The sequence below is a fragment of the Adiantum capillus-veneris genome, chromosome 20, assembly GCF_014529385.1.
Source record: "Adiantum capillus-veneris isolate H3 chromosome 20, ASM1452938v2, whole genome shotgun sequence".
NCBI classification, from domain to species: Eukaryota; Viridiplantae; Streptophyta; class Polypodiopsida; order Polypodiales; family Pteridaceae; genus Adiantum; species Adiantum capillus-veneris.
In genome coordinates, this window is record NC_140950.1 from 31,068,839 (window position 1) to 31,199,543 (window position 130,705).

At 43.3% G+C, this 130,705-nt stretch overlaps 1 protein-coding gene and 1 pseudogene across 6 annotated transcripts; one reads left to right on the forward strand and one right to left on the reverse strand.

Moving 5' to 3' along the window:
• Positions 1 to 14,427: 14,427 nt before the first annotated feature.
• Positions 14,428 to 94,586, reverse strand: LOC147432315 (Galactose oxidase/kelch repeat superfamily protein). 6 transcript variants are annotated; one of them, XM_086492278.1, is made up of 18 exons: positions 94,250 to 94,578; positions 85,356 to 85,508; positions 84,639 to 84,716; positions 84,457 to 84,552; positions 84,309 to 84,375; positions 84,169 to 84,230; positions 83,939 to 84,078; positions 83,723 to 83,849; positions 57,573 to 57,687; positions 56,679 to 56,767; positions 16,688 to 16,771; positions 16,454 to 16,591; positions 16,253 to 16,375; positions 15,936 to 15,989; positions 15,462 to 15,851; positions 15,303 to 15,362; positions 15,104 to 15,197; positions 14,428 to 14,966 (listed from the first exon to the last, which is right to left on the reverse strand). In XM_086492278.1, the coding sequence occupies exons 1-17, from the start codon at positions 94,268 to 94,270 to the stop codon at positions 15,135 to 15,137; spliced, it is 1,860 nt and encodes a 619-aa protein (XP_086348404.1). In that variant the 5' UTR covers positions 94,271 to 94,578; the 3' UTR covers positions 14,428 to 14,966; positions 15,104 to 15,134. The 6 variants fall into 6 exon arrangements, with proteins under 6 accessions (XP_086348404.1, XP_086348403.1, XP_086348406.1 ...); XM_086492277.1 differs by having other exon boundaries at positions 85,356 to 85,559; XM_086492280.1 differs by lacking the exon at positions 16,688 to 16,771 and having other exon boundaries at positions 85,356 to 85,559; positions 94,250 to 94,586.
• LOC147432316 (uncharacterized) lies at positions 70,203 to 71,260 on the forward strand (annotated as a pseudogene).
• Positions 94,587 to 130,705: the final 36,119 nt, after the last annotated feature.

Genomic DNA, 130,705 nt, shown 5'->3' on the forward strand with positions numbered 1-130,705 from the left:
AATTGTGCTAATGAGACTAAATTGAGAAGCGCCATTCGGTAAAAATTTGGTTGCATGCATATAAACAACTCAACTTGGTGAAAGAAGCCTCTAAACTTTGATCTTGTCCCATCATACTTTTCACGTGGATTGACTTTGGGCTCTCTCCTTTGTGGTGGTGGACTAGCTAAAACCACGAGTGGATTTTTGAATGCATTGGCTTCACGTAGTTCTTGCACTGGGTCTTGAAGCTCTTACACCACTTGAATTTTCAAGTGTGGTTGCTCTAGTTGCCCCATTGAACATCATGGGTGGATTTTGGCACATATTGGCTTTATGTAGTTCTTGGACTCAGTGTTGAAGGTCTTGCACCACTGAACTTGGAAAGTGTGGTTGCTCTATTTTGCATCATGCATGTAGCTCTTGAATTTTTTTGCTACAACTTTTGCAAGTTGGATACTACACCTTCCAATATAGACTCCATGACTCGATATTTCAAGAAGTAGAGTCTTACCAAATTATTGTGAGAAAACCTGGGCCTTGACTTTGTTCTCTCTCTCTCTCTCTCTCTCTCTCTCTCTCTCTCTCTCTCTCTCTCTCTCTCTCTCTCTCTCTCTCTCTCTCTCATCACACACACACACACACAAGTATGTATTTCTTTATATATTAGCTAACAACTATGTTCTAAATCACACCCTACGTTTTACTCACATATTACCTTGCTTTATATTAAAAACACCCCCATACTGCTTTCATTTTTTCTATAGACATCCACCTATGGTATAACTAAGGTTGATAACACCTGAACAACTATAGTGCCTATTTTTTGGGCTACACTTGAATAAAATCTACCGTGGGATGGTACCCCTAAGGAGGAATATTATTAGAACAAAAAACATGGGCAATAAATTTGGTAGCGTTTAACGAGGCTAGCCTCAAGCTCTACAGCTGTGCCACACACATTCTCTCTTCCTTGTCATGCTAATGGCACGTAGGTAACTCTGCTCTCCATAACCAAGCCTCATCAGAGGCGGCCCCTTTTGTTTCCCTAGTAGAAATGACACCTTGCATACTCAAAGCTTGAAATGATGGAGTATGCTGGTCGCTACATGCCATAATTACTCATGATCAACCTTCTTCTATTTAAAGAGGTGAGGGTGCATTCCGCCTCTCACTTAGCCTTGTGTGTGTTTGCTTCGTGTAAATTGAAAGAGAGGACTGTGTGTATCACTCTCTGTTGTGGTGTTATGGAGCTTGCAGCACAACCCACACAAGTTGGTTACTGACTATCGCTCTTGGTAATATGGTTATCTCTCCTTTGAAAGTGTAGGTCTAAGGTGATATAAGCACCTCTGCTTGTATACAGCTATGTACCATTTTTGGCTTGGCTTGGTAGGGCCCACTATGTGGGTGGCTAATTCAAACAGTGAATGGCATTAAAAGGTTGATTGGTAACACTTGGTATGGTTGATTATGTCTAATTTAACAAAAGTATTGGTGGATGCCTCTGGCCGTAAAAGGTGTTGAGATGATGGAGCAATTTGGTACGATGGTCTGACAATTTGGTAGGATTCAATACTCTTTGCGACTGAAATAATCTACCTATACTTGAGTAAGGTACTCTTCACACAGTTTGAACTCTGACAGTTTTATACATTGCCTTAGTACCGAGTATTTAGTAAGACCTCCTACACCACTAATGGTTTTTTTAATTTAAAATACAAACTCTATATCTAACAAATTACTACGTGATATAAAGGTTTGTGACCACTTGGGCAATAATGTATACACCGTAAAGCTTGCGTACTGTTTCATATAGCGCAAACCGCTGGAAGATATGCAAAAAATATTGGGTTGAAGTTTTGGACAAGGCTTTAATTAAGTGGCGTTTTTTTTTTTATAACTCCTGCACGTTTCTGACATTACAAGAGATGATACTGAGCTTGTGTCTTTTGAAAGAGATTGACACCTCAATCAAAAGGTTGTTACAATACCCTTAAAGAAATGATTGGTATGAGTTTTCGACATATTAAACATGAGAAAAATGATTCACGTTGGTCCAAGGGAACTTATATTTTTGAGGTAGATAAACATGGCTGAGCTGGATAGCTTTTCTGCCAACTAGATGTTTGGGTTGTTAACAGACATCTAAAAGATCTTTTTTACTTTAAAAGTATGTTATGCCTGTCAAATGTGGCAAAATTTGTTTACTTAGAATATATATATATATATATATTAAAGTTGGTAACCGCTTGGTTATAGATTTTTTTTTAAAGATCAACTAAAAAAATAGGAACCAAACTTTTTTTAAAAAGAAAAAACTTTCTTACAGACTAATCTGGAACAACCAGAATGTGACTTTGGACATTAGTTTTATGTTGGACATGGATAACAACTGATATAGTCCATTGATACCTGTTGGACACATCCAAGGCTAACATATGTGTTGTCTTGTTTGGATGGATGCAGGTGAGGAATCTATCTTTTCTTGGAATTTTTTTGTCTTAAAGAAAATTTTCTATCCATGATTTCACTTGCTCCTACTGCTTGGGAAGTACTTCTGATATATCAGTTTATACTGGAATGAGACTTCATTCTCATAAGCTTTGTACAAAGATAATTCTAAGACTGAGTTGTTTTTGTACTTATAATGGCCTTTTCTCTAAAGCAAGTTGTCTTTTGAATGTTAAAGTTCAATTATGTCTTATTATTTAAGTAAAAACAACTACACACACACACACACACACACCAATCTACATCCAACAAGTATGCCCTAGTGAGTTTTTCACAAGTTCTTGACCTTTCTCCTTAATCCTTCATGGTGAAGTCATTTTACTCCTCCTCTTCCTATCAATAGTCCCCTCATTTGGATCTTGTTACCAACCATTGAAGTCCTTGGATTTAAGTACTTCAACTAGCCTTTTGCAATAGTGTCTAAGACTTTTCATTTCCATTGCTTGAGATACAAGGATTGGGAAAGTATTGTAGCATTCTTGATATTATGTGTTAAAATTTCTCTTTTTAGAAGGTTGTTGAGGCAGGCCTTGATTGCCTCTTGTCCTTAGTGGTTACTAGATCTTTTAAAACTAGATGTGCATGATGATAGGCACTAAAGTGTGGGATAAATGCCAAAGCAAGGGATCATAGAACGTAAATAATGCTCAACATGTAAGTGACTAGATAGTTATTATTTAAGATACAATGTCTATGGTAGTGGTTGAGTGTATGTCTGTGTGTGTGTGTGTGTGTGTGTGTGTGTGTGTGTGTGTGTGTGTGTGTGTGTATATATATATATATATATATATATATATATATATATATATATATATATATATATATATATATTAAGTACAAAATTGACGTATCTTTGAAAAAATAAATGGACGCAAAATAAGACATTTAAGTTATAGTACATGATCCTTTGTCAAAAGTTTATTTGTTATGTGTTTTTACATATAAAATACTAAATTGGTGCATGCTTACAAATTTTAAGTTAGAGCTACAAGATACTCTACCAAAAAACTATGTTCTCAATGTAAAAAGAGTATCTTGACTCTACATCTAGTGTGGCAGGTTAGCTACCCTAAGGTAGCTTCCTAGTTAACTACAAGCATATATAAAAAAATCTCGTCTCATGCGAGTGCATTCTCCTTTTTGAAGAACTAGTAAACATGCATCTTACATTCATGTATTAGATCAAATCTAAGATTGAAAGAGTGTGGGAGACATGAGAAGAGATTTGTACAAGACTTGGCAAGGATGGAAAATTGCCTTATATTGATGGTGTTCTTTCTCTGCAGTATCACTGTCCTAGAAAATAATGTAAAACAAAAGAGGTTAGTGAGTAATTTTCAATATGTATTGGAACACACGCATTGAGTGTTAGTCAAATTTATATGAATTCTACATAAAAAGGTGCGTAAACATACCGCACACGTGGTCAGTAGACGAGGGGGGAGGTGGTACTATTCTCCCAAATTACTATACCTATGTAAAGACATGCCCTCTGTTTTGTTAGCATGAGGGATTTATAATTAGCTCTAGATGGTAATAACAAGACATAAAAGGGTCTTCTTAAGGTTTTGAAAAATAGTATGCCTACTTGAGATTGAAGCTGAAAGACTATGTTGGCTTCTTGATATCTTTCCAACACTTTCAACACAAATTTGATTCATTAATTCAAAGTAAACTCATAAAAATATTTGACTAAATAATCACAAGACACAAAGAGAATAACATGAACAAGAATCAAAACACAAGACATAATATTGGGTACCAACCATCCCTCTCAATCAATATGATTGAGTATTTGTCTTCCATATCTTTATTCATCTTATAGAACATGCATTACAATAAAAATATATGAAAGATAAGAGAGGATGCACTACGCAATCAAGAGAGTGTGCCATGATTAAGAGAGAATTAGCATAAAAGAGAGCAAAAGTGTATCTTTTGCAGCTTTGCTCTGATGGAGATTCTGATGGCTCCACTGAATTTGAAAGGGGATAAAAAACATGTCACTTGCTCAAAATGCTTTTGGCGCACTCGTCTTCCTCGTAAAGAGTTAAGAAGATGATTCCTGCTGAAGAACTGTGGTGCACGCAAAGACGCGATTTTGGGATTCTTTTCTCTCCACCCAAAATAGAAGTGGTTGCTTTTCACTTAAACTATAAGAATAGTAGATAAAAGAGAGTTTTTTACATTGCTTATTTTGAAAAAAAAAAGAATAAAACATAAGAAAATTTAATAAAATGTTTAAAAAAGTAGTAATAGTAAAAATAGTCCAGTGCGCTTCTTTTCAAGCTCTTCCAAGAAAAAATTCAATCTTTTGATCCATAGCAAGAGAGTCTTAGGTGGCTATAGTTGGTTTATTCAAGGAAAATAAAATTACAAAAATAAATAAATGTAAACCTAAAATATATATGCAAGAGTTAAATTGCAAGAACATAAGAAAATGAATAAGATGATATATGTGTCTGTTGTATGAGTCAAAAAAATCTCAAGAATACCTCCAGTGAATGTGCAAAGCCTTTGAACAATTCAAATGGTTAATACAAGTAGTTGAGAGAGAATCTTCTTTGTTTTCTTATGATTGTAGACATTTTGATTGATTTTAAGGCTAATTTTTAACACTTTGTAATTGTCTCTTGTTTTTTGTTATGATTGTAGGCACTTTGATTGAATAATCACAACACACAAAGAAAGAAACATGAACAAAACAACATATTGGGTACCCAACCATCCCCCTCAATCAATATGATTTAAGTATTGGCCTTCCACCTCTTTCTTCATCTCATAAAGCATGAAATTACAAATATATTTATTTATTTATATTTATATTTATATTTATTTATTTATGTGTGTATATATATATATATATACATATATATTTATTTATTTATTTATTTATTTATTTACATAAAAGAGAGAAAATTAGCATAAAAGAGGGAAAAAGTATATCTTCTACAACTTTGTTGTGATGGAGATTCTGATGGGTCCCTTGGCTTCAAAAGGGGGGTAAACCATTAAGTAACTACTTGGATGCTTTCAGAACACTGGTCTTCTTTGTGAAGAGTCAAGAAGATGATTCCTACTAAAAAAGTACAGTGTGCGCGAAGACATGATTTCAAGATTCTCTTTCTCTCTTCGTGTATGCACCCAAAATAGAAGTGGTTGCTTTTCAGTTATTATGGAACAATAAGTAATATCCAAAGTTTCTCACAGCTTTCAAGTCAATTATTGATGCATTTTACCAAAAACAACAAATTTAATAGTTCAATCCTATTCTAAGAAGGATATGGATTTTCTAACCACACAGAATCATTTTTCTTACAAAATTCAGTGGGTTGGGTTGGTGATCAAAATCTATGGTTGTTGAAACCCCACAATGTTTGTTGAAAACATAATATTCGGTATAAAAAATATCGCATTTTTGTCATTCTATTGATCAATCATCAATATTCTATGCACATTATTGCCACTAGGTATATGCTTCCTTGATACATTTTGCTAGTTTTTTCAACTTATAAGCCAACAAGACTCACAGTGTATCTCTTGGAATAATTCTAAAAATTTGCTCTATTAAGAGGACTTCAAACTGTCTCAGAATTGAAAAGTGTCCTCTTATCAATCCAGTTTTAGTGTTAGTAGCTAGGGTTGGGCTTCTATTGTTTGAAGCAATAATCTTTATTTTAAAAAAAACCTTACACGCATGTCGAATTGTGAAGGTCAATGGTGGTTGTTTTTTCATAACGCACAAATTTCTTATATTTCACGGCAAACTAGAAATAAACTAATCAAATGTGAAAGATTAATATAAGGCTCATAATAAAAGTTTTTTCTACAAGAACAAATTACCAAAAATTCTTCTAATCAGCTGAGGAGAAACTTTTGTTTCACTATTGAAACCCCCCATATGTCTTGCAAGAGTGAGTTATCATAGTCTAGTAAGTTGATAAACAGTTTATCAACCTTCAAAACGGAGACAATTTGGGAATGCATATCAGTAAGGTGGAACAAATCACTACAATACTCATTTTGTACAGTTTCTTCATATAATCCATGGTCGTCATTGTTGATAACACGCTCTAAAAAGATTACAAATGTGAGTGTCATGTAGGTTGCATGCCCTTTGCACCCAATCAAAGTCCTACTCTTATTCTTTGGCTCAAAGTTCAGTAGATCATGCACCCGTCATGCAATCAATGAGGTTCATGAGGTATGCCTTAAAAGATACCCTTTTTATGTTCAAACGGCTATAATGTTTAGCACAACCTAGCAAAATTTAGTGATGAAATCTCATTTTTTACTACAATTCCCAAGAACTATGATAACAATAAGCATTCAATCATGTAGAGTATAGACACCATGATGATAGCTCAAAGTGCAAAGATTGATTAGAAAACAACGTCTCAAATAGGCTTAATGATTTACAATCATTGGCCAGAGAGGTTGCGTCCTCTTGCTATTGGACCATGTCAGCATTTAACTTTTCAAGGTGGCTAGAGGGCTTTTCTATATGGTGCCACAAGTTTGGGCTTACCCTAACAATCGCCCCTTTAAGCCATACTTGGGGTTTTATAAAGTCTTTATGTGTTTTTGGATTCATGTCATGGCGTAATCCTAGGCTAACATGATTCATCTACCTGATTAATCATGGCAGTTCTCGCTGGATTTAACACATCACGGTTCACAATTGAATACATCGTGGTGATTCTTAGTGGATTCAGCGACATACTTCAATGCCTCATGATACATCATAGCCGTTCTCTACCGAATGCATCACTATGGTTCACAAGTGAGACTTAGTAGGTTCACTAGTAGTCCTAGGTAGTACAATTTTGTTCGTTCATTCATTCATTTTTGTGATAAGAGGTCATCATGTGTATCCTCTTCAAAAAAATTCTTCATCTTGTTGTTGTCGTCGTCTGTTTTTGTTGTCATCATCTCATGTTGAGTTTGTTGTTGGCGTCATTTTTCATGTTGTTTTCTTCATCTTCCTTTGCTTGATTTTCATTGGTGTCGTTGGTCCATTTTATTGAGAGTGAAATCCTCATGGAAAATGGTGCAAAGCACGCATACATTTTACTTTGTGTGCTTGTATGTGTGCTCATGTGAGTGGTCATGAAAAAGGTCCTACCTTGACATTGCAAGGCAATGTCTAACTCTCGTGTACATGTGTGCGAGGTGCCTTTGTGCACATGTAGTAGATACATTTTGGGGAATGGGCTCTTTGTAAAGAAAGAATTTTTCTTGATTGCTTAGTGAAGCAATTCTCCCTTGAGTGTTGAGAAGAGGAACCTGAACTTTATGACTTTTTAAATTTGAAGAAGAAGCTTGATAGTGCTCGGTGTGGAGGTAGCCCGTGTGAAAGGGGGCTAATGGCAAGAGGTTCTTAGGTCTCGTTGGAGGCAAATATTAGGGGAAATGCATGCCCCAAGGAAATAAAATTCTCAAAAAAAAGAAAAGTGAATTAATGTGAGAATGGATTTCGATAGATGTTAAACGCGCAGGCAACATGATGGGAAGTAAAGGAGGCACCTTTTGGGGCGATCGCTTTGCAATTCATGGGCATTTAATGTCTTGGACGGCTGGTAGGTGAGCAGTGAGCAACACGAGATGTGTGTGATGGGGTGCACGTACCGAGCAAGGAATGGTGGCATAACTAAGCAGGAAGTAATGATGTGGCTAGGCTTTTGCGAGGGCCATGGTGTCAAGCCTCGGGTGTAATTCCTAATGTCTGTAGCGCTAATGGGGCCAAGGTGAGATCAATCCATGAGCAAAGAAATAGTGGCGCCTAGTGCTAGCATAATTTGATGACGGAGGAAGCAGCACAGGTGGCTAAACAACGATATATAGCCGGTAAGATATTGGGTAGCGCATTGCAGTTTGGCAAGGCAAGGATGAATGCAAGTTGGGTAATGGTCATGCGAGGCTTAGTTATCAGTTATTTGAACAAATAACTAAGCCTCATTCTTGGTCACACACAAAAAGGAGCATTAAATGAGTTATTGTGCCTACCCTATGTAACTATGCCGATTTTGGCATAGTTGTGAAGTTCAAGGCATAGTTGGGAGGATGAATGAATAACTAAGACTCGCGTGACCATGCAAGAGCCTTAGTTATTCATAAAATGCTTTGTTTGGGCATAGTTGGCATAGTTATCAATAACTGATTACTAAGCCTTGCATGACCATGCTCTTGGTTGGGGATGCGACGATGACAAGCATTCGGCTAGTAACCTCAATAAATCTCACGAGTAGCATGATGTAGATTGATGGGGAGTCGGGACCTGATAGATGGGAGGTTAAGCAGCAACAAATATACAAAGGTAGTGTGGCACGCTACGGGCCTCTTGTTGAGTTACACAAGAGGGGCTTAGACAGGGGGTGTGAGCTGGATGCAGTTGGGATTGGACCAAGTTTGCAACAGAAGCCTCTAGAAAACCTTTTGAATAAAAGGGTACTTCACCAAAAAAAAAAACCTTCCAAGTGGTTCCCACCGCTAAGGTGCACACACAAATAATTGCGCTCTCTCGCTCTCTCTCTCTCTCTCTCTCTCTCTCTCTCTCTCTCACACACACACACACACACACACACACACACACACACACACACACACACCCTACCAATAGAAAAGCAATAAGGTAAGATTAATAAGCTCCAAAGATGAAGCAGCCCAAATAAGATGAAAACAAAGGGCTTTAGGTAGGCTCGATCAAACATCAAATGGTGTCCGATTTTCATGCTAAAAAGCTCTATGGAACGGCAGCAAGAAGCACTCCATGCACAAACAAATTGCACTAGCCAATGGTGGCTTGATTGAAAGTTATGAGGCAATTAATAAAGCAAAAATGAGCACAAAAACCTGAAAAATTAAGCGCACACATGCACACACAACATTATTAAGCCACCAATCAAAATGTCGCAAAATTAAGAAGGGTAGTGGCTCATTGGTATTGCCAAGAGCATGCCCAAACTTGGTTAGCAAACGATGGTGATTAGGATAAAGGGAGAAAATCATATATGATTAGGCCAATGGGAAAACCATAGGCTCTGATACCACTTGTTAAAATTAGGGAACGAAAGCGTGCTCTACCCTAAGCGTCATTAGTGAGCTAGGCTATGGTGGGTGAAAGCCTTAAGCTCACCATGATGCTAGGGTTAGGATTAGAGGAATGGAAATTAGGGTTAGAAGATAGCTTAGGGAAAAAGCATAAAGGTAGAGTATAGACACAATGATCATAGCTCAAAACAAAGATTGGTTAGAAAACAGAGTCTGAAATAGGCTTAGTGCTTTACAATCATTGGCTAGAGAGGTTCAATCCTCTTGCTATTGGACCATGTCAACATGTATCTTTCCTAGGTGGTTAGAGGGCTTTCCCATATGGTGCCACAAGTTTGGGCTTGCCATAACATCGGTGAACTGTTATACCTTTGCAATTGATCGTCTTTGACATATCCACTGTGAAGGAGATACTCCTAGGACAAGGAAACTTGTAAACTATAGGAAAAATTATAAAGAGAGGAATAAAAGAGTGTAAAAATACCTTCAAAAGAATGTCCATTGAGAGACATCGCTAGATACTACTTGATGATCCCTCATAAATTGTCACGTCCTCGTCCCGATGGAAAGAGAATGATTGAGAAAAAATATGGCTTCATGATGCTCTTGAGCATTCTGAGACAATCACATGAGAGGAATAGAAGTGAATTTCATGTGTTCAAAATAGTGAACATCATATAATTTGTATTATGCATAAAAAACCATGTTTGGTAGTCAAGGTGACATCCAAGCAATTTTTAAAAGTTGCATCGACAAAAACAAAGCCCATTTACAAGTGAGTGAGCTCCATCTTTCTTTACCCACCTCCCACTATTTATCTCACACCTCCAACCTCGCCAAGGAGCTAATGGAAGATGAGAACCTTGCAGTGCTCCTATCGTCCTGAGCGCGCAACCCCACCTTCAATCGAAAAAGATGAAACCCTCAAAATTTACCGCTTTTTAATGCAGATCTGAATTTCGCTAAACGAGATATGGGGATTTTACCTCTGATCTTCAAATATGAGTGTCTCAGAATGCTTGAGAGTATTGTGAACTCAAATTTTCTGTCAACCGTTGTCTTCTTTTTGAGATGAGGATTTGACTATTTTGAAGAGATTATCAAGCAGCTGAGGTGAAGTCACCTTTAAAAAATCACAAATAAGGGGTTTTACAAACATGTATTGGACACACGTGATATGGTAGTTTTACACCTAGTGAACCCCCCGAGCTTGCATAGAACATATGAAATGTCAATTTCATTTTGAAAAGTGTACAACTCATACCTTATCTTTATAAATTGAGGCCAAAATTTTGAAAATTTTACAAAAAGCCAAATTTTCAAATGAGCTATATATACAAAACATCATTTTGAAGGTGCCGCTTTTGTTGTGATCTCTCCACGGTTTCGCTTGCAATGTCGCCGTAAATCTACTCTCAAAACGCATGGAGAGCTCAAGAAATCCATAAGCGCATGAAGTCTGCAGTAAAGGGAAACATATAACTCCACCGTGTGAGTCCTTGAGGCCTTCAATGTCGAAGCTAAGATAAAGCTATGCATTTCTCTCTCTCCTCTCTTACTCAACTGGAATACACAATCTATCCTGAGAAAATAGCATGTGTGTTTCTTATTTTGGACATACCTGCAATCCAAACCGCCTAGCGGGTGTCGCTTTTATGAAGGATATGGAAAAAACGGTTGAAGGGTGCAATTTACCGATGTACGACATCCCCTTTATATGAAGGGAATGCCACAACACCCATTGTTGGGGCAACCCAAGTATAGGGTTTGAAAGTGCAAAAGACTCGGAAAAGAAAGTTCGTGATTTTGGGGGAGGGGGGAGAAATCGTGACATGTGCAAGCGATGGAGTGGCTGTTGCGTGAACAAGATTTGAGGAGGATTCAAAGGCTAGCTAAGAGTGTGACTTCACATAATTAGTCGCAGCTCTCAATTAAGTAGAGAGGGAGAGAGAGAGACAAAGGACTTAGCAGATTCTCCTCGGATATTAGAAAAATCTAGATCAAACCTTTAAAAACCCAGATTTGATAAAATCATGCTCTTTTGTAGAGTCCCAATTTTGCAACAAATATTAGCATTTCATGTCTACGGAAAACAATTTGTGCATATTGATCAATTTTAAGAAACCTAATTTGTTGGCTTTAAAAAGAAATGCTATTAATGAACAATTTCTTATTTTCTTTGAAGACAATCCTTTTTATGGACAAGCAGAAAAAGCTTCTCTCAGAAGGAAAAATATCTTGATTGGCTAGGAAAAAGATTTACTGTGAGAGCTACATGTAGCAACATCCAAAAACGTTGTCAAGCCATACCATCTTGCCATCTTTTCAAAAAAATCCCCCCTCTCTTTGGTCACACCCATATCTATTGAATGGTTGATGTATATACTAGGTATGTGTTGTGTAATTCAAATCTTGCCATGCACTTGATATCACCACCCCTTTTACACCAAGGAAGCAACCAACATTAGAAAAGCACCTCTCATGTTTCGAAACAATCCATGGTAAATGGGCAAGCAACCTTAATAATCTTTGATGAGTTTAAGTGCAAGATATGTTGCAATCTCACCTTATATGCATCCTTATCTCTACGACTCAATACTGTCAATCAAAGACCCTTCATTAATGCTATCGACAAAGTGAAGTTCCCAAGCACACCCGGCCTTGTGATTGGCACCACAAGTTAAATCTTCAACAATCTATTTTAAGGAATAAGTATATGTTTCAAAGGGTTTCTCAAATTTGTTGAGAGGGTGTTGGCATACGTATATTCTAACTCATCGTGCACGAGGCTACTTGCATAGTAAAATGGAATTAGAGACATTTGGGGTGCACCGTGCAAAATTTGCCTCATATTAGATAAAGGCATTGTCTCGTGACCTCTTGCCATGGATCTCCATAAAAGGAGTCCTTCCATTCTTGCTGCTCTTTGAGGTCATTACATATAATTGCCTAGTAGCCATCATTAGCAATGTGTTGTCTACCACTACGACATAGACTTTAAACCATGCTTCTATATCAAGTTGTAGTGGTTGGGAGCCATCATGCATATAAAGCTAATGCTCTATGATGACATTGTAAAGAGGGCTGTTTTTCATGCATAGTGACAACTCTTGCTTTTTTTTTTTTTTTTCTTCTCTTTTTTTTTTTTTTGGGGGGGGGGGGGGGGGGGGGGGGATGCGAGAATCAGCAAGTACAACACAAGACTAGAGGAGCAAAATAACAAAGCTTGAATTGATTTTTCCAACACAATTGTATAGATGTTTGGAAAAAGGGTATGAGAGCTTGTGAGGGTAATGAAGGTGGTTTAATTGGCATCTGCCACCACAGTAGTCTAATTGGAGGAGATTGAATGTCGCTGAAGCAACATAGTTGATATACATGTCACCAATACAATCAGCAAGTTAAGTCCATTTTGTTCAATGTCCCCGCACATCAATATAAAAAAGAATTGTAAAAAAGGCACTTCAACTCCAATGAGGTGGAGTCAGTGCATGGTAGTCCTTTTGATATAACCTCACTCTATCTCTGAGTAATGATGGCACGGATGTTAAATTTGGCAAGACACATGACGCATAAGTAATTCAAATGTGTTTAAATTAATGATGGAAATACTTAACTTAGATGACTCAAATAGTAGCATTTTACTTCACCTCCTGTTGAGCTCCCACTCTCCCTTCAACTCAAGCTCAAGCTTTCCCTATTTGCTTGCTCAAGGTCTTCATAGTATCCCGGGTACTTGACCATCCAATGAACCTTCCATATGCATGAGTAGGTGTGGCATGGTGCACACATTCGGTTGGAAATATGTATACAAAGAAAAATGATCTTGACGACATATGTGTGCGAGTGCAAGTGTTCAGTGTGCTTGTATTTAATAGTTGATCAATGAATGCAAAGTATATTCATTGACGATCCAGATTGTAGATTGAGAAGCAATATTGGGTCACAATATACGGCATCCAAATGCATTGTTAGCTAGGATTGTGTGCCGGCGCTTTTGCCCTCGAGTGCTAATGCCACATATTTCGTCTTTTCACAATGCTCAGATGGATTCCTACTGTACATTTACATCTCCTAAGGATGCAAGACTGATCATCATTTTTTCTGTTTTGTTTTGTTTTGTTTTAGGAGTCAAGTTGGGCACTCCCAGCGGTTCCCCTCATACACCAAAGAAGTACACAAGAAGAACGACTGAGACTGTGCACCCAAGCTCCTAGGGCAGACCTTTGGTCACTAGTTTCCTCTGGACTACGTGAGGCTTTGCTTCCCCAAGAGGACAGGATTATCTACACTCTTAGGGCAATGCCCTTGAGAGACCCATCTCGCTGACTAGTTATGGGCGTGACAAAGACCAAGTACCTCTGTTCAGAGGCCCAGGTACTACGGGACTTGCTTCGGTCTTCCTTTCGGAGTTTTCTCCTCCAGGTAACTTATCGCTCACCACGCTAAACTGCCCTTGTAACCCGACGCTTTTCCCCTAGGAAATGCCATACCCGCTTGGAAGGGCGTCGGCTCACAGGTGGCGCCCGCTGAGGTTGGTGGTGTCTCCCGTTGCACCTCCCAACCCCTTTTTGGTGAGGTTGAGCCCCCCGCTGGGGCAAGGCACTTGAGTTGCTCTTGTAGCTCATTTGGCTTCGCTTGGGGAGAATGACGTCATCTCCCTTGGGAGGGATCGTATTATAAAATCATCATTCTTCGACTATTTATCTGCACCAGTCAGCAAAATGCTTCTACATCAGCATGCACCATATTTGCAATGCTCAACCTCCACCCCTGCCTTGCCTCCAAAACTGCAGAATCAAGTGGAGCATATACCTTCAAAATTCCAACAGCAGAAGGCATGTGACCCATATGCCTTAATAAGTAACAATCTGGAACAGCAGATAACGCTCAATCATAAGAACCACATTGATGGTATAAGCATTGTGTATGTTGCCCTGATAGGGCCATAGACTTCAAAATGCTTAAAACACGTATACATTATATTGAAGATCATACTATACAGATCATGTCCCTTACAAATAGAAAAGGTATATCTGCCTAACAATACAAACTCAGCGAGGCAGGCAGCCGCTTCCAAATGCTCCACATTGTTGGGAATTTGAAACAATCTGGAATTGACACCAGCAATGCTAGATAGAAGTCATAAGTGAATTGTTAAAGGGAATCTCACAATGATCATTTGAGAGCGGTCACATCACTCGTTGACAAGGTGCTTCAGCGTTCCAGAACTAGCGCTCGCCTTCGCAGCTTGCAATCTTTTTAACGCATGAACAGCCACCAGATCAAATGAAAGCTGGAGTGCTCATTCGTGTAGAGGAACTACAAGACCCTTTGTAATATGTACAGAGTACAGATTCAGACTCTATGGTATAATGACACGTCAAATGTCACCTGCTAGTTGGTGGTGGCATGCATTAAATCTGTGCACAAGAAAGGACGATGTGAACCATTGGATTGCATCTAATCATCTTATCAGTAGGACCGCAAGGAAAACATGTGATATATAGTAAAGCAATGAACAAGCATCTATCTTAGTTTGCAACTCGCAATGCAATACCTCCAACAAGGTCAGAGATAGCTCTCTGTGGTTACGAGGGGTTCTCATTCGACTGCAGTGTTTGCACAGTTTGTTTTAATTCAAATAGCTCAACCTGAAAGTTATGCACACACAGACTTCAAACACACGGTATCTTTGACACACTTTCCATGACACTTATTCTGTGGTAAATTCTTCAACTCCAGTTAGAAGCATGCACCTGAAGTTGAAAAGCCCGAGATCGCTCGCTTGATAGAACTCCTCTGGTTGTTTGAAGTTCCTGTTTGAAAGGAAACAATAACAGAGCAAAAACTAGAACATTAAACACCTTCCACTTGAATATAGAGCACCACGCCAACATTGAGGCCGTCTGGTTTACCTTTTGTGTGTCCTCTAGGACTGCCTTCAGAAAAGTAAGATCGTGCTCTAGCCTCATATTCTCAGCATGAACAATATTGGTTAAGTTAATTGACTCCTCCTGAGCTAATTCAGCTGCAGCCAGCTTTTCTTTCAAGTCTTCGTTCTCCTTGAGAGAAATTGCCAGCCTCTTCTCTGCCTTTTGCCTACTCTTGATTACTGTCCCAAGGCTCCGTTCTGCATCCTCCCTGCTGGAGCCAGCAGATTTTACTTGCCCTTCAAGAACTGTAATTTTTCTAAGAGCTGCTGCAAGCTTCTTCTCATAGCTAGCCTTGACCTCTGTTACCGAAGAAAGCTTGCACTCAGATAAATCAGCTTGTCCACTGTCCATGCCAACATCTTCATTTGCGTTCTGTAATGCAGGTCATGCAAAGTCAATGCAATTTTCCGTCCTGCCTCTCTCGCACTAGATACCTATTTTAGTGCCCCAAACTACCTTTTCACAGACAAAATGCACAAGTGCTCCTGTGTCTCTTACCGTCTCAATCTCCTGCTCATGTCAAAAGAAATCAAACTGCCAAGATGAGTCACCAATGCATATGCATATACCAAGATGAACCCCAATGCCCGGGCGCCCAATAACTAGTGAGCACCTTAATCACATCTTCAATCATATAGGCTTCACTAATTGCAGCGACAAGTCCAGATTCACCAACGAAGGAAAGTGCAAGGTTATAGACTCATGGTAGTTGCCTAAACAGTCATAGAACCACCATTGCAGGTTATCTATATTAGTTTTTATGAGTAGTATACCCCCAATTGGCTGTTGCCAGTCGAGCTATTCCCAGCATGTCTGCTCTGATCCTTTGACGGGGAAGACCTATCTGCTTCTTGAAGCCTTTCATTCAATGCCATTGCACCTGGATCAATCAAGCTCTGAGCAGAAATAGGTTATACTGATTTATGCTTGTCATCTCAAACGACTTAAAGATACTTCTCACCACGATTACTTACAGGTACTTCTGCAGGTAATGAGGCTGTAACCCATGCCTGGTCAGCTCTCTTTGCTGTAATGGGAGGTTCTTTAACTGTGATCCTATCGGGGCTCTTTGTTTGTACAAGGTCTTGTGTTGCGATAAAAAGCACTTCTACCTGCAAGGTAAAATTAAAAAGGGACAGCAATCAACACATTATCAACCGGCAAAAACTGAGACTTTGCATCTTAATTATGTGGAGGTCTTGACAAACCTCACTAGCTATTCCTTGTCTCTTCCCACCAAAGACAACAAGAAAAGACCTTTCCTTTCTTTGGGCAAGGACCATAGAAAAACCCTGTAAAAGAATAAGACTTTGGTGTCTAGGAAGCATGATTCTTTATCAGACCTCTCAAGCTACCAATTCAAGCCTTTTCAGGCCCAGAAAAGAATATGAAATGAAATTACCATTAACGTCTTTGAAAGGCCAGAATGGCCTATGAGACTAGAAGTTACAAATATATGAGCCGTGCTACAATTGTCTGGAAAGAACATGATGAAAAAGGCTAACACGAGAGAGAGAGAGAGAGAGAGAGAGAGAGAGAGGAAATGAAATGATACATTAAACGTCTTCAAAAGGCCAAAATGACCTATGAGACCAAACTAATACAATCTTGGTGGATCTAATACAGTGTCTGGGTACAAAATAAAAATGAAGTAAAGTGAAAAACTAAAACCATCATCATCATCATTATCATCAATGCGCGAGGATGCCGGGTATCGGGTGCTGTCCAAGAAAGTTTTGCATCGGTCGCTGAAGAGCATTGTCAATGTCCGCCTCTATAAATAGTCGTATTGGACGTCTCCCATGAGAGAGAGAGAGAGAGAGAGGAAATGAAATGATACATTAAACGTCTTCAAAAGGCCAAAATGACCTATGAGACCAAACTAATACAATCTTGGTGGATCTCATACAGTGTCTGGGTACAAAATAAAAATGAAGTAAAGTGATAGTCATCATCATCATTATCATCAATGCGCGAGGATGCCGGGTATCGGGCACTGTCCGAGAAAGTTTTGCATCGGTCGCTGAAGAGCATTGTCAATGTCTACCTCTATACATAGTCGTATTGGACGTCTCCCATGTCGTGCTAGAATAGTCCTGATCCTCTGGTGGAGCCTCCGTCGATGTCGTGGTCGCCCTCGTAGACGTGGGCATCTAGCTCTCCCAAGCTCCATGGCTCTGTCAACAAATATACCTTTGGTATAGATGGGCTCTGAAGTCTGCTGTGAAGCTTGCTCATCTAACTACCGAATCCCTGCTCTAAAGAAGTCAGCGATCTCCCTCTGTGAATGTCTACCATTGCTTGATCTCCTCAAGAGACTCTCCCGCTGTCTACGCAACTCTAGCAAAAACAAACGGAGGCATCTCTGATCTTGATATCTCATGACTCTAGCCAACGGTTCAAAGCCCTCTCTGAATAGACAATAAAAGTGGCCTCATATCTCATAATATACCGGACAATGACAAATGTGACGTAACTCTGTCTCTGGCTCTATATGACACAACAAGTAAATCCTGGCCTCTGCTGGTACTCTGCTGAATCTACCAGTCTCAATCTCTAACTGATGCAATGATGTGCGCATTTGACCAATAGCACATCATATCCCATGGGAAAAATGAGTGTCCATATAGACCGATCTGATCACATATCCGTCCTCTGTTAGTTGGAGAAGATGCTCTCTATAGAAAGCCATCATCGTGCCCAAGTCCTGTGTCGGCCGTATCCATGTGCTCCTCGTATCTAGCTGAATCAAATCCTGACGTATGTCTAGTGGTCTCTATCCGTGTGAGAGATAGGGAAGGTGCATCCAGGGAGTATTGGAACAGAGGCAATCTATCCATGCTAAAGCCATGTGACTGAAACCATGATGTCAACTGCCCATACCAGCATGTTGTGTCCCCCTGTAGCGCTAGCTGTCGGGATGACTCAAGGGCTAGCCGAGCTTAACTGTCTCTGAGGAGGTCTCATAAACTGTGCATGAAGGGATACTGATCTAGTAAGTGCCTCGACCACGAGGAGGGGGGCAGCTAGCTCGGCTCAAATAATCTCATGTGGCACTGAGGCCTTAGCCCGAATTACCCAAGAGATCATAGAGACTAAAGGCCTCTCCATATATCTCCACCCATCAGTGCTACCAAATCTGCCATGATGGTCCACTGAGGGTCCCCAAATCTGAACTCCATAAAGCATAGCTGAAGCCACTAGAGTGTCAAAAAGGTAGAGCTTTGTTCGAGGTTTCTGAAACTGAACTTGCGAACACATCCTCTCCAATCCTCCCAAGGCTTCATAAACTCTCGTCAGTCTAGTCTCTGTTGCTCTCCTTGAAGACTACCCAAGATAGGTGAATGCATCTATATACTCCACCATCTCTTGGCCATATGTAAATGTGGGTGTTGACCTCCTGACCCACTGTGGTGTGGTGTTAAACACGCGAGGAAGTGTAGGGTGTGTACCTTGGAGAGGGGCGAGTGCCTGCAGAGAGATGGGCGCTAGCAGAACGAAGAGGGAGAGAGAGCAGTAGCGCTAGATGTTGGAAGGGGAAGAATTGAGTGAGTAAAATGACTCACCTTCCCTTTATTAAAAGTATAGGACCAATTTTAAAGTTAGTGGCCAAGTTCAATGTGAACCTGGCCAAAGGTTAATAACCTTTACACTATACACAAAAGGGGGCCATTTGGCCCTTTAAAGCATAAATGGCGCCTTTAAGCTACATGACTCCCACCATCTCTATGCATAGATGATGTTGTGCTTTGGATAAGCACTTAGTGTGAGCATCTGCTGGATTTTGTGATGTATGGACCTTAACCAATGTAATAAGGCCATCCTCAAGCACTTCTCGAATGAAGTGATGCCGCACATCAATATGCTTTGTGCGTGCATGAAACATGGCATTCTTTGCCAGACATATGGCACTCTGGCTATCACAACCAAGCATAGGTGCCTTGGCAGGCAAACCAAACTCACTGCATAGACGTGGCAACCAAATGGCTTCTTTGGAAGCCTCAATGGCTGAAATATATTCAGCCTCTATCGTAGACAATACAACAATCTTTTGCAATCTAGAACACCATGAAACAGCACCTCCAGCAAGAGTAAACACATAGCCACTTGTGGATTTCCGTGTGTCCACATCACCAACCATGTCAGAGTCACAAAATCTCTTCAACTCCAATGGTCCTTTACCATAGCAGAGGCATTTGTTTTTGGTCCCTTTCAAGTACCTCATAATGGACTTCACTGCATCCCAATGCAACCTGCCTGTATTAGCCATAAACCGGCTCATAACTCCCACCACATGGGCTATGTCAGGCCTAGTAGCAACCATAGCATACATAAGTGAACCACAAGCTGAAGCGTAAGGCACACTTTGCATGTCATTGGCTTCTTCCTTTGACTTGGGACAATCATCCTTGGAGATTTTGACATATGGCTGTAATGGCACACCACGAGGCTTTGCTTCGGCCATGTTAAATCTGTCCAGCACCTTTTCAATGTACTTTTCTTGCGGCAAATACAATAGGCGCTTGTGTCTTTGCCTTGTAACACGCACTCCAAGTATATGTTCAGCTGCCCCAAGGTCTTTCATTGAAAATGCAGATTTCAGCTGCCCTTTAAGAGCATCAACAGTGCTTCTTTTCTTTGCAGCTATCAACATATCATCCACGTAGAGCACAAGAATGATAGGGCTACCATCCTCATCACGTTTGGTATACAAACAATGGTCTGCATGGCTTCTTTTGTAACCATGTTTACGCATGAAGCGATCAAACTTCTTGTACCATTGTCTACATGATTGTTTCAGCCCATACAAGCTTCTATTGAGCATACATACCAAATGTTCCTTGCCAGGAATAACAAAACCCTCAGGTTGCTTCATGTAAAGCTCTTCTTCCACATCACCATGCAAGAAAGCGGTATGTACATCCATTTGGTCCATTTCCAAATCAAGAGCAGCCACTATGGAAAACAATATACGCAAAGTGGTCATCTTCACTACAGGAGAGAACGCTTCCTGAAAGTCTATGCCCTTGGTTTGAACATATCCCTTTGCAACTAGCCTTGCCTTATACTTGGGTTTTGCATCAATAGTCTTGACTTTATACACCCATTTGTTAGGAATAGCCTTCCTTCCTTTGGGCAATTCCACCAAATCCCAAGTATGATTAGCATGCAAAGCTTTAATCTCTTCCTGCATAGCAAGCTCCCACTTGTCGCTATGCTCACATGTCTTTGCCTCTTTATACGTAAGAGGCTCTCCCTCATCAGTCAACATACAGTAATGCAAAGAGGGATCATATCTGCTCACAGGCCGTCTTTGATGAGTAGACAGCCTCACCCAATGATCCACATTATCCGGCAATGGGTTTACATCAGGTGGCATGATAAAATCATCAACAATGGGCTATTGTACATCATTTTCAGCACCATTTTCAGCATAGTTTTGTGGCTGCAAATGCCCTTCAGGAGCCTCAATTTTCTGCCCAACATCATCTGGCTCAAACACCACTGGATCATCTACATTTTCAGCCATATGTGGTGCATCCTGAGGGTCAAGAATAGGCCTAACAGGTAGCTGGTCATGCTGAAATTTGACCCTTTTATGGTCATGCTTTGAGGCACAATTGTTTTGAAGCAGCCTTGCCTCATTAAAAACAACATCCCAGCTACGTATAACCCTTTTGAGCTGAGGTAACTAAATCCTATAACCCATTTCTCCTTCTTCACCATATCCCATGAAAAGGCCTTTAATGGACTTGGCATCTAGTTTACTCCTCAACTCAGGTCTAACATGCACAAAAGCCTCGCAACCAAAAATGCGTAAATGATCATATGAAGCAGGCTTGCCAGACCAAACCTCTTCAGGGATGTTACCTTTCAAAGACATGTGAGGGGATCGATTGCATATATGCACTGCAGTTTTCAAAGCTTCTCCCCAAAATCCATGAGAGAGATTAGTTGTGGACAGCATGCATCTCACCCTCTCACAAAGTGTCCTATTGAATCTTTCAGCCACACCATTAGAAGAGGGGTTGTATGGCACAGTAAGCTCCCTCTTAATGCCCAAATTTTCACAAAATTTGTTAAATTCAGCACTTGTGAACTTCCCCCCATTGTTCGTACGCAAGCATTTTAGTTTTCTACCTGTTTGGGTGGTCACAAATGCATGAAATTTCTTAAACGCAGAAAAGGCTTCATCCTTAGATTTAAGCAAATAAACCCAAATTTTCCTAGAATGATCATCAACAAAGGAGACAAAATAGCATGCACCTCCCATAGACTTAGTAGGCATGCTACATACATCAGAATGTACAAGATCAAGCACACAAGATTTACGAGAGACATCGAAGTAATAAGAACGCTTTACTTGCTTGCCATATTGAAATTCATTACAAAAGTCAAGCTTTGTGCCTTTAGCATCAAGCTTGTTCAAAGTACAAAGTTTAGAAAGGCCCTTTTGGCTCATATGGCCAAGCTTCTTGTGCCACAACTCCATGTGAGAGTTAATTTCAGCCAATGCAATAAATTTGCCCAACACGGCCTTTCCATGCATGCAGTGAAGTGTCGCTTTCTTTGTGCCCTTTACAATCAGCCTTGAGCCTTAAGTCATTTTCCATGATCCTCTCTCAAACAAGATGCTGTAACCATGCATATCCATCTGACCAACAGAAAGCATACTCTTCTTGATTCCCGCCACATATCTAACATCATGCAAGACAAACTCATTCGTGCCATCTATGGAGAGATGCACTATGCCAATACCCTCAATGAGACATGCATGATTGTTTCCAAGGTATACATGGCCATGCTTGCCTACATCAAAAGTAGAGAAACACTCCTTGATAGGAGTCACATGAAATGAAGCACCGGAATCAACAATCCAAGTCTGGGATAATACATCATTTACAATCAACAAAGCATCAATAAGATCAGTCTTGGTGATCTGCATGTCCTGTGAATGAACGTTAAGAGAGGTATCAAGGTCATAAGCATCATCATCTGACAAAGTGGCACACAAGATGTCCTCTACATCTGACAATTCCTCAATCACAATACTAGAAGCCACATTGGCCTTCTCTTTGTCCTTTGAGCTATCCTCTGCATCAGTCTTGACTTCCTTCTTCTCTTTCTTTTTGTCTCCGCCATTCTTTTTCCGTTCTAACTCGGCTTTATAGTACCTGCAGTCGGTTTCTTGTGACCTTTCCTGCCACACTGATAGCAAGTCACATCACCCTTGCCTTTGCTGGCATTTCCTCTTTCCTTACTCTTACTCTTACTCCTTTGTGCATAGGCATTCTTCTTATCTGTCCTGCCTCTAACCATGTTGGCAGAGCTGCCTCCCTCTCCACTTGCTTTCCTCCTGATTTCCTCATTCAAGATAGAACCCCTAACACCATCAAAGGTCAAATTGGGGGACTCTAGTTGCATGCCAACAAGTTTTCGCATCAAATGCACTTGGTTGACGGGCATTGTATTCTCATACATTCCCTTTAACTTCTCCCACACATCAAAAGCACTTGTGAGACCTTTCACATCAATGACTGTCTCATAGGTCATGGCCATTTTAATGTATGTAACAATCTTCCTGTTCAGGCTAACCCATGCTTCATCTGTCATATTCTATGGCTTTACCTGTTCAAGTGCCCCTTCACAATCCTTAAGAAATAGGATTCCCTGGATCCTGTCTTTCCAAAGGTCGAAACCTGTTCCATCGAACCTCCTCATCTCGAAGAGATTCTTCACATCCAAAGAAGATGAGGCCATAGTTGCACGAATAAGAGAGCTAATACGCTGAATTTTTGGACAGAATGCACAAAAACCGGAGTATAGCCTCACAGAGGTGTGCACTACAGCTCTAAATGGTCACAAGAGCAATTTGGGGCAAAATAGGTCGATTTAGGCACAAAAAACAATTTCTGAAATTTATGCCCAGGAAATTTCAGCGAGCAAATTTGAGCTCAAAAACAACAATTTTAGTTGCTTTTAGCCTCACAGAAAATACATAAGGCTTATGCACAGCCTTTAGTAGCATGTATGAGCGAAAGCCCCAATTTGTAGCATCAAATTGCACAAAATTGAGCCACAAATGGTCATACATAGCCCAACTTTGTCAAATGTGCCTAGATTGCATCAATTTGCACTTTCCCCAATGTAGTCGCATCATAAAAACATTTGCAAAAACCTACGTAAATCTGAAATTTGCTGAAAACACCTATTTTGGGACCTGTTTTTCGGCAATTTCAATGTTTTCGGGTAGCGGAGACCTAGCAAAGATGTTCCCACACCTTAATACATGATTTGCAAAACCTGTATTTTGTTGTCATAACCTGTAATTTGCTGATTCTGACCTAATTTCAGCATGTCTTAGTTCAATTTGGCTTGCCGGGAGCTCTCTAGTGTCCAGGGACGAGTCCTTTGGCGATGAAATTGCAAAATCTCGCGTAAAAGTTGACCTCCTTGGCTGAAAATAAGGAGGTTGAAAATCAACGTTTGCAGGTTTGGGAGCAAACCCTAATTGGGCTCTGATAGCAATTGATGAACGCAGAGCGGTGTGTGCAAGTGATAGAGCACGCGAGGAAGTGCAGGGTGTGTACCTTGGAGAGGGCGAGTGCCTGCAAAGAGATGGGAGCTAGCAGAACGAAGAGGGAGAGACAGCAGTTCATTTCATACAAGTACCGAATTAGCTAAAGGCTAATTCAAAACAGGTACAGGATGATTTAACAAGATTTCTTGCGAGAAATCTCCTGTAAATCAAAGGGCAAGTAGTCCTACTGATGCAAAAGATCAAAGGCTACGAATTGGTGCGATTGGCACGCAAAACAGAGCCCGAAAGAAGAAAATACAGCTTGCTGTATTTTTCTGCAATTTTAGGGTTTTGACCCTATTTAATGCCTTTTTGTCCCAAAAGCTTCGGGAAAGCTAAAGGACAGTAATACAAGTGATCTGGAGCATTTTAGGAGCTAAAAACAGAGAATTCAACGTGCTGAATTTCCAGGACAGGTTTGCAAAAGTGCTCTATTATGCGAGGATAATCACTTGGATATGTGGATTTTTGGTTGTGAAGGTTTCTACTACGATTATGCTGCCAAAATTGGGTCAAAAAGAGAATTCTCAGCCCAATAAAAGCGACAGCATAAGGATAGATCACAAGTTAATCTCCAAAGATCAAGATGAAGAGCAGAGAAAGATTGTTTTCGATGCTCAGTATGCAAATCAGTGATATTGCATAAAGGCTGAAATTGCCTGAGAGTTGGAAGATTCACAAGGCGTTTCATGTGAGTCTTCTCAGACCCTATGTGGGTGATGTGCCAGAAGATATGCCAGCTGAAGATCAACCGGAAGTCGAGGAACTTGACGAGATCTTGGTCCCAAAACAGATTTTGGCACATAAAGAAAGAAAAGAAAAGGCAAGGTTGCAAGGTGCTGTTTGGTAAAGTTAAAAAGCTATTCACCTCTGGATGTCAAGTGGATGGAAAAAAGTGAACTTGCAGAGTCACTAAAAGTATGGGAACTTAAAACCTTGGTTTGCAACCTACCTTGACCCCTTAAGATTTAGAGCTACATGGATTGTCAGTGTGACAATGGCTTCTGAAAGAAATGATGTACATGTTACTTACAGTGAGCTCAAATGAAGTGCATGTTACATGAATGTTAGAGCTGTACAGATTGTCAGTTTTGCAATTGCTCTTATGGAATGTCCAAAAGTTTGTTTAGTGCTATAGAAGTGAGTATTTCTTGTCAGTTTGTCAAGGGTACAGCAATTATTTCTATTGAAGAGTACATGTGTAACTGCATTCTTAAACTGTCGGTTTGGGTATGCTCAAAAGGTTACTGGATCCAACGTATACTAAAAGACAGTGGCAAAATATGACGCTTCCATTTTGTCATTGGAAAGTTATTGACTCAAAGCAATGGCAGAGTGTGACGCTTCCACTATGTCATCGGGACAGGGTTCACACGCAAGCAATACATGTGTCAACGAGGTGTTGATTGTGAGCATGTATGTGTCGTACATGTGTCGACACGGTGTCCGGGCACCCGAGTGCTGACTATAAGCATGTACGACATAGGTGCAAACAAGGACGTTTGAGATTTCAAGAGGGGGATATGTCACCAGCCAATGGCAATTCCATTTTCGTTTATTTTCTCTTTCTTTGGGGAATTTCGTTTGTTTTACCTTTTGGAAACACCCCTCTGGAAATCTAACTGCCCTGCATTGCATAGCCAGTGTGGAACTGTTCAGAGAGAGTCTAGGCCTGAGGGCTAAAGAGCCCTAAGGTTGGACAAGGACTATGGTTAGCCAAAGTGGGGTCATTGGCCAGCCAAAGCGGAATCCTTTGCTACATAGGCTACATTTCAGTTCTGGATGTGGCTGCAGTGTACAAAAAGGGTCAAATGACCGACCTAGAAGAATGTAATGGCCGAAACTCCTAAATTTTAGGGACTGCTATTTTTGGACGGCAAAATGTCTTCGCATCATTACGTGCAGTTTGACATGGGGATCATTTGGTTACTTTGTGGCCAAGTCAACAGAGGCTGCAGGTGAGATATTTTTAGACCCGAGGGTCTAAAGCGGGAAAATGCACAAATGAGTGACACTTGGCACTCTGAGGCCAGTTTACTACTTAAAGAGAAGGCAAAAACGTGATTTTCAGCTGTGAGCTCGTTTTTGAGTGCTGTCACAGGTGGGAGAGCTTCAATGGAGTGTTGGCTTACCCTCTATGTACAGTGAGGTGCAGGATGTCATGACCTGCACACCTCTCACTGCTCTCTCTCTCCCCTATTCTTTATGGTTATGCCCCTCTAGTGGGCTCATCAGATTGACCATGTACAGTTGTGTGGGTTCATGCGCGATTGCCGAGGCAAGAGCCTCTTGCACAGGCATTGGACTAGCTAGCGGCTAATCCCCCGCAGGTACATGTGATTCGGAGAGGTTTCACGTGCGAAATCTCGTCCGATTCAAAGGGCAAGTAGCCCTACAGGTGCGGGAGCTCGAGGACTTGCTACGGATGCGACCGGCACGCGAAACGGAGCCCGAAACAGTGAATTACAGCCTGCTGTGTATTTTTGCAGGTTTAGGGTTTTGGCCCTAAACGGACCCTAATACCCCCAGAAGGTTCGGGGACGCAAGGGGACCGTTGTACAGGTGATCTGGTGCATTTTCGGGGCAGAAAACAGAGAATTCAGCGTGCTGCAGATTCTCGCCAGGTTTTGCAAAGTGTCCGTATGCGTCGGGAAAGTCATCCAATGCGTGGGAATACTGACTGTGAAGGGTCCTAGTACAGTTATGCTGCCGAAATCAGGCCAGAACAGTTGAAATTCAGCCAAGATTGTGCGGGGCAGCTTGTAGGGAACCACAGCTTTTATTCCCTCTGTTAGAGAATAAAGAAATACCGAAAGGGACGCCTAATTTAGGGGCCAGTCTGGTGTCGGTCTTCGCATACAGATGCATTCTAGCATCTGTATCCCATTCCCCTCTCTTGTGTCATTATAGCACAGGTAGAATAGACAACTAATAATAGGTGAAAGCTAAATCAAGGTTTGAAGTAAAGTCTACCGTCCTTTTTGAAGTTAGCAGGGCGGTTACATGGTTCCCTCGACGGGATTAAATCACTTTTTCCTCAAAAAGTGAGCCTTGGTCAGTTTGGGTTAAAGACACACAGAGAGTTTGGGATGACCTTGAAAACACAGAGAGTTTGAAAGTAGATCAAGTGGATTTACAGGTGCGAAAGGCTACGAGAGTCTTTCTTTGGATACAGGTGAGAAAGGCTACGAGTCTTTCTTTGGATTTAAAGGTGAGAAAGGCTACGAGAGTCTTTCTTTGGATACAGGTGAGAAAGGCTACGAGTCTTTCTTTGGATACAGGATGGATGGCAACAAGGAAGAGGGTTCCTCTTCAGAGGATAGACAGCCTATTCCAACATCACATGAAATTGGCGATAGTTCAGGCCAAGCAGAGAAAGCTTTGCAGGTTGTTACTGTTGTGACCATGTTCAAGCAATTGATGGAGAATCCAAGATTTATGGAGTTCATACGATCTTCATCAATAGCACATCAAGTTCAAGGCAGTTTTGGCATGCCAGGAACAGTGTTTAGGGGTATGCAAGGCACGGTGCCCAACCCCATGTATGCAAACATTGGTTTGCACCCAGGATTTCAGGGCACACAAGGTCAGTTTGGGGTGTCACAAGGCAACTTGGGTATGGCTGGTTTTTCAATCCCATCGGTGAATATGACACCTGAACATCAACATGTTACTGGCAAGGGAGTACAGATGGCTCCCACAGGTGTACCCATTATGCAAACTATCTCTTTTGACAATTTGAAGTCAATGGATAAGCTAAAGCCATACAAATAAGATGATCAGTCAGTCCATTGACACATTCAATGGCTTTGATGAGAGGACAAAGGTTTTCTCTTTCCTCGAACAGTTTGACAAAGCATTTGTTGGAAGGAGCATTTAAAGTCAAGAAAGCTGCGACTTTTTTGAAAAAAAAAAAATGCAAGTCAGTGGTGGAATACACTGATGTTACAAGGCAAACTCCTTCCACTTGGAATGATTTCATACAAGTACCGAATTAGCTAAAGGCTAATTCAAAACAGGTACAGGATGATTTAACAAGATTTCTTGCGAGAAATCTCCTGTAAATCAAAGGGCAAGTAGTCCTACTGATGCAGAAGATCAAACGCTACGAATTGGTGCGATTGGCACGCAAAACAGATCCCGAAAGAAGAAAATACAGCTTGCTGTATTTTTCTACAGATTTAGGGTTTTGACCCTATTTGATGCCTTTTTGTCCCAAGAGCTTCGGGGAAGCTAAAGGACAGTAATACAAGTGATCTGGAGCATTTTAGGAGCTAAAAACAGAGAATTCAGCATGCTGAATTTCCGGGACAGGTTTGCAAAAGTGCTCTATTATGCGTGGATAATCACTTGGATATGTGGATTTTTGGTTGTGAAGGTTTCTACTACGATTATGCTGCCAAAATTGGGTCAAAAAGAGAATTCTCAACCCAATAAAAGTGACAGCATAAGGGTAGATCACAAGTTAATCTCCAAAGATCAAGATGAAGAACAGAGAAAGATTGTTTTCGATGCTCAGTATGCAAATCAGTGATATTGCATAAAGGCTGAAATTGTCTGAGAGTTGGAAGATTCACAAGGCGTTTCATGTGAGTCTTCTCAGACCCTATGTGGGTGATGTGCCAGAAGATATGCCAGCTGAAGATCAACCGGAAGTCGAGGAACTTGACGAGATCTTGGTCCCAAAACAGATTTTGGCACATAAAGAAAGAAAAGAAAAGGCAAGGTTGCAAGGTGCTGTTTGGTAAAGTTCAAAAGCTATTCACCTCTCGATGTCAAGTGGATGGAAAAAAGTGAACTTGCAGAGTCACTAAAAGTATGGGAACTTAAAACCTTGGTTTGCAACCTACCTTGACCCCTTAAGATTCAGAGCTACATGGATTGTCAGTGTGACAATGGCTTCTGAAAGAAATGATGTACATGTTACTTACAGTGAGCTCAAATGAAGTGCATGTTACATGAATGTTAGAGCTGTACAGATTGTCAGTTTGGCAATTGCTCTTATGGAATGTCCAAAAGTTTGTTTAGTGCTATAGAAGTGAGTATTTCTTGTCAGTTTGTCAAGGGTACAGCAATTATTTCTATTGAAGAGTACATGTGAAACTGCATTCTTAAACTGTCGGTTTGGGTATGCTCAAAAGGTTACTGGATCCAACGTATACTAAAAGATAGTGGCAAAATATAACGCTTCCATTTTGTCATTGGAAAGTTATGGACTCAAAGCAATGGCAGAGTGTGACGCTTCCACTATGTCATTGGGACAGGGTTCACACGCAGGCAATACATGTGTCAACGAGGTGTTGATTGTGAGCATGTATGTGTCGTACATGTGTCGACACGGTGTCCGGGCACCCGAGTGCTGACTGTAAGCATGTACGACATAGGTGCAAACGAGGACGTTTGAGATTTCAAGAGGGGGGTATGTCACCAGCCAGTGGCAATTCCATTTTCGTTTATTTTCTCTTTCTTTGGGGAATTTCGTTTGTTTTACCTTTTGGAAACACTCCTCTGGAAATCTAACTGCCCTGCATTGCATAGCCAGTGTGGAACTGTTCAGAGAGAGTCCAGGCCTAAGGGCTAAAGAGCACTAAGGTTGGACAAGGACTATGGTTAGCCAAAGTGGGGTCATTGGCCAGCCAAAGCGGAATCCTTTGCTACATAGGCTACATTTCAGTTCAAGATGTGGCTGCAGTGTACAAAGAGGGTCAAATGACCGACCTAGAAGAATGTAATGACAGAAACTCCTAAATTTTAGGGACTGCTATTTTTGGACGGCAAAATGTCTTCGCATTATTACGTGCAGTTTGACATGGGGATCATTTGGTTACTTTGTGGCCAAGTCAACAGAGGCTGCAGGTGAGATATTTTTAGACCCGAGGGTCTAAAGCGGGAAAATGCACAAATGAGTGACACTTGGCACTCTGAGGCCAGTTTACTACTTAAAGAGAAGGCAAAAACGTGATTTTCAGCTGTGAGCTCGTTTTTGAGTGTTGTCACAGGTGGGAGAGCTTCAATGGAGTGTTGGCTTACCCTCTATGTACAGTGAGGTGCAGGATGTCATGACCTGCACACCTCTCACTGCTCTCTCTCTCCCCTATTCTTTATGGTTATGCCCCTCTAGTGGGCTCATCAGATTGACCATGTACAGTTGTGTGGGTTCATGCGCGATTGCCGAGACAAGAGCCTCTTGCATAGGTACTGGATTAGCTAGCGGCTAATCCCCCGCAGGTACAGGTGATTCGGAGAGGTTTCACGTGCGAAATCTCGTCCGATTCAAAGGGCAAGTAGCCCTACAGGTGCGGGAGCTCGAGGACTTGCTACGGATGCGACCGGCACGCGAAACGGAGCCCGAAACAGTGAATTACAGCCTGCTGTGTATTTTTGCAGGTTTAGGGTTTTGGCCCTAAACGGACCCTAATACCCCCAGGAGGTTCGGGGACGCAAGGGGACCGTTGTACAGGTGATCTGGTGCATTTTCGGGGCAGAAAACAGAGAATTCAGCGTGCTGCAGATTCTCGCCAGGTTTTGCAAAGTGTCCGTATGCGTCGGGAAAGTCATCCAATGCGTGGGAATACTGACTGTGAAGGGTCCTAGTACAGTTATGCTGCCAAAATCAGGCCAGAGCAGTTGAAATTCAGCCAAGATTGTGCGGGGCAGCTTGCAGGGAACCACAGCTTTTATTCCCTCTGTTAGAGAATAAAGAAATACCGACAGGGGCGCCTAATTTAGGGGCCAGTCTGGTGTCGGTCTTCGCATACAGATGCATTCTAGCATCTGTATCCCATTCCCCTCTCTTGTGTCATTATAGCACAGGTAGAATAGACGACTAATAATGGGTGAAAGCTAAATCAAGGTTTGAAGTAAAGTCTACCGCCCTTTTTGAAGTTAACAGGCCGGTTACATAATGTGCCACCAAGAGTCTGATGTATCTCCGAGTAAAAAATAATGTTTGTTCCCTTGAAGCTATCCTCAAATGTGCCTACATCTAGCTTCATTGATCCATTACAATTCCATGCTGTCATTTAAAGGTTGGTCCCATAGGTCTTGCACCGTCATGCGGTGCATCTTCCCAAAACCACTACTCTCCCTCCCCTGTAGAAAGCAATTCTCCCTTTCTCCCTTGTTGACTTGATATTTGGCATCAGCTCTTGCATGTGTGCTAATTGTGTTAGAGTGAGGTCATCACCCAAAAATATCCCAGTTTGCTTGATTGTTGGTCTCTTCTTCAAGAATAGCGTAGGGAAACGTAGAATGAGTGTTCTTTCCTTGAAACTTCCTTTCTCATCACTTCCCTTCTTTCCCACTCTCCAAGCCCCTGTGTGTGTGGGTTCAGGAATGCCCATGCGCTTCAAGAGTTCTTTCAGTTCCTCTTCTACTTTCCAATGTCTTTGAAACCTGTAACACGCACATGAAGGGCTCTAGTCTTCCTCTTTTGCTCCTCCTCAATTGTCATATTGATGATAGTGGATGTCGGTGTGGCTTCATGCATCTTATCTTTTCCTTTCTTTGTGTTCTTGATCCACTTTTCACCTTTATCCACCTTCTCTTGTATTTTGAAGAGGTGGTTCGTGCCTTCTGCTCTTCCTCTTCACGTAGGGTTTTCACTTGCTCCTTAATGCTTTCGAGCTCCTTTATAACTGAGGGCTTATTTTCTCCCTCCTTTGCGGGGGTATTTAACAAGCTGCGAATTCTCCCTTAAATGCTTCGATCAATGCATCCTTTTCATTCATGCGTTCTACCATTTTTTATTTCCAGGACTCAAGAGCAACAAGTGCATCCTCTAATATTTTTTGCATCACGCATTCCATTACATTCACTTATGCCCTCACTATAGTCTGCATTTCGGCCTTCAATGATGTATACATCTCGTCATGCTTACTAAGCATCTCTTTGTCCAGCGCTTTCCTCATATTAGCATACATAGCTTTTTTGTAAGTCTCCGGGAGCTGAGCCTTTTGAGGGGTGACATCGAAAAAGAGATGTATGCAAATGCCCTTAATCATCACCTATACCTTCTCATACATTAAGTCATCTTTGACTCTAGACAGTTTCTTTGCTCTCACAGAACCTGGCGATAGTGCGCTCTCTCGAAACCTCCACCTAAATGTTGCTTTCGACTTAGGTGGGGTTTCATAAACATCGTCGTCCCTGAGGCCAGCTGATTGGTCCATCCTTTCAGTTGCACACTGTACTGGCTGAAAATGGATTGTACTCCTGGCTGGACAGCACACACACACACACACACACAGTGAAATGAAATGAAATGTTTATTAGCGTCTACAAAAGGCCTAAAAGACCTATGAGACCAATACATCACATCCTCATCAAGTGTGTCCAAGTGTCTAATACAAAAATAAAGTACTAAAGTAAAGGCTGAACATCTGGAAAGGAGGGGGGTGAGTGGCTGGCATAGGAGCAGCTTGCTGAGCTCCAAGCAGCTCGTGTAGGGGTGTCCTCTTGGGCCTGGTTCTTTCCTCTGTGTCATCCCATATGAACTCTCTCATGGGTCTCTAGAGCATGATACTCTGTGAAGAACCTCGTAGGAGTCGCTCTGTATCTCTCAATGATAGCCCGAATACACTGGTGGTATATGGAGCGGCAACGTGACCTGTGGAGAGGTCGTGGGCGTCGGGATCTGCTTATCTCTTTGGCTCTCTCAAGCAGAATCCCACGTGGTGTGGGTCGGGTTGTCGTGTAGTCTACTGCTTGGGGGCGGCCGCTCAAGTAGTCTGTAACTAGCCTCTGGATGGGCCCCCGCCTAGAACACCTCACCCTCTGTAATAGGTCCTCTCTGTGTCGTCGTAGTTCGAGCAAGAAGAGCCCGAGGCACCTCTGATGAGTGTAATCCATCACCCTAGACAAAGGCCCGAAGCCATTTCTGAAAAGACAATGGAAGCGTCCCCTGATCAATGCTCATCTAGCTGCTGAGTCCTTGCTCTAAAGAAGTCAATAATCTCCCTCTATGAATGTCTCCCATTGCCTGATCTCCTCAAGAGACTCTCCTTGCGTCTGCGCACCTCAAGCAAAAACAACCCAAGGCATCTTTGATCCTAAGGTCCAAAGCCCTCTCTGAACAGACAGTGAAAGCGGCCTCGAATCTTATAGTATACCGGACATTGACAAATGTGATGTAACTGTGTCTCTAGCTCTATATGACACAACTGGCATATCCTGGCCTCTGCTAGTATTCTCCTAAATCTGTCAGTCTCAATCTCTAACTGATGCGATAATGTGCGCATTTGTCCAATAGCACATTGTATCCCGCAGGATAAATGAGTGTCCATATAGCCCGGTCTAATCACATATCCGTCTTCTGTTAGTTGGAGAAGATGCTCTCTATGGAAAACCATTTTCGTGCCCAGCTCTTGTGTCGGTTGTATCCATGTGCTCCTGGTATCTAGCTGAATCAAATCCTGACGTATGAGTCTAGTGGTCTTTGTCTGTGTGAGAGATAGGGAGGGTGCATCCAAGGAGTACTAGAACGGAGGCAGTCTATCCATGCTGAAGCCATGTGACTGAAACCATGATGTCATCTGCCCATACCACCATTCTGTGTCCCCCTGTAGCGCTAGCTGTCGAGATGACTCAAGGGCTAGGAGAGCATATCTGTCTCTCGGAAGGTCCCATAAATTATGCATGAAGGATACTGATCGAGAGAGAGAGAGAGAGAGAGAGAGAGAGAGAGAGAGAGAGAGATTGAATTATCGTCCGCAGAGGTCAGATATGACCCATGGGACCGAAATCAAAACATTACAAAGGGGTTCTTTTTAACGAGAGGCAAAAAGAAAAGCTAAAATGAACAAAACTAAGAAGGGGAAGGTGAAGAGGGAGCCGGCTTGGGAGTTCGAAACTCCAGAATAATGGCTTTACCTCCTCAATAGACTGCCCATTTCCCTGTTGTGCGTGCTTCTCGCATCTTCTTGGGTTCTGCCTTCTTTTGTCTGAGTTGGGCGGGTGTGAGATCTTCTGCAAACCAAATTTTAGTATCCTTGAGAAGCCTTGATTGCTCAAGGAGTTTGATTCGATATGCCTTGGTCTTGAAAGTGAGGATTGCGTGATTGGTGCGATGCTCATGTGTAAGAGAGGTGATTGTTGCTGGATCCCACTGTACCAAGTGGGTTATTGCTTGGATATGGGAAAAACACTCGTGAAACTTGAGATCCCCCTGCCCTTTCACTTGGAAGCCCGCCGATATGGACATTGAGGGAGATGTCCTCTTGTCGTTGTCGTTCGCGTAGCGTGGATGCCACACGGTCTTCGACCTTGCGAAAGAATACCTCCTGCACTTGAGTTTTGACCTCCTTTGTGAGGATGGTCTCCACTTCCACCTTTGTTTTATTGAACTTGACTTCCATCTCTTCTTTCTTGCAGTTTTCCATTGCAGCAAGTCATGCCTCGATGGCAGCAAGTATTTGCTTCAGCTCATCGTTTTCCTTGCAAAGTTTTTCGACTTCATTTTGAAGGCCGACGACGTTGTCCTGTTTCGAAGGTGTTGCTACAACCCCTGCGAAGGTGAGCTTGCCACGGATGAAGCCTGGGTGACCATGGCTGCCGCTCAGAAGACCCACGGATGGGTTGTCAGTAGTCTCGGAGTGGGAAAGACCTCTTAATAGGTAATAATTTGATTGTGTGTGGGTAGGCTTGAAGATCAGGAAAATAAAACTCAAGATAGCCAGTGACGAGGACGAGCTCGGAAGGGAACTCGTGACGAGGGCAGCGAGGTATCCGAGGAGAGAGAGCAAGAAACTCAAGGTAGCCAGTGGCAAGGACAAGCTCGACATGGGAAGCCGTGCTACAGAGAAGCGGCAGTGTTCGTTGGCTGGCTGGGAGAGACAGCGCTAGCGCTTGCTGATGTAGGGCGGCGCTGGCTAGAGCTGGACCCCCCCGCAAAGCAGCCCCTCGCCTAGGGAGACGAAGAGGCTCTTGCCGCTAGGGTTTAGGAGGTCGACGAAGCAAACGAGTTAGAGAGAGAGAGAGAGAGAGAGAGAGAGAGAGAGAATGAAATGAAATGATATATTAACGTCTTCAAAAGGCCAAAATTACCTATGAGACCAAGCTGTTACAACATAGTGAATCTGATACCATGTCCGGAATAAAAAAGAACTGAAACAAAAAAAAATACAACTACAAACTAGGACTGTATGGATGTGCCAGCTAATACAAAATGTGCCCAATACAATGTGGGGAGGGGGGGAAGATATGGTAGAGATCCATCCTCATCTACACTCTGGACGTCGAGAGAGTATGGCTCGAACCCTCTGCTGTAGTCTCCATCGATTTTGTGTAGCTCCTCTCCTCAATCGCGGTCGTCTAGATCTCCCTAGCTCCAATGCTCGGTCTATGAGAATGCCAGTAATGGTAGTATGAGAGCGGGCAGAGCTCCGCAATGGTGGCTGCTCCTCTGGTTGCTCAAAGAGATCTCAAAGGTCTATCCGACAAGAGTTGACTCAAGACTTGTTATTCAAGAGGGAAATGGCATAACCAATCTACCACACTTGGGTGATAGAAAGGTTATACCATTTTCGTCTTCTTATTTAACACATCACACCCCCACACACACACCCGAGAGAGCGAGAGAGAAATAAAATGAAATGAGATGTTATATTAACGTCTTCAAAAGGCCAAAATGACCTATGAGACCAAACTGTTACAAAATTGTGAATTTGATACCATGTCTGGGTACAAAAAGACTAGAACAAAAATACTACTACTACTAGAATCCATCCTCATCTACACTCTGGATGTCAAGAGAGTATGGCTCGAATCCTCTGCTGTAGTCTCAGTCAATGTTGTGTAGCCCCTTTCCTCAATCGTGGCCGTCTGGATTTCCGCAGCTCCAATGCTCGGTCGATGAGAGTGCCGGTAGTGGTCGAATAAGTGTGGGCCGTGCTCCGCAGCGATGGCTGCTCCTCTAGCTGTTCCATATCTAGTGAAAAGAAATCTGTAATCCGTCTCTGGGATTGTCTCTCTCTAGCTCTCCGCAGTAAAGTGTCTCTATATCTGTGTAACTCAAGTAGATAGCCCAAGACATCTCTGATCCTCATAACTCATGACCCTAGGGAAAGCACCGAAACCCCCTCTAAATAAGCAGTGGAAACGGCCCCGAATCGCATAGTACATTGTGCAATGACATATGTAATGTAGCTATGTCTCTGGCTCTAGCTGGCATAAGCGGCATATCCTGTTGTATGCTGGTATCCCTCTGAATCTACCAGTCTCAATCTCCAACTGATGTGAGGATGTGCGTATCTGACCAATGGCACACCGCAAACCATGAGACATGTGTATCCATGTAGCTGAGTCGAATTACAAACCCATCTCCTGTGAGGTGGAGAAGATGCTCTCTATAGAAAGCCATCTTCATGCCCAACTCTTGTGGTTGCTCTATCCATGTCCTCCTGGTATCCAGCTGGATCAGGTCTTGACGAATGAGTCTAGTAATCTCCACCCGTGTAAGAGACATCGAGGGTGTCTGAAGAGAGTACTCGAAATGGGGCAGCCTGTCCATGGTGAAGCCATGCATCTGAAACCATGATGTCATCTGTGCATACCAGCATGAAGTGTCCCCTTGAAGAGCTAACTGTCTAGAAGACTCAAGGGCCAGTCTAGCATATCTGTCTCTGAAACCGGCCTGTTCAATCCAAAAAGGGCGGTAGACTTTACTTTAAACCTTGATTTAGCTTTCACCCATTATTAGTCGTCTATTTTACCTGTACTTTCAAGACACAACAAAGGGGAGAGGGATACAGGCTGCTAGATTGCACCTGTATGAGTAGACAGACACCAGATTGGCCCCTAACTTAGGCGCCCCTTTCGGTATTTCTTTATTGTTCAAAAGAGGGAATAAACGCTGTGGTTCCTACAAGCTGCCCCGCACAAACTCGGCTGAATTTCCACTGTTCCAGCCCGATTTCGGCAGCATAACTGTACTAGAACCCTTCACGGTCAGTATTCCCACGCATTGACCGACTTTCCCGACGCATACGGGCACTTTGCAAAACCTGGCGAGAATCTGCAGCACGCTGAATTCTCTGTTTTCAGCCCTGAAAATGCGCCAGATCACCTGTACAGCGGTCCCCTTGCGTCCCCGAACCTCCTGGGGGTATTAGGGTCCGTTTAGGGCCAAAACCCTAAACCTGCAAAAATACACAGCAGGCTGTAATTCACTGTTTCGGGCTCCGTTTCGCGTGCCGGTCGCATCCCTAGCAAGTCCTCGAGCTCCCGCACCTGTAGGGCTACTTGCCCTTTGAATCGGACGAGATTTCTGGCGTGAAACCTCTCCGAATTCACCTGTACCTGCGGGGGGATTAGCCGCTAGCTAATCCAGTACCTGTGCAAGAGGCTCTTGCCTCGGCAATCGCGCATGAACCCACACAACTGTACATTGGTCAAATGAAAAACCCACTAGAGGGGCATAACATACTGCCAAAGGGGAGAGAGAGGGCAGTGCGTAGCGTGCAGGGCATCACTCCTGGCACCGCACTGTGCATAAGAGGGAAAGCAAGCACTCCATAGCTCTTAACCTGTGACAGAGACTTGCAAAATGAGCCTCCCAGCTATAAATCACGTTTTTGCCTTCTCTATAAGTAGTAAACTGGCCTCAGAGTGCCAAGTGTCACTCATTTGTGCATTTTCCCGCTTTAGACCCTCGGGTCTAAAAATATCTCACCTGCAGCCTCTGTTGACTTGGCCACAGAGTAACAAAATGATCCCCATGTCAAACTGCACGTAATGACGCGAAGACATTTTCAGGTCCCAAAATAGCAGTTCCCTAAATTTTAGGAGATGCTGCCATTATATCTTTCTAGGTCATCCGACCCTCTTTGTACACTGTGGCCACATCCAAAACTGAAATGTAGCCTCTGTAGCAAAGGATTCCACTTTGGCTAGTCAATGACCCCACTTGGCTAACCATAGTCCTTGTCCAACCTTAGTGCTCTCTTGCCCTCAGGCCTGGACTCCCTCTGGACAGTTCCACACTAGCTATGCAATGCAGGGCAGTTAGATTTCCCGAGGGGTGTTTCCAAAAAGTGAAAGTAAATAGATAATAAGAAAGAAATCAACAAAAAGGATAGATAGTAGTCACACGCTGGTGACATACCCCCCTCTTGAAATCTCAAACGTCCTCGTTTGCATCTATGTCGTCCATGCTTACTGTCAACACTGATGTATTCAACACATGTCGACACATATACGACACATACATGCTCATTGTCAACCCTGGTGTATTCAACACCTCGTCGACTCATGTATTGCCTGCGTGTGAACCCTGTCCCAATGACATAGTGGTAGCTTCGCACTCTGCCATTGCTTTGAGTCACTAACTTTCCAATGACAAAATGGTAGCTGCACATTTTGCCACTGTCTTATAGTACACGTTGGATCCCGTAACACTTTCGAGCATACCCAAACCGACAGTTTAAGAATGCAGTTACACATGTACTCCTGAATAGAAGCAATCATTGTATCCTTGACAAACTGACAAGAAATACTCACTTCTATAGCACTAACCAAACTTTTGGACATTCCATAAGAGCAATTGCCAAACTGACAATCTGTACAGCTCTAACATTCATGTAACAGGTATTTCATTTGAGCTCACTTTAAATACCATGTACATGATTTGTTTCAGAAGCCATTGTCACACTGACAATCCATGTAGCTTTGAAACTCAAGGGGTCAAGGTAGGTTGCAAATCGAAGGCTTCCAGGTAAAGTGATAACACAGTTGGTGACTCTGCAAGTTCACCTTCTTCCATCCACTTAGCATCCATTGGTGGATAGTTTCTGAACTTTACCAAGTAACGCCTAGCAACCTTGCCTTTCACTTTCCTTTCTTTGTGTGCCAAAATCTGTTCAGGGACCAAGATCTCGTCAAGTTCCTCGACTTCCGGCTGATCTTCAGCTGGCATATCTTCTGGCACATCACCCACATAGGGTCTGAGAAGACTCACATGAAACGCATTGTGAATCTTCCAACTGTCAGGCAATTTCAGCCTATATGCAACATCACTGATTATGTCGCACACTTGAAAAGGCCCATAGTAACGCATGCTGAGCTTTGGAAACAGTCTTTCCTTGCCCTTCATCTTCTTTAACCTTGCCTTTTCAAACCGTAGAAGCACCCAATCACCAAGTGAATATACCACTTCACGACGGTGACGATCAGCTGCTTTCTTTTGCTTTGCCTGAGTCCTTTCTAAGGCCACTTTGACCTTCTTGTACATTTCATCCATGTCCTGAACATACTTATCTGCTTCAAATATCTTGTCCTTTGTATGCAGTATGGGAGGAACTTTCTTGCCACCTTCAACTATCTCAAAGGGTGCCTTGCCAGTTGATGAATGCACTGTATTATTGTATGCATACTCCACCAATGGCAAATACTGCTCCCACTTTCCTTTATGCTCTGACACATAGCACTTCAGCAGATCTAGGACAGTAGAATTTGCCTCTTCCGACTGCCCATCTGTTTGAGGATGAAATGACGAAGAGAATTTGAGCGTGGTGCCCATATTCTCAAACAAACCTCTCCAGAACAAACTTGTCATGCGTGGATCACGGTCGCTAACAATCGACTGTGGCATGCCATGATACTTGAAAATATTGCTCATAAACAAGCGTGCCATCTGATCTGGCTTTATCTTCTTCCTGACAGGAATAAAATGAGCCTGTTTGCTGAATCTGCAAATAATGGTCCAAATACCATCATTTCCTGTCTGCGTTCTTGGAAGATCAAAGATAAAATCCATAGCAATACTTTCCCATGGTTTATCTGGAATAGGTAGTGGTTGCAATAACCCTGGTGCCTTTTGCCTGTCAAACTTGACCTTTTGGCATATTAGGCATTCTCGCACAAAGGCATCCACATCCCTTCTCAATGTAGGCCAATAGAAGAATGTCTCAACCGCTTTCACTGTAGCATCGATACCACGATGCCCTGCATACGGTGGGACATGACTCTCTTCCATAACTTTGCGTCGCAATGGCTTTGTGACACACAATCTGCCATGCATCATCAGGAACCCGTCTTTAAGAAGATAGTGTTCATGACGTTGTCCATCCATTAGTTGCTCGAAGACCCTTGCAAAATCTTCATCATTTGCATACTGTTCTCTCATATCATCAAGTTCATGATGATAAGGAATCGACACAGCTGAAATTTGTGGCTTCCTTGACAAGGCATCAGCCACAACGTTCTTCTTGCCTTCCACATGCACAATCTGAAAATGGAACATGGACAAGATATTTGCCCATCGCATATGCTTCTCAGATAACTTTGTCTGTGTCAAGAAGTATCGCAAGGTCTGATGGTCCGTTTGGACAACAAAGTCTGCACCTAGCAGGTAGTGTTTCCAACTTAAGAGCGCATGAATCACAGCCAGTAACTCTTTCTCATAGACCTGCATGGTCATCTCTGGCCCTTGCAAAATTCTGCTCTCATAGGCTACTACCCTGCCATCTTGCATTAGCACAGCACCAATGCTACTACCGCAGGCGTCACACTGGACCACAAATGACTTCCTAAGATCTGGCAACACAATGACTGGATCCGAAGTCATCTTTTCCTTTAAGAGATTAAAAGCTGAAATCTCTTTCTGTGTCCATCTGAAGGTGACTGCCTTCTTTTGAAGAGCATGTAAAGGTGAAGCAATCTCAGCGAAATTTCGAATAAACCTTCTGTAATAGGAGCATAGTCCCAAAAAGCTTCGGACATCATGCACCGTCTTCAAATTTGGCCATGACTTGATCGCTTCAACTTTTGCAGGACCCATTCTGACACCATCCTTTGAGACAATGTGTCCCAGAAAGTGAATCTCTTCCAGAAAAAACTCACTTTTCTTTGCATTGATGAGCAACCTATGACTGCGTAGCTCTTTGAACACAATGGCCAAGTGATGCCTATGCTCCTCTTCATTCTTTGAATAGACTATCATGTCATCAAAGAACGTACCAACAAACTGCTGGTGTGGACGGAAAATTCTGTCCATCATCCTATTAAACGTAGCAGGAGCATTTGTGAGACCAAAGGGCATCACTAAAAATTCGTAAAGGCCAAACGTTGTTCTAAAAGCAGTCTTGTGCACATCCTCTGATCTAATGCGGATCTGATGATACCCACTCTTTAGATCTATCCTGCTAAACATAGCTGCTCCTTCTAATTTGTCCATAATATCATCAATTCTAGGTATAGGGAACCTATTCTTGATGGTATTCTTGTTCAGTGCACGGTAGTCAATGCACATACGCCATGAGCCATCTTTTTTCTGCACCAACAATACTGGAGAACAGAATGGAGATGAACTGGGCTGAATCAGCCCCTTTTCTAACAGCTCCTGTACTTGGCCCATTATCTCTTTCTGCTGAGCCGCACTAACCCTGTACGGAGGCTTATTTGGTGGGCTACAGCCTGGCACCAAATCTATCGCATGGTCCTCGGGTCTCTCTGGCGGTAATTGAGACGGTAATGAATCGGAAAAGCAATCACTATATTGTTGTAAAAACATTGACCTTTCTTTATCAAGCACAGATAAATTTGATTCATCACAATCTTCTCCCTTGAGCAAACCATTGCCAGTGTTTGCTACCTCGATGAGCTGCGTCAAAGTAGTGACTTTTGTCTTCGTACAGTATTTTCTCAATCCTTTGGGTAGGCCACAACAGTATTTTTCAATCTGTTCTGTCAATGGCACAAACCTATAGGAAGTTACTGGAAGTAGAGCTTTCCAAAACTTCCGATTGTAATCATCCAGATTTCTGCAAGTGGCAGCATTAAGCTGGTGCCATTCTGTCATGACATCTGCTTCGAAATCATCAGATAACCATGCTGCTGCAAAAATCTGCTTGAAGTAAATCCATGTGGACGGAGCTTGCCCTTGAAGCAATAAAGTTGTCCACCATTGTCCCGCATTCCCTGTCAAGAAAGTGGCTGCCTTGCGGACCTTTGAAGCCTCTGTAAAGTTTCCCCCTGCATAGGCCTTGTCAAACTGCTGGAGGAATGAAAGAGCCTTCTTCCTGTCATCAAACCCTGTAAAGGTCGTGAATGACACACCTTTGCCACCTTCTTTGTATGGAGTTGGCCTCTCCAGCGCCGTTAAATTGTCATATGGAAGTGACTGAAACATGGGAACACTATTAGGGTTCATCTGTGTTCCTTGGCCGCTATTAACTTGACCTGGAAATGCCATATTTGGCTGCTGATTTGTAATTCCAGCCATACCAAAATTTGCTTGTGGCATCCCAAATTGTCCCTGAGTGCTCTGAAACCCTGGTTGCATACCCATGACACTGTACATGGGGTTAGGCATCATCGTTTGAGCACCCGCAAACACTGTTCCTGGCGTATAAAACTGATTTCCAGGTGCATGACCAGCCATGCTCTGAAATACCGATCCACCTCCAAAATAGCCAGGGTGTACTGAAGGTGGTGGGAAGACCTGTTGCATAGCCTGTAAGTTGCTTCCCTGCCCATTAGAACCAGCTATAGGCTGTTGAAAGGTGGCGGGCTGAACTGGTACAGCTTGAAAAACTGGCATCTCAGCCACCTGTTCTTGCACCTTAGGCACAGGTTGTGGAGACTGCATGTTCTCCGTCAAGTGTACAGGTGTTTCCATTGACTGTGCGGTATGAATCACCTGTGCTCGAGCCTTAACAGGCTTTTGAATATGATCCAGTGACCCAACTTGCTGAGACGGAACAGGAGGTTGCAGAAAGGCTAAAAACCTTGGGTTCTGCATTACTTGTGTGAACATAGCCACAGCAGTAGCCAACTGGGTCCTGAATATATCATCATCAGTCTGTGGTGGTCTTGAGGACTCACCCACTTCATGTGTCTGTTGACCCTGTGAAGAGGAAACCTCTTCAGTCACATCATCTGGTCTGTCAGCCATAATTACAATTCCCTGTGTCTGGTCTATGATCCCCTGTGTCTTCAAGCCGAAAACTGCCCAAGGCTCACTTCTATGGGAAAAAGTGATTTAATCCCGTCGATGGAACCATGAAACCGGCCTGTTCAATCCAAAAAGGGCGGTAGACTTTACTTTAAACCTTGATTTAGCTTTCACCCATTATTAGTCGTCTATTTTACCTGTACTTTCAAGACACAACAAAGGGGAGAGGGATACAGGCTGCTAGATTGCACCTGTATGAGTAGACAGACACCAGATTGGCCCCTAACTTAGGCGCCCCTTTCGGTATTTCTTTATTGTTCAAAAGAGGGAATAAACGCTGTGGTTCCTACAAGCTGCCCCGCACAAACTCGGCTGAATTTCCACTGTTCCAGCCCGATTTCGGCAGCATAACTGTACTAGAACCCTTCACGGTCAGTATTCCCACGCATTGACCGACTTTCCCGACGCATACGGGCACTTTGCAAAACCTGGCGAGAATCTGCAGCACGCTGAATTCTCTGTTTTCAGCCCTGAAAATGCGCCAGATCACCTGTACAGCGGTCCCCTTGCGTCCCCGAACCTCCTGGGGGTATTAGGGTCCGTTTAGGGCCAAAACCCTAAACCTGCAAAAATACACAGCAGGCTGTAATTCACTGTTTCGGGCTCCGTTTCGCGTGCCGGTCGCATCCCTAGCAAGTCCTCGAGCTCCCGCACCTGTAGGGCTACTTGCCCTTTGAATCGGACGAGATTTCTGGCGTGAAACCTCTCCGAATTCACCTGTACCTGCGGGGGGATTAGCCGCTAGCTAATCCAGTACCTGTGCAAGAGGCTCTTGCCTCGGCAATCGCGCATGAACCCACACAACTGTACATTGGTCAAATGAAAAACCCACTAGAGGGGCATAACATACTGCCAAAGGGGAGAGAGAGGGCAGTGCGTAGCGTGCAGGGCATCACTCCTGGCACCGCACTGTGCATAAGAGGGAAAGCAAGCACTCCATAGCTCTTAACCTGTGACAGAGACTTGCAAAATGAGCCTCCCAGCTATAAATCACGTTTTTGCCTTCTCTATAAGTAGTAAACTGGCCTCAGAGTGCCAAGTGTCACTCATTTGTGCATTTTCCCGCTTTAGACCCTCGGGTCTAAAAATATCTCACCTGCAGCCTCTGTTGACTTGGCCACAGAGTAACAAAATGATCCCCATGTCAAACTGCACGTAATGACGCGAAGACATTTTCAGGTCCCAAAATAGCAGTTCCCTAAATTTTAGGAGATGCTGCCATTATATCTTTCTAGGTCATCCGACCCTCTTTGTACACTGTGGCCACATCCAAAACTGAAATGTAGCCTCTGTAGCAAAGGATTCCACTTTGGCTAGTCAATGACCCCACTTGGCTAACCATAGTCCTTGTCCAACCTTAGTGCTCTCTTGCCCTCAGGCCTGGACTCCCTCTGGACAGTTCCACACTAGCTATGCAATGCAGGGCAGTTAGATTTCCCGAGGGGTGTTTCCAAAAAGTGAAAGTAAATAGATAATAAGAAAGAAATCAACAAAAAGGATAGATAGTAGTCACACGCTGGTGACAGTCTCTAATAGTATCCCACAAGCTGTGCACAAAGAAGACTGATCTAGTAAGCGCATCAATCTCCATAGGAGAGGCAGCTAGCTCTGCTCGAATGATAGCGTGGGGTACGGAGGCCTTGGCTCTGATCAGTCGAGAGATCATAGATACCAAGATCCTCTCCATACGTCTCCAACCATCTTGGCCTACAGAAGATCCCCATATCTGCACCGAATACATCATAGCTGAGGCTACTAAAGTATCAAAGAGCCATAACTTTCTCCGAGGTTCCTCGAACTGAACCTGCGAACACATCCTCTCCAAGCCTCCCAAGGCCGCATAAGCTCTAGTCAGTCAAGTCTTTGCTGCTCTACCCAAAGAAAACCTCGACCAAAGACAACCCCAAGGTAAGTGTATGCATCTGTATACTCTACAATTTCTTGACCATATGTGAAAGTCGGTGATGATCTCCTGATCCACTGTGGCGTGGTGTTAAACACCATAACCTTGGTTTTACCAAGGTTTACAGACAATCCACTATCCTCTGCAAAATTGTGTAATGCATCCAATCGTCGCTGAATACCCTCTGGTGAGTCAGAGATCAACACAATATCATCAGCATATAACAACAATGGGGTCCACGTCCCTGCCAGCTGGGCACCTCTATCACCCTCTCTGTCAATGTAATCAGACACCTCATCAACATACATACAAAATAGAGTAGGAGACAATGGGCAACCCTGTTTCACCCCAATGGTGGAGCGAACGAAATCAGATATCCCCTCCGGGGTGCGTACATGTCCCATCACTGATCTGTATAATCCCCCAAATCAACATTATGGGCACCCCCATCTCTTGCAGTATGCGCATCAATCGAACTCCCGGTACCATGTCAAATGCTTTGCGGAAATCCACAAAGCTACAATAAATCCGTCTCCCATGTGACCTGCCCTCCTCAATGATGGCTCTAAGTGTCAGAATATGATCAAGGGTGGAGAAACCCCTTCTAAAACCGGCTTGGCCCTTTGCTCGTACACCCTCACCCTCTGCCCAATTACTCAAATGCTCCTCAAGAATGGATGCATACAACCGTGTCAATGTGTGCCCAACCATAATAGTGCAGTAATTCCCAGGCTCTGTAGGATCACCTGCCTTGAAGATAGGCACAATAGTAGACAATCTCCAAGTCTCAGGTAATGCCTCACACATGGCACGATTGAACAACATTGCAAGAACCTCTACCAGCATATCTCTAGCTTGTATGAAGTGCTCTGCTACTAGACCATCATGATCATATGCCCTGCTGGTCCTCATCCTATCAATGGCTCTCTTTACCATCTCAGTGGTAAAGAAGGTGCTGGTAGGTGGGCATGGCTCTGTAGGATCTGGAAGGGGGTCTTGTCCAGGAATTGTATATAACGATTTCGCATATTGGCCCCACACATCAGGAGAAATAATCATTGGGGGAGGGGAGTGCTCATGAAAGAATCGCCATGCCTCTCCTGAGTCTCTACTCAAGAACAGTTAATACAATTCTTGCTCCATCTGGGCAAAATAAGCTCGTTTCTTTTGTCGCACAAGGCGTCAGGAAGCAATCCGAGACTATCTGTAAGTGATGACTCCTAAAAGAAGATCTCTCTGGAGCTGGGCTCTCATCTCTCTGCACTCTCATCATACCAACTATTCTGGGGCATGCTCCCAGAATGTCGCCTGCGAGACGGCTGAGTGTGTGGGTATGCCTCTGATATTGCACCATGCAGTGTCTCAGTCAGTAAAGTGGTGCACTCCTCCACTGAGAGACCAGAACTAGCTGTGCATAGACGGCTATAGATCTCCTCTGTGTAAACCAAGTCAGTCTTTCGTGTAAATGTATAACAGGTATGTGACTTGCCTCCTGATGTCTGGGTTGTACTATACTGAAATGAAACGGACAATGTCAAAAGAGCGTGATCCACTGCTACACCCACTGGTCTGGCTCCCACTATGAAATCCTGAATACAAGGAATAAAGCTTAGATGTGCCATAACATAGTCCACTGTACTGGCCCCGTGTCTATGTGGAAAGCATGTGAAACCGGCTGCTCCAGGAAATCGTTGTAAGTTATTAAGTATGGCTAACCCATGTGTGGTCGTCATCTCCATGAGGTATCTCCCATACTCCGTCTGCTCTCTATCATGTCACCTACATCCAAGTCAAGCCCCAAGTCACCTACATCCAAGTCAAGAATCTACCGTGACATCACCAAATAACCACTTCAAAACAGTTCACAGTTCACAATTTATTCAACACTGGCCCGGCGGAGTTCCGTGCCTAGAGTTATTGGACCCAAAGACTGGCGCCCCTTTCGGTATTTCTTTTTGTATTAATCTAAGTTCAAAGTACAAGAGTGCGGGCAGGCGCTCACAAGACTCTGCTTCCAGATGCTCTGAGTTGTGAGTGGCCTGCTCACATATTTAAAGATTACAAGGGTTGCCAAAAGCAGAGCCCCAAAAGCTGAAAATCAAAAGCCTAAAATTCCAAAAGCTTTTGAAGAATAAAGCCCTCATAAAACAAAGCAGAGGCTCCTTCTTTCTCTCGCTTATGCTTTTTATAAAATAAAGCAAAAGAGTTCTCAATCTCTCTCTTTCTTTTTGCGTAGAATAAAGCATCGCCCAAAAGCTACCAAAATCTGTCGTACAGCACTGCCACGTCAGCAATACAGAAATCCGCATTTTGCGTTGGCGTCCGTACAGCCTGCAACATGTCACCTGCTCCGCCCTTTCCGAGGCTGTTGCCTCGTGTGTGTGTGTGTGTGTGTGAGTACCAGGCAGCCACGTCACCCATTTGTCTACGGGTAGTATAGGTGTGTTCCGGGTAGCCACGTCATCACTTTGTGATATACCCCCCTCTTGAAAGCATTGTAATCGCCCTCGATTACGCCTACAAAACAGACAAAAGCCATAAACTGCCTTAGCAGACACTGACTGTTAGTACCTACGCACTAGGAACACACATCTAGCACATGTACCAATCGACAGTCACATCACACGACATCACAGGACATCACTCGACATCACAGGACATTACATGACGTTCAGCATTCATTCAGATCTTAGAGCATGATTTATCGGCAATGTAGCTAGCAATCGCATCTAGATCCACTCGGGACCTCATCGATGCCTGATTGACTAACCCCTATTGCAGCCATGTCTATTCGAGATCATTTAGACCAAAATGCTGCAGTCATTTCGTGTATCAATTCCTGCACTTAAAAACAAGTGAAGAACAAATCAGTTTCATATTCCGGAATTCCATTTCATAAAGTCATACAGCAAAATACTATCAGCTCTCAGTATCCCTAAAGCTCAAAGAGACATCACTGAATCTAGTATTAAAAATCAAGGCATCTGTTGACAAAGAAGCGGAGTAACTCCCCTCTTGTGCATCCCACTGCACCAGATCTACGGCCAAGCTAAATTCTGGGTTCCATTTGGAATAGACTATGCTAAACCAAAAGCTTCAAGGTAAATTTTCACAATCTGAGGAGTATCTGCTAGGTCCTCCTCCTCCATCCACTTTGCATTCAATGAAGGATAGTTCTTGAATTTAACCAATTTAAGCAAAATCTGTTCAAGAACAAGGATCTCCTCGTTTTCCTCCACTTCGGGTTGCTCATCGGGCTCCCCATCTTCGGGCACATCACCTTTCAAAGGTTTCAAGAGACTCACATGAAATGCATTGCAAATCCTCCGAGTGTCAGGCAGTTTCAGTCGGAAGGAGACATCATTGATCTTTTCAGAGATCTGGAAAGGTCCATAGTATCTCATACTAAGCTTTGGAAAAAGCCTCTCTTTTCCCTTTTTCTTTCTCAAGCGTGCCTTCTCAAAACGTAAGAGCACCCAATCATCCTCCTTCAATTTCAAATCGCAACGATGGCGATCCGCTGCCTTTTTCTATCGTTCTTGAGATTTCTGCAAAGCCTCGCGGACCTTGGCAAAAGCCGTGTCTAAGTCACGCGTATACTCATCAGCTTCAAAAATCTTATCTTTTGTGCTTAGGAAGGGCGGAACCTTCGCAGCACCTTCAATAATCTCAAATGGCGCCTTCCCCGTCGAAGAATGTATCGTGTTGTTGTAGGCAAATTCCACCAAAGGTAGATACTTTTCCCATTGAGTCTTCTGATCCGAGATATAAGACTTCAATAAATCTAAAACCACTAAATTGGCAGTCTCAGATTGCCTGTCAATCTGCGGGTGGAAAGATGACGAGAACCTCTTTCATGGTGGTAGCAATGCCGCAGTGACCCGTAAAAGGTGGACAGTGGCATTCGGTCATAACCTTTTCCCTCAACGGCTATGTAACGCACAACATCGTTTTTCTCATCAAGTAGCCATCTTGAATGGAATATCCCGCTACTGTCTCCCCATCCAGTACCCATGTGAAAACGTCTGCAAAATCTGGATCTGTGGCATATTGATCGACCATATCCTCGAAGCTCCTATGATGTATCGCGGAAATAGCCAGAACCAACAGTTTCCGAGACAAAGAATCTGCCACCAAATTCTTTTGTCCCTGAACATGGACAATATGGAAGTGAAACTGTGACAAGATGTTCGCCCACCGAACTGCTTTTCCGATAGTTGCTTCTGTGACAAGAAGTAGCATAAACTCTAATGGTCTGTAAAGATAGTAAAGTCCGCTCCGAGTAGGTAGTGCCGCCACTGAGCAAGAGCATGGATAACCACCAAAAGCTCTTTCTCATAAATCTGTGCTGTCAATTCCGGCCTTGAGAACAATCGACTCTTGTAAGCAATGACATGGCCTTCTTGCATTAAGACCGCACCCAGACTACGACCACAAGCATCACAATATACTTCAAATGACTTCTGCACGTCCGGCAAAGTCAAAACTGGTCCCGTAGTCAATTTCTCTTTCAAAGTCTGAAAGGCAATCACCTCTGTGGGTCCCGACGAGAAAGAGACTCCTTTTTGTGTCAAGATATGCAAAGGGGAAGGAACCTCTGGAAACTTTCGAATGAACCGCCTGTAGTACAAACACAGTCTCAAGAAGCTTCTAACTTCATGGACATTCTTCATCAAATCGGGCCAATCACGGATAGTCTCTATCTTGGCCGGATCCATTTGCACTCCTGCTGCTGACACAATGTGTCCCAAAAAGTGTATCTCTGGTGGGAAAAATTCACTTTTCTTTGCATTAATCACTAACTTGTCATCTCGTAATGCCTGAAAGACCTGAAGCAAATGATCTCTATATTCTGCCTCATTCTTGGAGAAAACAATGATATCGTCAAAGAAAGTGCCAACAAATAGCCTGTACTCTTGAAAAATCATGTCCATCATCCGGTTAAATGTCGCAGGAGCATTGGTTAAGCCAAAAGGCATCACCAAAAACTCAAATAACACAAAAGTCGTCCGAAAGGCTGTGTTGTAGACGTCTCCCGGCGCGATTTGGATATGATGATATCTACTCTTCAAATCAATCCTGCTAAAGCACGAGGATCCCTGTAATCTGTCGAGTATATCATCGATCCTAGGAATCGGAAATCTGTTCTTGATGGTGATTTTGTTGAGAGCTCTATAATCGATGCACATTCTCCAAGATCCATCTTTCTTTAACACCAACAACACTGGAGAGCAATACGGTGAAGTACTAGGCTGGATAAGACCCTTTTCCAAGAGGTCTTTCACTTGGTTCATAATCTCTTCGTTCTGTGCTCGGCTCACACAATAAGGTGGCCGGTTCGGTGGTGTGCTTCTAGGTATTAGATCAATAGTATGATCTTCAGGACAAGCAGGTGGTAACTCGCCTAGCAGGCCCTCTGAGAAGCAATCGACATGAGAGTGAAGAAAATCTTAGCGTTCTTTATAAAGTTTAGACATATTAGTCCTATCCTCATCACTCAACTCTTTCATAAAGATCAAATAAACAAACAAACTGGATTTCATTAACTTTGAAATGGCTGAAGCCGATACAATAGGGACAGACTGGCCCTTAAGTTTAATGTCAAGTACAATGGTTCTTCCCCTCTCTGTGGTCAATGTCGCTTTCCTCGCCCGATAGCCGACCGTTGTTCTTGTGGTACCAGGGAATTCCCAAGAGAACATCACAACCTTCCAAAGGCATTATGTAAAAGTCCTCATGCCCCAAATACCCCTGACAATGCAACCGAAGTTTGCCAATGATATCCGCAAGTGGTCCCATCCGATCGGGAGTGATCTCGAGCCGCGCCGCCAATTCCAGTGAAATGAAGTTGGCCTTGGTTCCCCCATCAAAGAAGATCAAGGCATCTTAGCGTTCTTTCACTTTGCCCCAAGCTCGGCAAAGTTATGTACTCTCGTCCATCGTGCTGGGATTGGTACTCGCGCAATCTAGAACCAGTCCTGTTTTCATCTTGAGTTTTCTTCCACGGTCCTCAGTTGCTCTCAAACTCTCAGGCTTTTCGTCGTCCTTGTCGTTTTGTTCTTTTTGTGCCTTTTTAGGGCACTTCGCGGAGATATGTCTTTCCCCGCATCCAAAGCACTTCCCTTCCCTGATGAAGCGAGCTCACTCCTGAGGAGTAAGCTTGGGTCGTGCATCTTTCTTTTCTGGGTTGCTCTTCCTCTTTCTACTTTCATTTGTCGAAGTCTGTTCGGCTCTTTGTGTCATGATCTCATCGGTGGGGTAGGTCAAACTGCCAGAGTGAATGGCAAAACCCAGTTTTGCATGACTCATCAAGTCCTGAATAGAAGCTGACTTCTGTTCCAAGCAGTGATCTCGGATCTCTATAGGAAGACCCAAGGTAAACCGCTCAATCTGTTCCTTGAACGAGATCTTCTTAAATGAAGAGGCGGGTAGAAAAGAGCTCCTGAATCGCTCGCAATAAGCGTCCACTATATCCTTCTTGGTCATCCGAAGATGGTTCCAAGCAGTTCGTATGTTGCGTTCATACTCTCGAGTCAACCAGGAAGAAATAAAAAGCCTCTTGAATTTCAGCCATTTAACTGGCGCAGTCTTGCTTGATAGAAGCGTGGACCACTAAGTTCGAGCATTCCCCTTAAACTAAGAGGCAGCTCTCTGAATCTTAAAGTGCTCTGAGTAACGCCCTTCCGCGAAAGCGATGTCAAACTGCTATACAAAAGACAAAGCCTTCGAAGCATCTCTATAACCAGAAAACGTGTCAAATTTAATTGATTGTCCACCTTCCTTAAACTCTCGGACTTTCTTGCTTTTGTCTTCCAGAAAGTCATATTGGTTGGCTTTATAAAAAAAATTATTTGCATAAAAGTTGTTGTCATCATAGTCTGAACTGTTTGTAGACGAGTCCTCTGTAGAACTATCAATCACGGGGCGAGATTTAGGCTGCTTTGCCTTTTTCTTGCCCTTTCCGAAGCGTTGCTTTTGCTTCGCTTTTTGGCTTTTCGGTCTTCTTCGCTCAAACCAGATGAGCTAGCAGAACTGTCAGAAAAAGAAGAAGAAGAAGAACTAGGTACTCCTTCAAATCGAACACGCTTCTTCTGCTTTCTTGCCTTTTCAAAAGTAGACTGACGACCCAAATATCCTGGGAAGTCAGTGCCCTTCTTCAGCTTTTTGCCGTGCTTTTCAGCTTTGTTCTGCGCGTCAAAAAGCTGAGCAATTCTTGCATCAACCACCTCTTTTAATTCTTTCTCTGTATACTTCTTGAGGTAGGAGGCTTCTTGAGAGCGGATTTGGGGGGTGGTTTTGCGGTCTTCTGCCATTGTGTATGCACCTCATCAAAAGAGGTCTCGCTCATATATTTTGCAAATTTTGGGTCCTTCGTAAAATTGAGCATCATCTTTGTTGTGTCGTCGATCAATCGTTGATGCTCCATCTCTTGACGCTCCGTCGGAGTAGGCCGAGGCGGGGGCCGTACTCCTCGCGTGAATCTTCCTCCCGCATCTCCGGATATAGAGGGAGTCGACTGATCCTTGTCTGAAGCCATAGGTGCCGCTGGAAAAAAAAATTAGGGATCGGATTTCCCGTAGAAGAGAAATCGGCCGTGCTCTGATACCATTGTAACAGACTTGGACACTCCAAGTCAAGAATCTACTGCGACGGCACCAAATAACCACTTCAAAACAGTTCACAGTTCACAATTTATTCGACATTGGCCCCGCGGAGTTTTGTGCCTAGAGTTATTGGCCCCAAAGACTGGCACCCCTTTCGATATTTCTTTTTGTATTAATCTGAGTTCAAAGTACAAGAGTGCGGGCAAGCGCTCACACTCAGACTCTGCGTCCAGATGCTTTGAGTTGTGAGTGGCCTACTCAGATATTTAAAGATTACAAGGGTTGCCAAAAGCAGAGCCCCAAAAGCTGAAAATCAAAAGCCTAAAATTCCAAAAGCTTTTGAAGAATAAAGCCCTCATAAAATAAAGCAGAGGCTCCTTCTTTCTCTCTCTTATGCTTTTTATCAAATAAAGCAAAAGAGTTCTCAATCTCTCTCTTTCTTTTTGCGTAGGATAAAGCATCGCCCAAAAGCTGCCAAAATCTGTCGTACAGCACTGCCACGTCAGCAGTACGGAAAACCACAATCTGCGCCGCATTTTGCGTTGGCGTCCGTACAACCTGCCATGTGTCACCTGCTCCGCACTTTCCGGGACTGCTGCCTCGTGTGTGTGTGTGAGTACCAGGCAGCCACGTCACCCATTTGTCTGCGGGCAGTGTAGGTGTGTTCCGGGTAGCCACTTCATTACTTTGTGACACTAAGCATCTCATCTGAAGTGTCCTAGAAGACTGTCTCAGAGTTGCCTGTTCGGGCATTGAAGTCCCCTAGGAGGATCATATCACCATCCCTAGAAAACTCCCATATATCATCATCTAGTATAGAGAAAGGCGATTGTCCTCTGGGTGCAGCATATAATGATGTACTGGGAGGGAAGTAACATATGGCAATGGATCGAAATCGGCCTGTGTCAGCTCTCAACCTCACCCACATGTATCTAGCATAATCATCTCTCCGTACGATATGTAGTAGTGGCTGTAACTCCTCCCTAAATAGCACTGTTACTCCTCTTGAACCTCTACTCCCATGCTCAGATCTCGCAACTGTCATGTGGGTTGTCTCCCATCTGTATCCCACCACATGTCGCATAAGCTGTCCAGAGGCCTGATGAGTCTCTGAGAAGAAAACAATGTCCCTCTCTCTGAACTGTCCTCAAAGGTACCAATGTCCAACCTCATAGATCCAATACAATTCCAAGTAGCCATCTTCAATGTAGTCCCATAGGTCTCACACCGTCATGTAGAGGGCCGCTCTACAATCACCACACGACCATCTCTATAAAAGGCCGTCTTTCCCTTCTCCCTTGCTGCCATAATCTCTCGCATTGCCTCTCTCATATGCGCAAGCTATGAGAGCATGAGATCATCACCGAGGAAAATACCCGTATTCTTGAGAGTAGGCCTCTTTTTTAGGAATTTCTTCCTCTCTTCCAAGGAGGGGAAGCGTAGTATGAGAGCTCTCTCTTTTGAAGATTCTCCCCGGCCACCACTCTTCTTGCCCACTCTCCATGCCTTTGTGTGTGAAGGCTTGTCCACCAACAGCATGGATGTGAGGATTGTGACCTCTTTTTCCACATTGTTTATGTCCTTGAGACCGGTTACCCTCACATGTAGAGCCCGCATCCTCCTCCTTTGTTCCTCTTCGAGGGTCATGTTAATAAGAGTGGGTGTACAAGGAGCTTCCTCACCTTTCCCTTTCTTGGTGACCTCAATCCATTTTTCGGCCTCTTCTACTTTCTTTCGTGTTGCAGAGATGACCGCGGCCCATGTCTTCTTCTCCTCATCTTCCTCGATAACCCGTATTTCTTCTCTCATGGTATTCAATTTTTCCATCATGGATGGCTGAATTTCGCCTTCTTCGAGCCACCCACTTTTGCTGCAAGAAGTTCACCTTGGAGAGTTCGGATTGTGGCTTCTTGTGAAGCCGCTTGCTCTTCGACGCGAGAAATCCTTTCGCATAGGTTCTTCTTCTCCTCTTTCCATTCCTCATCTTTTGAAGAAAGGTTGCCTCCATCTCTTTCTTCCACTTCTTCACTTCAATTTGTGTTGATATCCGCTTGTTGGTAATCGAGAACTTCATGTTGAGAGGGAGGCGGGATATAGCCACTGGAGAGGCCATATGAAAGGGGGTCAATGGGTAGCCCAATAAAGAGAGACCATGAGAGAGAGAGAGAGAGAGAAAGACTAAAGCAACCAAAAAAATGCAAGAAACTCTAAAAAATAGCAAGAAACGCTTGTGCAATCCTTAAAAACAGAGAAAATCGGCTTCGAAACTTTAAAAACAGCAAAATAACATATTTGAAACCCTAAAAAACAGCAAAAAACAGTGGCGCTTAAAAACGAAAAGAAACAGTTTCGAAACCCTAAAAAACAGCAAGAAACAGAGACGAAACCCTTAAAAAACAAAAAAAACACTGACAAAACCCTAAAAAACAGCAAAAAACAAATTCGAAACCCTAAATATAGCAAAAAAACAATGACAAAACCCTGAAAACAGCAAAAACGAGGTGACGAAACCCTAAAAACAGTGAAAGACAATCCAAACCCCTGAGGAGAGGGAGAGAGAGAGAGAGAGAGAGAGAGAGAAGAAGAAGAAGAAGAGAAGAGAGTTTTAACGTTGTAGGAAACTATCCCAAGAGACCTTAAAGATCTAGCCGACGAGGAGAGTTGAACTCAAGACTTCTTGTTCAAGAGAGAGAGATGAAATGTTATATTAATGTCTTCAAAAGGCCAAAATAACCTATGAGACCAAAAGGTTACATCCATGTGTAACCTTTTGGTCTAGTACAATGGCAGGGGAACATAAAGATAAAAATAAATGAGGGTACCTAGAGTGGATAGTTATGTATGCCATTCTAACTCTAGTACAATGGCAGGGAAACATAAAGATAAAACTAAATGAGGGTACCTAGAGTGGATAGGTATGTAAGCCTAACCTACATCATATCCAGAACCTTATGGAGAAAAACTTAAGTTTGGAAAAGTGCCTCTATCACGATGGAGGAACATTGAAGCAACAATTTTGCCCTCATTATGTCATGAGATCGACGGCCTTGATAGCCTTTTGTGCATCAATAATAGACAAGCCTTCAGTACTACAATTTTGTCTACCTCAGGGGGAGTCAAGTTGGACCATTACAGTCCCATGAGCTCTACTAGTTTTGTGCAGGCCACACCTAGAACTGTGGCATCCCATATCACCAGCCCACACCTAGCTTGGGTATCCAAGTAGGTAATGCCAAAGGTGATCACTTCAAATAGCCAACAAATGAGCCCAGGTAGGATTCTTGAACCGCGCCTAACTCTCGCTAGTTCACACTAGCGAGAGTTGCATCACTCTAGTTAGTCTTGTTGGCGGCTAGTTGTTCAATATAGAGCACCTCACCTTCTCTTTTATGTTCTTTTCATGGGAAGTAAAGGCTATTGTTTAGATGGGGGGATTAGCCCAGGAATCCATCTTTTGATCCCCAATCTGGGGTCATGTCTCCTCTCTCTCTGTCTCTTGATTAAGAAAATAACTGTTTCTAAAATTGTTCAGCAATCCTCGCTTGTGGTAAGGTGAAACCTGAAAGAGCGAATATGGACAGAATCCGAAAGGTGAGATCTACCCATGACAGTGAGAAGGGAGCATAGCCCTTATCCCCTTGCGAAAAGGCTGCCCTTGATAGCTCAACCCTCCTAAAACCACCGCCTACTCCAGCATTAATGCACAATTTTCTATGTCCCCTTGTGGCAGGAGAGTCAATGTTCTTCAAACTTCTCTCTAGTCTCTCCTTTACAATGATATGAACCAGCCCCACACCTATATAATGATGTGTCCAACATTAGGCCCCTTTGCATTGCACACTTATGGATCGCACTTGCATGGACTCTTCCTCCTTTGGCACAACTCATTGGTCCCCATCATGCAATACAGTTCATGATAAACTGGTGATAGCATTGCATTTTCCTGTTTTTTCCCTTTATTTTTGTTTGGTAATCACGATTTTGATGTGAAGTTCCAGAATCATAGGTGACATTTGCCCTTCAGAAGACATAAATTCAACTACCCCATCTGTACCATACAAGACAAACTCGATCTAGCTAAAGTTTAATCCCTGGTCAATAAGTATACAATGTAAAAGTTAGCTGAAAAATGTCCTAGAAAAACCATTTTTGAAGCAATGACCTGTGAGGCTGAGGGAGAGTTGACATTTGATTGTGCAACCACACTCCAGGTCATCCTTGCAACATCCAACATAATAGTCTCCAAGCATCCTGTCAGTAATGTATAATCGCAAAGAACATTAAAACTACAACCAGGTTCAAACAGTGATACATGCAAACTTCAGAATGCCACGTTGCTCACATGTCTTTTCATGTGTCTACCATGTTAAAAGCATGATCAAGCACTACTTGGTGACTCCAAGGACCTCCAATTTCTGGAGGCAAGCAAGCATATTATACAACAAAAGCATGTGGCACAATACAAGGCCACAGTCCACTCGCTACAAAACCCTCATGATTGAGTTCTCAAGGTAACAATCAGAGAGGGAAGTGAGTCGATGAGGTGAATTTGCAAAGATGGTTACATTTATGGCAATACAGTAACAACTTATAAGCAACAACCAAAAATCCCTCTTGAAGAAGCTTAAGTCGTCAATAAAGTAGGTTATTTCCCTAATGCGAGCAATCTGTTTACATTGAACTCAATTTTCCCACATAGGTACCATTGAAATTTTTTGATTGATACTGTTTCCTTTCTGTTGCCAAGCAGTCTGTATGGTTGGCTCAATGCCCTTTCTGAGTGCAAAACTATGCTACTTTAGCAGGAAAATCGAGACACATGAATTACGAAAGATCAAAATGTGCCACCAGATCGCTTGTTGAAGTGCAGTATTTTTCCGTATCCAACAAACATATATGTTTGCAAGTGATTACAGAATCACCAAACTACTAAAATGTGACATCATAAAGAGATGGGGCCTTTGAATGATGTCAAGGGCTATGTGCAGTGCACTTACACTTAATGTCAACAACAACGGTCTCTTATATAAACATGACTTGGGGCAAAGAATCTTACTTGTCCCATTAAGCTCTCCTCCTGCAATATACCACTTGTCATTGAACAGCACACTAGCACATTCAGCACGAGGCCCAGGAACCACACCCCTCGTTTTGAGTCGAGACCACTCCATCTGACAATGAATAAGATAATTAAGAAAGATGCAGCAGACATTTCCCCTCTCGGAGTATTGCAGGGGGGACAAGGGGAAAGGGAAAGGAGGGGGGTATTTGGGTTGGGGGGGGGGGGGGGGGGGGGGGGGGGGGGGAACACTGCTTTTTTTTTAGGGATCATTTCGATTTTCTCGGGTTCCTTTTTTGCATTCTGAGATGTTTGTTTTCAATTATTGAGCTGTCTTACAGTTTCGTCCAGTGCGGCTGCTCTAATTTAAATTTTGAGATGAAGGAGAACCAGAGAAGAATCACGGTGCCACAAATTTGACTAAAGAACTTAAATGTTCTAGGATTGATGTACATAAAGAGACTACGGCAGCACCCAAAGCTAAGAACTTAAAACCTGCAAATGGAAAATCTGTGGATTGCAAATGCTTGTTAGATTCTAAGAATTCCCTCTTTCAGAATAATGAATCACATACAAGCGGCATTAGAGAGGACGAGGCCTCAAAGATGAGCTTTCCGCTTTAAATATTTTGAGCACCTTCCACAAGAAGGGTTGCTGTCTTCTTTTCACAAGCGGCCTGCTGCAAATGTCTATGATCTCAATGGTTGAACTCCTTACTGCAATCGGATGTGGTAGATGAGAACTTTGATAGTACAAAACGCTTAATTACTTGGACTTTATTTCAGCTTGTATTGGGTAAAAAGTTTGTTCTTGGAAGTCTTAGCCATGGCATTAAATATCAAGTAAAATGTTGCACAAATAATCAAGTGTCAGACGCAATGGAATTGAGAGAGCACACAAAATTGAGCAATAACATTATCCATATCCTTTTCGTTAACCTTGTGTCAGCAGATGCAAGTTTACGTTATTGATGATTCTCAAAATGAATAGATAAACTTAATGGAGAGATAAGTCTCTCAATCTATGCAGGCAGACCTATGCGGAGAGATGGAGATCAGCTTTAAAGAATAATAGACGTATGTATCAGAGATGCTGATCTGATAGAGAGAGTTAGAAAATAAAGAAAGAAAGAAATATCTTTTTATGTCTATTAGAGGCTGAAGTCGGTCTAAGAGACAAATCGAATATACATGTGTGTTCCTCATCCATCAAGAAAGGACAAAAATACAAAGTAACAAAATGTGGTCAAGTGGTAAAAGGGGAGGGGGTGATTCATGGGAGATACATGGTATATGTGAGAGAGAAGAAGAAGAGAATGAAGAGAATTTTAACGTCGTAGGAAACTATCACAAGAGACCTTAGAGAGAGAGAGAGAGAGAGAGAGAGAGAGAGAGAGAGAGAGTAATGAAATGTTACATTAACGTCTTCAAATGAGACCAAAAGGTTACATCCATGTGTGACTCTAATACAATGTCTCGGAAACATAAAAATAAATAGGCATACCTAGAGTGGGTAGGTATGTAAGCCTACCTCATCATCATCAGCATCACACAATACATCATCTCAAAACATATGGGGAGGGGATACAATCACATGAGGGCCAATGAGGTGTACAATGGAGAGAGTGTACAATGGTGATCATCCCGTGAACTCTCTCATGGGTCTCTGCAGTATGGCCTCAATGTCCATAGTCAGCTCTTTCAACTCAACCAAAAAGTTTGTGCTAGATGTCGCTCAACGATGCTCCATAGCCTCCGATGTAGACCTCATCTACGATATGAAGATCTTCATATCCGCGGGCATTGTGAGCAACCAAGCTGGATGGCTTGATCAAGAAGGATACCCCAATGAGGGTGTGACTAAGTAACCTCTGGTGGGCCATTCCAAGTAGTCCCTTTGTAAGAAGTAGTGATTTGCTCTCCCTGGCAAATTAGGCATAATATCTCCTCTGGGGGTATACCTCTGTATCGGCCAATCTCTATCTCCAATTGGTGAGATGAGATGCGTAACTGACCAATCACACATTTAATGCCATGAGATAGGTGGGTGTCCTTATACTTGGGACGTGAGATAAACCCATCATCTGTTGTGTGGAGAGGATGGTCTCGATGAAAAGCCACACACACACACAAAGAGGAGGAGGAGAAGGAGGAGGAGAAGAAGAAGAAGAAGAAAACACACCTCATGGGCCCCAGACAACCCTCTCAAGGGCCCCCCACCCCATTACACGAGTGATATTTATTATCCATTGCATAAAGAAGATATACCACAAATGATATACCTCAATGCATGGAGAGAGTCGACTCTAGCAAGATTAGTGCCATGGAAACTCATGAAGATAAAGCACCTCCGGGGCTGATCTGATGCACCGATCTGAATCGACTGAGGATGTGGGCTGATTTGCAATATGGGACTGATTTGCACACCAGCACCATTGTACGAATGATGGGCAACCTTCCTTGCAAGGAGACCCTCGTTGCATTTTTCGTCTTAAGGCATCTACACAAAGGCAATGTGATCATGCAACCACATCCGAGGTGCAGGCTGTGGAGAGATGTTCCATGATCTTTAGAGAGCAGCCACACCCCAAGGAAGCCTTCACCCATGTCTCTCTCCCTCCAGATCAGTTCTCTAGTCAAAAGGATATGCACCAGAGCCTTGCTTTCAAAGCAATCTAGGGGTTGTTGCCCATGTTGAGGCCGAGCTAGAGGTTTTGTTTTGCAAGAGCAAATGGAAGTAGCAATAGCAGTTCTGTGTACTAGGGGTCTATCCAGTGAGGGCACGCCACATATATGGCGGACCACCCTTGGGCACTTGCAATATGCAGCTTTGTATCAGCATAGAGAGCATTTCTTACAAGATCAGTGGCATTCATACACAGCTTATGGGAGCTCCGATGAGATCGTTATGCTCGTCTAGCTTTGGAGTCCTCGTGGCACTTGATAGCACAGGTTTCAATATTCTCTAGATGCAACCCCCCCCCTCTCTCTCTCTCTCTCTCTCTCTCTCTCTCTCTCTCTCTCTCTCTCTCTCTCTCTCTCTCTCTCTACACAGGTTTCAATATTCTCTAGATGCAAACCCCCCCCCCCCTCTCTCTCTCTCTCTCCTCTCTCTCTCTCTCTTTTTCTCTCTCTACGCAGTTCCCCCCCCGCCCTCCCTCGCCCCCTGACTGCTCGCCCTCGCCCTCGCCCTCGCCGACGACTGCTCGCCCTCGCCCTTGCCCCTGATTGCTCGCCCTCGTCCTTTCCAAAGGTGCTCGTCCAAGCTGCTAGTCCAACAAACATTTTTCGCCCTTTCCAAAGGTGCTCGCCCAATAGGTGCTCGCCGCTCGCTGTCAGGTAGAGCTGCTCGCCTTCAGGTAGACACGAACAGCAGCAAGGTGAAGTTGCAGCAGGTTGACACGAACAGAGCACATACGCAGCAGGGAATTTTAGGGAATTTTCAGAAATTGGCTGCCAGGTCCAACAATTTTCCAGCAGCAGGGAATTTTTAGGAATTCTCAGAAATCTGCTGACAAAATTCCAGAAATACAAAAAACCCCAGAAAATTCAGAAATTCAGATAGCAGATTTTCTTGGCAGATCTCACACGATATTGCAAAAGCGCGCAAAATGTATGCTTGATGCGGGAGATAATGTATGCGTAATGTGGATGCATATGTGCGCTTAGTGGCTTAGTGGCTATCGTTTTCCGGCGACAATTAAGCATGAGGAAGCTAAACAATAACGCCGACCCCCTAGAGGATGCCATCCAAAAGTGCAAAGAGGAAATGACGAAGACCATTACCAAGATGAACCGAAATCTATTGGGCACAATAAAAATGCTCGAAGGACGCGTTTTAATTCAAGAAAGCAAGATAAATGCACAAGAAGATCGGGTGACGACTTAGGATGAAGAGATTGCGTCACTTAAGAAGGATCTCGCCGAAGCACGATCAAGAAACACACTGGAAGAGGGCAAATTGCAACCTTCAATAATCGAAGAAATCAACACGATCAAGGAGCAAGTACGGGCAATCAAAGAGGGAGAAGAGAAACACAAGGAGATGACGACTTCTTGGGTAGATGTTCTTACAAAAACTCAACAGAAGGCAGATGAGGCCGAGAAATGGATCGAGGTTTCCAAGAAAGGAAAAGGCAAGGAGATAACGCCCACGTCCACACCCACTATCATTAATCTGACACTAGAGGAGGAGCAAAGAAGACGTGTGCACGCTTTACATGTGAGAATTTGCGGTCTTAAAGACAAAGACAATGTGGACGAGGAGGTAAAAGAACTCATGGCCTTGATGGGGGTTCATGATCCGACGCACACAAGAGCCAGGAGAGTGGGCAACATAAAGAAAAATGGAAGCAATGGGGAAACCTCAAAAGAAACAGCACTCATCCTCCGTTTTCCCTCCATGGAACCGAAGAAGTCCTTCTTGAAGAAAAGGCCAACTCTTAAAGAGACGGGCATCTTTCTCGGGGATGATCTTACCCTCTCGCAGATGGCTCATATGCAGGAGGTAATGCCGGAGATTAGAGCAACAAGGGGAAAAGGCAAGATTGCCTTTTACCGAAATGGAAGAGTGGTAATACTAGAGCGACGCTCCACATGATGGTGCGAGACTTATGGGACCACACTCAAAATGGCTTCATGGAATTGTAATGGATCTATGCGTCTTGATGTGGGTGCTTTTGAGGATAGTTTTACTGGAAGAGACATCATCTTCTACTCTAAGACACATCAGGCCCCTAGGCAATCCCTGCCTCACATCAGTGGATACAGATGGGAGACAGCTTACAGACAGGAGACGCGATCAGAGCACAGAGGACGGGGCTCAGGGGGAGTGGCAGTGTTATTTAGAGAGGATCTGCAGCCAATGATACATATAGCCCGCAGGGATGAGCAGGCTAGGTACATGTGGGTGAGATTGAAAGCAGAGACAGGCAGATATCTTTACATTGCTATTTGCTACTTTCCCCCGAGTACGTCAGTCTACACATCACCCAGAGGATAGTCCCCCTTTTCTATTTTGGATGATGACATATGGGAGTTCTCTAGAGATGGTGACATTATCATTCTAGGGGACTTCAATGCTAGGACTACCCATCACCAGACAGTGTTCTATGATACTTCAGAGGAGATGCTGAGGGAGCTAGATGTTGTTGAGACAGGCTTGTCCAGACTATCGCAGGATGTGGAATATACTGAGTATGGACGGCACCTAATAGATATGGGCACTGCACATATGGACTCGCCATCTTGAATGGCCTACAGAGGTTTCCTGCTGCGGGAGGTTTCACATGCTTCCCACACAGACATGGAGCGAGCACAGTGGATTATGTCATGGCACAGCCGAATCTCATCTCTAGCATCCAGGATCTCACAGTTGGGCCCAGACCGGTTGGGGTGGCAGTGGATCATGCTCTTGTGTCGATGACCATCTCCTTCCAGTTCAGTGTAGCACACAGGCCACGGGTAGCAGCCCCTACTCGCTACATCTTCATGCGGGAGACGGACTCTGTATACATAGACGGGATCTACAGACGATTATGCACTCAGGAACCAAGGCAACCACTGGAAGAGCTTACTACTATACTGACACAGACATTACATGATGTAGCAGCAGAGGCATACCCACACACCCTGCCTGAGCAAAGACGTCGTTCAGGGAGCATGCCTCAGAACAGCTGGTATGATGAGTGCCGCCAGACGAGAGCTAGACTTCAGAGGGAGGTACTTTTGGGGGACATCACTCACAGACAGTCACAGATTGACTTACGACGCCTGGTGCGGCTGAAGAAGAGGGCATTTTTGGCTCGACTAGAGCAGGATCTGTACCAATTATTCTTGAGTAGGACTCACGTGAGGCGTGGCGGCTCTTGCATGAGCAATCCCCCCCCCTGCTGTTACCTCTACAGAGACCTGGGGTCAGTACACATCATCTTTGTACACAATACCTGGACAGTCGCCCCTTTCCGAACCCCCCGATCCATGCCCACACACGTGCTTTTTTCACCGCTGAGATGGTGAAGAAAGCCATTGACAGCATGAGGACTGGGATAGCATATGATGATGATGGCCTAGTGGCTGAGCATTTCATACACGCCAAAGATCTACTAGCAAAGCTTCTAGCACTTATGTTTAATCGTGCCATGTGTGAGGGCTTGCATGATACTTGGAGCCTATCTACGATTGTACCTATCTTCAAGTCAACAGACCCTATGGAGCCTGGGAATTATCGCACTATCATGATTGGACACACACTCGCACGGTTGTATGCATCCATTCTTGAGCAGCAGTTGAGTAGATGGGCAGAGAGGGAAGGAATACGTGCAGATGGGGAGGCAGGGTTCAGGAGAGGCTTCTCTACTCTTGACCATATCTTGACACTCTGGGCCATCATCGAGGAGGGCAGATCTCATGGGAGACGAATCTATTGTACCTTTGTGGACTTCCGCAAAGCCTTTGACACAGTACCCAAAGCTAGATTGATGCGCAGACTACAGGAGATAGGAGTACCCACAGAGCTCATTTGGGGGATCATGGCATTGTACATATCAGTAGTTGGACATGTACGCACCCCTGAGGGACTATCTACACCGGTTCACTCCACTATTGGGGTGAAGCAGGGTTGCGCGCTCTCTCCTACTCTATTCGGTATGTATGTAGATGAGGTTTCTAACTACATTGAGAGCGATGGTGATAGAGGTGCACAGCTGGCAGGGACATAGATCCCACTTTTGTTATATGCAGATGATATTGTGTTGATCTCCGAATCTCCGGAGGGGATGCAACGTCACTTGGATGCTTTGCATAGATTTTCCCATGAAAGTGGTTTGTCTGTCAACCTTGGTAAAACCAAGGTTATGGTGTTTAATACCACCCCACAGTGGATCAGGAGGTCAGCACCTACATTCACATATGGCCAGGAGACTGTGGAGTACACAGATGCTTACACTTACCTTAGAGTGGTTTTTAGCGGACCGGCATTCTCACTCAGGAGAGCAGTAGAGACCAAATTGACTAGAGCCCGTGCAGCATTGGGTAGATTGGAGAGGATGTGTTCACAGGTTCAGTTTCACGAGCCTAGGACGAAGCTCTGGCTCTCTAACACCTGGGTGGCTTCTGCATTGCTCTATGGAGCCGAGATATGGGGACCTTCATTGGATCATCACGGGGGGTCGGGTCACACTGATGGATGGGGGAGCATGGAGAAACCTCTGATCTCTATGATCTCACGGCTCATTAGAGCCAAGGCATCAGTACCACATGCCATTATTCGAGCAAAGCTAGCGGCCACCCCATTAGTGGTTGAGGCGCTCACCAGATCAGTCTCCTTCATACACAGCATGTGGGAACTTCCTAGAGACACATATGCTCGCATTGCACTTGAGTCCTCTCGACAGTTAGCCATGCAGGGAGATACAGCATGTTGGTATGGGGAGATGACATCATGGTTTCAGGCGCATGGGTTCAGCATAGACAGGTTGCCACCCTTCCAGTACTCATTGGATGCACCATCTCTCACTCTTACACAGTCCGAGATCACCAGGCTCATCCGTCAAGACCTGACCCAGCTAGACACCAGGAGGACATGGATACAGCCGGCGTAGGAGTTGGGCACGAAGATGGCTTTCTACAGAGAGCATCTTCTCCAGCTTACGGAGGATGATTTTATGACGAGACCCAGATACATGGACACCTACTTGTCTCATGGGATAAGATGTGCTATTGGCCAGTTACGCACATCTTCTCACCAGCTGTGGATTGAGACTGGGAGATACAGCGGAGTACCAGCAGAGGCCAAGACTTGCCCCTTGTGTGAAATGGAGCCTAAGACAGAGTTGCACTACACATGCCACTGCCCCGTCTACTACGAGATACGAGGCCACTTCCATTGCTTGTTCAGAGAGGGTTTTGGACCACTGTCCAGAGTCATGGGATATGAGGATCAGAGATGCTTGGGTTTGTTCTTGCTCGAGCTGCACAGACACAGAGACCAAGGTAAGTTTGCAATGTACGACTAGTTACTTTCTAGATGTTTGAACGGCCACTCATAATCTTTGTTGGTTGTAGTATAAGTCATACACAACATCATGGTGTAAAGGTAAACATTTTAGGGTGTAACGGATCGACAAAAAGCGTTTTACTCAAGATTGTGGAATCATTGCAAAATTTGAACAGTCTAGTCAACGACGGTCCTCTGATGCAAATCCTGTGGTGGCGGAACTCACTTACTTCGGCACGCTACAAGAGATTTTGAGGATCAATTATACAGGATTTTTTGTCGACTTGTTCGACGTGCAATGGTTCAAGATAATCATGGATGGTCGCAACGCTACTGTGCGTAGAGGAGAGTCTGGTTTTCTTGAGGTGGATTCAACTAAGAAAGGGACTGACCTAAGAGACACTTTCGTACTACCCGAGCATTGTGAACGTCCCATGTGCATCGATGATGATGATGACAATTTTAGTCTTACGCTTTTAGGGTTTTGATTTTAATTTTTTAGTCTTTCACTTTACTTCATTTTATTTTAGTACCTAAGCATTGGATTAGATTCACACTAATTGTATCCGTTTTGACTCAAATGTAATTTTAACCTTTGAAGGTGTTTAGTGTAACATTTTATTTCATTTAATTTCTTGCTCTTTCCCCCTCGACTGCATCTGACACCTCCACAATTGTGCCCTCCCCCCGTCCGAAACTACTTATAGAAGCGGACATCAACAAAACTCTTCGATGACGAATGCAATACTTTCTCGGATGACGATCGATTCCAGGCATCCACGTACAGTGACGATGATCATGATAACTTTAATGCGGCAGTTTCAAGATTTTAGTATTAATATTTCAATCTTTTATTGAACTTCATTGTACATGATGTGCATATCCGTTTAGAAGCATCAATTTTCAGCCAGCCCTAAGCGGTTGTTCTACCTTTGCGGACCTATTATCCAAGACAAACCCCTCCCCTACAGCTCTCGGAACATACCTCACCCGCATACTTGAGCATCAAAAGACACTCATAGGAACACAAAAAGAGAATAACACACACCACACCATACACCCCCCAGAGGGGAGACTATGTATCACTTTGAGGTCCCATGGGTCATTTCTGGGCCCCCGCGGACGTTAATACCAAATCAAATCAAATCAAATCAAATCTCTCTCTCTCTCTCTCTCTCTCTCTCTCTCTCTCTCTCTCTCTCTCTCTCTCTCTCTCTCTCTCTCTCTCTCTCTCTCTCTCTCTCTCTCAGGAGATCGGTACCTACTGCTCAGGAGATTGTGGAGTATACACATGCATACACTTACCTGGGGGTAGTCTTTACTGGGCCGAGATTTTCTTTGAGAAGAGCAGCAGAGACTTGACTAACTAGAGCTAGTGCGGCTCTGGGAGGAATGGAGAGGATGTGTTCGCAGGTCCAGTTCCAAGAACCTAGGACAAAGTTATGGCTCTTTGATACTTTGGTTGCCTCTACTATGTTATATGGGGTGCAGGTTTGGGGACCTTCTGTAGGCCAGGATGGTTGGAGGCGTATGGAGAAGCCCCTGGTATCTATGATCTCTTGGCTGATTAGAGCCAAGGCTTCCGTACCGCATGATATCATTCGAGCGGAATTAGCTGCCCCCCTTATGGAGATTGAGGCGCTTACCAGATCAGTCTCCTTTGTACACAGTCTGTGGGATACTACCAGAGACAGATATGCCAAGGTGGCTCTAGAGTCCTCCAGACAATTAGCTCTTGATGGGGATACATCATGCTGGAATGCACAGATGGCATCATGGTTTCAGACACATGGTTTCACCATGGACAGGTTGCCTCCTTTTCAATACTCTCTACAGGCTCCCTTGAGGTCTCTGACGCGGGTAGAGATTAATAGACTCATTCGTCAGGATCTGATCTAGCTGGACACGAGGAGGACATGGATAGAGCCGATACAAGAGTTGGGCACAAAGATGGCTTTCTATAGAGAGCATCTTCTCCACCTCACGGAGGATGGGTTTGTGATTCGACCTAGCTATATGGACACGCATCTTTCTCATGGTTTGCGTTGTGTCATTGGCCAGATACGCACGTCCTCACATCAGCTCGAGATTGAGACTGGCAGATTCAGAGGGACACCAACAGATAGCAAGATATGCCGCTTATGCCATCTAGAGCCAGAGACAAAGGTACATTACATATGTCATTGCATAGTGTACTATGAGATACGAGGCCGTTTTCATTGTCTATTTAGAAAAGGTTTTGGGCCTCTATCTAGGGTCATGAGTTATGAGGATCAGAGATGTCTTGGGCTATATCTACTTGAGTTACACAGACATAGAGAAACTTTACTGAGGAGAGCTGAAGAGACACAACCCCAGAGACAGATCACAGATTTCTTTACACTAGATATTGTATACCCAGAAGAAAAGACAGAGGAGCAGCCAACAGTGGAGAGGTCTGCCCGCACTACTGGCATTCTCATAGACCTCGCGAGCATTGGAGCTAGGGATCTAGTCGACCCCGATGGAGAAGAGGAGCTACACAGTTTCGAAGGAGGCTACAGCAAAGGATTCGAGCCATACTTTTTCGTCGTCCAGAGTGCAGATGAAGATGGATCTCTATGAAGATGGATCTCTACAGACTACTTCCCTCCCATATTGTCTACACATTGTACTGCTTAGTTCACACATTTCACGCCTTTCACCTTTCACACCTATCAGCTTAGTTTAGGATTCCGCAGTATTTATATTTTGTTATCCTAGTTTAATTTAATTTGTTAATCTGACTTTGTATCAGATAAACCGCATTGTAACTTTCTGGTCTCATAGGTCACTTTGGCCTTTTGAAGACGTTAATATAACATTTCATTTCATTTCTCTCTCTTATGGTTGGACACACATTGGCACGGTTGTATGAATCCATTCTTGAGCAACACTTGAGTAATTGGGCGGAGGGTGAGGGTGTACGAGCAAAGGGTCAGCAGGCCGGTTTCAGGAAGGGTTTCTCCACTCTTGATCATATTCTGACACTCACAGGCATCATATTCTGACACTCACAGGCATCATTGAGGAGGGCAGGTCACATGGGAGACCACATGGGAGACGGATTATTGTAGCTTTGTGGATTTCCGCAAAGCATTTGACATGGTGCCAAGAGCTCGATTGATGCGCAGACTACAGAAGGTGGGGGTGCCCATAGAGTTGATTTGAGGGATTATGGCTTTGCACAGATCAGTGATGGGACATGTACGCACTCCGGTAGGGGTATCTGATTTAGTTCTCTACTATTGGGGAGAAACAGGGATGCCCATTGTCTCCTACTCTATTTGGTATGTATGTTGATGAGGTGTCTGATTACATTGACAGAGGTGCCCAGCTGGCAGGGACGTGGATCCCATTGTTGTTATATGTTGATGCTATTGTGTTGATATCTAAATCACCAGAGGGTATGCAGCAACATTTGGATGCATTACACAGTTTTGTAGAGGATAGTGGATAGTGTGTAAGCCTTGGTAAAACCAAGGTTATGGTGTTTAACACCACCCCACAGTGGATCAAGAAATCAGCACCTACTTTCACATATGATCATGAGATTGTGGAGCATACAGATGCATACACTTACCTGGGGGTAGTCTTTACTGGGCCGAGATTTTCTTTGAGAAGAGCAGCAGAGTCACGCTCTTCTTCAAAGGCGTGATTAGCCACCTGCAGCATCCTCTCCGCAGCGTCGCATCAGCCGCTCAAATAACGCAAGTGGCAAGCTCTGCATCACTGGCCACCTGCAGCATCCGCTCCACAGTGGCGCACTCACCTTCAGAGGGCACAGAATGAGCGCCAATTCAAGCTCTTAAGCTGGCGCTGTTGCGTTTTCTCTACTTGTAGCTGCCTTCAGCGTTTTCTCTGCCTGTAGCTGCCTTCAACAGTTTCACTGCATGTAGCCTTCAACCACGGCAGTGGGTTCCTAGCTTGCTGCTGCATTTAGTGCGCATGCCAGTATGGGCTTCCCTTGCTTTAATGCACGCGCCACCCAGTTTAAAGCACTACTTATTTAGCCTTAGATTTCTTACAGAATGGCATGCCTACAGTGTCGAGTTGCGACATGCTATGCCTCAAACTTGCGACGTGCCATTCCTCAAGCCTCCTGCAGTTAAGAGAGACGTTACGGTCTTCTTCACGGGCCACTAAATACATCCGCGTACCGATTTCATCTGCTGCTCACCAAGGGCATTCTTCTCCACTTCGCAGGCCAGCGTCGCGTGCTCAAGCTTCACGGGCTAGCTTCACCGAATCAGCTTCGCAAGCCAGCTTCACCGAATCAATTTAGCGGGGACTCACCGGCTCTACTTCGCACACTCAACTTCGGAGGCCGCTCTGCTTAGCCGCCTAAGCTAACACTGCACATCAAATGCCGTCTGCAGCTTATACTTTATTTTGCGACTAACACCACACAGCAAATGCCGTCTACAACCACTGCATTCTGCGACTATGGTTCAAGCAACCTTTCACCATTTTATAACCTGCCCACAACCTCAAAGTCTCTCAGCCTTCCTTGACTAATAGTTAGCCGGCAGCTCTCACTTCTTTAACACTCCATAATTCTCTAAGCCCTCCTTTTTTCCTTGACTATTAGTTAGCCTGCAACTGTCACTCCTTATGGGTTACTAAGGCAGTGGAGGACTTTCGCCACTACTTGCGACTTGAAGTTTGAAACTTCATAGTGTGGAAAACCCATCTCTCCGCTTTGCCTGCTTGCTACAGTGTCAACATGGAATCATCTTCCACCCCCGCCCTCCATAGCAATCCCGCACCCTCCTTTGTAACCTCCCCTTTTCTCTCACCATCTAGCTCGGTTGCCGTTTTTTCCTCCAACGGCTCCGGCTTTTCCACCGTCGGCTCCCCCTCACCTAATACCGCTTTTAACTTTCTCGCACCGATATCCTCTTCTTCGACTTTTCCTATCACTCTTCCGGGTTTCGTTTCGGCCTCCACCCTCACGAACCCCTTTGCACTTGTCGCACAACCCAACCCTTCAACTCCCGCTTCCTCCTAGAAGAAAACCCTCTTTAGCACGGAAAAGCTTCAAGGGCTCACGGCAAACCTCCCCGTGGAGGAATTTGATTTCTCTCCTCCTTCCTCGAAAGGTGCCAAAAGCTACGGTGCGCCCATCGGTCTTGGATCTCAAAGGGGAGTGCTCCCCAATCCCTCCCTCATTGCCCCTTTTTCTTTTGGTGCTTTTTCCTCCTCGTTCACTACCTCCCCCTCCCCTTTTCGCTCCAATACCTCTTCTCTTAATCCTATCCTCTCTTCTTCTTCCCTCCCCTCCCTTTCTTCCATCACCAAACCTCAAGAGTTCGACAAAATTGTGTCTGGTTCCTTACAAGAATTCAAGGCTATTAATCTCAAGCTTTCTAAAGCAAAATCTCACCTCCAAAACCTCCGAGCTAGCAATAAAGCTCCCAATAGCTTGTGCATGAAACCACCACGCCTTGTTTTGGAAGACTCTAGTGCCCAAGCCCTTCTTAACACCAAATTTGTTAGCCTTAACATACAATACCAACTAGATTGTTCCGACGTCTACATACAAGCCCAAACTCTCCTAGTAGATAACCTCCAAAAGCTTTTTAACTTCTTCCATGAGGTGGTAGAGAAACGCCTGGAAGATCTTGTTAAAAAACTCTCACCCATATCCTTCCCTAGAATTCTACCCGAAACTTGGGCCAATCAACTTTCTTCTCTACTAGAGCTAGACTCTTTTGTTCAAAACTCCATCCTACAAGCACATTTGGCAACTTCTATTGAATCAGCGGCTCACAATTAAAGAAAGAGTCCCAAGAGACCCTCTTTGCCGAAGCAAAGGCTCTACCAAAAGAAGATACAGTTAGTGAGCTCGTTCAACATGAGGTCACCACTCAAATGAGTAAGCTCTTCTCCCAAAAGGTGCCTTTAAATCTTTGTAAAACCCCTTCCTCTAAAAAACCATTGGCTTCCACTCCCTCACAACCATGGGCTTCCACTCCCTTGCAACCTTCGTCTTCCTTTGCTAAACATAAATCTCCCTTTAGAAAATAACCCCGCCAACCATTCAAAAAACCTTATAACGCTTCCTCCTCTCCCCCCTCCCCCTCTTACCACCTTTCTTGAAAAAAACCCCTCTTCCTTAGGCCTTCTAGCCCCTCCCATCCAACTTTACTCAAATCCCCCAAATACCCCCTTAATACCCCTCCTTTTTCTAGCCACCCCTCTCCCACCCTTTTTCCTCTTCCCTCTAAATCTCCCCATCTTGCATCCAATCTTCCTAAAAACCCTAGATATTCAAAAAACTTGCGATGGAGGAGGAAGTAGTTGTTGAGCACCCTACTTTGTGGGTCCATCTGCTCTTCTCCAAACCCCCCCTTTTTCCTCTTTTTTGGACCCCTCCTCCCTTTTCACCAACCTACGTCCCCATTACACCACACTCCCCTTATGGCGTTGATAAAAGAAGATTGCCCACTACAGCCCGCTCCACTCCTTCCCCATATGGTGTTGCTAAAAGAAGACTTAAGTATTGGCTTCCTCCTACTAACCCTTCTATTTCAAGGTGATTATTATAGGAAAGCAAACAATTTTTGAGCTAGAAAACAAGGTCACTAACTTGGCTTGCCATTATCTCTCAAAACGCACGCTTTCTCATTGTGAAAAGAAGCTTCTTGGTTTAGGCCTTAAGTATATCCCTCCCCCCTCCCCTCCTCCTCTCTCCTCTCTAAAACAATCTTTTTCTAAATTGGAAAGAAGCTACCAACTCAAGCTCTTTTTTAAAGAAATCTCCCCAACCTCTACTCCTTTCTCCCTCCCCAATGCCACTTGGTACCCACCAGCTCCCTCTCTTAATCTCAGAAATATTTTCTTCTCTCTTTCTTCACAACTTAACAACTTTTGGAAAACTTCCTTCTCTTCTACTCACTTCTCACCCCCTTCCTTTCTAAAGAAAGCCCTTCTTTCCTTAAAAAATGATCCTTCCATTATCATCAAGCAAGCAGACAAAAATTTAGGACCTGTCATCTTATCCAAATCTTGGTATATACAGGAAGCCTCTAGACATCTCCTAGCACCTACACTCCTGTGGAGTCAGCTCCCCTCCCCTTCGTTTCCTCTCTTCTCTCCTCCATTCTTACCAATTGCGCTCTACCTTCTTTTAAAGAGACCTCTTTCTTTTGAACCCAAACCTTGTCCCTTTTTCTTGCTTCCTAAAATCCACAAACCCTCCTTAGTAGGGTGCCCCATTTTCTCTTATAGGGGATATGTTCTTGAGCGTGCCTCTATATAGCTCCACTTGCAGCTTCTCCCTATCCTTCTCACAAAGAGGCAACACCTCCAAGACTCCTTTTCACTTATCAAGGATATCGCCTCCCTTGTCCTTCCTTCTAATGTCCTTCTCTTCACATTTGATGTTGAATCATTATACCCTAGCATTCCCATTCAACAAGGTTTGCTTGCCCTCTCTGTCTCTATCCAACACCATTTTTCCTCACCTAAAGCAAGTCTCATCCTCTCTTTGGCCTCTCTTGTCCTTAACCACCACTACATCTCCTTCCAAGGGAAATGTTGGCGACAAATCAAAGGTACTGCCATGGGTTCCAATTTCGCGGTTGTCTATGCCTACCTTTTTCTTTGTCACTTAGAAGATAGTATCAACCTTCCCTCCCATCCCTCTCTCCTCTTTTTTATAAGATACATTGATGATGCCTTCGGCATTTGGCAGGGCTCCTTTATTGATCTTGAAAAAATCCTCAAGCTTTACGGGTCGCCACTCCAAAACCATATCAAGATTCCCCGATCATTTCTTCCATGGAAGCTTCGATCCTTGACATTCATTTCTTCAATGGACCCTCCTTTTCTCATTCAAGGATTCTTGATTCTCACTGCTTTCAAAAAGTCTTAACGCTTACAACTACATTCCTTGGCAATCTTGGCACCCCACCCACCAAAAAACCGCTTTTATCATTTCAGAGCTTAAAAGATATATCATTAGAGAGAGCTCCGTGGATGGCTTCCTTACCATTCGTGAACGGTTTTTCCAAAGACTTAGAGCAAGCCCCATGCTCTCCTTCAAAACTGCTTCTCCCTTATCTCTTACAATGACAGAGACTCTCTCTTAATGAAGAAACCCAAATCAAAAGACCCCCCCCTTTGTGGTCAAAATTCCCTTTTTACCTTTTACACGCAACCTTAATCTCTCTCATACCTTTATCAAACCTCTCACCCTTCAACTTGGCAACACACCTGAACTATCCCACCTCCCCAAGCCCCTGATCTATTGGCTCAATGCGCCTAATTTCGGGAAGTTGCTAACCAAAAATTCTCGCACCCCTCCTTGACCTCCTTTTCCCGCACCCCTCTTTGACCTCCTAATAAAAACCTCTCCTTCCTTCCTTCCTTCCCCCCCCCCCCCCCCCCCCCCCCCCCCTCTAATGTCAATCTGTATATTTGTCTTGTCCCTTTTTCCTTTTTTGTGCCCCTCAAAAGGGTTATTCTTCCCTATTTTTTCACTTTATGCCTTGAACCATCTAGCCTCTCTCCTCTTGATATTACCCCTCAAATGGTGCTTTTATTTACTTCTATGTACCAAAAGATGCTTGCATTCACTTCTTTGTACCAATGAGCCTTCTATCCTCCTCTTAATCCTCACCTTTTGTACCCACCTTGAGTTCCTAACCCCCAACCCTTATTTAAAAGCCCCCAATCCTTGTAAAAGAATTAACACTACTGAAGAGCTTTATATAGCGAAACACGTTTAGTGTTAATTTATTGTTCTATCTCCCCCCCCCCAACTTTTGCCTCCCCAAATTATTATCTTTTTTTTTCACCTTTTTTTTGGCTTGGTAATGTTCGCTCGCTTCAATTTCATGAAATTCACGCCTTTCACCTTTCACACCTATCAGCTTAGTTTAGGATTCCGCAGTATTTATATTTTGTTATCCTAGTTTAATTTAATTTGTTAATCAGACTTTGTATCAGATAAACCGCATTGTAACTTTCTGGTCTCATAGGTCACTTTGGCCTTTTGAAGACATTAATATAACATGTCATTTCATTTCTCTCTCTTATGGTTGGACACACATTGGCACGGTTGTATGCATCCATTCTTGAGCACCACGTGAGTAATTGGGCGGAGGGTGAGGGTGTACGAGCAAAGGGTCAGCACGCCGGTTTCAGGAAGGGTTTCTCCACTCTTGATCATATTCTGACACTCACAGGCATCATTGAGGAGGGCAGGTCACATGGGAGACCACATGGGAGACGGATTATTGTAGCTTTGTGGATTTCCGCAAAGCATTTGACATGGTACTGAGAACTTGATTGATGCGCAAACTACAGAAGGTGGGGGTGCCCATAGAGTTGATTTGGGGGATTATGGCTTTGTACAGAATCCAGATCAATGATGGGACATGTACACACTCCGGTAGGGGTATATGATTTAGTTCTCTACTATTGGGGTGAAACAGGGATGCCCATTGTCTCCTACTCTATTTGGTATGTATGTTGATGAGGTGTCTGATTACATTGACAGAGGTGCCCAGCTGGCAGGGACGTGGATCCCATTGTTGTTATATGTTGATGCTATTGTATTGATATCTAACTCACCAGAGGGTATGCAGCAACATTTGGATGCACTACACAGTTTTGCAGAGGATAGTGGATAGTGTGTAAGCCTTGGTAAAACCAAGGTTATGGTGTTTAACACCACGCCACAATGGATCAAGAAATCAACACCTACTTTCACATATGATCAGGAGATTGTGGAGTATACAGATGCATACACTTACCTGGGGGTAGTCTTTACTGGCCGAGATTTTCTTTGAGAAGAGCAGCAGAGACTAGACTGACTAGAGCTTATGCGGCTTTCGAAGGATTGGAGTGGATGTGTTCGCAGGTTCACTTCCAGGAACCTAGGACAGAGTTATGGCTCTTTGATACTTTGGTTGCCTCTACTATGCTATATGGGGTGCAAGTTTGGGGACATTCTGTAGGACAGGATGGCTGGAGACGTATGGAGAGGCCCTTGGTATCTACGCTCTCTCGGCTGATTAGAGCCAAGGCCTCCGTATCGCATGATAGTTAGCTGCCCCCCCCCCCCCCCCCATGGAGATTGAGGCGCTTACCAAATCAGTCTGCTTTGTACACAGCTTATGGGATACTATCAGAGATAGATATGCCAGGTTGGCCCTAGAGTCCTCCAAATAGTTAGCTCTACAGGGGGTTACATCATGCTGGTATGCACAAAGGACATCATGGTTTCAAAGACATGGCTTCACCAGGCTGCCTCCTTTTGAGTACTCTCTATAGGCACCCTTGATGTCTCTGACACGGGTGGAGGTTAATAGACTCATTCGTAAGGATCTGATCCAGCTGGACACGAGGAGGACATGGATAGTTGGGCACGAAGATGGCTTTCTATAGAGAGCATCTTCTCCACCTCATAGGGAATGGGTTTGTGATTCGACCTAGCTATATGGACACACATCTTTCTCATGGTTTGCGTTGTGCCATTGGCCAGATACGCACATCCTCGCATCAGCTCGAGATTGAGACTGTCAGATTCAAAGGGATACCTATAGATAGCAGGATATGCAGTGTACTATGAGATACGAGGCCGTTTTCATTGTCTATTCAAAGAGGGTTTTGGGCCTCTATCTAGGGTCATGAGTTATGAGGATCAGAGATGTCTTGGATTGTATCTACTTGAGACAATCCCAGAGACAGATTACAAATTTCTTTACATTAGATATTGGACACCTAGTGGAGCAACCAGAGGAGCAGCCACCATTGCAGAGCTCTGTCCGCACTCATACTACCACTACTGGCATTCTTATAGACCGAGCATTGGAGCTAGGGAGATCTAGACGACCGTGATTGAGGAGAGGAGCTACACAGTATCGACGGAGACTACAGCAGAGGATTCAAGCCATACTTTTTCAACATCCAGAGTGCAGATGAGGATGGATCTCTACCATATCTCCCCCCCCCCCCCCCCCCCCCCCCCCCCCCCCCCCCCCCCTTTTCTCTCTCATTGTACTACACATTGTACTGGGCACCTTTTGTATTAGCTGGCACATCCATACAGTCCTAGTTTGTAGTAGTTGTATTTTTTGTTTCAGTTCTTTTTTATTCCGGACATGGTATCAGATTCACTATACACATCCTCTCCAGTCCTCCCAAAGCTACATATGCTCTCGTCAATCTAGTCTCTGATGCTCTCCTTAGTGAAAACACCGGTCCACCGAAGACTACCCCAAGATAGGTATATGCATCAATGTACTCCACAATCTCCTGGCCATACATAAATGTGGGTGCCGACCTCCTGACCCACTGTGGTGTGGTGTTGAACACCATAACCTTGGTTTTCCCCATATTTACCAACAATCCACTGTCACGAGCAAATGTATGCAGAGCATCCAAATGACATTGCATCCCCTCTGGGGAGTCAAAAATCAGCACAATATCATCAACATATAGTAACAGTGGAATCCATGTCCCTCTTAGCTGAGCCCCCCTATCCCCTTGACGCTCTGCATAGTCTGAAAACTCATCCACACACATCCCAAAAAGAGTCGGGGATAGGGAGCATCCTTGCTTTACTCCAATAGTGGAGTGGACCATGTCAAACATTCCCACAGTGGAGCGTACCTGCCCCATCACTGCCTTGTATAGAGCCAGAATACCCCATATCAGCTCTGTAGGCACACCCATGTCATGTAGTCTATGCATAAGTCTGGCTCTCGGCACTGTGTCAAAAGCTTTGCGGAATTCCACAAAGATACAATAGATTCTCTTGCCATGGTGTCTACCCTCCTCAATAATAGCTCTGAGTGTCAGAATTTGGTCAAGAGTGGAGAAACCTCTCCTGAAACCTGCTTGCCCTGGTGCTCTTATGCCCTATCGCTCTGCCCATCTACTCAGCTCCTTCTCAAGAACGGATGCATACAACCTAGCTAATGTGTGACCAACAATGATGGAGCGATAATTCCCGAGAATCATGGAATCTCCTGACTTGAAAATAGGCACAATCGTAGACATACTCCAAGTCTCCGGGAAGCCTTCATACATGGCTCGATTAAACATCATAGCCAGGAGCTCTGCAAGCATATCTCTGGCATGGATGAAGTGCTCTGCTACCAAACCATCATGATCACGTGCTCTCCTTGTCTTCAACCTGTCAATGGCTTTCCTTACCCTCTCGACAGTAAAGAAAGAACATGTGTCCGGGCATGTCTCTAGTGGGTCCGGCAGAGGTGGTTGCCCTAATGCTGTGTAGAGAGATGTGCCATATTCCCCCCATGTCTCAGCGGAGGTGACCGTTGGCGGTGGTGAATGCTCGTGGAGTAGCCTCCATGCTTCGCACGAGTCCTGACTTATAAATAGCTGATATAGATCCCGCTCTAGCTGAGATAGATAGGCCCTTTTCTTTCGTCGCACTAGATGGCGAAACATAATCCGTGACTGTCATATGTGTGGTAATACCCGTGAGCACTTCCCTCTGTAATCTGATCCTCATCTCTCTGCACTCCTCATCATACCAACTGTATGGGACATGTTTCCAGATCGTCTCCGTGTGGGCTGGCTGTGGGGGTATGCCTCTGATGCTGCATCATGGAGCGTCTCTGTCAATGTCTGAGTGAGTTCATCTAGTGGCCATCCCGGCTTCTGGGTGCATAGCTGCCTGTATATCTCATCCATATACACAAAATCCGTCTCCCTCATGAAGGTATACCGAGTGTGTGTGGGGACCTCTCCTAATGGAGTTGTGCTGAACTGAAAGGTCAAGGTGAAAGACACGATAGCATGATCAACTGCTACTCCAACTGGCCTAGTGCCCACCATGAAATCCTAAAAGAATGGAATGAGACCTGGCTGGGCCATAACATAATCCACTATGCTGGCACCATGTTGGTGTGGAAAGCAAGTAAAACCTCCAGCTGTCGAAAATCTTTGTAGGCCATTCATAATGGCCAATCTGTGTGCGGTTCCCAAATCTATCAAGTATCTGGCATATTCAACGTATTCCTCATCTTGTGATGGTCTGGATAGACCCATCTCTGTGACATCCAGCTCCCTAAGCATCTCTTCGGAAGTATCATAAAATATTGTCTGGTGGTGGGCAGTCCTAGCATTGAAATCCCCTAGTATGATAATGTCACCATCCTTGGAAAACTCCCATATGTCATTATCCAAAATAGCAAAGGGGGATTGTCCTCTAGGTGATGCATATACTGACGTACTAGGTGGAAAGTAACAAATAGCAATGTAGAGGTATCTGCCCGTCTCTGCCCTGAGCCTCACCCACATGTACCTAGCCTGTTCATTTTTGCGTGCTATATATCAATGGCTGCAGTTCCTCCTTGAATAGAACTACCACTCCCCTTGAGCCCCGTCCTCGATGCTCCGATCTAGTCTCCTGTCTGCAGGCTGTCTCCCATCTATATCCGCTCACCTGTGGCATGGATTGTCCAGGTGCTTGATGCGTCTCATAGTAGAAAATGATGTCTCTCCCCGTGAAGCTATCCTCAAAGGCCCCTACATCAAGACGGAGTGACCCATTACAATTCCAGGTTGCCATCTTTAGTGTGGTCCCATAGGTCTCGCACCGTCATGCGGGGCGTCACTCCAATATCACCACCTTTCCATCCCTGTAAAAAGAAATCTTCCCCTTTTCCCTTGCTGCTCTTATTTCCATCATTACTTCTTGCATATGAGCAATCTGCGAGAGGGTGAGGTCATCTCCAAGAAAGATGCCGCTCTTCTTTAGAGTCGCTCTCTTCTTCAAGAAGTCTTTCTTCGCTTCCATGGAGGGGAGGCGGAGAATGAGTGCCCTTTTCTTCGAGGTTTCTCCGTTGCTCCCACTTTTCTTAGCGCCCACTCTCCAAGCCCTCGTATGCGTCTGCTCGTTGACCCCCACCAGAGTCATGAGTTCTTTCACCTCTTTATCTACATTATCTTGGTCTCTGAGGCCACATATCCTTATGTGTAAGGCCCGCACACGTCTCCTTTGCTCCTCTTCTAGTGTCAAGTTGATGATGGTTGGTGTGGGGGTGGAAGTTATTTCCTTTCCTTTCCCTTTCTTGACAATCTCGATCAACTTTTCGGCCTTTTCTGCTTTTTGTTGGGCCTTTGTGATGACATCTACCCACGAGGTCGTCATTTCTTTTTGTTGTTCCCCACCTTCTTTGATGGCCCGTACTTGTTCCTTGATCGTGTTAAGCTCTTCAATGACAGAGGGTTGAAGTTCTCCCTCTTCGAGGACATTCTGCGATCGCACCTCTGCAAGCTCTTTCTTGAGTAATGCGATTTCCTCATCTGGGCCTTCACGCGATCTTCGAGTGTATGTATCGTGCTTTCCTGTGCTGCCACGCGTGCGTCGAGTCCGTTAATAGTACCTAGGAGGTGGCGGTTGATCTTGCTAATGGACTCGCTCAGTTCTTCGTTGCATTTTTGGATGGCATCCTCCACCGGGTCATCCTTGCTATTCAGCTTTCTCATGATTGAGAGGCCGCGACAAGAGAGGGAGAGAGGGTACCGGAGTGAAGAAGTTTTCTCTCTCTCTCTCTCTCTCTCTCTCTCTCTCTCTCTCTCTCTCTCTCTCTACACGGACAGAGATTCTCTCTCTCCCCTTTCTCTCTCTACGTTTTTTTTTTTGGCCCTACCCTCTTTCTCTCTCTCTATGGTCGCGGGTTTTCTCTCTCTACGCGTTTCCCCCCTAACCCTCTTTCTCTCTCTATGGTCGCGGGTTTTCTCTCTCTATGCTCTTTTTTTTCACCTAACCCTCTTTCTCTCTCTACGGTCGCGGGTTTTCTCTCTCTACGTCCTTTTTTTTCTTTTTTATATAAATTATATAAAACCCTCTCTCTCTCTCTCTCTCTCTCTACACCTTAACCTTCTCTCTCTCTCTCTATGCTCGGGCCGACAGAGCGCTTAGGGTTGGGGTTCAAGAGGGAGAGAGGGGGGGGGGGGGGGGGGGGGGGGGGGGGCGGGGGAAAGCGCGAGAGCGCGTGTGGAGACGGAGAGAGAGAGAGAGAGAGAGAGAGAGAGAGAGAGAGAGAGAGAGAGAGAGATGAAATGAAATGAAATGATATATTAACGTCTTCAAAAGGCCAAAATGACCTATGAGACCATTAGATACAAAGTGGTGAATCTAATACAATGTCTGAAGTACAAGTACAAAAAGTACTGAATGTAAAATGTGAAAAATGAAAAATGAAGTGTGAAATGTGAAATGTGAAATGTAGAATAGGCCCTCAATGACACTCTGGGTGTCGTGCTAGAATGCTTCTGATCCTCTGCTGGAGTCTCCGTTGATGGAGTGTGCTCTTGTGTCTCGGTCGTGGTCGTCTCGATCTCCCGAGCTCGGTCGCCCTGTCAATGAGGGTGCCTCTGGTATCAATGTGGGTACAACTCTATGCTGGTGGTTGGTCTCCTGGCTCCCTTGATCCAAAGAAATCTCTGATCTGTCACTATGACTGTCATACTCCATGTCTCCTCAGCAGACTATCTCTATGTCGATGTAGCTCAAGTAGATATAAGCCAAGGCATCTCTGATCCTGATACCTCATGACTCTATCTAGGGGTCCAAAACCCTCCCTGAATAAGCAATGGAAGCGCCCTCATATCTCGCTCTCTATCGCATAGTTGACATATCCTATACTCTGGTGGTATCCCTCTGAATCTACCCGTCTCAATCTCCAGCTCGTGTGAGGATGTGCGAATCTGACCAATAGCGCATCAAAGACCATGAGACAAATGAGTGTCCATGTAGCTCGGACGAATCACAAACCCATCTCTCGAAAGTTGGAGAAGATGCTCTTTGTAGAAAGCCATCTTCGTGCCCAGCTCCTGCATCGGCTCTACCCATGTCCTCGTGGTGTCCAACTGTATAAGATCCTAACGAATGAGTCTAGTGATCTCCGTCCGTGTGACTAGCAATGAGGGTGCATCCAGGGAATACTGAAAAGGAGGCAATCTATCCATGTTGAAACCATGCAACTGAAACTATGAGGTCATCTGCGCATACCAACATGATGAGTCTCCGTGCATCGCTAACTGTCTAGAGGACTCAAGAGCCAATCTAGTATATCTGCCTCTATGTGTATCCCACAGACTATGCATAAAGGACACTGATCTGGTAAGAGCCTCAATCTCTATAGGAGGGGCGGCTACCTCCGCTCGAATAATCGCATGTGGTACGGAGGCCTTGGCTCTAATCATCCGGGATATCATAAATAACAAGGGCTAAAGCAACCAAAGTATCAAAGAGCCATAGCTTTGTTCGTGGTTCTTGAAACTGAACCTGCGAACACATCCTCTCTAGCCCTCCCAATGCCGCATAGGCTCTGGACGAGAGAGAGAGAGAGAGAGAGAGAGAGAGAGAGAGAGAGAGAGAGAGAGAGAGAGAGAGAGAGAGAGAGATGGTATTAATGTCTCCAATAAACTATTTCTTGATTGGATTTCAGTGCCACCTTGGGGACAAATTTGTATGTCCCAAGCATGGCCATTCCATGTTAGACTATAAGTGATACAAGTGATCATGCTCTCCATTCTTTCCCTATTCTTGCAACTCTTGCCTTGGTCTATAAAAGCCTCGAGAGTTCTTATGCAACCAATTTGGTTCATGTTGTGGATAAACATGGTAATCAACAAGGCCAAGCCTGGATCTCTTGGCCGCATATCAAATGTCTTAAACGTTTGGGTGGTGGTGCAGCCTTGTTGGATGTGTGGTTACATCTTCTTACGCATAAATGGACCCTATTTCAAGCTATGACTTACCTAGTCACAAGGCCTCTAATTTCAGCTCCATTTTGAGCCATCAAGGTTTTGTACATGGTAAGACACGTATTGCAACTTCTTGGTGGGATGTCTTGAATGCTTCACAATCCGTGCGTGTTTCAGCTTCACCACTTTTGCATCAATTGGTCAAGTCATGGAAAGAAGTCCTCAGATTCACCACATGGAGACCTCTAGATTCTCGTCAAGAAGCGAACTCTCGTCTTGGTGAAGTCTTGGCAACGGCTCCTGTCATTTCTTGGCCAGAGAAGTCCTCTTGCAAACGGCAATTCAATTGCATGGCAAGATTGGATATAGTGCAACTATTTGACACATTGATTCCAGTAAGGTTTTAAATGCTATCTTTTCATCGTGCACGTCATACATTTTGTCTACCCAAAGGTTATCGGCTTCTTTAAACATGATTGCAAGAAAACCTTTGGGGCAGCTCCATCCTCTTGAATCTGTTCATGTATGGAATGATTGGGTTTCACATAGAAAGAAATGATTGTCAAGGACCTCTGCTAATGATGTATATCATTTTCTAGTACAAGAAGAATGATGGCTTGCAGATGCAGCCAACAATGTTTGGAGAATGCAAAAGCAGGCATCTTCATGGAAGCATCTCTTTTGAAGCTTGGCATTCTAAAATTCATTTCCAAGAAAAAGTGTTTCTCTGGCGAGTTTTGGTGGGGGGCTTACCTTTGGCGACAAGATTGAAGCAAAGAAATCTTTTGAATGTCCACTATTATTTTTCCCGAACTTGCCTAGAAACAGGTAGGCACAGATTTACTTGTTGCCTGGTTGGCTCACCAAATATAGAATTTTAAATCTTCCGTATGGCAAGCAATTACAAGACACTATCACCAAGACGATGGCTATTTGGCTGCAACAATTGTGCGACAAATGATCAAGCAACAATGTACTTTTTGCTTTCTTTTGATGGTTAAGCCATGCACACAATTGGTCCATGCGCATTGCCTTTCGTTTCGATTTTCAGTCATGGGTGAGAGGCCATAGCACGCGCGTTCGTGTCTAACTACTTGGTGGATCTCTTTCTTGAGAGATTAGTAGGCCATGTTGCCTAATTTCTGTTTCCACTTATCTTTGATTTGATCTAATTGAACAAACATCGTGAAAAGGGGGGAAAGGGGGGGGGCGGGGGCAGGACATTATATTAATGTCTCTAATTACATTAACGTCTCTATAGGCCCAAAAAATTTGGTTCATGAGACAAAACCATGCACTGTGTTTTGTGTCCTCTGGCCATCACAAAAGCACAAAAGTGAAAACCGGAAAATTTTGAAAAATGCAGTAAGGAAACTAAATAGGGGGCATAGTACATTGTGCATGTAGGGGTGAGGAGGAAAAGAAAGTCTTACAGCTTCAAAGTCAAGAGCATAAAGATCATTTAAGTACTTGGATTTCGACAATCCACCAAACACGAGCAGAAGGCGATCGTCATAAATTGCAGCAACATGTTTTGACCTTGGACAAGGGACAGATCCCCTGCTTACAGACATATGTGAATTCAAGATTTTGTCTAAACCTGTGAATAAAAAAGCAAAAGCAAAACAACCAGAAGCAAGGGTACCAACATCGCAAGTAAAGGAAGCCACATTGAAGACTTCAGATCGAACATATGCAAATCATTGAGTTTTCTCCCTTTGGCATCTTCACCACCAAACAAAATCAGCACAGAGCCTGCTCTGGTCACACTATGGCCACTGCGAACATTCTAGCAGAATTGTTCAAAAAACAGTCAATCAAAGCCTGCAAACTGGCTTTTGCATAATACAAAACAAGTACTGGGAAAAGCAGTTATTACCGGAAGTTCACCTTTGGCTTCAACTTTAGACCAGTTTTTTTTCTCCATATCAAAAGACCAAACTGGATTGACAACAGCAAAAGCCTCCCTTGGGCATAACAAACACATATGACATGCTGTAAAGAAAATAAAGCTCTCACCTGAAACATGCTCCATAGGTGGATCTGTTTCTCCAGTTACAAGCAACAGCCTCTGCCCCCAAGCAATCTATGACCATTAAAATGACTGCCCTATTAATGTGGTTTTTTGCAGCTTAACAAAGCAAACCAGTGAAGGCTATCATATTACCAAACTGTGCCCCCTGCATAAAGGAAGCTGTTGTGCTGCTTTTGTTTTTGGCAGAGGTGCCAGTATTTTCCAGCTGAGCTTGCCCAAATGCAGTTGCTGTGGCCAATGCAAAAAGTAAGATCTTGCTTACAAAAGTTTTAACATAAAAGTTTGGATGTTTTGCAGTCCAGAAAAACTAATACCTGCACATCGTTGAGCATACCATGATCTGAATCACCACCAACCACCAGCATTTTTCTTCCAATAACAGCTGCAGAATGCTAACAAGCAAGTAGTCACATGAGTAAAAACTCTACTGCAACAGGATGGGTTTTTATGTATGCCTACGTGGCAAGTTATCTCTAAAAATCTTGCAAAGCTTAAGACCTGTGTTTAATGCATAAGCAGTGAAAATTGCCCATGACTGAAGGTCAGTATTATCAGTAAAGGATAAATAAAATGCTAGCATCATAAGCATAGAACTAAAAGCATGTATGTGATTTATAACAGAAACAAGGTCCACCCTGCATGCACTCCCCCAAGTTGATCTAATCTTCTTGGAAGCTTGCAGTAATTCCTAGTGTACTCCTCCAAATATGGAAATTGCCCCTCTTCTTTCTCCACTCAAGAAATTGAGGATGATCAGTGAGAGCAGAATAATGAACATTAAACTGGTTTGTAGATAATCTACGAAAGACGACACAAACACACCGAACAAGAAGCAAAGACTAGGGATGCATCACCAACAACGAGCCTATTACCAAACTCACAGGCACAAATCATAGAGGGATGTAAACTTCAGTTGTGAAAACCATAGATTAGTGCTGCTGACCAACCAGTTTTAATGATGTTTCATCAAGTCAGGAGGCCATTAGCGAAGTAAAACAGATATTCATAATTTCTGACAGAACACTACATACATGGTAACGAGTGCCAGTTGTTCCTGAGGGGTAAAACAATGTCCACGTACGATCCTCTCCAGAACAGTCGAGTCTATGCCCAGGACCACCCTGTAGTATACCATTGTCTAGCAGATCTGATAAGGGGGTGCTTCCAGAACTTGCTTCCTCCGCCTGCAAATCCGCTTGGCGAAGGTTTATGATTGACATTCTCTTGCAAACATCCTTTACAAAAGTAAAAATAATGAACAACATTCACATTTTACAGTCAACATTATATACAACTTCGTAACATAGAAAAGTCTGAACTTATGACCTCAAAGAGGGATAAAATACTTGCACAAAACAAAGATCAAGACACACAAAGAAAGGGAATAATGAAGCAGACTAACTCATATTGCAACTAACTTGTTTCAAATTACACGACTTCCAGAAGCTATCGACCTGCACGAATCGTGCAAATGGTGCTCAAAAGATTGTCTAATATTCTGTCCAAGTTACTACCATGGGATGCAACCCAACATCCATGCATATGGCTTCATTTGGAGCATGCCACTCGAAGCGGAATGAATACTTCGCTTGGAGGTGATGAGCATGAGAGAGGCGAAGAAGAATTTTCCTCACCAGGAGGTTTTTCCGACCCTCCCCCTTCCCCATCTACGCAAAGGATTGCACCAGAATCTATGGAGGCTTGGTGCAAGACAATGATGGACATGATGACAACGTGGCACGAAGCAAGAATGGCAACCATGGAGCGTGAGCGAGAGCAATTACGCTTAAGAGGCCAAAGAATTTGATTGCAAGTACGCAGAAAGAAAAACAGATTTGGATCGCAAGCACGTTGTTCATTCTTCCTCTCTCATTTCTAATTTGCAGGTGAAGATTGAAGAGATTCGGGAAAAGGAGACTCTCTTAGTCTCTTCTTCTCCCAAGCAAGACACACATGATTTGCATGATGATGATTTGAATGACAAGGACAAGCATGATGATTTACATGATTTGCATGATTATGAGAAGCATGATGATTTGGATGATAATGATGAGCATGATGATTTGCATGATCAAGATGTGATTTCTCACAAGCATGATGATTTGCATGATCAAGATGTGATTTCTCACAAGCATGAGGATTTTCATGAAGATGATGTGATTGTTCACAAGGATGATGTGTTAGTGGATGCTTTTTCTAGCGAAGCTAACCTCGTTGCAGATTCGATCAATCACGAAGGATCGATCTTGGCTTTCAAGCCTAGGTCCAAAAAACCCCTTCAGGAGGAACCGATCTTAGCTCTCGAGCCTAGGTTCAAAGAACCCTCATAGGAAGTATTATGTGTTCACATGATTGATACACACGCATTGTTCGAGTGTTTCATTCGTGATCGTTTCTTATATTTTAGTCAGCGTCTTTATGTGATCCCTTTTCCTAGGCATGACATATTGTACGGTGAGCACGTTTCACTCATGGATGAGCACGGATGTTTGCGGATTATTCATAAAAAGTATGCATTCAAGGAAGTCACATTTCATGTCTCTTCCTTGGCATGACACATTTGTAGAAAGAGCACATGAAAGTATGAGCACCAAGCATGGGCATTTCCATTGTGAATTGCCACAATTGATTGATTTAGATCAGCAAGACAAGATTCTATCTCATTGTTTGCGTGTGTGTGGTGGATGGTTTGGCACTCCGTCTCTTTGTTCATCTACATTGCATGCACAGTCTTTGAGGAAGACACGATTTTTTCCACTCACTTTACATGGAATAGGTATGTTCATGGTTTTGTGTTGGAAGTGGTTTCAGGAATTTTCAGCCTCGGAGATTCTTAAAGGAGGTAGACGCATGACTCTCGACGAAGTTGAAGCATTGAAGGGGCCACAGAAGCCTTTGTGTCGCTTTCGGCGCGGCCCAAAGAAGCAAGCATTGTAGACCTTTATGAAGTTCAAGTACCGCACGACCCACACATCAGAGTGGGCCGGCGAAGAGTCCCTTCCAGGATTCCGGATGCTATTGGCGATCTCCCTCGACGCCATACAGTTCGGTACCAATACCTCAGTTTGAAAAGGAGGGGATGTCACGTGACACATCCAACCCTGTGTGTCCGTGGACAAGCTACAGCACGACAAGGGTTCAGTCAGTCCAATCCGTCTAGATTTAGAAGTGATCTGGCACTTTTGTGAGTCTATTCGTAGACCGTGCATGCCCAGTCACTTAGTGTAGATGCATATCCTCTCGTTGCACATAGCATTCCCATCAAAATCCATTATAGAATCCTTCAAGGGAATTTTCCAGTGCATTTAGCCTATTTTACCTTTTTTTGACATTTTTCACTTACTATTTTTAAGTGACTTTTGTTGGAAAGTAGGTAGGGCAAATTGAGTAAGTTTGTATATAAGCAAACCTAGCACTAATTGGCAGAAGAGGCAACAAGAGCACCTTGCTCAACAGGCCAATTCTCAGCAGAACCCATCAAGACCTAGCGTTTTTTTCATCAAGACTAGCCTGGCGTTTTTGCTCAGTAAATCAGCCTTGGCTACCGCAAGACAACAAGAGCCTCATCGTTTTTGCAATAGAACAGCAGATCAACCTAGCGTTTTGCATTTTGCAGAGCAACCGGCGAAAACAGCAGAATTTCAGCCCTAGCGTTTTTGGTTTGCAGATCAACCTCAGCGTTTTTGCAGATCATCGCGACAGAATCAGCCCTAGACTCAGCGTTTTCAGTTTTCAGCAGTTAGAACCCGCAGAACAAGTCCCGAACCTCGCAAATCTCACCTTCCCGCAACAGATCCTCACCGCACGGTCAGATCCCGCAAGGTTTACAGTTTCAGCCCGGAAAACGCAGATTTCGGCATCTACGTTTTGTGTTGTTCCCGTTTCGTTTCTCCTCTTTTCGGACAGTTTTCACGTCAGGTGCAGCATTTACCATGGCTGACAACAACACAGATGTGTTCAAGATGTTTGTTGATGAGGACAGATTGAATGGGGACAATTACCCTATGTGGGCTTACATGATGCAACATGTTCTTGTGTCAAAGGGCGTCTAGAATATTGCGCAGGGCATTGATGTACATCCTGGTTCTAAGGATGTAAGCGATGTTGAGGATGTTGCAGGTCTTGCTGCAAGGATTGCTTTTGTTAGAGTTGTCTTGCCTACATCTGAGCAATCTCGTTGGGATGTAAAAGATGCGCACAACGAGATGTAAAAGATGCGCAGGCTCATGCATTGATTGCGTTGTCTGTGAAGCGCACTATTATTCCGTACATTCGTTCAAAAACAGGCTTGGGATATTCTGGCTGGTCTTTATGCAAGTCGCAATGAGGCTAAAATTGCACTGTTGCGTAAAGAGCTTGAATCGAAGATTATGCATGAGGAAGATGATATGGACACTTTCCTTGTTGGTGTCAAGGATATCAATGAGCAACTAATTTCTGCAGGTGAAGTCATTTCCCTTGTGCAGATTGTTCTTGATACCTTGCAAGACTCTTACTAGACTTTTGCTAGTACTTGGAGACTTATGACCCAAGGAAATCCTGAAATTGTCAAGTTTGATGCATTGTGCACATTGCTGTTGCAAGAATCACTTTCCAAAAAAAACAAGGCTAGACAGCGTGCTGTGCGTCTGCTGTGTGTAGGTTGTCTTGCTCGCGATCTTGGGCTTGTGCTATTGCGCGACAGTCCGCAGCTCGGTTCTCGTCAGCTAGCTCTGCCTTTGTGTGCGTGCGTAGGTGTGAGTGTGTGTGGGGGAAACCCTGCCTCGACAATTAGCTTCCAGCGCTAGTCTTGTAAAGCTTGTCGTCTCTGTAGTTTAGGTTTGGTGTGTGCATGTGTGAGTCTTTGTCCTGTGCATAGGCTGCTATGTGCGTGTGTACTTAGCATAGAAGGAGGTGTTTCCCCTCCGTCCCTTCAGAGTTGCTGTCATTTCAATCCTCCATAGAGCCTACACATACGTGTACTTACAAAAGAAGGAAAGCAGTTGATGATTCCACCATGGATGCCCTGTCAATTATCAAGGATTGTTTACAAGAGGATTTTCAGGATGCACGAAACATGTGGGATGGCCCTACTCCTGTTACAGAAGTATGTATTCCAATGCAAGAGCTTATGGATCTGGTTGCTCAATACGCCCTTAATGCAGTCATCTTATTTTTCCCCGGTAAAATGCCTATTGCACAAGATGTTGGGCAATGGATTGATTTCCTGTTAAAGCGCCAGGCAATACGTGGTGTTTACTTTGGCGCAAGGGGCTTCTATGAAGTGTTGTTATCTGATATGAAAGCGCGGGATTCACTGTTGAAAATGTCCCCGCTCTTTTTTAATACGCAGATGACTCATGTCCTTCCATAGGCTCTCACTAAAGATTCTCAGAGCTTGATCCGCCACAAGTGTCCCGTATGGGTTGAGGTGCTCGATTTTCCTCGTACCTGGCGTCACTTTCTTCCTTTATTGTCTGCCCAATTGGGGAAGGTGATTTGCCCGCCTAAGTTGGATGCAAATACTAATCGTTTCTGTATCCTTTGGGACACTGATACTCCTACGCCAACAGGCATTACAATATATTCGGGTGACCTGTTGTTGGCAAACGTCCTTTTAAGCTTAAATGGGGCAAATTTGCCTCCGTTGTGGTAAATTCGGTTACATGAAATGGGAGTGTCCTGAACCTAACCTCACCCCCCCCCCCCCCTTTCAGTTGTGCCTCCTCTGCAATCCACTTCCCTAGCGAGAGCTGCACGTGAGGCCACAATCACTCGAATCTCTCCTCCTACAAGGGCAACCGGTGGAAATAAAGGCAAAGGGAAACAAGCATTGTCTAATATGCCTGTGGATCACACACAAAGGATAAAGCGAAAGACAAAGAGTAAAGATAAAGACAAGGCCCCGGTCTCAATCAAAGAGGCTTGGATAGTCCCCAAAAAGTGATTAAAGTACATAATGAGGTTTCTTTACGCAATTATGTACCTTCTTCCTCCTCTCCCAACCTCTCTCAGAAGAAGCTTCTATGCAATGATAACAAGTCTTTGGCGGAGGCTTGGGACAAGGTCGTCCATTCCTATAAGGATGTAGTCACAGGGGATACTTCAAGACCTCTTTCTTCTTTGCCCAGTACATCCCATTTGATATTGCCGGAGTCTTATCAAGTAGCACCTCCTCATCCACCTTTGGTTGATGAGGATGTGCTTATGCACAGCAACAATTAAATTATCCTCTTTCTTTGCCCTTTGTACATATTAGTTTAATGCATAGCTCTTTAAAGTGCATTTCATACAACGTGTGTGGGTTAACCAATCACGCAAAGTGGCGGCTTACTCGGCAATATGTACATACATGTAAGGCAAACATCGTAGTTTTACAAGAGCATAATCAGCATGAATATGCTGGCCAGATATCTTACTACGGGGGGCATTGGATCGCCTATGCAGGATCTAGTCATTACTCAGGAGTGCTCATGCTTATTCGTCATGAATTGCAACCAATTCTAGCTTTTATCGATCCTGATGGGAGGTGGATGGTAATCCAATATATGGTGAATGGGGAAGTCTTTGAATTTGCAGGTGTATATGTTTATACAGCTTCTGCGTAAAGGGCGAGGCTATGGAATGATATGGCATATTACAATTGGCACTCGAATGCATTTCTTTGTGGGGATTTTAATAATGCGCCTAATCCTCAGGATAATACGACTGGTCATTCTCATATGTCAGCCATGGAAAATCACTTATGGGATCACTTGATGTCGCAATGTAATGCATTGGATATGTGGTATTCTTTGCATAAGAATGATCCAGGATTCACTTTCCAGCACAATGCATTCTCCTCTTATCGTGCTCGCTTGGATCGATGGTATGTTTTGCATATGAAATAGTATGAGGACTATATATGTGAAATGAGTGTTGATTATATGCTTGGCATCTCAGATCACGCTCCCATACGTGTATCATCACACTTTGGCTACATGCAAGATGCTGCCACATTACCGAGGAAGCAATTGCTACATATCAATAATGCATATTTGTCACATGAAACCTTTCGCAATATGATTGTGGATACCATTTTCGCTTCTTTTGTTCCAGATGTATGGTCATATTGACACGGCTTCGTATCGTTTTGTTATGCGAGTTCAACATGTCATTCAAGAGTACGGAAAAGTCTATATGTCACGCCAGCGAAGGCAAGTGCAGCATGCTAAAAGTACACGTCAGACATTAATGCCATTGGTCAATCATTCTCAGCTCTCTGAAGCTCAGCTAGCTGAATTACTTTCAGCTCAAAGTATATTGCGTCCCGATGATCAAAGGAAACTGACCAAGTGGCAAACTAGAGCTAGACAGCATGCATTTCAAGATAAAGGTTGTGCTTCCAAGCAGTTTTTCAAGCATTTACATCATACTAAACAAATCAAGCTATCAAAAGAATTAAACTTCCATCTGGGGAGTGGACTTCTTCCATGCAGGAGCTTGCTGAAGCTTTGGTGATACATTATGGGACTGTTTTTGCAGCTCCTACTCATCTTTCACAGGGAGCACGACAAGCGCGTTTTTTGTTTCTATCGCATGTAAATCTGATCCTTTCCTCGCAGCAAGCACAGGAGCTTGAGGTTCCTTTCACTGAGGAGGAATTGCAGGACAGCTTAAGGCATTTGGGCCGTGGGAAATCCCCGGGTTGGGATGGACTCACTGTTGAGTTTTTCATTTCATTCTAGGATCATCTCAAGGACCCGTTGCTATTTATGGTGAATAGGGCATGGGAACAACAGCAGATGCCATCCTCTTGGAAAAAGGACCTTTTGCCAAAACAGGTCCTATGTGAGGAGTCCTCCCATTGGCGACCAATCACTCTCATGCATGTTGTCGATAAGTTAATGGCCAAGATGCTTGTTAACCATTCCAAAGATAACCTGCATTCAGGCATACATCAACCTCAATATGGTTTTATTCCACGATGCCAAATTACTAATAATCAGGCAAATGTCATTCTTGGTATGGAATATGCAAAGTACACCAAGTAGGATGTGTTGGTCATTGTTAGAGTTACACCACCGTTGCTTCGCCATTTTGTACAACTAGTGATTGTCCCAGGTTGGCCACCCATCGCACATCATGTAGATTGCATGGGCGGACACTTTTAGCACGTGTCCGACCAGTCATTTTCTGAGCCTGGCTTGGTGCACACATTTTTAGGCATTTTTGGGCTTTTATGTTTTTTGCACCAGTTACACATTTTTGCCCTACCTCAACCTAAGCTTATATAAATAGAATGCTTAGGGTCTTGTAGTCATTTCACAGATTGTGTACTAAGAGCATCATTTGCAGAGCACTTGCAAATATTGTATAAAATATGCACTCCTAAGCACCTTGGAGGATTGAATATTTTGGATTTGCGAAAACATGTCTACGCCAAGAAAGCCATGCTGTTACCCATTCCGGTGGCCTAGCAACAACCTTGGACTCAAATGCTTTCTTATCTATGCGCCAATATTGTTACACCTACTTTTGGTCATTGGCATACATCGTATTGGAAGGTCATATTTGGCAAGCTTGAAGGCCGTATTCCAGGCTACCCCTTTGCTTCTTCCCTTATTGTTGATTCGAGGGCTGTTACAGTGCATTTATCGTGGCATGGTCGTCAATTCCCTTCTGGGAATTCTCTGAGATTGGAGAGTATTCATTGGAGTAAGGTCTTCTCAACCACTCTGACTCAGCGCTCTCCTCGTCCGGCATACTTCCTCTCTCAAAAAGGACTATCGCTGGTTGATCAGGTGTTTGATATTGATGGGCATGTTTTGCCTTTTCGGGATGCGGCTCAGCGCTTCACATTGGGTCCTCATTATCGTCATGTTTGGCGGGAGATTCAATCCATGCTTGCGGACTTTGCCTCAATACTTCCATGCATCATGGATTCTCCTTTGCTGACTGGTGCCTCTCCAGCACTCGTTCCGATCACTTGTCCGCTGGCCGTGTTTATGCCTTCTTACAAGCGGATGCTTGGATAGTGCAGCATGGCAACCAGTTATGGTATGTTCATGAATCTAGATTGTGGTGGAAACGCACTTTGTCTCGTATATGGAAGAATCATTTTCCTTTTAAAGAGCACATCTTCCTATGGCGATGTGTGGTGGGTGCTCTTCCAGTTGGTCGCTTCCTACAGGCAAGGCATATCACATCCTCTTCATGTTCCCGATGTGGTGTTGCTGAGGATTCAGTGTCGCACATGTTGTGGCAGTGTAGACATTCGTCTTTTCTATCGCAGGCTCTCGACTGCCCTTCATCTTCGTTTTCCCTTAGGCGCCTTTCATAGACTCTTTGGTGTGATACAGCCTCGACATACTCAGTTTGAGGTATTCTTTAGCTGGGTCAGATTTTGGGCTTTGTGGGCCCTATGGAACCAGCGCAACTTTGAGATGTTTCATGGCTCTGTGGCTGATCCTTTTCACCACTTTAAATTGTCGCTTGGGCAATCGTTACACTATGCCTTGGAGGTTGGAGATATTTCCCTCGATGCTTACAGAATTTTCTTTGACTGTTTTTAGCTTTCTTTCCATGAGAACACTAGTGTTCTCCTCTGTTGTATATCATCTTCTAGTGGGCTTTCCTCGTGTCGAGGTTTCCCACTTGTAAACTAATACCAGTGATTTACAAAAAAGTGTGTGTGTGTGTGTGTGTGTGTGTGTGTGTGTGTGTGTGAGAGAGAGAGAGAGAGAGCTTTTGCATGTTACACCAGCTCTGCAAACTAATGTCATCCGCAAAGATGTTCTTGGTACAGAAAGAGATCGATCTTCTTAACAATGGTCAAGCTCTCCGTAGGCTGAGGCTTTGAGCACGAAAAACAAAAGCTGCCTCTCTTCCAAAGTTGCAAAAAATGTAAGACGGATACAGTAAAACAAGCAAGAGCAGGGAGAAAGTACTAATATAAGGTACCCACATGTTTGGAGTCTCGAGACATGCTGGAAACAGAGGAAGCGGGAGGCTGTGAGGTCGTTGAAATCTGCAATATTCTCCTCTACATTTTGGAGAAGAGCTTCTTGGGCCGGCAGCATCGAACGGGAGCTTATGTTGAGCTAGAACGCAATGGAAAGCTCGAAGTGAAGGTACAGCTGGCTGGAAAGCTAGAGTTGCAATTTGCAAAATCGGAAAGCTGCAATAACTACATCACGGAAAACGCATGAATGAATGAAATCGAGCTGATCAATCTGACCCTTCTGACAAGGTATGTGTTTTTTTTGCTAGTTTGCCCGAAATGTATCCTTACGATTCTACGAACTTAGGATGTGGCCACGCGAAGCATGATAATCAATAAAATCACGAGGCCTCCCAAATTAGTGTGGAAGATATGTGAAATACAATTCCATCACTTCTTTCTAGCCTCAAAGAAATATAAATATAAATATAATTAAAAGGTTTATTTGATATTTCACACCTAATTCGCTCCACTTTCTCACATTAGATGGAATCTTTTGAGATTCCACCTCACGTATTACAGAGGAGGCAGAGAGGATATTGAAGTGCAAAGGGCGCGTGTGTTGGAAGTGTTGTTGCCAAGCATAAATAAGGCTCTATCATTATCAATTTCGAATCTGCAACCTTAAAGGCTTCAAATTGGTCCACTGAGCTAAGCCAGCACGTCGTGATGGCTTCTTTGCCTCTGAAGGGACGTATAGGCTTTAAAAAACCCCAACTTCCTACTCTGCCGTGTGTCAGTTGTTACTCCCTCTTGCCTTGTGCCAGTTTTAGCACTTTCCCTTGCGTCCTTGCATGTCTGTGCCTTGCGAATCCACTGCCACTGCCACCTGCTCGCCAGCTCACCGCCATGCCACCCCTAGACATTTACCTTTCACTCTTCAATCCCAGGGATCTTTCAAGATTCTATGCAGTAGAACATTTCTGACACCCTACCTATTGGTGTTGAAAAAAAATTATAGGCCCAAAAAAATAAAGATTCCTTTAAACTCTTTGGTACACATAAATTTATTCAAATAAATGTTATAGTCCTTAGGCTCCACTTGTATCCTAATAGGCAATTTTTTAAGTGATAAAGAAATTGTAACATCCTAGCGTGCCCCGTACACTCATGCTATTTTGAAATTAAAAAATGCTAGTTGAGAGCAAGAGAAAAAGGAAAACGCTCTGCCTAAATTTTGGGGAAATTTAAAAAAATTTACCAAAATTTTCAACTTTTCCATTTAGAAAACTAATGAAAACAAATTTTATGATGATTCTTCTCGAAGATTGCTTTCATTGTAAAGATCTAGTGTCTAAACAAACCCTAGGTTTAATGTAATCCCACCTACAATTTTTAAGTTTTACGTCTAAATTTTCAAATTTGAGGTGAGAAAACCTACAAAATTTGTAGAATTTTAATGCAGCCACTTGTCTTCATATAGCTACAACCAAAATAATGCAAATTTGTCTACAAAAGGATACAAATGGCATAAGCGAGATCGACACAAATTAATGTGAAACATGAAAATTGAAACTAACATTAAAGAGAGACATATGGAGAAAAGCTCATAGATTTGATAGCGACGTCCAAATAGATATCCACGATCGTAGGATTAATGAGATGGACACAACTTTGCACAGGCTGATGAAAGTAAAGAGAGACATTTGGAGAAAAGCTCATCGATTTGATAACAATGTATTTAGAGACATACATGGGCATAGGATTCATAAAATGGGAACCTCATTACCATCATTACATGCATGGTGTCCATCCACATCATCATCAGCACATGAGTCTCTCCTATGGTGATGTCATCAGCTTGTGCAATAACAATCATGATGACAATGAGGATGTGATACACTATCATAGCCAAAAACACTAACAACATCAAACAGGTTTACCACCGTTACCTGCCTTTTCTTTGAAGCTTTGTCATGTGGTCTAGGGTGGTCTTTTAGGCTAAAATGCTTCTAGAGCAACGGTAGCTTCTAGATTCCAACTTTACTTCATCTACTGCTGGCACAAACCACTTTTAGAGCTACGATGGCTACAATCAGATGACGAGAGAGAAGGACATGAAGCAAGAGCATTCAAGGAGTGAGAGCAAGAATCCTACACTCCAAAGTTATGGCGTTGCGAGAGCGAGAGAGAGAGAGAGAGAGAGAGAGAGAGAGAGAGAGAGAGAGAGAGAGAGAGAGAGAGAGAGAGAGAGAGAGAGTCGATACCATCATCTACCTGTGCGCTCTTGCTACCCAACCCACACTAACCCTAGCCTGTGCAAACACTCTACCTATGTCACCTCCTCCTACTCACATCCTCATCGCCTCCATGCCCACCATAGCCTTTGCATGTGTGCTCGTTGCCCATAGCATTCTCACCCATGGTGGTCATAGCTCGCGGCCTACTACTGCAAGTCATGTATTTTGGTAGTTGACTAACTCACATAGTCCCCATTGCCCATATATAGGTTGTAGTGAAGAATATTCATTTTCTGCCTTCCAAACTACTACCCTCAATGAATCTCCTAATTAGTATCTCCTTACTAATGGATATAATTTTCATTTTTCCAAGATTGGGAAACTCTACTAGCCTCAAAGATAAAGAAATGATGGCTATAGTTGGTAATCTGAGTCAATCCCTTTAATCATTATTATATATCTTCAATGATACCTCTTGTGCTTGAAAAAATCAAAGCTTTTTTTTCTCATCTCTCTCTCTCTCTCTCTCTCTCTCTCACTCACACACACACACACACACATGCACACACCTTTTTTTCACCAAAAATGCTTTTTGACATTATAAAGTGGCTCCCAAAGGAGTGAGGGTATTGCAGGCAGGTACAACTTGGGGGGATTCCACATTTTTGCTTCCTCACATTGATGATTGGAGTCAGGGAGGAAGGGTGATTTTGGAAGCACGGCCAATTTCATTGGCAATTCATAATAAACATGAAGGACACATAGTTTATTGTTTATGGGCAAAGTGGAGATGCGTCGGCTCCTTAACAAGAACGCAATGCTCAACACTAAAATGCCTAGGCACTTCCAACATCATCTCACCCACATTCAACATCCTTGAAGCGATTGGCATGGCCATCTAGAGGGCTATCAACGTTGATGAGCAAGTGGCTATGATGGTGGATAATGTAGGGATGTGGTCCTAGAGGGGGTCTCTCTCTCTCTCTCTCTCTCTCTCTCTCTCTCTCTCTCTCTCTCTCTCTCTCTCTCTCTCTCACACACACACACACACACACACACACACACACACACACTCCATCACGGGGCACAAAAATGCATCATCTCCTTTCCATGATTCAATGACGATTCTTGTATCTCCTCCAACCAATCAAAAAAACTGCATTTTTAACAAGTGAAAAACCACAAGGCCTGCCATATTAAGATGGACATAAGTCTAATGTGGCTAGTTAAGGTGCCACTTAGATGTCATGACTAAATAAAGGAACTTTCTATAATTCCACATTAGTTCATACACAGTTTGTGCCAAGGTTACATCATGTGATGGTGTAGTAAGCTGAAAACCCGTAGTCCATGAGAGGATGGTCCAAGCTTATGGCCCATCCCATTAATGCAAGCATTTTTTCAAAGATTATAGACGAAATCCATATTTTAGCAATGAAACTAAAAAAATAACATGTGGACAGATGGTGCAGCCCTACCAAAGATTCTATGAACCTTATCATGGAAATAGGAAGCATGCTTTCCTCAAGCATGCAAGATGAGAACTATGTGTGAAACAAGAGCACAACATAGTAAAAAGAATCTTAAAATGAAAGGAAAGGATATGGACATCTAATTCCTAGAAAGATTCTACATCATGAAAAGAATGAATATACGAATGCATGAAATATAAAGTATGTATTAATTTGAGCTACAATGGTAGGTCTTATGCCCTATAGCACATGCCATCCCTTGCCTTCTCTATACATAAATAGAGGGTGGACCTACACCCACAAAAAAATTCTTGAGTGAAAGGACAATGAGGAAATGAAGGAAACAAGAGAAACCCAATCATTGAGGACATTTGCAACTCTAATGAGTTGAGGTTTGGAGCGAGGTTTTTTCAGATATTGCTCAACTGACCAAATCTTTAAAAAAAGGATCATTCTAGAAGCTTGCTCCAAAAAGAGCTTCCAGAGCAAGCTTTTTTTTTCTCTCCCTCTCTCTCTACCTCTCCCCTCCCTCTATTTCCTCTCTCTCACTCCCCTTCTATCTCCTGCTACCTCTTCCTATCTCTATTTCTCTCTATCTATCTCTATCTCCCACGCCTTCAATCTCTCTCTCTCTCTCTTGCTCTCCCTCCCTCTCTCTCTCTCTCTCTCTCTCTCTCTCTCTCTCTCTCTCTCTCTCTCTCTCTTTATATCCCTCTCACTCTCTCTACATCTCACTCTCTCAATCCCTCTCACTATGTCTACCTCTATCTCTCTCTCTCTTCCTCTATTTCCTCCCCCTTTTTGCATACCTCCTTGTCCCTCTCTCTCTCTCTCTCTCTCTCTCTCTCTCTCTCTCTCTCTCTCTCTCTCTCTCTCACACACACACACACACACACATTATTGGAGAAGTCTTGGAATCTATAGGTAGAGTGGCATAGAGAGGGTCCATCCTTCTAAACATTGAAGGACGTGACACATGAGCAAACCATCAAAAACTCTTTTTTGGGGGACTGGTTGTTGCGGGTGCCGACCACAGCCCAGAGCATGTTCCATATCTACTCTGAGCACTCTGAAATCAAAATCAAAACTGACGCAGCAGCGAAAGCGATTGAGCACCGCATGAGCATGTACACAAGAAAAGGGTCACTCAAGGCCTTCATTTTTTAACAGAGGTCAAATGCACAGATTCATGTGCCTCTCTATCCAAGTACTACAAATTGGAAAAAGCATGTGGTAGCTCAATGTTTGGGAAAAACCTTTATTCCAACTAGGCTTGCAAAAGGACCCCTTTATGCTAAGCATACACAAATCCCTTTAAGCCAATTCTTAAGCTTCAATTTTGCAAATTAAGTATATATTTAGCTATATATATATATATATATATATATATATATATATATATATATATATATAACTATTTTCTTTGCACAGCTCCTTTTCACTCTCCTCTCAACCCGTATTGAATTTTTAAATGGCTCGAGGCTAAGTTGAGACACACTTTTCTCGGACACTAACGTGGGTAAACATTTTACTTATTTGGAAAACATTATTTGTGTAGGCATTTTACTTACCAATGATAGCCATGAATTTAATACTTGGTTTATGCTATATCTTTAACAACCATTTCTCTAATGGCTTTAAATAGCATCCAATATACAAAGGAAAGGAAAAATTACAAGAATTCCCTGTGTTTGTGTTAATTCCTAAAATACTTAAAAACTCCTAAAATGCCCCTCATTTTCTGTTAAAACATCCCAAAATGCTCTTAAATTTTATCAAAATTCCCAAAAAATCTCTTGTTAATCTCATGCTCATCTCCAAAGACATGATTTCTTCCATCTCTTCATAGGAAGCTGATTGGTTCTGCTTAAATAGAAGATGATAAAACTCCTATTAAGATAATCTTACGATCCTCTAGCTGAGATTTCTTCAATTTCTTTACATAAATGCCTTTATTTGTGAGATCATGATGGAAATTTCCATCTAGGACATTTCATGGTAGATGTCGACTATTAAAAAGAATATTCTATATATGCAAAAGTTGGAGCAATCCATAGAGGGATATTTTGGAAGCTTTTGAAATTTGAGGGGTGCCAACCACCCACTGTTTGAGTAAACCAAGTGCTTTTCTGGCCATAGCTTCCTTATAAATTTATGTTTTTGTTACTGACATCCCAACAAGTCCACCTTGGTCGTTTTTGTTGTGCATATACATAACAATCTAAGCAAGCTTACATGCCCATTATTCTCTGGGGGAATTCTTAAATGCATTTCCGTCTTGTGGTAATTTCCAAAACAACTTCAAATTTAAAAGCTTATCAAGATACCCTTGTATCTTTGGATAGGTAGCTCAAATTTTCACTTAGCAAACTTTTAAAAATGATGAAGGCCTATATACAAGAGTGTTAATGGATTGACAGAACGAGCGCCCACTTGGCTGGACACGTAGCCGACGGACACCACATTTGTAGTCTATTATTTTTCTGAGCTAGTGTAGTGCTACTCTATGTAAATCCTAATTCCAGAGTAGTAGGTCAATTCCTTGAGATGTAATTTTTTCATGATGATTGTAAAGGTCCCTTTGAGTCGATCACTGTCCATTTAGAAAGCCCTAGGTATAAAGGTCAATAACTTTAATGTGAAAGGAGGCTTATCTTTGGAAGAAGAAGGAGCTCTGAAAACGTGCGCTCAAGCTACAAAGCTGCTCCAACTTGTAATCAACTTTTCTAATAAACAGGTAATCCGTTGTCCATTTTGAAACTTGCATTGTGTTCCTCTCTCTTTGCTCTTTCATTCAAGTGTAAGCATTGTCAGTTTTTTTGAGGTTTGCGACTACACGTTAATGAGCCTAATCATCATATTTTAGTGCTTAAATCATTGTTTTTTGATGTTTTGATCGTAGGAGAGTGTTCCTAGACCATAGGGTGATCTTTCTGGGCTGATTTGTTGTAGTTTTCAAGACCTTTTTCATAATGAATCATGATTCTTTAACCTTGTCAAATTGCAATTACACTTGGTAGAATAGGTCCTTAGGTGTCCTAGACCTCCTCCTAAAGTTTCCTTGCATTTCGAGTCCATTCGAGTGCTGAAATGGCATGATAATCTAGAGTGGTGAGAAAGGACATAAGCAGATTTCCGATCATTGAGTGATCAATTTGCTCGTTGAGTTGGTGTCTTTTCTTGTTAAGGTTCACTTCTTGAGATTGACAACCTCAAAGAGTCTCTGTGCCCCATTCGAGTTACTTCCTTAAGTATTGACATTATGTTAGTTCCAGATAGCTATGCTACAGGTGTCTGTCGTGGCGACCTGCTAACATTGGCATCGTTGACGAGGATAATGATTCTTAGATGGTGAGTGACCTAGTGCGTATTTAGAGCGTTCTTTTCCTAAGATTTGTCTTTCCATTTCATTTACACCTTAGCAGTGAAGCAGCTAGACGCGGGGTTTAGTGCTTGGTAGACTCTAAAAGTTGAAGACTTGCTAGACCTATTCTTGAGAGGTAAAGAGGGTTGTGAGTGAGATAGCCAAAAGCATTTCATTCGTTGATTTTCTCATTGCTTTCAAAGTGTTGTCCTATTTTTTGTTTTGACTTTATTTTGTACCGTTTTGTGTTTTTGTTTCATGTTTCATTTCAATACTTAGGAGTAGGGTAAGTAGAAACTACCACCATCAAATTTGGACTGAAAGATCAGAGCAAAAAAGGGTGAAAAACATATTTTGGCCAAAATGACCATAACTCTGAAATTTTGAAAATTTGATGGTAGAAACCTGAAAAGTGATCCAAATTCAAAAAGTTGTGGATCAAGGGCATTAATAAACTCTCTAGTAGCAATCTGGAAAGGTTGACCAGATTTTGTAGAGGAACATGGATTGCGATCCATGACTCCCAGAGACAATTTTTGGAGAAAAGTGATCACTGAAACTGTGCATCAGTGAGACATTCCTCTTATCTAGTTTTCTTGAGAAAAAAAACTCAAAAATCACATCAAAATTGGTTGGTGATAAAGTAAAACCAACAAAACAGGCATTTTAGACACAAAATTTGGGGTTTTTCAACTTTTTGGGATCCAAATAAAAAAGGAAGTGAAAACCTGACATCCACAGAGTGCACTACTGACCAAATTTCATGTTTAGAAGTGGTGGAACATGGATCGTGATCTATGTCTCTCATGACCATTTGGGGGTAAGATTTGACCAATAGGTAGCTGATACCATTTGGAATAACTTTCCCAAAAGGCACCATGTCAAAAAACTAGAAAAAGTGGGTCAAAATAGCCAAACATAGAAACTAGTCAAAAACCACACGGCAGACAAAAAAACTGTCATAAAATCTAATATCTAACTAACCCAAATGATTTTCTCATATTAAATTGATCACTTAATGTGGGAGAATAAACGGGAACAAGTGTTAAGATATAGGTATGTGCTTTTAGATCTATCTCAACATGGGGCCAATGTAAAGGGGCCCAAAAGGGAGATGGTCTATCAAAGAGCAAGGCTAACCAATGGAGCATATAGACCTTAGGGTTAGCTTCATTGAAGACCTCCAATAAATGTGTGTAAAAGTCCTTTTGACCTTAAGTAAGCTAGGGCTGAGCTTGAGGTGGGAACCCGGCCCAAGCTCGAGGTGCTTGTCCCTTGCTACTGAAAGTACATGGGAAGATCTTCGCCGCCGATGAGTATAGCCGTGACCTACAAGAATCTTTTCAAAAGATTAGGGAGGCTATAGCCATCTCTCAACAAAGGCAAAAAGCTGCCGCTGATAAGCACAGAAGAGCCTTAATGTTCAAAGAAAATGATTGGGTCTTACTCAAGTTTCCTAAGGCTCGATTAAGGCAAACGACGGGCAAAAATCCTACGGGCCATCAAAAGTATTATGCTAAACTAGCAAAAAGATACTATGGTCCTTTCCAAATCTTGAAGCCTATCAATGAGACGGCTTATCAACTCAAGTTGCCCAACCATTGGCTTATACACAATGCCTTTCATGTAAGCTTACTTAAGCCCTACAAAGGAGAGCCACCAATTGAACCAATTATTGAAGACCCTCCCGAAGTTGAAGACCAAGAAGAGGTGCTACAACCCGAAGCTATCCTTCGGCATGAAGACAAGGTACTACGACATGGTAAGATTATCCGACGGTATCTTATTAAGTTCAAAAATTATCCTTTTGAAGATGCTAAATGGATGCAAGGAGTACAACTTAAGGATAGTATGAACCTTGTCAATGCTTACAATGCTACATTAGAGTAAGCAAATGTACAAATTTCTTTTAAATAACTCATGTTTTTGTCTTATATGACTAGTCCTCTTTTTAATTGTGCACAAATTTAACTAGTATGCATGCTTAGAATCATGTTTGTGATGACGACGTCTCTCAAACACCAAGTAGAATTTGTCACTGTACTTTGGGAGAATGAAATGGACTAAAGAGCAGACATGCTTGCGGCAGATATGTCTCCCAAGCACCAAATGGATTAGTCATCCATCTTGGAAAGATGTCGTAGGGTAAAAAGGGATCCTTTACCCGCTAAGTACGATTGACTAATGACTAAGACTTTATCTCTTCTACCTCATAGTCAAGGACGACTATGATTTCAAGAGAGAGGTAATGTCATAAAATCTAATATCTAACTAACCCAAATGATTTTCTCATATTAAATTGATCACTTAATGTGGGAGAATAAACGGGAACAAGTGTTAAGATATAGGTATGTGCTTTTAGATCTATCTCAACACGGGGCCAATGTAAAGGGGCCCAAAAGGGAGATGGTCTATCAAAGAGCAAGGCTAACCAATGGAGCATAAGACCTTAGGGTTAGCTTCATTGAAGACCTCCAATAAATGTGTGTAAAAGTCCTTTTGACCTTAAGTAAGCTAGGGCTGAGCTTGAGGTGGGAACCCGGCCCAAGCTCGAGGTGCTTGTCCTGCTTGAGGTGCTTGTCATGCTTGAGGTGTTTTTCATGCTTGAGGTGTTTTTCATGCTTGAGGTGCTTGATTAAGATGCTTGAGGTGCTTGACTGGCTCCATGCTTGAGGTGCTTGACTTGCTGCATGATTAAAGTACTTGAGGTGCCTTGAGAAGCTTGCCTGAGATGCTTGTGGGAACCCCCCCTAGTTCAAGTGCTTTGTCATGCTTGGTGAGTAAGGTGCTTGATCACCTAAAAGTCAAAAGCATTCCTACAAGAGGGGGGGCGAGCCCTTTTCCTAGGGCCTAGAGAGAGAACACCCACTCACACACACAAGGGAAGCCCATCTTGAAGAGGCAGCAAGGACACATGTCAGGCCCCTACCCATGTTACCTTCATGTGTTGCTTGAAGCCTATTGGCTAAGCTTCAAAGGGGTCCAATGATAAATTACATGAATTATCTAATTGTTTTAGCATTTATCAAGTCCTCTCTCTCAAAGGGGAAAGGGGGACACTTGTCCCAAGGCTACCCATGTTGCTTGTAATGGCTCCTGCTTGTGATTGGCTAGGCCTGGAGGGGTCCAATGAGCTTCAGGTATGAGCTACAAGGGGGGGTCGACCCAAGCAAGCTAGGGGGGTGCCTAGGGGGTATACTCACCCACACACACTCACAAGCACTCTCATTGTGTGATATGCAAAGTGCAAGAGCTCCCTCTCCAAGCAAGTAGAGGTTGAGAGCCTACACCAACACTCTTGGCTATGGAGTGCAAATCCAACCAAGAGCCATGCTTCAATGCTTAAGCTTGCCATCTCCTTCTTCTTCATTACTATGCTATTATGTATGCTAGCAACAAGAGTATGATAAGTGAGGAACTAATTCTTTCTCCTACGAAATGTTTCTTCTTCCTCTTCCCTACCCTCATTCCCTGCTAGCTCTCTCCACCTTCGAAGGTGTTTGAGGTCTTGGGACTGAGGCTTGGGATAGTTAAAGCTTTCTTCAAGTTTATGTTATGTTTGTGGTGCATGAAGCCTTCCATCTTCATGGCATCACCTAAGTCACAAGGAACACAAAGACTGTATTGTAACAAGTCTCTCTTTATGGGAGAAATCATAATACAAATGCCTATTGGAGGGGGGACCGGCTCCACATAAATCCGGTCCTCAATTGTTGTCATGTTCTCTAAACTCTCTCTCTTGCAAAAGTATTGTCTATGCCAAGTTAACTAATTGCTATGATTATGTTGCTATCTTCAATTATGTATACCCGCTATGCTCACAAAATCATTTCTTGAAAGTACTCTCATTAAATTCCGCTATTCTCAAATTGAATAGGCAAATTCCATTACAAAAACTTTCTTTTGATTGAGAAAAAGTTGTCCAAATTCAAAAAGAAGTGGTGGAGTAGACTACTGAAACTTCCAAGAGATTTAACAAGCTAATTTTGTGTTCAGATTCCCATCAAGATTTTTGGCCGAGATTGGAGCAATAGGTAGCTGAGACATAGAAAATACTTTTCCCAAAAGAATCATTTGCAAAAAGTTCAAAAATTGGGTCAAAAGAGCCAAAAATAGTTCAAAGTAAAAAACAACTAAAACAGACACAAAGATTGACTTTTGATTGACCTAATCAAGTCCAAATTACACAAAAACCATATAGCAAGGATCAGTGGACCAAGGGAAAGTTGTGTGTCAAGTTTCAGTGTAATCTAACACAAGGGTACATGGATCGCGATCCATGTCCCCCTGTCACAGAGTGATACCAAACTTGTACCATAGCTAGAGCACAACATCACAAGGAGTCTAGTGGTCTTTTCAAAACTGAATTTGGAGATAAAAAACCAAGCCAAAAGCTTAGAACTATCAAACACTCTGACAAAGTACAAAAATTGAGCTAATTTTCAATTGAAGGGTCCTTTTTCAAAAATTCTGATGGCATAGGACCTGTTACCATATACATGTGGTAGTGATGTTTATGAACACACTAGGACCGCCGGGGCATTTTTTCCCTCTTTAGGAGGTTTTTCCCCTTGTGCATTGTATATACGCCCATCACTCTAGGGCTATCTATCTTTCCATTGCACACTAAGTAACACACTCTCTATTGTGTGCCTTGAGCTTCCTTCGTCTTCTCCAAGCTGTGTGTGTTTCTCTGCAACCCTAATTCCAACAATTGGTATCAGAGCAGGTCACGTCCTCTCGGGCTTAGTCGCCAGCTGCTCCAGCACACGCCTGCTCACTTTCTCCGATTTCAGTGAGCTTTGGCAAGCGTTCTCAGGTCGAAAAATATTTTGGAATGCTCGTAGAGCTCGATCTGCTCAAAATTTTAATTTGGGCTCATTTCGGCCTCCGTTTCCACTACAGGCAGTACTGCACAGGCTATTTTGTCATTTTGTGCATAATTTCTGTAAGTGCCGTTTTTTGCATAATAGGTGCCTTATAGTCTTCTACGGTTTGTGCTATATAGCATAGGTTGTTTCCGCTCCGTTTCTCCTATTTTCGGGCAGTTTTCACATCAGGTGCAGCATTTACCATGGCTGACAACAACAACACAGATGTGTTCAAGATGTTTGCTGCTGAGGACAGGCTGGATGGGGACAACTACCCTATGTGGGCTTATATGATGCAACATGTTCTTGTGTCAAAGGGCGTCTGGAACATTGTGCAGGGCATTGATGTACGTCCTGGTTCTGAGGATGTAGGCGATGTTGAGGATGTTGCAGGTCTTGCTACAAGGATTGCTGCTATTAGAGTTGTTTTGCCTACGTTAGAACAAGCTCGTTGGGATGTTAAGGATGTGCAAGCTCATGCATTGATTACGTTGTCTGTGAAGCGCACCATTGTTCCTCACATCCGTTCAGCAAAATCTGCAAAACAGGCTTGGGATATTTTGGCTGGTCTTTATGCAAGTCGCAATGAGGCTAAAATTGCTTTGCTGCGTAAAGAGTTGGAGTCAAAGATTATGCATGAGGAAGATGATATGGACACTTTCCTTGCTAGTGTCAAGGATATCAATGAGCAACTCATTTCTGCAGGTGAAGTCATTTCCCACAGTTCCCTTGTGCAGACTGTTCTTGATGCCTTACAAGATTCTTACCAGACTTTTGCTAGTACTTGGAGACTTATGACCCAAGGAAATCCTGAAGTTGTCAAGTTTGATGCATTATGCACATTGTTGTTGCAAGAGTCACTCTCTAGAAAAAACAGGACTAGACAGCGTGCAGTTGAACAGGCTTTTATTCCTTCAAAGAAAGGGTGGTAACAGCAATGCAGCCACTTCTTATGGTTTTGCTGCGAGAGTGGCAAAACTTCTGTTCCTAATGCTTTTGCTGGCAACACTTCGTCTGGCAATTCTGGTGATAAGGGCAAAAAGAAGATGCGTTGCCATTATTGTAAAGCTAATGATCACTTGATCAAGTCGTATCCTAAGTTGAAGGCCAAAGAGGCTAAGAAGAAAGAGGGTGGTTCCACTGCAAATGCTGGTTCCACTACAAATGCAGCCATTGTTGAGTCTTCTGTGAAAGAAGATTGTAATTCTGATGTTGATGCAGAATGGGCTTTTAGTGCAGAGTGCACTTACAATCCTGTTGTCCATGATGCATGCTTGTCAGTTGCTGCAGATTCACATGTGTGGTATTTCAACAGTGGTGCTACAAAGCACATTACCTCACATCGTGAATTATTTACCTCTCTCGAGTCTGTCCCTCATGGGAATTCACTCACTTGTGCCAACAATGCCTCTTATCCAGTTCAGGGAGTTGGAAAGATTGTGCTTACTGCTGCTAATGGCAGTTCTTTCACACTTGTTGATGCACTTTATGTACTTGGGATCAAGAAGAATCTCTTGTCTGTATCTGCACTTGCTAGACTTGGACTTGTAGTCAAATTTGTGGATGACAGGTGAACAATTCATGATCTCAGTTTTGGTGATGAAATCGTTGCATCTGGCCTTTTGTGCTGTGGACTGTATAAGCTCACTTTGTATGACAAGTGTGGACAAAATTTTGCAAATGCTATTGCACATTCAAGGGCTATTTCAGATGCAAAACTTTGGCATGCACATTTTGGTCATCTGAATTTTGCCAGTTTGCAGCGTTTGCAGAAATCTAATATGGTTGCTTCTTTGCCGCCTCTTGAAGCACCTGTCAAACATGTTCGTGAAGGCTGTATTTTGGGTAAGATGCAGCGTTTTAAGTTTCCAAAGGATGGTTCAGTTCGGGCCACATGCAGGTTGCAGCTTGTGCATAGTGATGTTTGTGGGCACATGCAAACTCCGTCCTTGGGCAATTACCTGTACTTCGTGACTTTCATTGATGATTACTCCAGGCATGCATGGGTATTTCCGCTTAAAGCGAAGTCTGAAGTTTTTATATGCTTCAAACAATTTTTGGCTATAGCTGAAAATGTTTCGAAATGTACTATGGGCACCCTCCGTTCCGATCGAGGGGGGGAGTATATGTCTCATGAATTTAATGCATTTCTGGCTAGTCGTGGGATAAAACACCAATGTACAGTGCCTTACACACCTCAGCAAAATGGTGTTGCTGAGAGGAAAAACAGGTCACTGAAGGAAATGGTACGATGTATGGTCAAAAGTCAAGCTTTGCCACATTCTTTTTGGCTTGAGGCCATCATGTGTGCCACTTATGTACTTAACAGGTGTCCTACGAAAGCTTTGCAGTCTATTACTCCATATGAAGCATGGCATGATAGAAAGCCTTCTATTGAGCACATGCGTGTTTTTGGCTATTTGGCATATGCTTTGGTGCCACCAGTGCAGCGCAAAAAATTGGATGATAAGGCTGTCAAATGTATTCTTGTTGGTTATAGTGCTGAAAGAAAAGGTTACAGGTTGTATCATCCGCAAACAAAACGTATTCTGGTTTCTCAGGATGTAGTGTTTGTGGAAGATTATGTTCGGCCCTTGCTGTCATGTACTAGAGACAGTAATGTAAGCTCACAGGACATTTATGACACTTTGTTGCCTCTTTTCAGTGGTGGAAATACGAATGTAAGTTCCAATGAGGAAAATGTATAGCCTATGGGGGTTTCTGAAAATGTTTTAGATCAGCCTATTACTGATGCAGATGTACATGATGTACTTGATGAGGAAAGGGCTGAAAATGAGTAGGCTAGAGGTATGCCAAAATGGTTGGTGCACACTTTGCGTGACAGTAAATTGGATGCACCTTTGTCTAGTCGTACTCATTCGGGATCTCGCCATTCATCTTATGCATCAGATTGTTATGCTTTGGCTGTGTCTAGCTTGCATGATGTTGAGGAGCCTCTGACTTTTGATGAAGCACAAAATTCAGAAAATTGGATGGCTGCCATGCAATGAGAATATGATGCACTTATAGAAAATGACACATGGACTTTATGTGATTTGCCTCCTTGCAAAAAGGCCATTGGTACGAAGTGGGTTTACAAGTTGAAACGCAAGCCGGATGGTGAGATCGATTGCCATAAGGCTCGACTTGTTGCAAAGGGTTATGCACACCAAAAAGGCATAGATTATGAAGAGACTTTTGCTCCCACTTGTCGTATGACTATTGTGCATTTTCTATGTGCATTGGCAGCTCATTTGGTTGGGATGTACATCAATCAGACATTGTTACTGCTTTCTTGAATGGTGACATATTTGAGGAAGTTTATGTAACGCAGCCTCGCGGTTTTGTCATAAAAGGACAAGACAAAGTGTACAGATGTAAGAAGGCTTTGTATGGGTTGAAGCAATCTCCTCGTGCTTGGTATGAGAAAGCTGACACTCATTTGGTTAAACGAGGCTTTTGTAACAGTCCAACAGAAAGCACATTGTATGTAAAGCGTGAGGATGATGTACTTCTCATTGTGGTTCTTTATGTTGATGATTTGCTGATCACTGGACCAAATGAGAGACATATTGCTGAATTTAAGGCTGATTTGAATGCTACTTTCAAGATGAAAGATTTGGGGCTGTTGCATCATTACTTGGGTATACAGCTTAAGCAGTGTGATGGTGGTATTGCCTTGTGTCAGAAAAGTTACATAGAGACATTGCTATGTAAGTTTGGAGTTGAGGATTGCAAACCTATTGCCACTCCCATGGAAACAGGTTTGAAGTTGAGTCTACATGATGCTGGCGATCCTGCTGATGTCACTCTTTACCAAATTGCTATTGGCTGCCTCATTTATGTATGCAACACGAGGCCGGATATTCAGTTTGCAGTCTCACAGGTCAGTAGATTTATGCATAGCCCAGGGTCTAAGCATTGGCAGGCTGTCAAGAGGATTTTTCGCTACCTTAGTGGCACTTTACATCTTGGGTTGTTTTATCCCAAGGGGGGATCATTGCCACCAGACTTACATGCTTTTTCGGACTCAGATTGGGCTTTTGTTTTGACACGCGAGTGTCCACAAGTGGTTTTTGTTTTATGTTTGGCAGTTCATGTATATCATGGTTGAGCAAGAAGCAACCTACTGTGGCCACTTCGAGTTGTGAGGCTGAGTACAGGGCAGTCTTCACAGCTACGGTTTAGTGTGTATGGCTCAGAGGCCTTATGGCTGATTTGGGTGTTAGACAGGACAGTCAGAGCGCATTGGCAGTTGAGCTTTCCATTGCACACTAAGTAACACACTCTCTATTGTGTGCCTTGAGCTTACTTCGTCTTCTCCAAGCTGTGTGTGTTTCTCTGCAACCCTAATTCCAACAGGACCTACTAGTCATGCTGATTTTTGTTGGAATTAGGGTTGCAGAGAAACGCACACAGCTTGGGGAAGACGAAGGAAGCTCAAGGCACACAATAGAGAGTGTGTTACTTTGTGTACAATGGAAAGATAGATAGCCCTAGAGTGATGGGCGTGTATACAATACTTGGGGGGAAAAACCTCCTAAAGAGGGAAAAAATGCCCCGACAGTCCTAGTGTGTTCACACACATCACTACCACATGTATATGGTAACAAATCCCCTCTGAGTGATGCGGTGAACGAGAGCTGGCACATGAGTAAAGGGAAGTGCCATGCCCTGAGGACATGATCAGTCGACAAAGGGGAGTAAGCCCAAAGCTTTGCGGAAAGCTTCAAGCTTCTCACGAAACAAAGCCTTTGTGAAAAGATCTGCAAGGTTGTCATGTGTTGGCACATAAGCCAAGCTGATCTCTCCTGCTGAGAGCCTCTCCTTGACATAGTGGTAATGCACCTCAATGTGCTTTGTGCGAGCATGAAAAACTGGGTTCCTTGCAACTGCCAATGCGCTTTGACTGTCACTGTAGATAGTGTTGGCAGTGTCCTGTCCAACACCCAAATCAGCCATAAGGCGTCTCATCCATACACACTCAATCGTAGCTGTGAAGACTGCCCTGTACTCAGCCTCACAACTCGAAGTGGCCACAATAGGTTGCTTCTTGCTCAACCATGATATACATGAACTGCCAAACATGAAACAAAAACCACTTGTGGACACTCGCGTGTCAAAACAACCAGCCCAATCTAAGTCCGAAAAAGCATGTAAGTCTGGCGGCAACGATCCCCCCTTGAGATAAAACAAGCCAAGATATAAAGTGCCACTAAGGTAGCGGAAAATCCTCTTGACAACCTGCCAATGCTTAGACCCTGGGCTATGCATAAATCTGCTGACCTGTGAGACTGCAAACTGAATATCCGGCCTCGTGTTGCATACATAAATGAGGTAGCCAACATCAGTTTGGTAAAGAGTGACATCAGCAGGATTGCCAGCATCATGTAGACTCAACTTCAAACATGTTTCCATGGGAGTGGCAGTAGGTTTTCAATCCTCAAATCCAAACTTACATAGCAATGTCTCTATGTAACTTTTCTGACACAAGGCAATACCACCATCACACTGCTTAAACTGTATACCCAAGTGATGATGCAACATCCCCAAATCTTTCATCTTGAAAGTAGCATTCAAATCAGCCTTAAATTCAGCAATATGTCTCTCATTTGGTCCAATGATCAGCAAATCATTGACATAAAGAACCATAATGAGAAGTACATCACCCTCATGCTTTACATACAATGTGCTTTCTACTGGACTGTTACGAAAGCCTCGTTTGACCAAATGAGTGTCAGCTTTCTCATACCAAGCATGAGGAGATTGCTTCAACCCATACAAAGCCTTCTTACATCTGCACACTTTGTCCTCTTGTCCTTTTATGACAAAACCGCGAGGCTACGTTACATAAACTTCCTCAAATATGTCACCATTCAAGAAAGCAGTAACAATGTCTGATTGATGTACATCCCAACCAAAATGAGCTGCCAATGCACATAGAAAACGCACAGTAGTTATACAACAAGTGGGAGCAAAAGTCTCTTCATAATCTATGCCTTTTTGCTGTGCATAACCCTTTGTAACAAGTCGAGCCTTATGACCATCGATCTCACCATCCGGCTTGCGTTTCAACTTGTAAACCCACTTCGTACCAATGGCCTTTTTGCCAGGAGGCAAATCACATAAAGTCCATGTGTCATTTTCTATAAGTGCATCATATTCTGATTGCATGGTAGCCATCCAATTTTTTGAATTCTGTGCTTCATCAAAAGACAAAGGCTCCTCAACATCATGTAAGCTAGACACAGCCAAAGCATAACAATCTGATGCATAAGATGCATGGTGAGAGCCTGAACGAGTACGACTAGACAAAGGTGCATCCAATTTACTGTCACGCAAAGTGTGCACCAGCCATTTTGGCATACCTCTAGCCTGCTCATTTTCAGCCCTTTCCTCATCAAGTACATCATGTACATCTGCATCAATAATAGGATGATCTTTAACATTTTCAAAAACCCCCATAGGTTGTACATTTGCCTCACTGGAAGTTAAATTTGTATTTCCACCATTGAAAAGAGGCAACAAAGTGTCATAAATGTCCTGTGAGGTTACATTACTGTCTCTAGTACATGACAGCAAGGTTGAATAGAATCTTCCACAAACACTACATCCCGTGAAACCAAAATTCGTTTCGTTTGCGGATGATACAACCTGTAACCTTTGCTTTCAGCACTATAACCAACAAAAATACATTTGAGAGCCTTATCATCCAATTTTCTGCACTGTGTTTGTGGCACCAAAGCATATGCCAAACAGCCAAAAACACGCATGTGCTCAATAGAAGGCTTTCTATCATGCCAACTTCATATGGAGTAATAGACTGCAAAGATTTTGTAGGACACCTGTTTAGTACATAAGTGGCACACATGATGGCCTCAAGCCAAAAAGAATGCGGCAAAGCTTGACTTTTGACCATACATCGTGCCATTTCCATAAGTGACCTGTTTTTTTCTCTCGGAAACACCATTTTGCTGAGGTGTATAAGGCACTGTACATTGGTTTTTTATCCCACGACTAGCCAGAAATGCATTGAATTCATGAGACATATACTCCCCCCCTCAATCGGAACGGAGGGTGCCCATAGTACATTTCGAGACATTTTCAGTCATAGCCAGAAATTGTTTGAAGCACATAAAAACTTCGGACTTCGCTTTAAGCGGAAATACCCATGCATGCTTGGAGTAATCATCAATGAAAGTCACAAAGTACAGGTAATTGCCCAAGGACGGAGTTTGCATGTCCCACAAAGATCACTATGGACAAGCTGCAACGTGCATGTGGCCCGAACTGAACCATCCTTTGGAAACTTAGAACGCTGCATCTTACCCAAAATACAGTCTTCACGAACATGTTTGACAAGTGCTTCAAGAGGCAACAAAGAATCAACCATATCAGATTTCTGCAAACGCAGCAAACTGGCAAAATTCAGATGACGAAAACGTGCATGCCAAAGTTTTGCATCTGAAATAGCCCTTGAATCTGCAACAGAATTTGCAAAATTTTGTCCACACTTGTCATACAAAGTGAGCTTATACGGCCCCACGACACAAAAGGCCAGATGCTACAATTTCATCACCAAAACTAAGATCATGAACTGTACATCTGTCATCCACAAATTTGACTACAATTCCAAGTCTAGCAAGTGCGGATAGACAAGAGATTCTTCTTGATCCCAAGTACATAAAGTGCATCAACAAGTATGAAGGAACTACCATTTGCACCAGTAAGCACAATCTTTCCAACTCCCTGAACCGGATAAGAGGCATTGTTGGCACAAGTGACTGAATTCCCATGATGGACAGACTCGAGAGAGGTGAACAATTCATGATGTGAGGTAATGTGCTTTGTAGCTGTTAAGTATGGAGCCTGATTTACCCCTTGTAATTTTCTGTGGTAAAACCGTACATTTGTAAGGCCCCCATTATGAGGAGAAGCCATCGTGTGTGAAGGAAAATCACTCGCTCGAAATAAAAATCACTCGTAGATACCAAAATTTTCACGGCCAAAATTCAGGGGCAACTTTAGGGGCCTCGGGGGCGGAAGCCCCCGATACTTTTTTTTCCCTTCTCCGGAATATTCTGGCCAGACGGCGGCCGAAAAGTCGTCGAAAAACGACCGGTCGGTTGGCCGATAGTCAATGGTCGGTGGCCGAATTCAAAAGTGGACTTGTCTTCTCAAGGGCAGCTACACATGGGCAGATTGGAGGATCCGATTTGGACTTATCTACACAAGGGCAGCTACACATGGCTGCCTCTCATGAGAGAGGGCAACCCTTTTGGCCTATAAAAGGAGGCCATTTCTACACACATTTGATAGTGTGAAGTTGATGCAACAAGGTGGGTGTGAGGTGGTGAGAGTGAAGCAAGGTGGGAGCTTTATTAATGGTATAATCCCTTTGTAAACTACTTCTTGTTTTGAAGTACTAAAGCCATTGAGTGGCTGCTTTCTCGTGGACGTAACCCACATTGGGTGAACCACGTATATCGTGTGTACTCTCTCTCTCTCTCTCTCTCTACTCTATAATCTCTTGTGTATGCAATCTATTTCTCTCCATTAAGTAGTCTACTCAAATATCTACTTAGCTACGTCATATTTCCTAACAGTAGCACCACTGTCGAAATACCACACATGTGAATCTGCAGCAACAACTTACAAGCATGCATCATGGACAACAGGATTGTAAGTGCACTCTGCACTAAAAGCCCATTCTGCATCGACATTAGCATCACAGTCTCCTTTCACAGAAGACTCAACAATGGTTGCATTTGTAGTGGGACCAACATTTGCAGTGGAACCACCCTCTTTCTTCTTAGCCTCTTTCGCCTTCAACTTAGGACACTGCTTATCAAGTGATCGTTAGCTTTACAATAACGGCAATGCATCTTCTTTTTGCCCTTATCACCAGAATTGCCACACGAAGTGCTACCACAACAGAAGCATTAGGAACAGAAGTTTTGCCACTTGCAGCATAACCATAAGCAGTGGCTGCATTGCTGTTACCACCCTTTCTTTGAGAAGCAATAAAAGCTTGTTCAACTACACGTTGTCTAGTCCTGTTTTTTTTGAATAGTGGCTATTGCAAAAGCAATGTGCATAATGCATCAAACTTGAAAACTTTTGAATTTCCTTGGGTCATAAGTCTCCAAGTACTAGCAAAAGTCTCGTAAGAATCTGGTAAGGCATCAAGAACAGTCTGCACAAGGGAACTTTCTGAAATGACTTCACCTCTGCAGAAATAAGTTGCTCATTGATATCCTTGACACTAGCAAGGACTGTCGATATCATCTTCCTCATGCATAATCTTCGGCTCCATCTCTTTACGCAACAGTGCAATTTTAGCCTCATTGCGACTTGCATAAAGACCAACCAAAATATCCCAAGCATGTTTTGCAGATTTTGTTGAACGGATGTGAGGAACAATGTTGTGCTTTATAGATAATGCAATCAATGCATGAGCCTACGCATATTTTACATCCCAACGAGCTTGTTCTGCCATAGGCAAAACAACTCTAATAGCAACAATCCTTGCAACAAGACCTTCAACATCCTCAACATCGCCTACATCCTCAGAACCAGGATGTACATCAATGCCCTGCACAATAGTCCAAACGCCCTTTGACACAAGAACATGTTGCATCATGTAAGCCTGCATAGGGTAATTGTCCCCATCCAAGCTGTCTTCAACAACAAACATCTTGAACACATCTGTGTTGTTGTCAGCCATGGTAAATGCTGCACCTGATGTGAAAACTGCCCAAAAATAGGAGAAATGGAGCGGGAACAACACGTGCTATATAGCACACACCGTAGAAGACTTTAAGACACCTGTTATGCAGAAAACGACATTGACACAAACTTTGCACAAAATGACGAAATAGCCTGTGCAGCACTGCCTGTAGTGGAACGGAGGCCGAAATGAGCCCGAATTAGAAATATGAGCAGACCAAGCTCTAAGAGCTCTCCCAAAGTATTTGTCGACCTGCGAACGCTCACCAAACCTCATTGAAATCGGAGAAAGTGAGCAGGCGTATGCTGGAGCAGCTCGCGACTAAGCCCGGGAGGACGCAACGTGCTCTGATACCAATTGTTGGAATTAGGGTTGCAGAGAAACGCACTCACGTTTTTCCTTGATACGAGCCGCTCTTTGCAATCCTGATGCTTCCTCAAAATGCTCCATCTGCACAAAAATATCAAATTGGATTGCAAATTAACCTGCATGAATGTATAGGTATAAGGTCTTGTAGAGAATATCAACTTTGATACTTGAGAAGTTGCATCAAACCCTCACCTTGAGGCATCTGCACATTGGACTTTTCCACTGTGGACATTTGTGTACCTCCATGTGATCTTCTTCCCTATCCTTCATTGTGTGCCTTCTCCTCATTTGGAGGGAAGCACCCCTCATCATACTCCAAGAACCAAGGCAAGGTAAACTCTTCTCTTGAAATTGTGGGCTATCTGCTTTGGGTTAAATACATGCTCCACTTTCTTGATTTCAAGCATTGTTTGCAAGCTTTTGACAAATTTGATGTTGAACTTGTGCTTCCGCAACCATCTAACACAAGTAATAGCATCGTAAGCAAAAAATCTATATTCTTTATTCTTAATGTAAATATCTAGTGCGCATACCTCCAAAGAAATCTTTTGTTAAGTATGGAGCTTGATTTACCCCTTGTAATTTTTTGTATTAAACACGCACATTTGTAAGGCCCCTGTTATGAGGAGAAGCCATCGTGCGTAAAGAAAAATCACTCGCCAAAAGCCAAAATTTTATTGGGTTAGTCTCAAGCAAAGCTCGAGACTGGCTTCATCGGAATATTATGGCCGGAAAGTGGTCGGACAGTGGTCGGAAAACGGCCGGTCATTTGGCCGTTTGGCCGATGGCCGGTAGTCAATGATGGGTGGCCAAAAGTCAATGGTCGGTGGCCAGATTCATGGCCGGTGGCCGATTTCAATGGCGGACTTGTCTTCTCAAGGGCGGTCACACATGGGCGGATTGGAGAGTCCATTTGGACTTGTCTACACAAGGGTGGCTACACACGGGTGCCCTCATGAGAGAGGGCACCCCTTTTGGCCTATAAAAGGAGGCCATTTCTACACACATTTATAGTGTGTGAAGTTGATGCAACAAGATGGGTGTGAGGTTGTGAGAGTGAAGCAAGGCGGGAGCTCTATTAAGGGTATAATCCTTTGTAACCTACTTCTTGTTTGAAGTACTAAAGCCATTGAGTGGCTGCTTTCCCATGGATGTAGCCCACATTGGGTGAACCACGTATAGCGTGTGTGCTCTCTCTCTCTCTTTCTCTCGTGTGTGATAATTTGTCTCTCTCCATTAAGTAAACTACCCATTCATCTACTTAGTTATGTCCTATTTCCTAACATCTTTTCCTTGCATCAGCCAATACTTTGCCCACCTCAAATTGTGATCCTTTTTTTGCAAGACCTAGCTCATAAGTAAAGGTTTTTCTTCAATGTAGTAGTTTAGCATCGAGTTCAAATGTATACTTTGGATACTGGTCTGTAAATTATCGGCCTCTTTTTTAATTGATAACCAAAAAACCTCGATTCGAAACCACTCTTGAAAGACTCTAGATTCTTTTATGTTAATAAAAAATCAAGTTTGTCAATTAATTTCCCCCTAAACTAGAGAGAATAACAACATTGGGACTCAATGTACTTACTAGTATGAGGGATGTCTAAACTCTTAACATTTTCTTGATCAATTTTAGCCGTCATATGGAAAATGAATGTTTTTTTTATTGGGGGAAGGCTTGCACAAGCTAGCACGTACAATCTTTCCTCCATCAACCACTTTGGATGACTGATCCACTCAATTGTGCACAATATCCTACATCGATGCCCATAGGAATCAATTTCAAATTGTACTTTAAACTTGTTTTCTTATATCAATGGAGAGTTTGAATTAACCTACCTCCACCAATCATCCCCCAAGGTAGGGTCAACAATGGCCAATGCTTGTTTTGTAATTTTTTTGGATGGCCCGTCGTTTCAAAGGATGATTTTTTGTATTGGGCTTGATTTTTTGTATTATACCATTCTATCTTTCTCCACTATAATCTTTTTCAGAGAAAGGGTGTATTTTTCCTACACATATGGTGCTAATGATAAGTCTATTCTTTTGACATCAAAACTTTATAGTACTAATTGAAGACTTCAATGCCACTTATAGCATGAAGAAGTTGCGACATCAGAGCTACAGGCATATTGTACCATGATTTCTTTCCTACCCTCTTGTCAATGTCTATCTACATCCAATTGTAGACTACACATGCTAGTTTCTCCATGATTGCTTCCTTTGAAGCAAGCCCCATTACTTGCACCATCCGTGTATCATGTCCATGTAAGAGGTAGCCATGTATTCGGTCTCATTCAATCTACATCAAATTTAAGCATAAAAAATGATAAGATTATTTGATACTAAATCTAGCTGCACAAATAAATAGATTCAAAGGATTTAACTTGTTTATATGCATCACAATGCTCAACATATCAACCTCATTTGAAGAATCCACTGCCACTAGTTCTACTTGAACTCTTGGGTGTAGATCGTTATCTTTTTCGTGAGCAACACCTAAAACCAAAGGGGAGGTCACATACTAATTTCATTTTACAACATGCAATTGAGTTAACACCATTAACAATAGTGCTTACTCTCTTTAAGAACTCCCATCCAAGTGGCTAGTCTATGGTTATCAATGCAAGATGTTCGGATAGAAGAAGAAAAGAAAGACAACAAAATATCTTCGGGTTCAAATAGGTAGAAAAAACACAGAGTACATTGGTGTACATTGTGGTAAATAGCCATAAGTACCCCAAGTTGAGACAAATGATCTATAGGTGTTTAATAAGAAAAAGGTAGGTGAAGTTCCCCAGGTGTACAATGGAGATTGAGTTTATGAGTTGGACACTGTGCCGGATGGTGTCCGCAAAATGTTGGGGATGGAATAGAATTATGAAGGCCATTGTTGGGTCAAGACTGTTCATTTTAGAATGAGGTATCCAGATTTAATCAAGAGAAGTAAATGCGACGGACATCTTATCTGCAAAAATAGCTCGTGTGCAATCAATGCAATGAGAGGATGGCCGAATGAGACTTCTTGGACAGGGAAGTTGCTAACTTCTATTTCATCAATTGGTATGTTGAGCTCTAGAAACGGAACACTACGATGCTTCTATGTGGTCAGAGTCCAGTTCTGCTTCAAGAAAATTCATGTGTTGTCTATTACTTGATTGCTGACTATAACTGGACCTGGTTGTTCATCCACATCGATAACCATAACCACCCCATCGCAAAGGGAGTGTTACGGCCGGTAATTTAGCAGATGAGAGAACCTGTGTCTTGTGTGGTGTCTAAATCACCAATGGATGGACCTAGGCATTTGCAGTTGAATCTTGCAAAGCAGATGGTGAAGGGAGCAATAGTTCGAGAAAATGGGAAGCAACTAACGAGTAATGAGATCCTCTCTATATTGGAAGAGATGCAACCATTGATCCATATGCAAAGGTGTTGTTTTATTTTCTCATCTCCGTACCTTTTTCACTTCCTTCTAGCTGACATGCATGTATGTAATATTAATGTTTGGTTTAAACACTGGATGAGAGAAGCAACTACTACACATATTGGAGAAGTTGTAGAGTCCCAATTGATTTGGTTGAAAAACAATTGCAGCTATAGGTTTTTCTACGATATGTTATTTTTAGGGCAATCCATTGACCATAACAAAAGATGTCATGTGTTCAAAATGTCTATCAATGGCCATGGATCTGGTGTTGAGCTAGTAAATAAATGTAGCAAGATGGGAGTGGGGACTTGCGAAGAAGCTGGGTTTTGTTCGATCACGTATATAGGGTAGTGGGGTGGACAATAATGGCAACACATGTCTACAATCCTGCGTAAGGCCAGCTCCACAACTTCCTACTTTTTGTTCGTCCATTTGTAGCATTGTTCAATGATAAAACTTTGTAGGATTCAAGAAATGCAAAGAATTGCCATCTGCAAGATTAAGGAAGAAGACACATAGGCATAGATCATGTTCCGGGAAATGATGAATTCAGTGTTGCTAGACAGAAAACACCATCCAATTGATTTTAGAGAACTCATGGCAGATGAGGCTGGAGAAAACTGGAAAGCTATTCAAATTGTATTCAATGGAGGACCTGACAATGTTATGGAAGGAAAAGAATTCTCATGCTTGTTTCATTGGGAGCAAAGCTTGCACATTCACATCATGCAATATGTGCATAAAAATTTCCAAGAAAGCACAAGCGTATGTGTAAATTGTGGCGATCTGCAAGGACCGAGGAAGAAGAAACCAGCTTCTACTGTTCTATACGAGCTTGGTGGGCTTCTAGAAAAGTATGTGACTATAACTTGTCGCAAATGGATTGTTGGCTAATTTGATGGCATGTACGGTACCTTCGCTATAGAAAACACTTCGTTGGGGTAAACATTGCCAAGCAATTTTTTGGTAGAATCTTGTATTTTAGTGCTCAAATGCAATCCCATAATAACAAAATGTTGCAAGAAGTGGATGATATGTTGTACATTATAACTAAAAACCTTGCTAAAACAAAGTACGCAAGTTGGCTTGCTGGTGAGAGAAACATAGAAATGATGAGCTTGTATGATGCATGCATATCTAATCTATCAAACACTTTGCTTCAAAGTGTGAAGATGCTTGCTTTTGTCGAGGGTAGATATCATGGAGCTGTACCATCTGTAGAAATACTTGCTCGTAGACCACAACAAGGCCAAGCACCAGGCCCAATTGCTAGTGCTACAGAGAGATTGAGGATGGAATCAGAGGTACACCATTCTATCAACAATTGGCACTGGAGGGAGATAATATTACAGTAGCCAAGAAGAAAAAACAGGTTGGGACAATGATCTATGAGGAGGAGAATGCTTCACATCAAATTAAGTATCTCACTCAAAACATCCCGTGAACTCGTAGAGGTCTCCCATCAACTACCAGAGTTGCCATCCAAGTAGTCAAAGAACACGACTGTGGGCTAGTGGTTGAGGAGACATACACTCATAAGACAATGTGGGCAATCCACTGTATACCAAAGGAAAGTAGTGTTCAACTTCACTGGTAGTTAGGATCGAGAATTGGTAAATGCAAAAAAAAGATATAAAGAACACAGGAGCAAGCGTTGTTGCACCATCCTTTTGTGGTGTTCGGACATGGGAAAGGTGTGATGTTAGTGCTCACAGTAATGGTTCAAATGCACAATTCATGTGGTTCTACAATGATAGTGTAAATCACACATGGAAGATCTGTAACACAATCACTCAATGCCCTGCAAGGGTCCCAAGTATATGGCCAGTGGAAAAGGGAACAAACATAATTGCTTCAGAGTTTCTAGAATTTGAGACAAGAGGTTTCACAATAAAGAAGGTTGCAATTAAGGAAACCAATAATGTGCGTTATCGGCCAGGAGTATCAATACAAGCCTCTAAGAGAGTTGAGTTGAAAGTAACCATGGAAGCCCAATTCAGCACATTGTTGTGAAGGCAGGCATGCATGAAAAATTCATGGTAGAGACATCTTCTTCACAAGTCCACGGCGAGAGGTATGAAGTTCATGTTGCAAGTAGCCCGATGTGTATATGTGGAGACTTCACATAATGAGTAGCATAAAGAAAACCATATATGGCATGCAAGCTTATTTATTTCATCTTCCTTTGCTACTTTGGCTTGGATCTAAACCACAATATGTTTATCCATCAGAGCAAGATGACAAATGAGGATCTATTGACTTCATAAGCTCTAATTTACATATGAGTGGTGAGGAAGGCACATCCTTCTCTCCTAACGACAATACATGTGTGCCATTGGATCTAAAAATCATATTTTTGTGCTCATAGCAACACTTAAGTAATGGTCCTAGGCTATGCAACCATTCTCGAGCAAGTACCACATATGCCTACTCCATATTCATAACCTGGGAATCCAAGGATGTGATATTCCCTTGAATTTCCAACGGTACAGCTCTCACTTGAGTGTCCCACACCTCGCTATCATAGTCGTTCATCATCTCTACCTTGTAATGGTGGGAACTCAAAGTTTGGGGCAAGTTGAGCCGTTTCACTAACCCACATTTAATGAAATTGTGTGTAGCACCGTCATCTACCAAGATACGCACCTCGTGTCCTTGAATAGATCCGTGCATATGCACTAGCTCATGTGGAACTGAAGTTCTGCTGCCACATGGAAGATGTTATACAACATTCATGCACCACCTCACTGTGTGTTATTTACACATTGGAGAAACGTGAGGAAGAATCAAGAGGCAATATCTGCACCATGTGCATTGCTCTCTCCTTGCCCTGGGGAGAATATTTTCCCTTGGGACAATCCTTTTTGCCATGGCCGTTTCCTAAGCATTGAAAACATACTTTTCCTTTTTTGCCTTCCCCAATTCTTCTATAGGGAGAATCCCTCTAGGACCCTTGGATTTTTTGGATGCCTCTGAATTGCCTACTATAAAATTCCTCTTATTATGCCCATGTTGTTTACGTGTATTACCATGTGTATTGTCAGGCACGTGAGTATTGTGTAGTGTCTTATCATCGCGATCATCATGGTTGTGAGCTTGTACTATGGACTCGTCAAGTGTTTTGGGATCTTGTATCTTGACATGTTCTTAAGCTCTAGCATCAAACCGTGGATAAACTTACACGCTTGCTAAAAGGTATCTAATCCTTCCAACTTGAGGATGACATCCCAATAGTGCGAGATATATTCCAGCAACGATTTATGTTGTCGCATGGAACACTTATCCCAAGCCGATCAATTTCTATCCGATTCATCTTTGGATAGAAATTCCTTTCTAAATACAGCCTCAAAGGCTTTTCAAGTCTGTGGTATGATGTTCTTCTCCTTGAGAGACATCCACCATTTATAGGCCTTGCCTTCCAATGGAAAACTTGTCTGCATTTGAAGTACGTAATAGATCATGAATTCCTTTCCAATTACTGAGAAAGATATTCAATGCATCCTTATTTCACTCTCTTTCCTATCCCTTAAAATTCGACGGTTTTGTATTTTTCAACAAATCCTTCACCTCCTTTTGAGTGAGGGAGTGCAGAGAATCTGGAGGGGACCCTGCCCTTGATCGGAGCCTTGGTCCTACATATGTATTAGCAGGACCCTTGGCCTGCTATTGTATGAATTGGACCACTAAAGTGGATAATTTACTAACATTTTTCATTCAAAGATGAAAAATTCTTTTCCACCACAGATGCTTGAAACACTTACAAATTTCTGCCGTTGAGTCCTAAGCCAGCCAAAGCCAAAAACTTCACGATTGTGCCACTCTGCATCGACAAGACATGAGTGGATGACCATGAAACTTTGCGAGGGTAGGGAAAGCACAATAATTCTTGCCCTTGCAAAGTTTCATGGCCATCGCAATCCATCTCGATGGAACACGGCGACACAATCGCCAACTTCTTTGAATGGGTAGGGAAATCACACTTATCCCCACCCTTGAAAAAATTCATGGCCATTGAAATCTATCTTGACGGTTCAAAGCGGTACAATCACCAACTTTTGGCCATTGGGCCCAGCGAGTCTAGCTAAAAAATTGGCTATTGTGCCACCTTGCACTGACTAGATGGGAATGGATGGCCATGAAACTTTGCACGGCCAAGGGAAGCATACTAATTTCCATCCTTGTAAAGTTTCATGGCTGGATGATCTGTCGGGATGATCCAGGGAGACATAATCCTCAACTTTTGGCCGTTTGAGCCCGTTTGTAGGGGCAGGGGAAGCACACTAATCCCTATCCCTACAAAGTTTTATGGTCATCGCAATCTGTCTCCATGGTCAAGGGCGGTACAATCACCAACTTTTGACCATTGAGCCCTTCACAAGCCCAAAAAAAATAATAATTGTGCCGGCTTGGACTGACGAGATTGGAAGGGATGACAATGAAACTTTGTATGAGCAGGGGAAGTAGACTAATCCCGGCCTGTGAAAATTTTCATGGTCATCGCAATCCATCTTTATGGTCAAGGATGACACAATCGCCAATTTCTGGTCGTTGAGTCCAAAGCAAAAAAATTGTCGATTGTGCCATCCAGGATCCTTGCAAAGTTTCATGGCTGGACGATCTGCCATGAAAATCTGTTTGGATAATCCAGGGAAGACACAATCATCAACTTTTGGCCGTTTGAGCCCATTTGTAGGAATAGAGGAGTCACACTAATCCCTACCCCTGCAAAGTTTTATGACCATCGCAATCTATCTTGATGGTCAAGGGTGGTATAATCACCAACTTTTGGCCATTGGGCCCTTCGCAAGCTCAAAGCCAAAAAAATGACGATTGTGCTGGCATGGATTGACGAGACTGGAAGGGATAGAAATGAAACTTTGTATGGGTGGGGGGAGTAAACTAATCTCCACCTGTGAAAATTTTCATGGTCATCGCAATCCATCTCGACGGTCAAGGACGACACAATCGCCAACTTTTGGCCGTTGAGCCTTGGTGAGCTCAAAGCAAAAGAATTGTAGATTGTGCCACTCAAGATCGATAAGACGAAACCCGATTGGCCATGAATTATTTCAGGTACAAGGAAAGCACACTTATCCCCACCCCCTATAAAGTTTCATGGCCATCGTAATCGGTCTCAACGGTCAAGGGTAGCACAATTGCCAACTTTTAGTCTTTGGACCGTTGGCGAGCCCAAAGCCAAAAAATGGGAATTATGCTGCCCTATACCAACGAGATGAGAACGAATGGACATGAAACTTTGTAAGGGCAAGGAAATCACACTAATCCCTACCCGTGAAAACTTTCATGGCCATCTCAATCCGTCTTCACGTTCTAGGGACGACACAATCGCCAACATTTGGTCGTTGCTTGGCGAGTCCAAAGACAAAAATTTGGCAATTGTACTACCCTAGACCAACGAGACAGAAGCCCTTGTCCATGAAACTTTGTGGGGGCAACCAAAGTACACTAATACCTACCCTTGCAAAGTTTCATAGCCATCAAAATCCGTCTCGACGGTCCAAGGCAATAGAATCGCCGTCGTTGGCCCTTGGCAAGCCCAAATCCAAAAAATTGGCGATTGTGCCTCCTTGGATTGACAAGACGAGAACAGATGGCCATGAAATTTTACAAGGGCAAGGTAAGCACAATGATCCCTGCCCCTACAAAGTTTCATGGCCATCGCAATCCGTCTCGACGGTCTTGGGTGGCACAATCGTCAACTTTTGACCGTTGGGCCCTTGGCAAGCCCAAAGCCAAAAAGTTGGCAATTGTGCCACTCTAGACCCACAAGATGGGAGCGGATGGCCATGAAACTTTGCAAGAATAGGAGAAGCACACTAATTACCACCCCTACAATTTTTCATGGAAATCAAAATCCATCTTGATGTCGAGGGCGGCACAATTACCAACTTTTGATGTTAGGCGCTTGACGAACGAGCCCAAAGTAATCCATCTCGATGGTTTAAGAAGACACAAGCTCCAATTTTTTTCCCTTGGACCCTTGACGATCCCAAAGGCCAAAAATTCGTGATTGTTCCACCCTGTTGTGGATGTGCGTTTACGCGGATGCGTGCATGTGTGGTGCGGTGTGCATGCGGGAAGGAGAGTACACAATGTGTGGGTGGAGCAAGACTCTACCAATGAGCTACCCCTTATTCTTTGTATATGTACACAAGAATAAGCTATCAGTTGGGAGGGCGTCCATAGCTTGGGCGGTCGGGCAAGGTACAGACGCCTATACCCCAACAATCCCCCACTTAAAGGTGAATGTGCCAATAAGTGGGTCCTACTAGCTAAACTGCTAGTATGTATAAGAAAACAGGTGAGAGACTCTCTCAACCTATGTCCACTGGCTCGCTTAGGCAATGGCTCGCTTAGGCAACCTACATGCATCCGTACCGGCTCTGGTGGTAGGCGAGCGTGCGTACCCACATTAGAGCCTACATGTAAATCCCGGAGACTACTATGTATGGTCTACAAAACTCCACTATACATCATGCTTATGTTAGTCATCGCACGACTGACAATCTCTGCTGCAAATGCTCCCATTGCAGAGCTGCTAGGTTGGGCCTCGATACTAATAGGTCGTACATGAGATGTCCGAACGCTGACAAAATCTGCACAAACTTGGTTGTACTCGCCTCCCCTGTGCTATATGCATACTCTGTATCATCAGGACTAGCTGTCACAAATGGATGTGTCAACTCTAACTCGTGGAAGACCACGTCCCTCTCATCCATAGGGACTTGATGCATGTGTCATGATATCACCTCATCAGCCTCTATCATGAGCATAAAAAACTCCATATCTGTCATCTTTGCTTGTGTCTCTAGGGAGTAGATCTGCTCTACCTCTACTTACACAAACTCTGACAACACCACCTTTTGATGTTAGGCGCTTGACGAACGAGCCTAGACCGCTCTACCTCTGTCTCTACAGAGTCTACTGACACATCCTACATAGCTAAATGCTATGTATTTTGAACATGGTGGAGCTCACCCATGAAGGAGACACGTCTCATCTCTTGCTCAAAGCATGCCAGCAACACAATAAATACTATGCCATCTCGTACCTCAGACACATGAATATGATATACCAAGCCGCCGACATCTGAAAAGACTTCTCTCTAAAGCAATATCTGACAACCAAATTCTGCTAACTGTCTCACTGAGATCAAGCTCTGTCTCAGCTGAGGAACATAATGTACATGCCGTAGCGTATATGATGCACCATTGGGAAAAAAAAAACAAACATCTCATGCACCCTCTATGTCACATGTTGAAACATCAGCAAGTTGTACGCAACCAAGTCTCCCACTAGAAAATGTGTTGAACCACTCACGACATGGTGTGACGTGGAAAGTAGCATCGCTATCTAGTAACCTACCGTGGAGAAAGTGTGCTATCCATAGACATATTTGCAAGAGGTACACTCGAGGCAAGCATGACATCACCTCATTGATGTAAAATGCCATTGTAAGTGCCTCTCTAACATGTGTTAAAGCTGTATTTGCATCACACATATATCTCCACTACTATCTCATACGTTTGAAACAACAACGCCTAATGTGCTCTGTGTGACCACAATGCCAACAACGCAAATATCAGCAAGAACGAGATCATTGTCCCTCAATAGTCATTGTTGTAGACTCTAAATTGTGACACATGTCTGCAACCATAAGTCGATGTCAAGAAATTATGGCAAGAAAACCTTGGAGAAATCCGACAGAGTCTCCCCTGTAAACTGAGTAAAACCTCAAGTATAATCTCTATCATATACCATGCCAAAATGGCAACAAAGTGGGAGATAACTCGACCACTACACAATCATGGAAAACATGATCAAACGCATCAAAACCGATGCTCACATATGCATAAAAGAACTCCACAATCTAAAAACTGTAAGCATATAATCTAGAACAAATGCTCAATCGAGCGTAAAACCCATAACCATATACTCAAGTAGAGAGAAAACTAGCTCAAAACGCATCCCACAAGAGAAACTGCTTACAAAAGTCTGCAAAAAACCTGTGAAACCTGTGATTGGCTAAGTCGGTAGACACACTAGCATACACAATCTTCACTCTTGCGAGCATGGATACAAGAACATCAAACTATGTCCAAGCTGACAAAACCTGTCAAAGTGAGAGTCCAACTCGACCACTAAAGTCTCCGAAAGAGGACTCTAAACCATAAACCATAACACTACTCAATCAACCACGGAGTGACCGTGCATAAACAAGCACCAGAAGAGTTGCAATTCGGAAAACCGATCAATGCAAAAACAATGCTCTCGAGAGAGCTCACCGACACTCAAAAGTGCTCGCCAAAATGTATGTATAATGGGCATCAACCATGCGCCGTAACCATATGCAAACCCATTTGTAAAGACCATGAATACAAGCCCAAAATCAATGCCAAAGTATCATGTGAAAACCTATGAAAGAAGCTCCACATGTGTGCTCCAAAAACCGTGTCTCTCAAGAGACCGCTTCGATGGTGTGTAAACGCCTTCGTACTTCGTTGCCCAAATCTACCAAAAATCCTCAAACCACAAGCTCTGCACAAGCTGAAATTTCATCTTCAGCTCAAAATTTATGCACCTAGCTTTGAGCACATGCCGTGCTTCAAAAAGTGCATCAAATTCACACACTATGCGAAAACAAAAAACATGCAATTATGTATACAGTCAGTGTGAGCTGAATATTAGCAAAACGGTGAGGAATTGGCAAAAAATTTCTTCTGCAAAGTTGTAGACCATGTTAAAATGGATGGGCTTTGACGGGAAGAATATTCAAATTTTTCTTCTAGAAGGAGAAAAACAAATCTGAAAACAGTGCTTCTGTGCACACAATTTTTAGGACAGCACCTTCACTTACACACATCTTTCACACTGTCTTCTGAGCTTCCACACGAGCATACATCACTCTCAGCTAAGCTCACAAGCTCCCATTGCATTCTCACAAAGTTTTCAAGATTTCTTGATCTCTCCACCATTGAGAACAAGCGAGCTATCACCTTGAAGCTCTCAAAACCATCATACTCCCGGCCATCGCCAAGCCGTAGCTCTGATACCAATTGTGGAGGTGCGTATACGCGGATGCTTGCATACGTGGTGCGGTGTGTATGCAGGAAGGAGAGAAAGAGAGAGTATACTAAGTGTGTATAGAGCAAGACTCTACTAATGAGCTACCCCTTATTCTTTGTATATGTACACAAGAATAAGTTATCAGTGGGCGGGCGGGCGCCCATAGCCTGTGCGACTGGGCAAGGCACATACGCTTATACCCCAACACTTGGAAACACAAGAGGGGAATGTATGGCCATGAAACTTTGCGGGGGTAGGGGAGGCACACTTATCCCCACTCTTGCAAAGTTTCATGGGGGCCATCACAATCCGTCTCGACGGTCCAAGGTGGCACAATCGCCAACTTTTAACTGTTGGGGCCTTGGCGAGCTGAAAGCAAAAAAAATGACGATTGTGTCGTCTTGGACCGCCGAGATGAGGTCGGATGGCCATGAAACTTTACAACAGTGGGGAAAGCATACTAATCTATATCCTTGCAAAGTTTCATGTCCATCGCAATTCGTCTTGACGGTCCAAGGCAACAAAATCGCTAACTTTTGGCCGTTGGCGAGCCCAAAGCCAAGAAATTGGCGATTGTGCCGTCCTACATCGACGAGACGATATTAGATGGCCATGAAACTTTGTAGGTGCATGGAAAACATACTAATCATTATCCTTGTAAAATTTCATGGCCATCAAAATATGTATCGACTGTCCAGTGGAACATAATCACCAACTTTTGGCCGTTGGACACCCTTGGTGAGCCCAAAGCCAAAATTCGCGATTGTGCCACCCTGCACTGACGAGACGGGAATAAATGGCCATGAATCTTTGCAAGGGTTAGAGAAGGACACTTATCCTGTCCTCTTCAAAGTTTCATGGCCATTGCAAACTGTCTCGACGGTCAAGGGCGGTACAATCATCAACTTTTGGTCAGTAGGCCCTTGGCAAGTCCAAAGCCAAAAAATTGGTGATTGTGCCACCTTGGACCGACGAGATGAGAACATATGACCATGAAAATTTGCATGGGTAGGAAAAGCACATTTATCCTGGCCCGTGAACAGTTTCATGGGCATAGAAATCCGTCTCGATAGTCCAAGGTGGCACAATCGCCAACTTCTCACCGTTGGGCCCTTAGCGAGCTTAAAGTAAAAAAATTGGCGATTGTGCCATCGTGGACCGGTCAGATGGGAATGGATGGCCATGAAACTTTGCAAGAGTACGTGAAGCACATTAATCCCTATCCTTGCAAAGTTTCATGTCCATCGCTATCCATCTTGACGGTCTAGGACGACACAATCGCCAACATGTGGCCGTTGGGCCCTTGCTGAGCCTAAAGTCAAAAAATTGGCGATTGCCCCATGTTGGAACGAAGAGACGGGAACAAATGGACATAAAACTTTGCAATGGAAAGAGAAGCACACTAATACCTACCCATGCAACTTTGATATAACAGGTGCTAGCATCAGTCCCAGAGACTCATATTCTCCACATGTAGTGTCATGCCGTGGTTCAAGGACCAGGCTGCTAGTGGGAAGGGAATTATAGGAAAAAATGGTTATAAATAAGGAGGTAGGGAGGAGGATTCATTCACACAATTCCCAGGGCATCACACTGTAGTATTGCATGGGTCCAAATTAGTGTGCTTTCATTACCCTTGCAAAGTTTCATAGCCATCCATTCTCGTCTCGCGGTCCAAGGTGGCACAATCTTAAATTTTTTTGCTTTGAGCTCACACCAACGGCCCAACGAAAAATAGTTGGCATGATGCCATCCTGGACCGTCGAGAAAACTTTTGATGGCCAAAAAACTTTGCAGGGAGGGGGAGACTAGTTTACTTCATTGGAGAAATGTATCATATAACCCCATTCTTTGAGTAGCAGACAAGAAATTAGTAGTGCACCTGTAGATGCAGGTATTTTTGATTGACATAAATGTCTC

What these genes read in the sequence shown, in the direction of transcription:
- LOC147432315 (XM_086492277.1), bottom strand. Translation starts at nt 94,270, where the DNA reads ATGTCTCGAGACTCCAAACAT. An exon ending in TATGCAGGGGGCACAGTTTG is followed by an intron (nt 84,376 to 84,456) that starts GTAATATGATAG and finishes TAATGGTCATAG; the next exon opens with ATTGCTTGGGGGCAGAGGCT. An exon ending in ACTCTCCCTCAGCCTCACAG is followed by an intron (nt 16,772 to 56,678) that starts GTCATTGCTTCA and finishes ATTCTTTTACAG; the next exon opens with GGTTTTTCTATGGTCCTTGC.